General features: G+C 45.9%; 2 protein-coding genes and 2 pseudogenes across 6 annotated transcripts; 1 reads left to right on the top strand and 3 right to left on the bottom strand.

Annotated features, from left to right (window-relative positions):
* Positions 1-16,133: 16,133 nt before the first annotated feature.
* On the bottom strand, positions 16,134-72,674 carry LOC100607281 (solute carrier family 2, facilitated glucose transporter member 3). Of its 4 annotated transcripts, XM_003273800.2 has the most exons (14): positions 72,636-72,674; positions 72,506-72,575; positions 70,996-71,071; positions 69,978-70,199; positions 69,000-69,074; positions 36,524-36,616; positions 35,396-35,556; positions 33,576-33,816; positions 32,524-32,686; positions 31,313-31,500; positions 24,516-24,620; positions 22,792-22,893; positions 21,143-21,346; positions 16,134-18,154 (listed from the first exon to the last, which is right to left on the bottom strand). In XM_003273800.2, exons 5-14 carry the CDS (start codon positions 69,015-69,017, stop codon positions 17,936-17,938), a joined length of 1,494 nt encoding a protein of 497 aa, XP_003273848.2. In that variant the 5' UTR covers positions 69,018-69,074; positions 69,978-70,199; positions 70,996-71,071; positions 72,506-72,575; positions 72,636-72,674; the 3' UTR covers positions 16,134-17,935. The 4 variants fall into 4 exon arrangements, with proteins under 4 accessions (XP_003273848.2, XP_030660423.1, XP_030660424.1 ...); XM_030804563.1 differs by lacking the exons at positions 69,978-70,199; positions 70,996-71,071 and having other exon boundaries at positions 16,139-18,154; XM_030804564.1 differs by lacking the exons at positions 69,978-70,199; positions 70,996-71,071; positions 72,636-72,674 and having other exon boundaries at positions 16,139-18,154; positions 72,506-72,582.
* LOC105738850 lies at positions 46,669-55,421 on the bottom strand (annotated as a pseudogene). The gene is made up of 2 exons (XR_004028248.1): positions 55,410-55,421; positions 46,669-47,220 (listed from the first exon to the last, which is right to left on the bottom strand). The product of XR_004028248.1 is annotated as a 60S ribosomal protein L23a pseudogene (transcript).
* LOC115832886 lies at positions 69,989-70,499 on the top strand (annotated as a pseudogene).
* A 21,808-nt stretch (positions 72,675-94,482) lies between the features above and the next one.
* LOC100593144 (solute carrier family 2, facilitated glucose transporter member 3) lies at positions 94,483-110,992 on the bottom strand. Its single transcript, XM_030804562.1, has 10 exons — positions 110,675-110,992; positions 108,400-108,492; positions 107,583-107,743; positions 105,782-106,022; positions 105,017-105,179; positions 104,222-104,409; positions 100,672-100,776; positions 98,928-99,029; positions 98,066-98,269; positions 94,483-96,809 (listed from the first exon to the last, which is right to left on the bottom strand). Exons 1-10 carry the CDS (start codon positions 110,687-110,689, stop codon positions 96,591-96,593), a joined length of 1,491 nt encoding a protein of 496 aa, XP_030660422.1. The 5' UTR covers positions 110,690-110,992; the 3' UTR covers positions 94,483-96,590.
* Positions 110,993-124,488: the final 13,496 nt, after the last annotated feature.

Raw genomic sequence — 124,488 nt, 5'->3', positions numbered from 1 at the left:
TGAGCGTGGTGGCCCATGCCTGTAGTCCCAGCTACTTGGGAGGCTGAGGCAGGAGAATCCCTTGAACCTTGGTAGGTGGAGGTTGTAGTGACCAATATCATACCATTGCACTCCAGCTTGGGCGACAAGAGCAAAACTCCATCTCAAAAATAAACAAATAATAAATATGCCAGTTTTAGAAAAAAGAGCACTTAAGTGCATTGTAGCTAATCTACAAATATAATGTGTTATTTCAGTGTATGGATCTATAATTGATGCTAACATTTAAGGCTTCATCAGCGGCCAGTATGTAAGTAAATTCTAAGGCTAGTTGAAATAGATTTATGTTCTCACCTGAAGAGCAGCTACGCAGGCATCTGTGAATTATACTAATAATCCTTTACTGTCCTTTTCCCATCTTGTGACTGCCCTAAATGTATCTGATCTGAGAGCACTTCCCTTCACTCTGGTCAGAGTGGTTTTTTCCAGTCTTTTCTCTCATTATTTCCCCAATTGTCCAATGTTACTCTCTAAGACTATCCAGTCTAATTATCTAGATATCGGCCGAGAGAAGAAGTAAGGTATAGTTCCAAGTGTTTGTTTTTTTTGTTGTTTTATTTTTTTTTTAATTAAGACCAGAGTCTCACTCTGTTGCCCAGCCTGGAGTGCAGTGGAGTGATCTCGGCCCACCGCAACCTCCGCCTCCAGGGTTCAAGTGATTGTCCTGCCTTATCCTTCCAAGTAGCGGGGACTAAGGCGTGAGACACCATGCCCAGCTAATTGTATTTTTAGTAGAGACAGGGTTTCACTATGTTGGCCAGGCTGGTCTTGAACTCCTGACCTCGTGATTGATCCACCCGCCTTGGCCTCCCAAAGTGTTGGGATTACAGGCGTGAGCCACTGCGCCTGGCCTATTGTTTGTTTTTTTAGACAGTCTCGTTCTTATTGCCCACGCTGGAGTGCAGTGGCACAATCTTAGCTCACTGCAACCTCCGCCTCCTGGGTTCAATCAATTCTCCTGCCTCAGCCTCTCGAGTAGCTAGGATTACAGGCGCCTGCCACCGCACCTGGCTTTTTTTTTTTTTTTTTTTTTTGTATGTTTAGTAGAGATAGGGTTACACTATGCTGGCCGGGCTGGTCTTGAACTCCTGACCTTGTGATCTGCCCGCCTCAGCCTCCCAAAGTGCTAGGACTACAGGTGTGAGCCACCGTGCCTGGCACAAATTTTTTTTTTTTTTTAATAGAGTCTTGCTCTGTTGCCAGGCTGCAGTGCAGTGGTACAATCTCGGCTCACTGCAACCTCTGCCTCCTGGGTTCAAGTGATTCTCCTGCCTCAGCCTCCTGAATAGCAGGGATTGCAGGCGCCTGCCACCATGCCCAGCTAATTTTTTTGGTATTTTTGGTAGAGACAGGGTTTTACCCTGTTGGCCAGGATGGTCTCGATCTCTTGACCTCGTGATCCACCCACTTTGACCTCCCAAAGTGCCGGGATTACAGGCGTGAGCCTTTTTTTTTTTTTGAGATGGGCACAGCATGGAGTGCAGTAGCACAATCTGGGCTCACTGCAACCTACACCTCCCAGGTTAAGTGATTGTTTCTCCTGCCTCAGCCTCTCTAGTAGCTGGGAGTAGAGATGGGGATTTGCCATGTTGGTGAGGCTGGTCTGGAACTCCTGAAGTCAGGTGATCCACCTGCCTTGGCCTCCCAAAGTGCTGGGATTACACGTGTGAGCCACTGCACCCAGCCTTTTTTTTTTTTTTTTTAATTGCTCTTGCTTTGTCCCCAGGCTTTTGAGTGCAGTGGTGTGATCATAACTCACTGCAGCCTCTACCTCCAGGGCTCAAGTAACACTTCTGCCTTAGCCTACCAAGTAGCTGGGATCATAGGTGCAAGCCAGGGCATTCAGTTCAAAGTTAGTTTCTGCTACAACGTAACAATTCATTTCAAGTGTCAGATACTTCAGTTTCGTGCCAAGCCGTATTTGTTATGAACCTAGGAGATAATAGGAAGTACCGCTTGAACAACTAAAATAGTATGAAAATTCCATTCTGCAAGTCACTACTTCACACACACACGATTTGAGAAAATTTGAGTATGATTTGTAAAGATCCTGTTGCCTATACTTGGCTTTTTCACTTTAAACACTTTATATTTGGCCGGGCACGGTGGCTCAAGCCTGTAATCCCAGCACTTTGGGAGGCCGAGGCGGGCGGATCACGAGGTCAGGAGATCGAGACCATCCTGGCTAACACAGTGAAACCCCGTCTCTACTAAAAATACAAAAAATTAGCCGGGTGTGTTGGCGGGCGCCTGTAGTCCCAGCTACTCGGGAGGCTGAGGCAGGAGAATGGCGTGAACCCGGGAGGCGGAGCTTGCAGTGAGCCGAGATTGCGCCACTGCACTCCAGCCTGGGGCACAGAGCAAGACTCCGTCTCAAAAAAAAAAAAAAAAAAAACACTTTATATTTTAAATGAGGAAAGAAAGAGGTCCTCTAACATTTAAACTAGGACTTTTTGTTGTTTTTGTTTTATTTTCAAGCAGGGTCTCCCACTGTTGCCCATGCTGAAGTGTGCAGTGGTATGATCTCAGCTCACTCTGCCTCGATTTCCACGGCCCAAGTGATCCACCTCAGTCTTCCGAATACCTGGGACTATAAGCATGCACCACCACACCTGGCTAACTTTAGCATTGTTAGTAGAGACAGGGTTTCACCATGTTGGCCAGATTGATCTCAAACTCCTGGGCTCGAGATCCAATCACCTCAGCCTCCCAAAGTGCTGGGATTACAGGCTTGAGACACAATGTCCAGCCACAATTTTTTTTTTTTTTTAAAGATGTTATGTAACTAACTTTTTTTGGAGACAGAGTCTAGCTCTGTCGCCCAGGCTGGAGTGCAGTGTTGGAATGTTGGCTCACGCCTCCCAGTTTCAAGTAATTCTGCCTCAGCCTCCTGAGTAGCTGGGACTACAGGCACCTGCCACCAAGCCCAGCTAATTTTTGTTTTTTTATTATTCATTTTTTGAGACTGTTTTGCTCTTTTTGCCAAGGCTGGAGTGCAGTGGTGCCATCTCGGCTCACTGCAACCTCTGTTTCCTGGGTTCAAGCGATTCTCCTGCCTCAGCCTCCTGAGTAGCTGGGATTACAAGCACCCAACACTACACCTGGCTAATTTTTGGTATTTTTAGTAGAGATGGGGTTTCACCATGTTGGCCAGCCTGGTCTCGAACTCCTGACCTCAGGTGATCTGCCTGCCTCGGCCTCCCAAAGTGGTGGGATTATAGGCGTGAGCCACCGTGTCTGGGCAACTGTTTTTTTTTTTTTTTTGAGATGGAACTTTGCTTTTGTTGCCCAGGCTGGAGGGCAATGATGCAATCTCTACTCACTGCAACCTGCACCTCCCAGGTTCAAGTGATTCTCTTGCCTCAGCCTTTCGAGTGGCTGGTATTACAGGGATTTGCCACCACGCCCAGCTAAGTTTTTTTTTTTTTTGAGACAAGAGTCTCGCTCAGTTGCCCAGGCTGGAGTGCAGTGGCTGGATCTCCGCCCACTGCAAGCTCAGCCTCCCCAGTAGCTGGGACTACAGGCGTCCACCACCACGTCCAGCTAATTTTTTTGTATTATTTTAGTAGAGACGGGGTTTCGCTGTGTTAGTCAGGATGAACACGATCTCCTGACCTCGTGATCCGCCCACCTCAGCCTCTCAAAGTGCTGGTATTACAGGCGTGAGCCACTGCGCCTGGCCACGCCCAGCTAATTTTTTGTATTTAGTAGAGACTGGGTTTCACCATATTGACCACGCTGGTCTCGAACCCCTGACCTCAGGTGATCCACCCTCCTCGGTCTCCCAAAGTGCTAGGGTTATAGGCATGAGCCACAGTGCCTGGCCTTTTTTATTTTTTTAAGACGGGCTCATTCTGCTGCTCAGACTGGGGCTCAGTGGCACCATTTCACCTCACTGTAGCCTCGACTACCCGGTTTCAAGCAATCCTGCCTGAGTCTCTCAAATAGCCCAGACTATAGGTGCACACCACCATGCCAGCTAACTTCTGTGTTTTTAGGAGAGGCGGAGTTTCCTTCCCCATGTTGGCCAGGCTAGTCTCAAACTCCTGAGCTCAAGCAGTCTACCAGCCTTGGCCTCCCAAAGTGCTGAGATTACAGGCATGAGCCACCAACCTAGCCCTGTATTGTTTTTTGAACTTTTTTTTTTTTTAATCACCCAGTATTAATCTTCAACCTCTTGGCATGTAAGAATTTAGAGATCTATTTGGAATAATCTTTAAAGTAACAATAATAACTACAGTCAAAAGCAGTAAGATTAGTGGGCCAGGTGCCGTGGCTCACACCTGTAATCCCAGCACTTTGGGAGACCAAGGCAGGTGGATCACCTGAGGTCAGGAGTTCAAGTTTAGCATGGCCAATAAGGTGAAACCCTATCTCTACTAAAAATATAAAAGTTAGCCGGAGGTTTTGGCTCATGCCTATAATCTCAGCTACTTGGAAGGTGGAGGCAGAATAATCGCTTGAACTGGGGAGGTTGCAGTGATCCGAGATCATGCCACCCCACTCCAGTCTGGGCGACGGAGCGTCACTGTCTCAAAATAAAAATAAATATAATAGGAGATTAGGCAAAAAGGATAGTACAAGTTCACGTGCCGGGCTCTCTGTTTAACATTTCTTTCCCTAGAAAATTTTGCTTTCTTTGTTCTTTCCCCAAAAGGAGGTGTATATTACTTCCAATACTATATTTTAGTAGCTTTACCATATTTCAGTTTTTAAAATTCATTTTTTTGATTTCTCAGCTTTCATTTCCATTTCAGTTTGTACCTGAAGGAGAGAAGCATGGATTGAATTTGCCTGGGTTTTCTGAATTTCATAATATAAATTTAAAACTCAGAAGTGGGAGGAATACAGGCCTTGATTAGTGAATTTCAAGCTCAGTTCTCCAGGTGAAGGACAAGGTTAATTCTATTCTAAATAATCCTACCATTCAGAAAACCTGATGTGTCTAAGGAAGAAAAAACAGGCTGTGACTACAAACCTAAAAGTAAAGGCAAACAACTGCCAGACAGAGGCAGGAAAGTGGGGGAGAGCCCTTGGTAAATATTGTATGCCTCCTGGGGCCCCCATGGGCTTTGACTCAAGGGGGAGATGAAGGGAATTTGTTAAAGAAAGAAGTCACTGGAACAGACAAAAGCTTCCGGCACAGGAAGTTAGTTCGACTAAGGATACCAAAATGTAGGAATTTGAATGGGTTCCTGGGTGTGAGGTTGAAGTGAAACTTGATTGAAAAGAAGCTGCTGGTGGTGAGTCTCTCCTTAAGCTATTCCTGGCTTCTGGGTAGTTGGTGTAAACTCTGGTCCTCGAATAAAGTGTCCTTGAGAATTTTAGAAGGTTAAGCACCTGGGAGATTACTTCAATGCAATGGTAGCACTACCTCCAATGATACTACCAAGCAAACTATTAAGAAACAGAAAAGCTCACAGATCAAATTAAGATGCTAGAATCGTATTAAATTAATTAAATACATGCAACAAAACAGGCAAAAAGATGGGATACATTAATCCATTTAGGATAAGGTGCATGTGGAGTAGAAAGGGTAGCAGTGTTTATATGTCCTCTGATACACTGGTGTAGTCACAAGAGCTAAGGACAAGAACCAAGGGTGAAAATTTGAGATTCGTTTAGGGCCAGGGATCTTCAGAACAGATGTACCTGGACACATGGGTGTGAATGCTCTTATCAGAGAGACAAAGGGGCAGTTATTCCTGGCCATGAAAGTAGTTCTTAGCTCGTTGAGCAGCTGTGAAATCTATTCGCAGGCCAGGCATGGTGTCTCAAGCTTGTAATCTTAACACTTTGGGAGGCCGAGGTGGGTGGATCACTTGATGACAGGAATTCGAGACCAGCCTGGCCAACGTGGCGAAACCCCGTCTCTACTAAAAGTACAAAAAGTACCCGGACATGGTGGCAGGTGCCTATAATCCCAGCTACTCAGGAGGCTGAGGCAGGAGAATTGCTTGAACCTGGGAGGCGGAGGTTACAGTGAGCCGAGATCGCACCATTGCACTCCAGCCTGTGAGACAGAGCAAGACCCTGTCTCCAAAAAAAAAAAAAAAAAAAAAAAAAAACACCAAAAAAACAGTGAAAATTAAAATGAGTTCCCGTTTGGAGGTAAATACCTTTAAGAGTACTTTAGATTTACATAGCACTGGGCTGGGCGCGGTGGCTCACGCCTGTAATCCCAGCACTTTGGGAGGCTGAGGCTGGTGGATCACAAACTCAGGGGTTCGAGATTAGCCTGACTAACATGATAAAACCTTGTCTCCACTAAAAATACAAAAATTAGCTGGGCAACATGCCTGTAATCTTAACTACTCAGAAGTCTGAGGCAGGAGAATCACTTGAACCCGGGAGGTGGAGGTTGCAGTGAGCCGAGATGGCGCCACTGCACTCCCACCTGGGAGTGAGACTCCGTCTTAAAAAAAAAAAAAAGATTTACACAGCACTCAATTACATAGGAAAATATTTATAAACTGTATTACACCTGAACCTTAAGCTATACTCTGAGGTTAACTACCATTTGTGGGTTAAGATACTCTGTTCGATCAGACCCGACCCCAAAGGTGGGTGTTTTTTTTTTTTTTTTGACACGGAGTCTCGCTCTGTCGCCCAGGCTGGAGTGCAGTGGCACAATCTCGGCTCACTGCAAGCTCTGCCTCCCGGGTTCACGCCATTCTCCTGCCTCAGCCCCCTGAGTAGCTGGGACTACAGGCGCCCGCCACCACGTCTGGCTATTGTATTTTTAGTAGAGACGGGGTTTCACCGTGGTCTCGATCTCGATCTCCTGACCTCGTGATCCGCCCGCCTCGGCCTCCCAAAGTGCTGGGATTACAAGCGTGAGCCACCGCGCCCGGCAAAGGTGGGTGTTTTGACCTCAGCTACTGAACTTCAAAAATACATATAAACTCAAGAGTTTGACAGACACTTTGAGAGCTTAGGCAGTAGCAGGGTTAAACTTTGTTGGTCGCTTCTCAGAAAATCAAGAGTGGGCGGGGTGTGGCAGCTCACACCTGTAATCCCAATACTTCGGGAAGCTGAGACGGGTGGATTGCTTGAGCCCAGGAGTTTGAGACCAGCCTGGGCAGCATAGTGAGACCCCAGCTCTACAAAAAATACACACACACACAAAAAGTAGCCAGTTATGGTCGTGCACACCTGTAGTTCTAGCTACTTTGGAGGCTGAGGCAGGGTGATCCCTTGAGCCCATGATTTTGAGACTGCAGTGAGCCTGTGTGACAGATTAAGACTCTTGTTTTTTTTGTTGTTCTTTTTTGTTTTTTTAATGAGTGTGCTCTCTAATATGCTGCACTCTGCACTCAAGCCCTCTTCTAGCCTCTGAGAGCTCAGGCTATGATAGGAAGATACTCTGTTAGCCTTGAAACTAATCTTTATTTTTCTTTATTTTAATTTAATTTAATTTTATTTTATTTTATTTTATTTTTTGAGACAGAGTCTCACTGTGTCACCCAGGCTGGAGTGCAGTGGCACAATCTCGGCTCACTGCAACCTCTGCCTCCCAGGTTCAAGCAGTTCTACCTCAGCCTCCCGAGTAGCTGGGACTACAGGCACACGCCACCATGCCTGGCTAATTTTTGTATTTTCAGTACAGGCAGGGTTTCACCGTGTTGGTCAGGCTGGTCTCCAACTCCCTATCTCATGATCTGCCCGCCTCAGCCTCCCAAAGTGCTGGGGTTACAGGCATGACCCACTGTGCCCAGCTTTTTTTTTTTTTTTTTTTGAGATAGACTCTTTCTGTCTCCAAGGCTGGAGTGTAGTGGCTCACTGCAACCTCCGCCTTCCCGGTTCAAGCAATTCTACCTCAGCCCCCGAGTAGCTGGGATCACAGGTGCGTGCCACCACACCCAGTTAATTTTTGTATTTTTAGTAGAGATGGTGTCTCAAAAAAAAAAGGGAGAGAGGATGGTAGTATAAGATGGTATACTAGAGAAACACTAAAATAGGATAGGCAAATATGAGCCTTTAAAAGCTTTAAGGAGTAACATACTCAGATTTGTATTTTAGATTGCTCTCCCTGTACTACGGGAAGGTATAGGAAGGGAGCAAGACCAGAGATTAGTCTATTTTAATGATTATGCCTATTTATAAGGGCCTAGATGAGGATTCATTGGGAAACAGTGTGTTGCATGTGAGAGAAGTAAAGAGAGATGATCAAAGAATATTTTCATAGCCGGATGCAGTGGCTCATGTCTGTAATCCTAGAACTTTGGGAGGTCAAGGTGGGTGGATCACGAGGTCAGGAGTCCAAGACCAACCTGGCCTATATGGTGAAACCCCTTCTCTACTAAAAACACAAAAAAATTAGCTGGGCGTGGTGGCGGGCGCCTATAATCCCAGCTGGCTTCAAGCAATCCACCTGCCTTGGCCTCCCAAAGTTTTGAGATTACAGACATAAGCCACTGTTCCCGGCCCAAGTATACCACCCTAATCAAAATGATTTTTGGAATTTTTTTTTCCTTCTTCAACAGCTATGTTAGAGATCATGGAGTTTTTTTGTTTGTTTGTTTGTTTTGAGACGGAGTCTGGCTCTGTTGCCCAGGCTGGAGTGCAGTGGCATGATCTCTGCTCACTGCAACCTCTGCCTTCCAGGTTCAAGTGATTCTCCTGCCTCAGCCTCCTGAGTAGCTGGAATTATAGGCATGCACCACCACGCCTGGCTAATTTTTGTATTTTTAGTAGAGATGAAGTTTCACCATCTTGGCCAGGCTGGTCTTGAACTCCTGACCTTGTGATCCACCCGCCTCGGCCTCCCAAAGTGCTGGGATTACAGGTGTACAGGTGTGAGCCACTGTACCTGAGCCTTTTTTTTTTTTGAGACGGAGTCTCGCTGTTTCCCAGGCTGGAGTGCGGAGTGCAGTGGCACGATCTCTGCTCACTGCAAACTCCGCCTCCCGGGTTCACGCCATTCTCCTGCCTCAGCCTCCCGAGTAGCTGGGACTACAGGAGCCTGCCACCATGCCCGGCTAATTTTTTGTATTTTTAGTAGAGACGGGGTTTCACCATGTTAGCCAGGATGGTCTCAATCTCCTGACCTTGTGATCCTCCTGCCTCAGCCTCCCAAAGTGCTGAGATTACAGGCGTGAGCCACCGGCCAGGCTTTTTTTTTTCTTTTTGGATGGAGTCTTGCTCCTGTCTGGAAGGCTGGAGTGCAGTGGTGTAATCTTGGCTCACTGCAACCTCTGTCTCCTGGGTTCAAGTGATTCTCCTGCCTTAGCCTCCCAAGTAGCTGGGATTACAGGTGCCCACCACCACGCCTGGCTAATTTTGTTTTTGTTGTTGTTTTTGTGCAATTGGTTGTCAGCCCATTGTACACATTCTTCTAGAATTGGCCATTTCTCCAAGAAGCATTAGTTACTTTTAGCAAGGAATAATATTTAGAGATCAAAACTGATCACTGGTGTTGCTTTAATTAAGGGTAGTTGCAGGTATTGACTTTATGTGCAGACAATTGAAAAGCCAGAAAAATCTCAGAAGTCTTTCTGCGACTTCTCCTCAGATATTATCCAAATTGACATAAGCCCAAGATTAAACTAACAATTTGGCAGAGCAAATGAGATCATTACAATTTGCCTCCCACAGCTGGGTATAGTGGCATACATCTGTAATCCCAGTATTTTGGGGGCCGAGGCTGAAGGATCACTTGAGGCCAGGAGTTTGACACCAGCCTGGTCAACACAGTAAAACTCCATGTCTATAGAAAAATTAAAAAAATTAGCCAGGTGTGATGGTGCGTGCCTTTGGTCCTAGCCAGTCAGGAGACTGAAGCTAGAGGATTGCCTGAGCACAGGAGTTTGAGGCTGCAATGAGCTATGATTGCACTACTGCACTCCACCCTGGGTGACAGAGGGAGACCCTGTCTCTAAAAAAAAAGTAATAAAATAAAATAAAAAGATTTACCTCCTAACTAAAAGACATGGCCTTCAGAAGAAGTTAAGATAATTGTATGTGAATGGAAAATGAACAGTTTCTGCTACATAGCAACCAGTGTATATCTGCTCTAGCACAGCTACAACTAAATCAATTTTACAAGGTAGAGAGTCCAGGAATACTACCAAATATATATAGAAACTGCATATTTGATTAAGAATTCTAGTTCAGAGCACTATATTATTAGTTAGAAAAACAGGCCGGGAGCAGTGGCTCACACCTGTAATCCCACTTTGGGAGGCTGAGGTGGGCAGATCACAAGGTCAGCAGTTCAAGACCAGCCTGGCCAACATGGCGAAAGCCTGTCTCTATTAAAAATATAAAAATTTGGCCGGGCGCGGTGGCTCACGCTTGTAATCCCAGCACTTTGGGAGGCCGAGGCGGGCGGATCACAAGGTCAGGAGATCGAGACCACGGTGAAACCCCGTCTCTACTAAAAAATACAAAAAATTAGCCGGGCGTGGTGGCGGGCGCCTGTAGTCCCAGCTACTCGGAGAGGCTGAGGCAGGAGAATGGCGTGAACCCGGGAGGCGGAGCTTGCAGTGAGCCGAGATCGCGCCACTGCACTCCAGCCTGGGCGAAAGAGCAAGACTCCGTCTCAAAAAAAAAAAAAAAAAAAAAAAATATATAAAAATTAGCTGGGCGTGGTGGTGGGCACCTGTAATCCCAGCTACTTGGGAAGCTGAGGCAGGAGAATCCCTTGAACCCAGGAGGTAGAGGTTGTAGTGAGCAGAAATCATGCCACTACACTCCACACTCCAGCCTAAGCGACAGAGCAAGGTTCTGTCTCAAAAAAAAAAAAAAAAAAAAAAAAAAAGAAAAGAAAAACAAGGCACAAAACCATATGAATGATTTATTCTATTTGAATTAAAAAATATAAGCCGGGTAGATAGAAACATTATCTGGGAGGATAAAAACATACGCCCAAAATTTACATTTCAGATGAATAGATAAATAATAAATTATTTAGGAAACAGAAGTAACAATTAATTCTCAGTTTGGGGGAAAGTTGATAGAGTCCTGCTTCATTCTAGGTTACATGAAAGCTGGGTGCCATGGCTTACACCTGTAGTCCCAGTAATTTGAGAGGCCGAGGTGGGAAGATCACTTGAGCCCGAGAGTTCTAGACAAGGCTGGGCAACATAGCAAATTCCCATCTCTACAAAAAATAAAACAAATTAGCTGGACACAGTGGTGCTTGCCTGTAGTCCCAGCTGCTTGGGAAGCTTAGGAGGGAGAATCAATTGAGCCTGATGGTTGAGGCTGCAGCGAGCTGTGATTGTGCCACTGCACTCCAGCCTGAGAAAGACCTTGTCTCAAAAAACAAACAATCAAAAAACAATAGGCTGTGAGAGGTTGCTCATGCCTGTAGTCCCAGCATTTTGGGAGGCCTAGGTAGGTGGATCACTTGAGGCCAGAAGTTCAAGACCAGCCTGGCTGGCCAACATGGCAAAATCCCATTTCTACAAAAAAATACAAAAATTAGCCGGGTGTGGTGGTGCATGCCTGTAGTCTCAGCTATTTGGGAAGCTGAGTCAGGAGAATCACTTGATTGAACCCAGGAGGCAGAGGCTGCAATCAGCCGAGATCGTGCCACTGCATTCCAGCCAGGGAGATAGGTGTGAAACTGTTTCAAAAAAAAGAAAAAAGAAAAGAAAATACACACATTAAAATCTCAGCTCCACCATTATGACCTTGGGCAAATTATTTTGCAGCATTTTAGGTCTTCCCTTTTGTGTAAATAGAAATAATACTTGAAGTGATTTCTGTCATCTAATATGTATTTTGTCTAGCTCATAGAATATATGCAATTAATGTCAGTTACCTGCATGGCAATGTAAAATGTGATCATCCTTTGATACACCCCCTAGGAACGTATGCCAAGGCATTAATCAAACAACCACATAAAGATACTCATTACAGCACTGTTGGTAATAGCTAAAAAAATTTTTATTTTTATTTATTTATTATTTTTGAGGCAAAGTCTCAATCTGTCACCAGGCTGGAGTGCAGTGGCGCGATCTCGGCCCACTGCAACCTCCACTTCCCGGGTTCAAGCAATTCTCCTGCCTCAGCTTCGCGAGTAGCTGGGACTACAGTTGCGGACCACCAACGCCAGCTAATTTTTTTTTTTTTTTTTTGAGACGGAGTCTTTCTCTGTCGCCCATGCTGGAGTGCAGTGGCGCGATCTCGGCTCACTGCAAGCTCCGCCTCCCGGGTTCACGCCATTCTCCTGCCTCAGCCTCCCGAGTAGCTGGGACTACAGGCGCCCGCCAACACGCCCGGCTAATTTTTTGTATTTTTAGTAGAGACGGGGTTTCACCGTGTTAGCCAGGATGGTCTCGATCTCCTGATCTCGTGATCCGCCTGCCTCGGCCTCCCAAAGTGCTGGGATTACAGGCTTGAGCCACCATGCCTGGCCGAACGCCAGCTAATTTTTGTATTTTTAGTAGAGACGGGGTTTCACCGTGTTGGCCAGGATGGTCTCGATCTCTTGACTTGGTGATTTGCCCACCTTGGCCTCCCAAAGTGCTGGAATTATAGGTGTGAGCCACTGCGCCCAGCCAAAAAAATTTTTTTTAAATCTAAATGTCTATCAATAAGACTTCCCTTAAATGTGTTCTGATATATTGGAGTACTTATGTAGCCATAAAAAACAAAAAAGATGGCCAAGTGCACTGGCTCACGCCTGTCATCCGAGCACTGTGGGAGTCCGAGGCTGGTGGATCACAAAGTCAGGAGTTTGAGACCAGCCTGACCAACATGGCAAAACCCCATCTCTACTAAAAATACAAAAATAAGCTCGGCATGCTGGCGAGTGCCTGTATCTCAGCTACTTGGCAGGCTGAGGCAGGAAAATTGCTTGAACCCGGGAGACAGAGGTTGCAGTGAGCTGAGATTGCACCACTGCACTCCAGCCTGGGCAACAGAGTGAGACCCTGTCTCAAACAAACCAAACTAAACCAAACAAAAACAAAAAGGATGAGGCAGATTTAAATGTATGGGAAAATTCCATTATTAAGGTAAAAAAGCATATTTGTTTATAGGTTAAGGTGATCCCATTCATGTCATATATGGAGGTAAATTAAGTGTGGAAAGATAGATACCGATATAGAAATAAAAGTAATAGTTATCTGTAGGAAATAAAATTAGGAGGCATTTTTTTTGCTTTTTCTCTATTTTTAGAATATATCAGACAAAAATAATAGATATATCTGGCCGGGCGCGGTGGCTCACGCCTGTAATCCCAGCACTTTGGGAGGCCGAGGCGGGCGGATCACGAGGTCAGGAGATCGAGACCATCCTGGCTAACACGGTGAAACCCCGTTTCTACTAAAAATACAAAAAATTAGCCGGGCGAGGTGGCGGGCGCCTGTAGTCCCAGCTACGCGGGAGGCTGAGGCAGGAGAATGGCGTGAACCCCGGGGGGCGGAGCCTGCAGTGAGCCGAGATCGCGCCACTGCACTCCAGCCTGGGTGAAAGAGCGAGACTCCGTCTCAAAAAAAAGAAAATAATAATAATAATAATAGATATATCTATTTGGGAAGCATAAGAGTAGCCTCTACGGAAATAAATAATTGCTAGTAAAAGTAACATTTCCATGAACATTTTTGAAATATGAAAATAACTCAAGTACTTGTACTAATACCTTTAGGACAAGCTAGAATACTGGAACTCTTGCTTTTGAAACACAGATGAGACTGTCTCTCTTTGGGCAAAGCCGTTAAGTCAATGTTAAGCTCACTTAGAGAGTCACACCCCCCTCTAGTGGTCTACTATGGCACTGGGCTCAGCAATCTCCCAACTGTTTTACAATGATGGGGAACTTTGCTTAACCATCACATGTTCAGGGACAAGGGAATGGATGCCCAGACATATTCTTCAATTACATGTGGTTCAAGATAGAAATCAATTGACAATGATGGATCAGACATACTCAGATGTACTTGATGAAGTAGAAGTTCCTCTAAATGGAATAAACTGGAGGCCCTAGGAAAAAAAATGGATTGAAAACCTTAGCAGAATAAGTGACACAGCTTTTACAAATGATTGACAGTGGTTATAAACCAAGCCAGCAGGCAGACATGGAAATGTCCTTGGAAGAGTGTGTTTAGATATTGTAATGAAGATACAAATTTGCTGAGGACATTGGAAAAAAGAAATCTGTTGCTGTGGAGTTTAACTAAAAGTGTATCAGTCTCTTTTATCTTTTTTTTTTTTTTTGAGCAGAGTCTTGCTCAGTCGCCTAGGCTGGAGTGCAATGGTGTGATCTTGGCTCACTGCAACCTCCACCTCCTGGGTTCAAGCGATTTTCCTGCCTCAGCCTCCTGAGTAGCTGGGAAGCAGCTGGGATTACAGGTGCCGCCACCATGCCCAGCTAATTTTTTAATTTTTGTATTTTTTAGTAGAGACGGGGTTTCACCATGTTGGCCAGGATGGTCTCAGTCTTCTGACCTTGTGATCTGCCCACCTCGGCCTCCCAATGTGCTGGGATTACAGGCATGAGCTGCTGCGCCCGGCCTCTTTCTCTTTTGTCACCTATTTAGCTTTAGAAAATTGGGTAGCAAGCCCGCAGGTGTGTATGAACAGGGCCGTGGTTGAACGAAGACTAACAGAAGGCAAGCTGAACAGAATGTCGGAGTCACAGGATTGGCTTCAGCTTCCTCCACCGTTTACAAGAGATCCTTGTGGAGGTTCATGGACAAGGTCATGCGATAGCTGAGGAGAATTCAGAGTTTGTTAGAATCAGAACATCTAGCACAGCTATAGTATGGGACAGGTGCAGGACATCCAGCAAGATGGCACCAGGGAGGTAGGCTCCTGGGATCTACCGCCAGTCTTTAGGAGTAGTTCACAGCCCAGCACTTCTGGGGGGCGACGTGAGCTAGTCATTTTGGATTGAAAGCTTGATATTGTAAATATTATGTTGTAGAAATTCTGGATTCTCTTGTGTTCTTCTGGGCATTTTGTGTTTTTGTTCTAGTAGGGAAAAACGTTATCTTCCCAGCAACAAGCAACAGCTGATCTCTCTATCCTGCTCTAGGGTCTTCATCTGCTGCTTTTTGGCCTGGAGACTTACCTGTGCTTGCAAAATTCTCTGGTCAGTCAGGAATTTGGGCAGAAAAAATATGATCAGACTTTTAGGAATGACTTTCTCTATGTTTTTTTTTCCCCCTTTTTAGTTGTTTTTGGTAGGATTCACTCCTAATTTTTTTTTTTTTTTTTGAGACAGTCTCACTCTGTCGCCTAGGCTGGAGTGCAGTGGTGCGATCTCGGCTCACTGCAAGCTCCGCCTCCTGGGTTCACGCCATTCTCTTTCCTGCCTCAGCCTCCCAAGTAGCTGGGAATACAGGCACTCGCCACCTGACGCCTGGCTAAATTTTTTTTGTATTTTTTAGTAGAGACGGGGTTTCACCGTGTTAACCAGGATGGTCTTGATCTCTTGACCTCACGATCCACCTGCCTCAGCCTCCCAAAGTGCTGGGATTACAGGCGTGAGCCACCGTGCCCAGCCAATTCACTCCTAATTTCAAACTGCTCTGTTGGTCTTGGGCACTTCCAGCCATAAAATTTCAGCTTTCTGCACATGGCCCTGGGTTCATTCCCCAGCACCATCACCAAAAAAAAAAAAAAAAAATAGATTTCAGTTTTCTGTCACCTGAGCTGTGGAGGAGTGAGGAATACATTCAGTTTTTAAATCTTTTTTTTTTTTTTGAGATGGAGCCTCGCTCTGTCGCCCAGGCTGGAGTGCAGTGGCGCGATCTCGGCTCACTGCAACCTCTGCCTCCTGAGTTCAAGCGATTCTCCTGCTTCAGCCTCCTGAGTAGCTGGGATTACAGGCGCCCGCCACCACACCCGGCTAATTTTTGTATTTTTAGTAGAGACAGGGTTTCACTGTATTGGCCAGGCTGGTCCCAAACTCCTAATCTCAGGTGATCCACCCGCCTTGGCCTCCCAAAGTGCTGGGATTACAGGCGTGAGCCACTGGGCCCGGCCAAATATTGCTATTCTCTTATGTATGAGACTCTAAGAACAGAGTCTCATACAAGTCTCAAGGTCACAACAGGTACTGAGTAGCCAACTCAGGATTTAAAGCTGATTTTGTTGTTACAGGAACAGCAAAAAATAAATAAATAATGTGCCCGTGATGTCGTGTACATTTAGAATTTTTATTTTAAAACAAAGAATCAAACTAACATTAATAATGGAAAGTCCATATGGAAATATTTACAATCTTCTCAGTGAGAAATAGGAAAACAACTTCCTGCCTTACTGCCAACCTGTTTGAGGAGCAGAAGTTGACGTGAAGTTGGAAGGTCACCTTTCCAGCTAAACTCCACTCCATAGCTATGTGCATATTTATTCAAAGTCTCCACGACCAGAGGGAACAGTGAGAACTGAGAACCAAAATACTGTCATTGGCAAGGGTTTGGCTAAAGGGTCTGAGATGTGTAAGCACCAAGAAGGGAAGAGAGATTGAGCAACATATGAAAAGGGGCTGTAGGAACAAACACAGAGAAAATAAGCCAACAATAACGTCCTTCCACCCAGAGCAAAGTGACAGTGCATATACATTCATCCTCTCAAGTGTGGGCTACACTGCACATTGACTCATACTATCTAAACGTGGTTTATTGGAAAGATTCAAGTCCCCTGAGGGCACTCGGCACAGGACCACAGTGACATGGCAACAGACATACGCAAGCGTGCCGTGAGCCTAAAGCAACAACACACTTTAGATAATAATCGCTCAGAAAAGAATCCTCTCCCGGAGCTGAGGTTACAAATTCCAAGTTTGCTATAAACATTCTTTGGGGAATTCCTTTAAAGGTATGAGTTAAAATAAAACAGAAAACACCTAAAATCTCCTAAAGAACAAAGTGGAGAAATAATGAATCTCTACCAAGAACCAATTATTTTAGGTTTCTCGTTTGGATGGCTCTCCCATGAGATAGGTGGCGGGATTACTTCAAAAGTAATGAGACTACTACAGGAAGAAGGAGTTATTTCGTCCAGTGAGGGGAGCAGGCTTTCTAGAACTCACTTTCCCTTCCCTCGACTCCATCCAAAATTAGAACCCATCAACTGCCATTAACTAGAATGCCCATATTAGTTAATAATCCTAGATTTCAAGTACTACTACATGTAAACTATTATCTTAAAGTTCCAAAGGAAATGAGTAGCTTTATTAAATAGGCATACAACTTTTCTGAGAAATCAAAGAGTTTCCATCTGAAGGACAGAAATTGTCAAGAGGTAACGTACAGACCTCAGGCACCATATCATTTACCCTCCAATAATGAACAACATTTTCCCTACATTCTTATTGCACCTTAACCTCTCCAGCATCAAATCTTCTACTCTATAACCTCTCTTTAAACACCTCCCTCTAATCTCAATTTCCTTCTGCTTTTATTATTTGGCAAAATTACACTTAAAAAATAAATATTTATGTAATTAAACCAGAGGATAAAATAAATAAAACTCAAGTTAATTTGCCGTGTAGAGCTGTATGGAAGTGAGGAAGGTGCTCTTACATAAACCTCCTCTGCCTTCCACACTCATATGTATCTGCTTCCTGGTAAGTCTGAGGTTGGGGGAACTGCACCTTTCTTTTCCTCTCCTGTATCCCCTAGTGTGGCAATATTAGAATCCAAGGGAGGAAAAGCTGGCAAGTTGTCATATGCCAAGCGGCCAATCCCTCCTGAAATGAAGGCAGGTTCACTTGGTCTCTCCTAAGCAGAAGAGAATGTCCAGGAAATAAAATATTTAAAAAGCCATTGAAAATCCAACAAACCCCAGCCTTGGGTGCTCATGGAGTGCATGGGATGAGAAAGGAATCAAGTAGCAGCATTCAGAAGCAGTCCTGGGTTCATCCTGATGAGGTCTCTCCCTTGTTCAGGGAGAGGTGGCTTTCCCATGCTGGGAGGGAGGTGGAAGGAGGCATGACTTAGACATTGGTGGTGGTCTCCTTAGCAGGCTCGATGCTGTTCATCTCCATGACGCCGTCCTTCCCAGATCTATTCGCACCGTGTGCCTGCCCTTCAAAGGCCCGTGTGATATCCTCAAAGGTCCTGCCACGGGTCTCAGGGACTTTGAAGAAGGTAAAGGCCAAGAAGGTAATGAGGAAGCCGGTGAAGATAATAAAAACGTAGGCTCCTAAATAGTGCTAGTGAAAAGGACAGAAAAAAGGAAGGTTGTTATACAAGTCTGGTCACTGACAAACTCAATTTCCTTCATATTCATATTTCCCATAGGCTTCAAGCTATACCCCTTCCATATTTAATAAAAACAGAAAGGTTTCTTCAGAGATTCACTTATGATTCTATTGCTAACTTACTATATTTCTCTGTATTTTTCTTTTTGTCATTCTTTTTCATTAAAGTTAGATGCTTCCAAATGTCTACTATTTTTGGACTTTTGAGTATTATTATTATTACTATTATTATTATTATTATTTGGAGACGGAGTCTCGCTCTGTCACCCAGGCTGGAGTGCAATGGCAGGATCACGGCTCACTGCAACCTCATGAGCTTGTGATCTGCCCGCCTTGGCCTCCCAAAGTGCTGGGATTACAGGCGTGAGCCACTGCACCCGGCCTTGAGTATTATTTGTAAAATCTGTGTTGCTGAGCTGGGTGTGGTGGCCCATGCCTGTAATCCCAGCACGTTTAGAGGCCGAGGCGGGTGGATGACTTGAGGCCAGGAGTTTGAGACCAGCCTGGCCAACATGGCAAAACTCCGTCTCTACTAAAAATACAAAAAAAAAAAAAAAAATTGCTGGGAGTGGTGGCACGTGCCTGTAATCCCAGCTACTCAGGAGGCTGAGGCAAGAGAACCACTTGATCCCAGGAGGCCGAGGTTGCAGTGAGCCGAGAGTGAGCCACTGCATTCCACCGTGGGCAACAGAGCGAGACTCCGTCTCAAATAATAAAAAATGAATGGTTCCCAGTTTTGCCATCCCATTTCAATCTTTTCTGCCGTCATTTTTTTTCTATGTATTGTTGAAAATCTGGTTTATAGCCCTTGATGTCTAATCTTTCATAGCATCAGTAATTACAGTAGTCCCCAGTTATCCAGTTTTTTTTTTTTGTTTTGTTTTGTTTTGTTTTGTTTTTTGAGACGGAGTTTCGCTCTTGTTGCCCAGGCTGGAGTGCAGTGGCATGAGCTCCGCTCACCGCATCCTCTGCCTCCCAGGTTCAAGCGATTCTCCTGCCTCAGCCTCCTGAGTAGCTGGGATTACAGGCATGCACCACCAAACCTGGCAAATTTTTATTTTTAGTAGAGATGGGGATTTTCCATGTTGGTCAGGCTGGTCTCGCATTCCCAACCTCAGGTGATCCTCTTGCCTTGGTCTCCCAAAGTGCTGGGATTACAGGTGTGAGCCACCGTGCCTGGCCAGTTTTGGGTTTTTTTTGTTTTGTTTTTTGTTTTTGTTTTTGTTTTTGAGATGGAGTTTCGCTCTTGTTGCCCAGGCTTGAGTGCAATGGTGCAACCTCGGCTCACTGCAACCTCTGCCTCCCATGTTCAAGCAATTCTCCTGCCTCAGCCTCCCAAATACCTGAGATTACAGGTGCCTGCCACCACACCCACCTAATTTCTTGAATTTTTAGTACAGACGGGGTTTCTCGATATTGGCCAGGCTGGTCTCAAACTCCTGACCTCGTGATCCTCCCACCTCAGCCTCCCAAAGTGCTGGGATTACAGGCGTGAGCCACCTCACCCATCCTCTTTTTTCTTCTTCACAATTTTATGGACAAAAGATATATTCTTTTTTTTTTTTTTTTTTTGACACAGGGTCTCGCTCTTTTGCCCAGCCCAGAGTGCAGTGGCGCAATCTCGGCTCACTGCAAGCTCCGCCTCCCGGGTTCACGCCATTCTCCTGCCTTAGCCCCCCGAGTAGCTGGGACTACAGGTGCCCGCCACTGCGCCCGGCTAATTTTTTGTATTAGGCTGAGGTGGGAGGATCACTTGAACCCAGGAGTTTGAGACCAGCCTGGCCAACATAGCAAGCCCCTGTCTCTATTCGTAAATTTTTTTGTTTTGTTTTTGAGATGGAGTCTAGCTCTGTCACCCAGGCTGGAGTGTCATGGCAAGATCTTGGCTCACCACGAACTCCACCTCCTGGGTTCAAGCGATTCTCCTGCCTCAGCCTCCCGAGTAGCTAGGACTACAGGTTTGTGCCACCACGCCTGGCTAATTTTTGTATTTTTAGTAGAGATGGTGTTTCACCATAATGGTCAGGCTAATCGCGAACTCTTGACCTCAAGTGATCCGCCCGCCTCCACCTCACAAAGTCCTGGGATTACCGGCTTTGAGCCACTGCTCCCGGGCGCAATTTAAAACTTATTAATTGTTTATTTCTGGAATTTTCCATTTAATACTTTTAGACTGTAGGTAACTGAAACTGCAGATGAGGAGGGACTGCTGTATTATTATTATTATAATATATATTTTTTGAGACAGAGTTTCTGTCTTGTTGCCCAGGCTGGAGTGCAATGGCCCGATCTCGGCTCACCACAACCTCCGCCTCGCGGGCTCAAGCGATTCTCCTGCCTCAGCCTCCCGAGTAGCTTGGATTACAGGCACGTGCCACCAAGCCCGGCTAATTTTGTATTTTTAGTAGAGACGGGGTTTCTCCATGTTGGTCAGGGTGGTCTCTACCTCCTGACCTCAGGTGATCCGCCCGCCTCAGCTGCCCAAAGTGCTGGGATTGCAGGAGTGAGCCACCTCGCCCAGCCTGACTACTGTATTATTAAGGCGTATCTTCAATATGTCAGCGTACATAGGCTGGTTTTAAGATAAGGGGAGTTGGCCGGGCACGGTGGCTCATGCCTGTAATCCCAGCACTTTGGGAGGCCAAGGCGGGCAGATCACCAGGTCAAGAGATCGTGACCATCCTGGCCAACATGGGGAAACCCCATCTCTACTAAACATACAAATATTAGCTGGGCGCGGTGGCGGGTGCCTGTAGCCCCAGCTACTCGGGAGGCTGAGGCAGGAGAATCACTTGTCAGTGAGCTGAGATCGGGCAACTGCACACCAGTGTGAGACTCAGTCTCAAAAAAAAAAAAAAAATATATATATATATATAGATAGATAGATAGATAGATAGATAGATAGATACATAGATACATAGATAAGGTGAGTTTACTTACAGCCGCGGAGGGGAAGAGCAATCCGACTAGGAAGTTGGAGGTCCAGTTGGAACAGCCGGCCACTGCCATTGCAGCTGGGCGGGGGCCCTGGCTGAAGAGTTCGGCCACAATAAACCAGGGAATGGGGCCTGGTCCAATTTCAAAAAAGGCCACAAAGACCAAGATAGCCCCAATACAGACAAAGCTCATCCCATTATAGTTATCCTGTAAGAGGAAGGAACACAGAAGATTAAATTTAAAGACAGTGTAACCCAGGATCTAGGTTCCCAGAGGCAACTAATGGCAAGGTCCTCCTGTCCTGACGTACAATACAAAGAGTGGCTATGGAATCAAAAGGCTTGGATTTATTTTTATTTTTATTTTTATTTTTTGAGACAGGGTCTTATTCTATTGCCCAGGCTAGAGTGCAGTGGCGCTAAAACAGCTCACTGCATCATCAATCTCCTGGGCTTAAGCAATCCTCCCACCTCAGCCTCTCAAATAGCTGGGACTTGAGGCATGTGCCACCACACCTGGCTAATTAAAAAAAATTTTTTGTTGTTTTTTTGGCTGGGCACTGTGGCTCACGCCTATAGTCCCAGCACTTTGGGAGGGTGAAGTGAGTGGATTATTTGAGGTCAGGAGTTGGAGACCAGCCTGGCCAACATGGTGAAACCCTGTCTCTACTAAAATAATACAAAAATTAGCTGGGTGTGGTGGCGCATGCCTGTAATCCCAGCTACCAGGGAGGCTGAAGCAGGAGAATCAATGAAGCCTGGGAGGCAGAGATTGCAGTGAGCCAAGACGGCGACATTGCACTCCAGCCTGGGTGACAGAGCAAGACCCTGTCTCAAAAAACAAAAAACAAAAACAAAAAAATACTTTTTTTTTTAGAGACAGTTTCTTGCCATGTTGCCTAGGCTGGTCTTCAACTTCTGGGCTCAAGCAATCCTCTCACCTTGGCCTCCCAAAGTGTTAAGATGACAGGAATGAAGCACTGCGCCCAGCTAGGCTTGGATTTTTGAATCCCATCTATGTGATCTCATATATGTCACTTTGTACTGAGACCCCGTCATCATCCATTAAGTGTGATTATCTTGATATTATTTTAAGAATTAAATTAGGCAGGGCACAGTGGCTCATGCCTGTAATCCCAGCACTTTGGGAGGCCGAGGCAGGTGGATCACCTGAGGTCGGGAGTTCGAGACCAGTCTGACCAACATGGAGAAACCCTGTCTCTACTAAAAATAAAAAATTAGCCGGGCGTGGCGGCGCATGCCTGTAATCACAGCTACTCGGGAGGCTGATGCAGAAGAATCACTTGAACCCAGGAGGTAGAGGTTGTGATGAGCCGAGATTGCACCACTGCACTTCAGCCTGGGCAACAAGAGCAAAACTCCGTCTCAAACAAACAAACAAAAAAAAAGAATTAAATTAGATAATTTATTTTATAAACCATAATAATGTTCTATAAATGTAAAGATTCTAACAGTTTACCTCCAGTTCTCTGATGACTCACGTTTCTTAAAAACTCTGGGCATCTTGCTTCTCTCCTCTGACTTTATTGACAAACTGCAACCTTAACAACCCACCCCTTGTGTCACAGAAGTCAACTGTAATCTCTGCTCCTTTCCCCCTCCCTCGCTTTTCCTCACTGAAAGAGCACTCACCTTTAATAACAAAGAAACAGTCATGAGCATGGAACAAAAAGCCATCCCTCCAAGGCCTATCATATGCAGAGTCCTTCTTCCTGCCCTTTCCACCAGAGATAGCTGGAAGAAGAATATGACATGAAACTTCAGTTTTCCTTTCCATGAAAACAGTGTCTGAGCTACTTGAAATCTGCCCTACCAACAGCAGGACACTTGCTATGGATACACCTCCTGTGATTTACGATTTTATATGCATACATATTGTGTTCCATTCACAGGTCCTGGCTCAAAATCCCCATAGCCCTTGGTAGAGTCTTTTGGTATAATGTTGGGATGCTTTAGGCCTCAGAAGCAGGCCTCAGAAAACAGAATTCTTCTCTGACTTTCTCCTGCTCTCCCACTTGGCAGGACGCTAATCTGACTGTGGGTCATAAAACCCTCATTTCAGAGAGGGTCCTGCCCCACACCCTAGAGGAAGAAATGCTACAGAGAGGCCAAAATAATCCAAACAGACAGGCCCGGCTGGGTTCAGATCATTCCCTTTTTGTCCAATCACATTTCAGAACAGTTGTCCATGCTTCGATCATGGAGAACCAATTAAGTCTGCATAAAAGGGCCAAAAGGCAGGGTGTGGGGAGCTTCCAGATATCTGAACCTGTGGAAGCTGACAGGAAGGTCAGCAACAAATCATCTATGTGCTAGGAGTGCACCCCAGCTCCACGGAGACAGAAGCTCCCATGCTCAGTATCCCTCCAGACCTCGCCCCATGAATCTCTTCAACTGGTTGTTTATTTCTGTGCTTTAAAATATCCTGTAAATCAAACTAGGAAACAATTTTCCTGAGTTCTGTGAGCCACTGTAGCAAATTAATCAAACCCGAAGAGGGTGTCGTGGGAATCCTGATCTCCAGCTGGTGGGTCAGAAGCACAGGTAAACAACCTGGAGCTTGTGATTGGCATCAGGAGTGGGGGGCAGTCTTGGGAACTGGGCCACCAACCTGTGAGATCTGATGCTATCTCCAGGTAGACAGTGTCAGAATTAAATCACAGGACACCTAGATGGTGTCCACTACAGAACTGATTGCTTACTTGATGGGGACAAATCCTTATATATTTTGGGGGTCACAGAAATCTTGTTATTATTGTTGTTTTAGTGTAAAAACAGAGGAATAACAGTTTGAAAGTTTTTCCAAACACTTCTCCTCCAATTCCAAGTTCAAAGCATACTGTATAGTCCCTTCTGTACTTCCTCTTTTCCCATCCATCCCATATTTGCTTGAAGAGTGAAGACTACATTCAGCCTTGAATGTATCTCTTTTTTCCAAAGGAAAATTAAACAACAGTCCGGGAGCGCTGGCTCACACCTGTAATCCCAGCACTTTGGGAGGTCTAGGCAGGCGGATCACCAGAGGTCAGGAGTTCAAGACCAGCCTGGCCAACATGGCAAAACCCCGTCTCTACTAAAAATACAAAAATGAGTTGGGCGTGGTGGCGCACGCCTGTATCTGAGCTACTTCAGGAGGCCGAGGCAGGAGAATCACTTGAACCCGGGAGGCCGAGGTTGCAGTGAGCCGAGATTGCGCCACTGCACTCCAGCCTGGGCAACAGAGCAAGACTCTGTCTCAAAAAATTAAAAAAAAAAAAAGGTGTAACTAAATAACGGTGGAGCCATGCAATCCATCTTTGAACATCTGTAGCAAGGATTCATTTCTCCCCCCAAAATTACCAAACCATCCAACTTACAGAAACTACAGTGAATATAGTATTAACCACACCCGCGCCGATGGTGGCATAGATGGGCTCTTGAACACCTGCATCCTTGAAGATTCCTGTTGAGTAATAGAACACCTAGTAGAAAAGAAAACATGCAACTTTGATACAATTCTGCACACCAGTTACACAGAACCCTCAAAAAATACTTAAGGCTGAGCTTGGTTGCGCAGGCCTGTAATCCCAGCACTTCGGGAGGCCAAGGCAAGCAGATTGCCTGAGGTCAGGAGTTCGAGACCAGCCTGGCCAATATGGTGAAACCCTGTTTCTACTAAAAATACAAAAATTAGCCAGGCGTGGTGGCGCACACCTGTAGTCCCAGCTACTTGGGAGGCCAGACAGAATGAGACTCTGTCACCGTAAAATAAAATTTTAAAAATACTTAAAAGTTCCAGGAGGCAAGAAGTCCTTTTACTACGATTTTTGTTCAATCCTAATATCCCTTCTGCAAATGAATTATCTTCTTAATCTTATCTCCTTTCTCTTTTTCTTTTTTGACAGAGTCTTAATCTGTCACCCAGGCTGGAGTGCAGTGGCACGATTACAGGCTCCTGCCACCATGCCCAGCTAATTTTTGTATTTTTTTTTTTTTTTTTTTTTTGAGACAGAGTCTCTCTCTGTTGCCTAGGCTGGAATGCAGTGGCGTGATCTCAGCTCACTGCAACCTCTACCTCCCAGGTTCAAGCGATTCTCCTGGCTCAGCCTCCCAAGTAGCTGGGATTACAGGCATGTGCCACCAGGCCTGGCTAATTTTTTGTATTTTTAGTAGAGGCAGGGTTTCACCGTGTTAGCCAGGATGTTCTTGATCTCCTGATCTCATGATCTGCCCGCCTTGGCCTCCCAAAGTGCTGGGATTACAGGCGTGAGGCACCACGCCCGGCCAATTTTTGTATTTTTTTAGTAGAGACAGGGTTTCGCCATGTTGGCCAGGTTGGTCTTGAACTCCTGACCTTGTGATGCGCCCACTTCAGCCTCCCGAAGCGCTAGGATTACAGGCGTGAGCCACTGCGCCTCGCCCTCATTTCTCTTTTTAAATGTTCTCAATTTTAGCTACTAATTTCCATTGTTCCTTCTAACTATGCTTATTCCCACTGTTTCATTTCCTCTTGCTTATGTCTACTTCACCAACTTATATGAAGGTGTATGCCGGGTGCGGTGGCTCATGCCTGTAATCCCAGCACTTTGGGAGGCCGAGGCGGGTGGATCACAAGCTCAGGAGATCGAGACCATCCTGGCTAATGTGGTGAAACCCTGTCTCTACTAAAAAAACAACAAAAAAAATTAGCCAGGCGTGGTGGCGGGCACCTGTAGTCCCAGCTACTGGGGAGGCTGAGGCAGAAGCATGGCGTGAACCCGGGAGGCAGAGCTTGCAGTGAGCCGAGATGGCGCCACTGCACCCCAGCCTGGGCGACAGAAAGAGACTCCATCTCAAAAAAAAAAAAAAAAACAAAAGAAGGTGTAATTCCTACTAACTGGTTTCTTTTTTATAAGTTGAGACAGCAGCTCACTGTGTTGCCCAGGCTAGTCCTAAACTCTTCGTCTCCAAGTGATCCTCCTGCCTCTCAGCCTCCCAAGTTGCTGGGATTATAGGCATGTGCCATCACACCCAGCTAAATGCTTTTTTAATTGACTCTTCCCCAAACCCTCAAAACACTGATAGGCAGATTGATGTCTCAATTTGATATTGAACTAATTGAATAACCTTATCCTGCTTATTGAATAAGCAGAGGTTGGGCTGTATTTCCTAGGCCTAGGCCCTTTTGAAGTGTTTTATGAAATAATACCAGCTACCATTGCAATTTAATATATATTAAATAAATTACTATGTTTGTTATTTACTAGGCACTGCACTAAAATGTAAGGTTGCTGGCCAAGCACAGTGGTTCATTCCTGTAATCCCAGCAATTTGGGAGCCCGAGGCTGGTGGATAACCTGAGGTCAGGAGTTCGAGACCAGCCTAGCCAACATGGTGAAACCCTGTCTGTAATAAAAATAAAAAAATTAGCTGGGTGTGGTGGTGGGTACCTATAATCCCAGCTGCTTGGGAGGCTGAGGTAGGAGAATCGCTTGAGCCTGGGAGGTGGAGGTTGCAGTGAACTGAGATTGTGCCACTGCACTCTAGCCTGGGCAACAGAGCGAGACTCCGTATCAAAAAAAAAAAAAGAAAAGAAAAAGTAAGGTTGCTATAATTACCATAGCTATGAGAAATTGGCCATGCGCAGTGGCTCATGCCTCTAATCCCAGCACTTTGGGAGGCCAAGGCGGGCAGATCACCTTAGGTTGAGAGTTCAAGACCACCCTGACAACATGGAGAAACCCCGTCTCTACTAAAAACACAAAATTAGCAGGGCATGGTGGTGCAAGCCTGTAATCCCAGCTACTCAGGAAGCTGAGGCAGGAGAATCAATTGAACCCAGGAGGTGGAGGTTGTGGTGAGCCGAGATCACACCAGTACACCCCAGCCTGGGCAATAAGAGTGAAACTCCGTCTCAAAAATAAGAAAAGAAATATTAAAATATTGGACTCAGACCTCAAGTTAACAAGGGAACATTATCTAGGTTACTCAGGTTCACTTCAGTTTATTTCACCCAGAGTATTTGCCTCCATAGCAATATCTATTAGTCTTTTTGATAATATGGACCTCTACATTGGGATTTACCTTCTCAAGAAATAACTATTTAAATCCCTAAGATGTAAGATGTAAACTATGTATATTTATATTTTCTTTTTTTTTTTTTTTGAGACAGAGTCTTGCTCTGTCGCCCAGGCTGGAGTGCAGTGGCGCAGTCTCAGCTCACTGCAAGCCCCGCCTCCCGGGTTCACGCCATTCTCCTGCCTCAGCCTCTCCGAGTAGCTGGGACTACAGGCGCCCGCCACCACGCCCGGCTAATTTTTTTTTTGTATTTTTAGTAGAGACGGGGTTTCACCGTGGTCTCGATCTCCTGACCTCGTGATCCGCCCGCCTCGGCCTCCCAAAGTGCTGGGATTACAAGCGTGAGCCACCGCACCCGGCCTTGTATATTTATATTTTCTAAAATAAGATTATAATTGGCCAGGTGCAGTTGTTCACGACTGTAATCCCAGCACATTGGAAGGCTGAGGCGAGTGGATCATCTGAGGTCAGGAGTTCAAGGCCAGCCTGACCAACAAGGTGAAACCCTGTCTCTACACTAAAAATACAAAAATCAGCTGGGTGTGGTGGCAGGAGCCTGTAGTCCCAGCTACTCGGGAGGCTGAGACAGGAGAATTGCTTGAACCTGGGAGGCAGAGGTTGCAGTGAGCCGAGATTGAGCCACTGCACTCCAGCCTGGGCAATGGAGTAAGACTCTGTCTCAAAACAAAACAAAACAAAACTCAACATATTATTTGATGACGTCAAGCTTGTGGGGAAAGATATTAGGTTGGTACAAAAGTAATTACTTGAGCAGTTTAAACAAGCAATAAATAGTTACCACAATTATCTTCCTTATCATAATGTCTACACATCAAAAACCTAATGTACATGTACACATCTCAATAAAACTTCTTGGGCCAGGCGAGGTGGCTCACACCTGAAATCCCAGCACTCTGGGAGGCGTAGGCGGGCAGATCACTTGAGGTCAGGAGTTCAAGACCAGCCTGACTAACCTGGAAAAACCCTGTCTCTACTAAAAACACAAAATTAGCCAGGCGAGGTGGTGCACCCCTGTAATCCCAGCTACTCAGAAGGCTGAGGCAGGAGAATCGCTTGAACCCAGGAGGCGGAGGTTGCAGTGAGCCAAGATCACGCCACTACACTCCAGCCTGGGTGACAGAGTGAGACTGTCCCAAAAAAAAAAAAAAAAAAAAAAGAATACATCGTTTGCAAAAAAGTAGGTTGGAAAAGTGATTTCCAAGCCTGCTATGCATCAGACTGATTGATTGATTGATTTTTAGATGGTGCGTACCACCACGCCTGGCTAATTTTTATATTTTTAGTAGAGACAGGCTTTTGCCATGTTGGTCAGGCTGGTCTCGAACTCCTGATCTCAGGTGATCTGCCCGCCTCAGCCTCCCAAAGTGCTGGGATTAGAGGCATGAGCCACCGCCCCCGGCCCAGATTTATTTTTTTACAGGCAATTTCCAGCCCTCTTACACGGAGACTCTCGATTCAGCCGACTCAGGAATCCCAAGCCCCATAATTCTGGTGCAGCTAACTTTGGGTGATGATTATATGTGGAGCAAAATCCCCTCATTGACTAAATTGGGAGCCACCTTAGTCCAACAATAATTAATGTACAGCCCGGGCATGGTGGCTCATGCCTGTAATCCTAGCACTTTGGGAGGCTGAGGCGGGTGGATCACTTGAAGCCAGAGTTCAAGACCAGACTGGTCAACATGGTGAAACCCCATCTCTACTAAAAATACAAAATTAGCTGCGTGTGGTGTCGGCCACCTGTAATTCCAGCTACTCGGGAAGCTGAGGCAGGAAAATCACTTGAACCTGGGAGGTAGAGGTTGCTATGAGCTGAGATTGTGCTACTGCACCCTATTTAGCCTGGGCGACAGAGCAAGACTACCTCTCAAAAAAAAAAGAAAGAGCCAGGCGTGGTGGCTCATGCCTGTAATCCCAGCACTTTGGGAGGCCGAGGCGGGCAGATGACAAAGGAGATTGAGACCATCTTGGCTAACACAGAGAAACCCCATCTCTACCAAAAATACAAAAAAGGGCGTGGTGGCACGTGCCTGTAGTCCCAGCTACTTGGGAGGCTGAGGCAGGAGAATTGCTTGAACCCGGAGGCAGAGGTTGCAGTGAGCCGAGATTGCACCACTGCACTCCAGCCTGGGTGACAGAGCGAGACTCCTCCGTCTCACAAAAAAAAAAAAAAAAAAAAAAAGAAAAGAAAAGAAAGAAAGAATGCACATACCATACTCTGAAGTGGGAGGAGTCTGTTCCTCAGAGTGCTCATGGATCATCTGTAATTTCCCACAGGTGATTTTTTTCTAACCCTGTTTTGCAGGGCCCGGACTGTGGTGAGGCAGCTAGGGAGTTGCCTCAGGTGCATTCTTTTATTCTCTCTTTTTTTTAAACAGGCACAGAACTGGCCGGGCGCGGTGGCTCACGCTTGTAATCCCAGCACTTTGGGAAGCCGAGGCAGGCGGATCACGAGGTCAGGAGATCGAGACCACGGGAAACCCCGTCTCTACTAAAAAATACAAAAAATTATTTTGCCGGGCGTGCTGGCGGGCGCCTGTAGTCCCAGCTACTCGGAGAGGCTGAGGCAGGAAAATGGCGTGAACCCGGGAGGCGGAGCTTGCAGTGAGCCGAGATTGCGCCACTGCACTCCAGCCTGGGTGACAGAGCGAGACTCCATCTCAAAAATAAAAAATAAAAATAAAAAAATAAACAGGCACAGAACTAACGCAAGGTACATTCTTTAAAGAGGTGCTCATTCTCAGGGCTACACTTGCACGTAGGTAGCTCACCTGCCTAGTCCCAGCTCTGCCGCTCTGGAAAGTCCTCGGAAGCACATTTTTCTCCAGTAATACGTGTGGCCTACATTCTCATTTCCAAATGAGGAAATTTGAGACTGGGATTCATCAAAATCACCTAGGAGGCTTTTTCTAACTACTATGCATTTCCTCCCAAGTTTTTTTTTTTTTTTTTTTTTAAAGACAGGGTCATGCTATATTGCCCAGGCTTGACTCCTTGGCTTAAGTGGTATTACCACCTCAACCTCTGAGTAGTAGCTGGGACTACAGGCATGAGCAGCCACCACACCTGGCTCCTTGTACATTCTGATAAAACAGCTTCTAACCTGTCACAAGAAGCACTGCCACTTCAAATACAAATATCCTGGTGTGTTAGGTAGGAGAAAAGGCCAAGAACCAACTTACTATTTTGAGCATCAAAATGCTCAAAATACTAAGTTTTGCAAAATGCTTTGTTACAAAATGATTTAATCCCATTGATCAAAGACTAATGGAAAACCCTCAGGGGATGAAGTACAAGGGTGCTCTTCATATCCATATTTTATCCACAATTGACTAGAAGGCACAGGAGTACTCTCTTCCCACAATCCACACTCAATAGCAGGAAGCTGATATTTGCATGGAATACAAGGGCTACCTGCCAAATGCTAGCTTCTGTTTTAAAACATACAGACTGGTAAAGTCAGCTCAGTCTGAAGTTGCCTGTGTCCTTCCATGCCCGCCTGCCTGCCTGCCTGCCTGCCTGACTGCCTTCTTTCCTTCCTTCCTTCCTTCCTTCCTTCCTTCCTTCCTTCCTTCCTTCCTTCTTCCTTCCTTCCTTCCTTCTTCCTTCCTTCTCTCTTTCTCTTTCTTTCTTTCCTTTCTCTCTCACTCTCTTTCTTTTCTTTCTCTCTTTCTCTCTCTTTCTCTCTCTTTCTTTCTTTCTCTCTCTCTCTTTCTTTTTCTTTCTTTCTAGAAGGAGTTCTGCTCTGGTTGCTCTGGCTGGAGTGCAATGGCGCAATCTCCACTCACTGCAACCTCCGCCTCCCGGGTCCAAGCGATTCTCCGGCCTCAGCCTCCTGAGTAGCACACCACCATGCCCAGCTAATTTTTGTCTTTTTTTTTTTTTTTTTTTTTTAGACGAAGTCTCTTACTCTGTCACCCAGGCTAGAGTGCAGTGGCGCAATCTCAGCTCACTGCAACCTTCGCCTCCTGGGTTCAAGCGATTCTCCTGCCTCAGCCTCCTGAGTAGCTGGGACTACAGAGGCACACCACCACCATGCCTGGCATTTTAAGTGAAATACTGTAAGACACGTTTGACCCTAAAGTATCATACTCACAGCATTGATCCCAGAGAGCTGCTGAGAGAGCTGCAGCACGATGGAAATGATGATGGGCTGTCGGTAGCTGGACACTCTAAAGAGCTCCAGCACGGTGACTTGCTTTTCTTGTGACATCCTTGCGCTCTCATCTTTCATCTCCTGGATGTCTTGGGATACGTCCTGGGTGCCCCACAACCGCTGGAGGACTGGTGAAAAGAAGAAAGAGGAAAGGATAAAGACAATGTGCTGCCCCAAATTCATTCTTCCTGTAAGGCAGCCAGGAAAGGGCCGCACGAGATGAGGTGATCGATAGATAGCATCCATTCCTGAACCTGCCTTCTCACCTCATTCTTTAGGGGCTGAAAATTTTACTCAAGAGTAATCAGAGCCTAGCGCGGTGGCTCGTGCCTGTAATCCCAGCACTTTGTGAGGCTAAGGCTTGTGGATCACCTGAGGTCAAGAGTTCGAGACCAGCCTGGCCAACATGGTGAAACCCCGTCTCTAATAAAAATACAAATTAGTCGCTGCTCTGTCTATGGAGTAGCCATTCTTTTATTCCTTTACTTTCTTAATAAACTTGCTTTCACTTAAAAAAAAATACAAATTAGATGGGCCAGGCGCAGTGGCTGACACCTGTAATCCCATCACTTTGGGAGGCTGAGGCAGGCGAATCACAAGGTCAGGAGTTTGAGACTAGCCTGGTCAACATGGTGAGACCCCATCTCTAATAAAAATTTAAAAAAATTAGCTGGTGTGGTGGCGTGTGCACCTGTAGTCCCAGCTACTCGGGAGGCTAAGGCAGGAGAATCACTTGAACGTGGGAGGCAGAGGTTGCAGTGAACCAAGATTGCACCACTGCACTACAGCCTGGGCAACAGAGCAAGACTCTGTCTCAAAAAAAAAAAAAAGTACAAAATTAGCTAGGTGTGGTGGTGGTGGCACACGCCTATAATCCCACCTACTCTGGAGGCTGATGCAGGAGAATCACTTAGAACCCAGGAGGCGGGGGTTGCAGTGAGCCAAGATCGCACCACTGCACTCTAGCCTGGGCAACAGCATGAGATTCTGTCTCAAAAAAAGAAAAAACAAAGAAGAGTAATCAGAACCGTCTTCACTTGGATTCTGACGGGCAGGGAAAGGGTACGACAGAAAATGGGTCCAGTACCCTCACCCTTAAAACAAACCACAACCATATACTAAGAGTATACTAAAGAGTGAAAGATACTCACTCCGCTTAGCATTCTCCTCTTCTTTTCTGTTAATGAGCAAAAATCTGGGACTTTCAGGGCAACATGGAAGGGCTGCACTTTGCAGGATAGCTGGAAGGATGGTAAAGCCTAATAGCACTGGCCATAGCTCTTCAGACCCAAGGATGAATTCCAGACCAAAGATCTAGAAACCACACAAAGATAATGCTATAAACCCCATACTTCATAGGCCACAAGTTCATTAAAACACAAAAAGTTGGCTGGGCGCAGTAGCTTACGCTTGTAATTCCAGCACTTTGGAAGGCTGAGGCAGGTGGATCAGGAGTTGAAGAGCAGCCTGGCCAAGATGGTGAAACCCCGTCTCTACTAAAAATACAAAAATTAGCCAGGCGTGATGGCGGGCGCCTGTAATCCCAGCTGCTCAGGAGGCTGAGGCAGAGAATTGCTTGAACCCAGGAGGCGGAGGTTGCAGGGAGCTGAGATCGCGCCACTGCCCTCCAGACTGGGCGACAGAGTGAGACTCCGTCTCAAAAACAAAACAAAACAAAAGTTCAGAAAATCATACATTATTTTACCAACGGAAAAAATAAAAAAATTGCTGGGCACAGTGGCTCACGACTATAACCCAGCATTTTGGGAGGCTGAGGCGGGTGGATCACCTGAGGTCAGGAGTTTGAGAACAGCCTGGCCAACATGGTGAAATCCTGTCTCTACTAAAAATACAAAAATTAGCCGGATGTGGTGGTGCACACCTGTAATCCCAGCTACTCAAGAGGCTGAGGCATGAGAATCACTTTAACCCGGGAGGCAGAGGTTAAACTGACATCATGCCACTGTACTCCAGCCTGGGCGACAGAGTAAGACTCCCTCTCAAAAAAAAAAAAAAAAAGGAAAAAAGAAATTGTGCTTCTTTTCCTTTCTCTACTCAACCTGCTTTTCAGCTACTATCTATTATCTAAAACTTACATATATAATTGAACATGTGCCAGATATTCTTCAGTGCTTTACCTATGATAACTTTTTTAATGACCCATGAAACTAACACTCATTAAGTATGAGAAGTTCTAGAGTACCTGGGCCACCAGAATTCCAATAACTATGCCCAGCTGGTTGAGAGTGCCAAAGGCACCCCGCAGGGCAGTAGGCGAGATCTCTCCAATGTACATGGGCACAAAACCTGTGCAGAGTCCGCAGAAGAGGCCAATAACCAAGCGGCCCAGGATCAGCATTTCAACCGACTCAGCTATTTTACACAGTCCCATAAGGCAGCCACCAGTGACAGCCAACAGGTTGACAATCAGCATTGAATTGCGCCTGTAAGGTTAATCAAAGACAAAGTGGAATTAGCAAAGTGAGAGGCTCCTAACTTCTCCTCTTCTGTACTCATTAAATTTCTGCTCTTCTCCAGGCTCATATCAACTCCTTTTTTGGTCTAATTTTTCTTTTTCACTTTCTTTTCTTTTCTTTTTTTTTTGAGACAGTCTCGCTCTGTTGCCCAGGCTGGAGTGCAGTGGCGTGATCTCAGCTCACTGCAACCTCTGACTCCCAGGTTTAAGCAATTCTCTGCCTCACACTCCTGAGTAGCCGGGATAACAGGCACCTGCCACCACGCCCGGCCAATTTTTTTGTATTTTAGTAGAGATGGGGTTTCACCATCTTGGCCAGGCTGGCCTTTAACTCCTGACCTCATGATCCACCCACCTCGGCCTCCCAAAGTGTTGGGATTGCAGGTGTGAGCCACCACGCCCAGCCCTTTTTTACTTTCTATTATCAGAACATTTCTAGTTGGGAGCCAGGCACGATGGTGCCCACCGGTAGTCCCAGCTACTCAGGGAGGTGAGGTGGGAGGATTGCTTGAGACTGGGAGGTCAAGGCTATAGTGAGCTGTGATTGGGCCACTGCACTCCAGCCTGGGTGACAGAGCAAGACCCTGCTTCTTGGGCAGAGGGAGAGCAGAGGGGGAAGAACATTAGCAAGTAAAATAGGTTGCCTTATCAGTTTTTAAATGTGAATTGCACTCTTGCATTTCTAGAATATCTAACTGGCAAATTAAAACAGTTACTTTGTCAGTCATAACTGAAAATATATTCTACCTTCTAAAATAGATTACTAAGCTAGTATAAAATAAGAAGATTCAGTTTTCAGCCAGGTGCAGTGGCTCATGCCTGTAAGCTTAGCACTTTAGGAGGCTGAGGTGGGCAGATCACCTGAGGTCAGGAGTTCAAGACTAGCATGGCCAATATGGTGAAACCCCATCTCTACTAAAAATACAAAAATTAGCCGAGCGTGGTGGCAGGCACCTGTAATCCCAGCTACTCGGGAGGCTGAGGCAGGATAATTACTTGAACCTGGGAGGCAGAGGTTGCAGTGAGCTGAGATTGCACCATTGCACTCCAGCCGGGGTGACAAGAGCAAGACTCCATCTCAAAAAAAAAAAAAAAAAAGACGATTCAGTTTTTTTGGCCATTATCCACATTTGCCATAGACTAAAGATAATTCCTACCAATCCTGTGTAAGATAACAAAAACATTTATATGACACCCCAGTTTTTTTTTTTTAGAAGAGTAATCAACTTTGGACCTTGTAAATTAAGTATATTTCTGGAAACCCCATAGTTGAGTTTACTAGGGAATAATTCTGAACTATCCCTAGCTGGACTGCAAAGGCTAATCACTCACACAGTTCATCTTGCACAGCTGGGTGGGAGCTATCCGGGGTAGTAGAGCTCCAAGCAAGGGTAGTCATATTCGGGGCCAGTTGGACTAGATTTCCCTTGATTAGAATTCAAGGTGTTCTTATTCAAAGGCATCATCATCTCCTTGCCCTAACTCTCCACACTTGTCCTCAGTGCGGCTGGTAGAGCCCAATTCCTTGCCCAGTTTCTAGTCAATACCTGCCAAAGCGGTTGACAAAGAGTCCGACTGAAAAGGAGCCGATCATACCCCCGACGGAGAATATGGCCACAGACAAGGACCAGAGAGACGTGAGCAGCACCTCAGAGGGAGGGGCATTTCCCTTGTCCGTCAAACTTTTATTGATAAATTCCTTTATGATCTGCAAAATAAAAGGTGGGAGGACAGACTACTATAGTTGGATGAGAACAAAAGATACAAATATGCTGGGTGCAGTGGCTCACGCCTGTAATCCCAGCACTTTGGAAGGCCGAGGTGGGTGGATCACCTGAGGTCAGGAGTTGGAGACCAACCTGACCAACATGGTGAAACCCCATCTCTACTAAAAATACAAAATTAGCCAGTTGTGGTGGCGCATGCCTGTAATCCCAGCTACTGGGGAGGCTGAGGTAGGAGAATCGCTTGAACCCGTGGGGCGGAGTTTGCGATGAGCCGAGATAGCGCCATTGCACTCCGCCCTGGGTGACAGAGCGAGACTACATCTCAAAACAAACAAACAAACAAACAAAACAAAACAAATATTAGGGATCATTTCCTCTCTAGAGAATCAACGGAATAAATAGACGGGAATGGAAGAGGCAGATAACATATTGGAATTAATGTTAACTCTCTCTGGAATAGTACTTTTTCATTTGTCCTGAATATCCCAGTAGGTGGCAGCACTGATGTTCACCCCAGCCCTCTGCTAAGCGAACCCGGCCAGCTTGGTAACTAACCCCTAAGGGATAATACAGGAAGTGTATTACTATAGGGTGAAAGAGTGGGAGGAAGAACAGCACCGCCCAGGGTACAAGGAGTAAATGAGCTTGTTCCTTTGATTAAATGACCCCACTAATTTTCCCCACCAATATTGTCTCCATCTTCAGTCTTGGACAGGATAGATACAAAGTTTAATTCCCCCAGTCCGGGGGAGGGACCTTCACTAACTGTGTTGCCCAGGATGGTGTTTAACTCCTGGGCTCAAGTGATCTTTAAGCCTCAGCCTCCGGAGTAGCTGGGATTCCAGGCAGGTGCCACCATGCCTGGCCTTAAATTCTGAATTCTTGAAATTCTACTTAAAGGAATAACTTCCCTATTCCAGATTCTAATTCTTGTGGCCTGGCACTCACCATCTCAGGAGCATTGATGACCCCAGTGTTGTAGCCAAATTGGAAAGAGCCGATTGTAGCAACTGTGATGGCAAAGATCAGAGCTGGGGTGATCTGGAGAGACAGAGGACAGGGAGGAAGGAATAGTCCTTAAAACTTGTGATTGATGACTGTTTCTTATTAATTATGGAGCTTTATTAGGAGAATCTGACCTATGAGTGGTATGAAAAGGACAAACATCCAGTGAGATTTAGGTAATTAATGGGGAAGACAAAGGAATAGATTATACTAAAGAACTTATCTGGAGATAAGAATGTGAAGTTAACTTGGTAAAAGTGGAAAAGAAAATTGGGGAAGGAAGAAGTTAAGAGAAACTGGGTTGGTCAGTTTGGAAATATTTAAAAACTTGCATCAGGTGAAGGTAGGCATAGAATTCCACTCAAGAACTGGGAGGGCAGAGGACAACACAGCCTTGGGTAGGATTACTAAGAATTGATCATTTTGGAAACAAATACAGTATAGTCTGATCTGTAGCCCAGACTCCACGGAAGCCCAGTGGTGGTGGTGGTGGGGGGTGGTGGTAGTTTGTGTCTTCACTGCTGGGCGGCTCTTTGAGTCTCTTATCTCTCTTTTTTTTTTCTTTTTCTTTTTTTTTTTTGAGACGGAGTCTCGCTCTGTCGCCCAGGCTGGAGGAGTGCAGTGGCGCGATATCGTCGGCTCACTGCAAGCTCTGCCTCCTGGGTTCACGCCATTCTCCTGCCTCAGCCTCCCAAGTAGCTGGGACTACAGGCGCCCGCCACCACGCCCGGCTAACTTTTTGTATTTTTAGTAGAGACGGGGTTTCACCATGTTAGCCAGGATGGTCTCGATCGCCTGACCTCGTGATCCCCCCGCCTCGGCCTCCCAAAGTGCTGGGATTACAGGCGTGAGCCACCGCGCCCGGCCGGCGAGTCTCTTATCTCTCAGGACCATGTAACCTACTGGATCTACTCACTGCATCCTGGCCCCATTTCAGTCTTCTGGTTTATTAAATACCGTTCTGGTATCCCTAACCTAACCCTCGGGTGGGGGAAGAAAGAACACTTGGCTCACTACAAACCTAACAAGACATTTCTGGCCGGGCACAGTGGCTCATGCCTGTCATCCCAGCACTTTGGGAAGCCGAGGCAGGTGGGCCAAGGCAGGTGGATCACCTGAGGTCAGGAGTTCGAGACCAGCCTGGCCAACATGGTGAAACCCCATCTCTACTAAAAACACAAAAATTAGCTGGGCATGGTGGGGTGTGCCTGTAATCCCAGCTACTAGAAGGGGCTGAAGTAGGAGGATCGCTTGACCCTGGGAGGCAGAGGTTGCAGTGAGCCAAGACCGCGATCATGCCACTGCACTCCAGCCTGGGCAACAGGGCAAGACTCTGTCTCAAAAAAAAAAAAAAAATTGGAGAGACATTTCTTAGTGGGGAGAACCAGTCGTCTTCGGCTTGCCTGGAATAATTCAGCTGGACAAGGGGATATTATTTTAGATTTCCACCTTGGGGCAGCTCAATTTTTATACCTGAAGCCATTTTCTTTTCTTTTCTTTTTTTTTTTTGAGACGGAATCTTGCTCTGTCGCCCAGGCTGGAGTGCAGTGGCGCAATCTCGGCTCACTGCAAGCTCCGCCTCCTGGGTTCATGCCATTCTTCTGCCTCAGCCTCTCCGAGTAGCTGGGACTACTACAGGTGCCCGCCACCACGCCCGGCTAATATTTTTTGTATTTTTAGTAGAGACCGGGTTTCACCGTGGTCTCGATCTCCTGACCTCGTGATCCGCCTGCCTTGGCCTTCCAAAGTGCTGGGATTACAAGCGTGAGCCACCGCGCCCGGCCTACCTGAAGCCATTTTCTATGTCCTTCCCCGCACCCCCACCAATCCCTTCAACCTTTCCTATCTTAAGTTCCTTTCCTTTCAGGTCAGACAGGGTAGATAATAGGCTGGGAGCTTCTTAGGAGAACTGACCTTGCCTGCAGCCTCCCAGATGTCTCAGTCACAACTAAGCATCGATACCCTGGAGGGCCCTGCCAGTACAGTGCTCTCTGTTAAATCTTTTTCCTTTTAGTAAAAGTCCCTTCTTTCTCCTCTCATCATTCACTATCTTTGAGAGCCTTTTTTTTTCATTAGTCTCATAACTTTCCATCCCTTCTCTTATTTTCCTTCATTTTCTTCCTTGCTTTTTTGTACAGATGGGATCTCACTGTGTTGCCCAAGGCTGGTCTCAAACTCCCGACCTCAAGTGATCCTCCTGCCTCAGCCACTGCTCCTGGCCCAACCACAGATGTAATTTAAAATTTTTCTGCTGGGTATGGTGGCTCACACCTGTAAGCCCAGCACTTTGGGAGGCTGAGGAGGGCAGATCAGTTCAGTTCGGGAATTAAATATCAGCCTGGCCAATATCACCAAACCCCGTCTCTACTAAAGACACAAAAAAATTAGCCAGGCGTGGTGGCACACGCTTGTAATCCCAGCTATATGGGAGCCTGAGGCACGAGAATCACTTGAACCTGGGAGGCGGACGTTACAGTGAGCCTAGATCGTGCCACTGCACACCAGCCTGGGTGACCAAGTGAGACTTTGTCTCCAAAAAAAAAGAAAATTTCAGTAGCCACATTTAAAAAATAAAAAGAAACATATTGGCCAGGCACGGTGGCTCATGCCTATAATCCCAGCATTTTAGGAGGCCGAGGCAGGTGGATCACAAGATCAGGAGTTCAAGACCAGCCGGGCCAATATAGGGAAACCCCATCTCTACTAAAAATACAAAAATTATCCGAACGTGGTGGCACATGCCTGTAATCCCAGCTATTCGGGAGGCTGAGGCAAGAGAATCGCTTGAACCTGGGAGGCAGAGGTTGCAGTGAGCCAAGATCATGCCACTGCACTCCAGCCTGGGTGATAGTGAGAATCCATCTCAAAAAAAAAAAAAAAAGTTAACGTGTTAACTAACTTGTGATAATAATTTCACAATATACATGTATATCAAAACATCATGTGCATATACTTTAAATGTATACAATTTTATTTGTCAATTATACTTCAGTAAAGCTGAAAAGATATTTTAAAAAGTGTAATAAAATAAATGTAAGATAAAGTATTAAAAGATGGTTAACGTGGGCCAGGTGCAGTGGCTCACACTTGTAATCTTTGGGAGGCTGAGGCAGGAGGATCACCTGAAGTTGGGAGTTCAAGACCAGCCTGACCAACATGGGGAAACAACATCTCTACTAAAAATACAAAACTAGCCAGCCATAGTGGCACGAGCCTGTAATCCCAGCTACTTGGGAGGCTGAGGCAAGAGAATCGCTTGAACCCAGGGGCGGAGGTTGTGGTGAGCCGAGATTGCACCATTGCACTCCAACTTGGGCAACAAGAGTGAAACTTCGTCTCAAAAAAAAAAAAAAAAAGATGATTCACATGGTAACCATTTTTCTTCTTCTTTTTTTTTTTTTGAGATGAAGTCTCACTCTGGCTGGGATTACTGGCATACAACACCATGACTGGCTAATTTTTTATTTTTATTTTTTTTTGAGATGGAGTCTCACTCTGTTGTCCAGGCTAGAGTGCAGTAGCGCAATCTTGGCTCACTGCAACCTCTGCCTCCTGCGTTCAAGCAATTCTCCTGTCTCAGCTTCCCAAATAGCTAGGACTACAGGTGCATGCCACCACGCCTGGTTAATTTTTGTGTTTTTAGTAGAGGCAGGGTTTTACCATATTGGTCAGTCTGGTCTCGAATTCCTGACCTCAGATGATCCACCCACCTCTGCCTCCCAAAGTGCTGGGATTGTAGGTGTGAGCCGCCATGCCCAGCCTAGGCCTTTGTTGTTGTTGTTGTTGTTATGTGTTTTTACCACAATTTTTTTTTTTTTTCGAGACAGAATCTCGCTCTGTCACCCATGCAGGAGTGCAGTGGCGAGATCTCGGCTTACTGCAACTTCCACCTCCCGGGTTCAAGCGATTCTCCTGCCTCAGCCTCCAGAGTAGCTGGGACTACAGGCGCCCGCCACCATGTCTGGTTAATTTCTGTATTTTTAGTAGAGACAGGGTTTCACCATATTGGCCAGGCTGGTCTTGAGCTCCTGACCTTGTGATCCACCCGCCTCGGCCTCCCAAAGTGCTGGGATTACAGGTGTGAGCCAACGTGCCCGGCCCACAATTTAAAAAAAAAAAAAATGGAATTTGCCTTACTAGAATTTTGAACTTGGAAGACCAGGTTCTTCTTTCTTATTTCCCCCATTTCCCCCTTTTGCAATGGGAATGTCTAGCTTATGCCTGTCCCACCATTATAATATGGAAGCACATAACTTGTTTGGTTTCCCAGGCTCAGGTTGGAAAAAATTTGCCTCAGGATTAATCATACCTCTTGTCTCACCCATACCAAATTTAGATGATATTCAGATGAAATTTTGGATTTGGAACTCATGCTGGAATGGGTTAAGATTTTAGGGCCTACAGGGATAGAGATAAATGTATTTTGGACGTGAGGACATACATTTTAGGGGGCCAGAGGGCAAAGTGTTATGGACTAAATTGTGTCCTAAAATTCATATGTTGAAGCCCTAACCCCTAGTAACTTAGAATGGAACTGTATTTGGAGATGGGGCCTTTAAGGAGGTAATTAAGGTTACATGAGGTCACTAGGGTGGGGCTCTAGTCCAATAGGACAGGTGTCCTTCTGAGAAGAGGAAGAGGCATTAGGCCTGTGAATAGAGGAAAGGCCATGTGAGGATACTAAGAAGATAGCCATCTGCTACTGAAGGGGAGAGGTCTCAGGAGAAACTAACCCTGCTGGCACCTTGATCTTGGATGTCCAGCATCTAGAACTATGAGAAAACAAACTCCTGTTGTTTAAGCCACCTGTTTGTGGTATTTTGTTATGGCAGCTTTAGCAGACAATAAATATATAATGTCAAGTAATAAGGGAGCATTTTGAAGAATAAAATATCAAGGTAAGGTGATAAAGGGTTGGGGCTGGGGAAGATTAAGATAGAGTGGTTAGGGTTCTTCTCTCAGTAGAGATGATACTTGAACAGAAACCTGAATCACACGAGGAAGTCGCCCTTGGGAGTATCTGAAAACAGCATTTCACACAGAAGGCATTTCAAACGCAGACACCAAAAGGAGGATTCGTGCTTGGCAGGGTGTCAAAAGGCGGATTTGGCAGGAGTGGAGTGAAGCAGGGGCAGAGTGGCAGGAGAAATGATGTTGAAGACAGCTAGGAGTCTGCTCATGCAGGACGCTGTAAGCAGTCAGGAACGTTCTGGTTTATATTCCGAATGTGACAGCCAGGCAGGAAGCTATGAAGCCATTTTAGTTTTTTGAGCAGAAGCGTGACATGAGTTGATTTGTGTTTTTAAAAAAGCATGTGCTGTTGAATGGAGAAGATGCTGAAGGAGGGTGCTGTGGTTTAAATGTGTGTTCCCTCCAAAATTCACGCAGAAACTTAATCCTAATTGTGGTGATATTAAGAGGCAGGACCTTTTGGGAAGTGACTGAGTCATGAGGGCTCTGCCTCCATGGAGGGATTAATACCCATATAGAAGGGGCTTCGGAGGCCAGGCTCGATGGCTCATGCCTGTAATCTCAGTACTTTTGGAAGTCAAAGCAGGAGGATCGCTTGAGTCCAGGAGTTCTTTTTTTTTTTTGAGACGGAGTCTCGCTCTGTCACCCAGGCTGGAGTGCAGTGGCGCGATCTCGGCTCACTGCAACCTCCGCCTCCTGGGTTCACGCCATTCTCCTGCCTCAGCCTCCCAAGTAGCTGGGACTACAGGCGCCCGCCACCACGCCCGGCTAATTTTTTGTATTTTCAGTAGAGACGGGGTTTCACCGTGGTCTCGATCTCCTGACCTCGTGATCTGCCCACCTCGGCCTCCCAAAGTGCTGGGATTACAAGCATGAGCCACCACACCTGGCCGAGTCCAGGAGTTCTTATTTCCCCCTTTTGGACCAGCCTGAGCAACACAAGGAGACCCTGTCTCTACAAAAAAAAAAAATACAAAAAATTAGTGGGGCATGGTGGTTTGCACTTGTAGTCCCAGCTACTCGGGTGGCTGAGGTGGGAGGATCACTTGAGCCCAGGAGGTCAAGCCTGCAGTGAGCTGTGATTGCACCACTGAACTCCAGCCTGGGAGACAGAGCCAGACCCTGTCTCAAAAAAAAAAAAAAAAAAAAAAAAAAAAATGGGGTGGGGTGGCTTCAGAGAGTTTGCTCCTTTTTTTTTTTTTTTTTGCCCTTCTGCCTTCCACCATATGAGGACACAGCACTCATCCCCCTAATGAGGATGGAGCAACAGTTGCCATCTTAGAAGCAGAGAGCTGCCCTCACCAAACATCAAACCTGCAGGCACCTTGAACTTCCCAGCATTCAGAACTGTGAGAAATACATTTCTACTGTTTATAGATTACTCAGTTTTTTTTTTTCTTTTTTTTTTTTGAGACAGAGTTTCGCTCTTGTCGCCTAGTCTGGAGTGCAATGGCGTGATCTCAGCTCACTGCAACCTCCGCCTCCTGCGTTCAAGCAATTCTCCTGCCTCAGCCTCCAGAGTAGCTGGGATTACAGGCACCTGCCACCACACCCACACCCGGCTAATTTTTGTATTTTTAGTAGAGACAGGGTTTCACCATGTTGGTCAGGCTGGTCTCAAACTCCTAACCTCAGGTGATCCACCCACCTGGGCCTCCCAAGGTGCTGGGATTACAGGCGTGAAGCACTGCGCCTGGCCTGTGTTGTTTTGTTATAGCAGCATGAACAGACTTAGACAGAGGGTAGGGATAGGAGCATAGAGTGGGTTGCTGTTGGATTTGAAATATATTTTCAAGGTGCGACCTACTGGCGGTCTAGATGTTGGGCACAAGAGAAAAAAAGGAGTCAAGAATGATCCTAAAGGTTTTGGCTGGAGCAACTGGAGAATTGGAGTTGCCATTTACCTCAGTCAGGAAAGCAGACAGAGACTTGAGGATCAAATCAAGACTTTTATTTTAGATGCGCTAAGTCTGAGATATTGTTAGGATATGCACTAAAAATAGAGTGTTCCCTTTCTCTTTCATCCCTGGATGCCGGGAACATAAAGATAAAAAACATGTTCCTCCCTTTAAGCTCTCATGGTGGTGAAGCGGATGGAGAGAGACTTATAAACAAGTGTTTTGCTTTGTTTTTTAATTAATAGGATTTATTGGGGGTGGGCAGTTTTAGGTTTACAGAAAAATTGAGCAGAAAGTACACAGAGTTCCCATGTACCCCCCTTAACACCCCTAATACTAACATTTGCATTAGTGTGATACATCTCTTATATTATTATCATTATTATTTATTATTAGTATTATTTTTTTCTTGCACTCTGTCACCCAGGCTGGAGTTCAGTGCCGTGATCTCGGCTCACTGCAACCTCCACCTCCCAGGTTTAAGCGATTCTCCTGCCTCAGCCTCCCGAGCAGCTGGGATTACAGGCACCCGTCACCATGCCCGGCTAACTTTTGTATTTTTAGTAGAGATGGGGTTTTGCCATGTTGGCCAGGCTGGTGTTGAACTCCTGACCTCAGATGATCTGCCCGACTTGGCCTTCCAAAGTGCTAGGATTACAGTCATGAGCCACCTTGCCAAGCCACATCTGTCATGTTACTAATTGATGGGCTAATATTGATATATTATTATTACATAAAGTCCATAGTTTATATTCAAGTTCATTCTTTGTGTTGTATATTCTATGGGTTTGATAAATGTATATCATACAGAACAGCTTTACTGCCCTAAAAATCCCGTGTTCCAGGCTGGGCGCAGTGGCTCATGCCTGTAATCCCAGCACTTTGGGAGGCCAAGGTGGGCAGATCACGAGGTCAAGAGATCGAGACTAGCCCAACCAACATGGTGAAACCCTATCTCTACTAAAAATATAAAATTAGCTGAGCATAGTGGTGCATGCCTGTATTCCCAATTACTCAGGAGGCTGAGGCAGGAGAATTGACTGAACCCGGGAGGCAGAGGTTGCAGTGAGCCGAGATTGCACCATTGCACTCCAGCCTGGGGCAACAAGAGCAAAACTATGTCTCAAAAAAAAAAAAAAAAAAAAAAAAAATCCCATGTTCCACCTCTCTTCCCTACTCCTCCAACCCCTGGCAACCACTGATCTTTTTGCTGTCTTTTTGCATAGTTTTGCCTTTTCCAGAATGTCATACAGTTGGAATCATACATTATGTAGCCTTTTCAGATTGGCTTGTTTCACTTAGTGATATTCACTGAAGTTTCCTGCATGTCTTTTTGTGGCTCATTCCTTTTTATCACTGGATAATATTCCATTATTTGGATGCACCACAATTTATACATTCACCCTACCGAAGGACATCTTGGTAAGTTTTAGCAACTATGAATAAAACTGCTCTAAACATTCGTTTGCAGGTTTTCTTGAGGATGCAGGATTTCAAGTCATTTGCGTAAGTACCAAGGAGGGTGATTGTGGGATCACAGACAAGGGTTTTAAAAGTCACCTTCACTTGATCTTAGACAAAAGGCCGAGAAGCGATAAAAGTCATCTTCTACACAAGTGCCAATATATAGACAACACAGATAATTGCTTGCATGAAGTGAAGACAGTTCTTTGAGTTCCTTTTCTCTAGCAGTGCTCTAAAGCTATAAATGTCCTTCTTTCTCTGTGTAGCTATTAGTGGGACGCTATCACCAGGCTACCACCCCCTCCCCCCACTCACAGGAAAACAGCTACATGATGACTGAAGTGCTTAGCTGACTCACATCTACGCTTTCTTTTTCTCTCTTTTTTTTTTTTTTTTGAGACGGAGTTTCGCTCTTGTTGTCCAGGCTGGAGTGCAATGGTGTGATCTCGGCTCATCACAACCTCCGCCTCCCGCGTTCAAGCGATTCTCCTGCCTCAGCCTCCTGAGTAGCTGGGATTACAGGCATGTGCCACCACACCCAGCTAATTTTATATTTTTTAGTACAGACAGGGTTTCTACATGTTGATCAGGCTGGTCTCGAACTCCTGACCTCAGGTGATCCGCCCGCCTCAGCCTCCTAAACTGCTGGGATTACAGGTGTGAGCCACAGCGCCCGGCCACATAAATGTTTTAATATAGGCATGCAATGTAAAATAATCACCTCATGGAGAATGGGGTATCCATCCCCTCAAGCATTTATGCTTTGAGTTACCCCCTCATCTTTTTAGACCCTCAGACAACTCAGTCAGCTGACCAATCCTCCCTGAGAAATAAATGTTCTTTTTTACCCTTTTTTATGTCTTCCTGAGGAAGGCTGAGGATGAATGAAGCACATGAGACTCAGAATAGCTGCTGAGTAAGAAAGCCGGTGGAAAAACAGAGAATTTGCTGGAGGTATGGGAGGGGCATGCTGTAATGAGTGGGAATGTCACAGGCACTGTTTCAAAAAGAGTGGATAAAAGCCTGAGAATGCGGCTGTAAGGGCTACTGGAAGGCTCCTCCCGCAGGGGACAGGATGTGAGCCCCTGGAATAGACTCATAAAAGAAAATGTTAGCACATACCATTGAATTCGCTGCGACACATGAGAAAATATGGGAAAGCAGGAGAGTGGAAGAAAATGTAAAGACCCCCCTCCTCCCCAGACAGTATGCTGTGTAGTGGGGGAGAGTGGAAAATCAGTCCAAGAAAAGTAGGCAAACGGACCCAAAGATGAAGAGGAAGAAAAGAAACAGCAACACGAAAAAAAAAAAGCCACCAGATTTGTTGCAACGTTGATGTAAACCTGGCCCTCTTCCTGAGCCAGTGACCCAGGGTTTCCACTTCCCTTTACTGTCATCTTGCTCAAGTCTAGAAGCTGAACTATCATCATCAACTCGACATGAGGGGATAAGCTCTGGATCCACTCATCAGATGCTCATCAGACGTTCCAATTACAAAACTGCACCTCTTCATAGTGCTGGGGCGGTTAGAATGCAAACATTTCAAGAAAAAAAAACATTGTTTCCTAGTGGTGATAGAATTGAGGGTGAGTTCTTCCCTCCTTTATTTGTGTCTTTTCCTTTGTTTTTTCTTCTTTACTGAAGTACACATACAATAAAGCAGATAAAAATGCACTAATCTGGAGTTTCCAGTTGGGTGAATATTTATATCTGTATTCACAGGTATAACCATTAACCAGATCAAGATCTAGATTCTTTTTTTTTATGGTGAAAAGATATATATATATATATATTTAGAATTAGGCAGCTGGACTCAGTTTAGATGATTCCAATTTTGTTGGCAACATCCAAAGCATCGTAATCAGGAGCCAGTCGAACATACGCCTTCTTCTCTCCATCAGGCCGAATCAGGGTGTTGACCTTGGCCACATCAGTGTCATGGAGCGTCTTCACTGCCTGTTTAATCTGGTGCTTGTTGGCTTTAACATCCACAATGAACACAAGTGTGCTGTTGTCTTCTATCTTCTTCATGGCAGACTCAGTGGTCAGCGGAAACTTGATGATAGCATAGTGGTCAAGCTTGTTTCTCCTGGGAGCGCTCTTCCGAGGATATTTAGGCTGTCTCCGGAGTCGCAGTGTCTTGGGCCGCCGGAAGGTGGGTGACGTGCGGATCTTCTTTTTTCTGTGGCTGTGGAAACCTTTCAACACTGCCTTCTTGGCCTTTAAAACTTTCGCTTTGGCTTCGGCTTTAGGAGGGGCAGGAGCTTCCTTCTTCGCTTTCGGCGCCGTCTTGTGAAAAAACAAGATCTAGATTCTTTAACATTTCTTGCTCCTCAAAAAGTTTCCTAGTGCTGGTTCCAGTCTATAGCCTCCTTCTCCAGAAGAAACTACTATTTTTACTTCTGTCATCATCAATGAATTTTGTTGTTCTTGACCTTTAAATGGAACCATACAGTATGTACTCTTTTGTGCTCAGATGTTTTTTTCACTGAGCATCGTGTCTACGAGTACTACTGTGGTGGTGTTGGTAGTTCATTCCTTCTTACTGCTGAGTAGTATTCCACTTTTGGCTATGACAACATTTACTTATCTATTCTCCCACTGATGTATGCATCATTGTTTCCAGTTCGAGCTATTGTAAACATTCCTGATACTTGCTGAATGTATGAATTCTTTTCTCTCAGTTGTATACTTGTTGTATGCTTAGGAATGAGATTGCTGGGTTGCTATTTTTTGCCAGTAAATAGTAAATTCCTTTTTTTTTTTTAGACAGGGTCTCACTCTGTCACCCAGGCTGGAGTTCAGTGGCACAATCTCGGCTCATTGCAGCCTCCACCTCCCAGGTTTAAGCAGTTTTCGTGCCTCAGCCTCCCGAGTAGCTGGGATTACAGGCAAATGCCACCACATCCAGCTAATTTTTACATTTTTAGTAGAGAGAGGTTTCACAATATTGGCCGGGCTGGTCTTGAACCCCTGACCTCAGCTGATCCACCCGCCTTGGCCTCCCAAAGTGCTGGGATTACAGGTGTGAGCCACCACGCCGGGCTGCAAATCGTAAATTCTAAGCAAAAACAAGTGAGCTACATCTTTGTCTTAATATGTATATGGTATTTTAATAATCTTTTTATACATTATTTCGATTGGTCCTCAAAACCTTTGTGGGAAGTAAGTAAAGTAGTTAACATTATCACCATTTTATAGATGCAAAAACTGAAAGAGAATTTAAATGATCAATTTAAGGTCAGAATATTAATAAGTTGTGAATTACGACTAGAAGCTGCATTTTCTGATCCCTAGCCAAGTTCATTTTTCCTTATACATTCCTTCTATTTCACTAGCCTTGTGAATGGGGAGGTCACCCAATCATTCCGTTTGCCCAGGACTATCTCAGTTTTAGCACTGAAAGTACCTGGGCAAACCTCTATGGTTGGTCATTTTACCAAACCAAGAAAGGGGTCAATGGATATCACAGCTTGCAAATGGCAGAGAAAAACAAAACCAACTTGATTTAGTTTATTCATGCTCCTCCATTCCCAAAGGAAAGTTATTTTTAATCAAGGAACAATAAAATATCCATACATTTATGTACTATGTATGTCAACTGTATTGCTTGACTTCAGAAATCATCTAGACTAGTGCTACTCAAATTGTGGTCCGGGGACCAGCAGCATCAGGATCTCCCAGGATCCTGTTAGAAATGCAAACTCAATCACAAGGAAGGGAAAATAGATGACAGGTTAATTTACAAGAGAAAGGATTTGCTGAATGAGTTTTGCCAGCAGGGACTGGATTTGGGCTCCCAATTTGTGTTTTCTCAGGGTTTTGTGTAACTTGGCTGGTATCAGTCTTCATAGTTTCTCTGTACTCTGTTCTAGGACTCAATCCAAAAGGTCACCTTCCAACTCCAGTCTGGCTTCTCTTAGCCCATCTATTCTAGCTCTCTCTTTTCCTTCCCCTCATTCTTCCCCAGAGAGAGGTTGCTATGGGGATGGCATCATCATAGAAAGCCACCTGGTAGAGAGAAGCAGCGACAGAAGCAGAAACAAAAGTGTGCAGAAAGAAAAAAGACGAAGGTAAAAACAATAGGCACAGACATAGGTGAGAACTGAGACGGTCAAAAGAGGAACTACACAGGTGATAAAATGCCATCAACACATTTACTTCTAGAAATGGATGGAGGCATTGTCCACAGTTAGAGGAACACAGCAGAAGAATCAAGGCAACAGATGTGAGCAAACCCAGGGACCTGAAATAGATGTGGAGACACAGGAGGAGAGAGACACGGTCAGATGACAAACCCAATTTGCAGGATTCTGCAGAAAGCAGCTGCAGACAGAATCTAGCTAAGCATAGAGACTGTTTCAAGGCAGCGTTTATTTATCCTCTTCTGCCTCCCTGAGTCATTTCTATTTCCAAGGAGTGAACCAGTAGGAGGTTATAAAGGGGTTACCTTCACTTCCTTATTGTTTTCCACTTTGTCTTCTTGCCTGTCATCTTTTTTTTTTTTTTTTTTTTTTGAGACAGAGTCTCGCTCTGTCGCCCAGGCTGGAATGCAGTGGCGCGATCTCGGCTCACTGCAAGCTCCGCCTCCCGGGTTCACGCCATTCTCCTGCCTCAGCCTCTCCGAGTAGCTGGGACTACAGGCGCCCGCCACCACGCCCGGCTAATTTTTTGTGTTTTTAGTAGAGACGGGGTTTCACCGTGGTCTCGATCTCCTGACCTCGTGATCCGCCCGCCTCGGCCTCCCAAAGTGCTGGGATTACAAGCATGAGCCACCGCGCCCGGCTGCCTGTCATCTTCTGACATGCACAGAAAGGAACCTCCCTAGGAAAACCAAACGCCAGGAATATGTCCCTTAGACACAACTCTTATATCTTGACTCTTCTCCTGCCATCTCTTCAATATTTGTATCTCAGTTTGTCTTTTTTTATTTTTTTTTTTTACAATTCCCTTTCTTGTTCTTTTTTTTTTCCATTTGCCCCAGATAGCCACCAACTTAATGCTCCTTACATCTATTCTATTCTCTTTTCCAGTCTCTATTACCTAGTCATCCTTGTCCCTGCCCATCCTAGCCAAAAATTTTGCTTTTTCCATTTTTTTTTTTTTTTTTTTGAGACAGAGTTTTTGCTCTTGTTGCCCAGGCTGGAGTGCAATGGTGCAGTCTCAGCTCACTGCAACCTCCACCTCCTGGGTTCAAGCAATTCTCATGCCTCAGCCTCCCAAGTAGCTGGCATTACAGGTGCCCGCCACCATGCCCAGCTAATTTTTGTATTTTTAGTAGAGATGGGGTTTCACCATGTTGGCCAGGATGATCTCGAACTCCTGACCTCAGGTGATCCACCCGCCTCGACCTCCCAAACTGCTGGGATTACAAGCGTGAGCCACCGCGCCCGGCCTCTTTTTTTTTCTTTTTTTGAGACAGAGTCTTGCTCTGTTCTCCAGGCTGGAGTGCAGTGGCGCGATCTGGGCTCACTGAACTCCGCTTCCTGGGTTCAAGTGATTCTCCTGTCTCAGCCTCCAACTAGCTGGGATTATAGGAACCCGCCACCTCGCCCGACAGGGTTTTGCCACGTTGGCCAGGCTGGTCTTGCACTCCTGACCTCAGGGTAATCAGCCCACCTCCGTCTCCCAAAGTGCTGGGATTACTGGTCTGAGACACTGCGCCCACTTTAACTGAGTTCTTATTTGGGCCTCTCAATCTTCGGGCAAGATAACATCTTGATAAAAACATCCATACATTGGGCGTGGTGGCTTATGCCTGTAATCCCAGCACTTTGGAAGGTCGAGGTGGGAGGACTGCTTAAGTCCAGGAGTTCAAGACCATCCTGGGCAACATGGCAAAACTTCATCTCTACAAACAATACAAATAATTAGCCAGGTGCAGTGGCGCCCACCTGTGGTCCTAGCTACTTGGGAGGCTGAAGTGGGAGGATCATTCAAGCTCTGGAGGTTGAGGTTGCAGTGAGCCATGATCATGCCACTACACTCCAGTCTGGGCAAGACAGCAAGACTGTTACACACAGAAGTAAATCAAGAAATAACAGCTTTCTAAATCCAGAAAGAATTGAATGAGCTTTTTTTTAAAGGTGATGAAAAAAATTAAAATGTATATGGATATATATTGAAAAAGTCTGGGCCGGGTGCAGTGGCTCACGCCTGTAATCCCAGCAATTTGGGAGGCCGAGGTGGGTGGATCACGAGGTAGGGAAATAGAGACCAGCCTGGCCACCCTGGTAAAACCCCGTCTCTACTAAAAATACAAAAAAAAATTAGCCGGTTGTGGTGGCGGGCACCTGTAGTCCCAGCTACTCGGGAGGCCTTGAGGCAGAAGAATCGCTTGAACCTGGGAGGTGGAGGTTGCAGTTAGCCGAGATCAGGCCACTGCACTCCAGCCTGGGTGACAGAGCGAGACTCCATGTCAAAAAAAAAAGGAAAAAGTCTACAAAATGCACAACACTCTGCTGTACGATGCAGGGAACCCAAAGTCCCCGACCTCAAGTTACAATCTGGTGTTGGAGGAGACAAGACAAGAAGCTGCTGAAAAAAAAGAGCCAAGAATCATGAGATTTTATTCACATGGAAACACCCAGAAACGCTTCTTGAAGTTGGTATTTGGAAGGGATCTTGGAAGATGGGTAGACTAAGAGAAAAGAGACAAAGATTAGAAAAGAGCATTTCAGTAAGGTGGAATGGCCTGGGCACGTGTCTGGCGGTAGGCAGTTTGTGGGAAGGCTGGGGAATGGTGGTTAGTCCAGTTTAGCTGAGGAATAAGGCACTTACAGGAGTCTAGTAAAAGGCAATGCTGGAAAAGCAAGTTCGGGGATGCTGTAGCAGTCTTCGAATACTAGTAGTTCTACTTCAAGTGTAAGCCCTCAGGTGAGGAATGAGCTAATTTATTTATTTATTTATTATTTATTATTATTTTTTTGAGACAGAGTCTCGCTCTGTGGCCAGGCTTGGAGTGCAGTGGCGTGATCTCGGCTCACTGCAACATCCGTCTCCTGGGTTCAAGCCATTCTCCTGCCTCAGCCTCCCGAGTAGCTGGGATTACAGGCATGCACCACTACACCCAGCTAATGTTTGTATTTTTAGTAGAGACGGGGTTTCACCATGTTGGCCAGGATAGTCTCGATCTTTTGACCTCGTGATCCACCCACCTCGGCCTCCCAAAGTGCTGGGATTACAGGCATGAGCCACCAGGCCAGGCCATTTATTTATTATTTATTTATTTTTAAAGCTAGTCAAGTGAAGTTATGAGAGTGGAGAAGGAACAAAGAAAATTGTTACTGGTTGTGATCAATTAGTTGTAAGGACCACTGCATTCAGACCAGCTATGAAGTAAAATCTTAGGGCATCGTTTTCTCTGTCACAGCACCTACATACTACTTGTATTCCAGATACATCAAATGTGTCTCTTTTATCCTAGATGCTTTGCCTCAATTAAAATGTTTTTTCTTGCTCTGTGCTTTTTTCAATTTTGCTTTTCCATTGTTTTCCTCGACCTCAACCCTGAACCCCAGCTTGGTTGCTTCAGAGGCTTTCTGGAGAGAAACACACTTGGTACAACAGCGGAAAGCGTTTTCTGCAAGCAATCTTCCCTCACCTGTGTTTTTAGAAGAAACACAAGGTTGGAAGTTAGAAAATGTAAGTATCAGCACAGACTGTGGTACAGACTATGCTACAGACTGTGCTGAAAACTTAAGTCATTAAACCTGTGTCTCAGTTCTCCAATTCTAGAAGGTGGTCTTATGGCTGAAGAAGGATACTAGCTATTTTATTCTGTGCAGTCTCAAGGGTTCTACAAATACACTGCCCAAACACATACTTCCTGATCCATGCATCTGAAGTAGTCATTACCCCGGAAGAAAGGTGAAAAATTATATAAATATTTCAACTACAAATCAGGTATTCACTTATCAGTCCTCTTTCAAATATACACTTGAAAGTGCCAAGTTTTTGGAGCCTTTCCCTGGTTCATGTTTGGGTCTGGAACATATAGACATAGCAAATATATAATTGAATAAATGACTGGCTGACTGAATAAATCTCTAGCTCTAAATATAAAAGCATTGAGATCAGGAAACATTACTGTCCTCTATCTTAAAAATAATGAAAACGTAATAAGTAAAAAAGCATTAGGAAAAGGTTATTTTTGCCACTAGATTCTAAGTGGTAACATAGAATTTGAAGAATCAGAAGCATGTGAAAAGAGTGACTTAGTTGTATTTGGGTATGGCTGAGAAAGAATTTTTCTCCCCTTTCATCTTTTAATCTCCATCAGGCATTGCTCCTCTCAGGTAGCCTGAGAATGAAGCTATTTACTTTTGTCTCATTAGTTCTTCTTTGATCCTGACAGCTGCAGTCCATACAAAAGAAATACCACAGCCCCAGGAAAAGATTCCAATGTCCTCACGTGGAGGACGTGCAGAGAACAGCGTCATTCTTTGTCTCCCACATTCTTATCTACCTGGTGACAGGACAGTGACTTCTGCCCCCATCTCTCTCACTAATAAGTAGCTAGTCAACATGATTAGTATAGCCTCATTCCAAAATAGCTACATGTCTCACTAGGGGTCCTAAAAGATAAGAACAGAGCTTCTAGTTTAAGTTGGATTGTATTTACTTGGTTTTTAGAGATGATGGAAGAAAAGCAGGATTACTTACCTCCTCAAGAAAAACCTTACAACTGTAACAAATGAATAAACGTGGGGAAGAGAAACAAAAGGCCAGAAAGGAAAATGAGATATGGTGAAAGTATAATTTTTCTTTAAATAACAGTATATGAACATAGTGTCCAAATTTAATCACTGGGCACTGTAAATACTTTAAAAATTATGGAGATTCAGAATGGTGACAAAAAAATGTAAACTTTTCCATTTTACAAAAGTAAAAAAAAGCAGTGCTTCATTTTTTCCCCACTAAAGTCTGGAAAGATTATTCACAGATGATTTGTATGTAATAAAAGAAGAGAGCAGTGATTAGTTGGAAGTAGAATTATTTCATTAAGTTTAAAACTTATCTAACTTTTTCCCATAAAGTTAATAAAATCAGAGAAATAGCATAGTCCTAAATATAGGTATTACTGACATTTGGGGCCAGACAATTATTTGTTACAGAGGCTTGTCCCATGCATTACTGAATGTTTAACAGAATCCCTTGCCTCTGCCCACTAGAAGCATGTAATCCCTTTCCTGTAATCACCACTGTTTGAGAACCACTGCCTTAGACACCATGCACCTTGATTTCAGCAAGACATCTCAGAAAATCTCCAATGAGATCCTGTGCAAAATGCTGAAATACCTCACCCGTCTGACACTCAACTGTTTGGGAAACTCATTTATTTTGTATATGGTCTAGAGGAAACAAAGAAAAAAGAAAGGTTTTCTCACTAAAATTCAAAGCACAACTCATAGAAAGGCTTTGGTCTTTCTCAGGAAGCACATACTCTGTCTCTCCTTTTAAATTATTACAAAATATCCCAAACATACAGAGCAAAATGTTAATATCTGATAGCTTCAATTGGTTATTTGATTTCCAAATCCAACAATGGATTAGATGAAAATAAGAAGAGACATTGTATGCCACAGGTAGGAACACTGACACACTAATGACAATAAGAAAGAAAACAGGGCTGGGCACGGTGGCTCATGCCTGTAATCCCAGCACTTTAGGAGCCCCAGGTGGGCGGATCATGAGGTCAGGAGTTCGAGACCAGCCTGACCAACATGGTGAAACCTCATCTCTACTAAAATTACAAAAATTAGCTGGGCATGGTGGCGCGCGCCTATAATCCCAGCTACTCAGGAGGCTGAGGCAGGAGAATCGCTTGAACCCGGGAGGTGGAGGTTGCAGATCATGCCATTGCACTCCAGCCGGAGCAACAGAGAGAGACTCCATTTCAAAAAAAAATAAAAATTGGCCAGGCGCGGTGGCTCAAGCCTGTAATCCTAGCACTTTGGGAGGCCGAGGTGGGCGGATCACGAGATCAGGAGTTCAAGACCATCCTGGCCAACATAGTGAAACCCTGTCTCTACTAAAAATACAAAAAAATTAGCACGGTGTGGTGGCGGGCGCCTGTAGTCCCAGCTACTCGGGAGGCTGAGGCAGGAGAATGGCGTGAACCTGCGAGGCGGAGCTTGCAGTAAGCCGAGATGGTGCCATTGCACTCCAGCCTGGGGAACAGAGCCAGACTCTGCCTCAGAAAAAAAAAAAAAATTAGCCAGGCGTGGTGGCGCGCCTGTAGTCCCAGCTACTTGGGAGGCTGAGGCAGGAGAATCTCTTGAACCCAGGTGACGGAGGTTGCAGTGAGCCAAGATCTCACCACTACACTGCAGCCTGGGTGACAGAGCAAGATGCTGTCTCAAAAAAAGAAAAAGAAAGAAAACAGATGAATTATAAAAGGCAAACATATTTCTGAAAGAATGGCAAATCCGAGGGATGACAGTCCTACATTTTGTATATGATTATTCTGGTCACATTAGTCCTTGGCATCCTACCTTATATGGCATATGACCAACCAGGATGATGACATGTCTAGAAACAGGTCATGAAGAACAGCTGGAGAAACTAGAATTGATTGTTTAGCTCAGAAAATAAAAGATGTTGGGAGAGAATGTGATAACTTTCTTCCAATATTGAATGTGCTTACAAAAGTGTGTACTTTTCAGGAACCCCGAATGGAAATGGGCATCAAATTTATATAACATTTATAGTCACCTTAGTGTAACTGCAAGAACTTTCTGATAACTAGAGCTATCCAAAATATAATGGGCTGTCTTGTAAGTTAGTTAAGTTTGTCACTGATGGCTTTCCCCCTGACTTCCAGAGTCAACATCACTTGATCTTGGCCAAAAGGCTGAGAAGTGATTAGAGTCATATATCTATAGCCTGTCTTATTTGTACCTGGGTGGTCAAAAAGCCTCTCAAATTAAGCATAGCCAAAGGAGAAGTCCTGTTTCTCTTTCAAACTCCCAAATCTTTTCCTTCTCTAGTCTTTTATATCTCAGTAAATATTTTATCACTATTCACCAAATTGCAAAAGCTAGGAGTTATTCAGGATTTTTCTCTTTCCCACACCTTCCATATCTAATCCACCAACAAAAACTGTTACCTTTATCTCCAAAATACTCTTAGATTCCTTCCACTCACACATGTCTGATACACTATACTTGTCAAAGCCATTATAAACTGTCCCTTGATCTACTGAAGTAGTCTCCTAATGAGTCTCACTGATTCCTCTCTCTTCTTTTGTTTTTTGTTTGTTTGTTTTTTGAGATGGAGTTTCACTCTGGTTGCCCAGGCTGGAGTGCAATGGCCCACGAGTGCAATGGCTCAAAATAGAGTGCGATCTCGGTTCATGGCAACCTCCGCCTCCTGTGTTCAAGCAATTCTCCTGCCTCAGCCTCCCAAGTAGCTGGGATTACAGGCATGTACCACCACACCCGGCTAATTTTGTATTTTTAGTGAAGATGGGGTTTCTCCATGTTGGTCAGGCTGGTCTCAAACTCCTGGCCTCAGTTGATCTGCCCACCTCGACCTCCCGAAATTCTGGGATTACAGGCATCTCACTTTATTATTTTATTTTTTATTTTTTGAGATGGAGTCTCGCTCTGTCGCCCAGGCTGGAGTGTAGTGGCGTGATCTCAGCTCAATGCAACCTCCGCCTCCCGTGTTCAAGCAATTCTCTGCCTCAGCCTCCTGAGTAGCTGGGATTACGGGTGCCTGCCACCATGACCGGCTAATTTTTGTATTTTTAGTAGAAACAGGGTTTCACCATGTTGGCGAGGCTGGTCTTGAACTCCTGACCTCGTGACCCACCGACCTCGGCCTCCCAAAGGGCTAGGATTGGAGGCATGAGCCACCGCATCCAGCCAGGTATCTCATTTTACATATAGCTTGGGAAATCAATGAGCATCATCTGCCCAGTAAGATGTCTTCATCACTTCCCAGAGTAACCCCTTGATTCCCACTCTGGACATTAGGCATTCCATCTTTACATCCTCTTAAGACAGTTACATCAATTTTAATTTCTTTTCAGGGAGGGCAGGTAAAACAAAATCATGCTTCCTCTATTTGTTTTCATTTTTATTTCTTGGAGATGGGGTCTCCCTATGTTGCCCACAGACTGGTCTCAAACTCCTGAGCTCAAGCCATCTTCCTGCCTCAGCCTCCAAAAGTGCTGGGATTACAAGCATGAGCCACTGCGCCCAACTCTCTGTTTGTTTTTTGATGACCACCCCCTTGCTTCCCAAATGGCTGTATCAGCAAAGTTGGGAGCTTAAGAAGAAATCTAAACAGGCCATTACTACCCCTGCAGCTGCCTATTCTCCTCAACCAGTGTGATGCCGCCCTTACCCTAAACGTTTACACATTTACCACTGCTTCTTCCACAAATGCTCCTTTTTTTTCTTTTTCTTTGTTTTTATTGAGATAGGGTCTCACTCTGATGCCCAGGCTGGAGTGCAGTTGCACGATTTCAGCTCACTGCAACCTCCGCCTCCCAGGTTGAAACGATTCTCCTGTCTCAGCCTCCTGAGTAGCTGGGATTACAGGCTCGCTCCACCAGCCCAGCTAATTTTTGTATTTTTAGGAGAGATGGGATTTCGCCATGTTGGCCAGGCTGGTCTCGAAATCCTGACCTCAGGTGACCCGCCTCAGCCTCTCGAAGTGCTGGGATTACAGGTGTGAGCCACCGCGCCTGGCTTACAAAAGCTCCCTCTGAATGCACCAGCCTCACAACATGAAGTAGACTTTTAAAAAATCATTTTATAATTATAATTAGCCATACCATATTGTAAAAATTTTTATATTTTTAATGCAAAACCAGACACGTAAAATTCTGACTAATTTGGTTACACGTATTTAACAAAGTCATTTTCCAAAACTTCAGCTTTCATGGGTTTTGTTTCCTAAAACTGGTTTTCTTAAGAATGTGCCTGGCCAGTCGTAGTGTGTGTGCCTATAATCCCAGGTAGTTGGGAGGCTTAGGCTGGAGGATCACTTGAGGCCAGCAGTTCTGGGCTGAAGTTCACTTTGCACATCAGGTGTTGACACTAAGTTTGGCATCAGTATGATAATCTCCCATGAGCGGAGGACCACAAGGTTACCTAAGGAGAAGTGAACTAGCTTCTCCACAGATCATGGCCCATATAAGTCCCGTGCTGATCCATAGTGGGATGGCACCTTTGAATAGCCAGTTATTGCACTCCAGCCAGAACAACATAGCAACACCCTGTCTCAAAAACTAATGTGTGTGGTTTGCTCATTTTTCTTTTCTACTTTTCACTACTTTCTTCTACTTTGCAAAAAAAAGCTATCTCTAACCCATGTTAAACTTTTACTGTGGTGCAAGATGCACAATTTAAGAGTGCATAGCTGCTGAGGAAGAAAACTGTGACAGCATCGATGGAAATTATTAAATGGAACACCACCCTACTTTATCCAAGTGTGATTATCCATGGATGAATGACATCAGTGTCTTCAGGGAGGCTGTTAGATATACAAATTCTCAGCTCCACCCCAGGCCTGCTGAGTCAGAATTTCAGCAGAGTGGGATCAGGAAATCTGTATTAACAAGGCTTTGAAGTGGGTATTAATGAATGCTAATTTTTTTTTTTTTTTGAGATGGAGTCTCGCCCTGTCTCTCAGGTTGGAATGCAAAGTTTTAGAAGGATCAATTGGTAAACAAACCCTAAGTAAAGTTCCAGAGTATATTTGTCATAGAATTAAGAAGATGGTTGGGCCAGGCACGGCGGCTCGTGCCTGTAATCCCAGCACTTTGGGAGGCCAAGGCGGGCGGATCACGAGGTCAAGAGATCGAGACCATCTTGGCCAACATGGTCAAGTATAATTAATATTTTAGTATCTCTACTAAAAATACAAAAATTAGCTGGGTGTGGTGGCACGTGCCTGTAGTTCCAGCTACTCGGGAGGCTGAGGCAGGAGAATCACTTGAACCCAGGAGGTGGAGGTTGCAGTGAGCCGAAATCTTGCTATTATACTCTAGCCTGGGCGACAGAGCAAGACTCCATCTCAAAAAAAAAAAACAAAACATAAACAAAAACCATCCGTAAAACACATATTTAGGCCAGGCATGGTGGCTCACGCCTGTACTCCCAGCACTTTGGGAAGCCAAGGTGGGTGGATGACTCGAGGTCAGGAGTTTGAGACCGGCCTGACCAAAATGGTGAAACCTCGTCTCTATTAAAAATACAAAATTACCCGAGCGCAGTGGTGCACACCTGTAATCCCAGCTACCTGGGAGGCTGAGGTAGGAGAATCACTTGAACCTGGGAGGTTGAGGTTGCAGTGAGCCAAGATCACGCCATTACATTCCAGCCTGGGCAACAAGAGTGAAACTCCATCTCAAAACAAAACAAAACAAACACATATATTCCTTTCTAAAAATTAAATAGTTCTCTTGATCTTACCTTCAGCTTGAGAGGATAGAAAAGTACCCTATATCTTTTATTTTATTTTTGACAGAGAGTCTCCCTATGTTGCCCAGGCTGGTCTTGAACTCCTGGGCTCAAGCAATTCTCCTGCCTCAGCTTTCCAAGTAGCTGGGATTATAGGCAGGCGCTGCTGGGCCTGGCCCATATGGTCCTTTTTAAAGCAAAATTCCAGGCCAGGCATGGTGGTGTGAATACTTTGGGAGGCCAAGGCAGGAGGATCACAGGAGGTTGAGACCAACCTGGCCAACATGGTGAAACCCTGTCTTTACTAAAAACAAAAAAAAATTAAAATTAGCCTGGCGTGGTGGCTTGCACCTTTAATCCCACCACTTGGGAGGCTGAGGCATAAGAATTGTTTGAGCCCAGGAAGTGGAGGCTGGAATGAGCCGAGATCGCGCCACTGCACTCCAGCCTGGGTGACAGAGCAAGACTCTTGTCTGAAAAAAAACAAAAACAAAATTTATCCATTTCCTTAAATAATTCCCTATTGAACCTATACCAGTAAGACATTTGCCCCATTTCTCTATTTGAACCATTCCTGTCAGTCATCAACAAACACTATCTTATGAAATCCAATGGTCAATTCTCGAGCCTTCTTACTCAACCACTGAACATCTGACAAAACCTATCATTCTCTCCTTGTTCAAATAAATGGGTTGTATTTTATTACTGAGTTGTAAAAGGACTTTACATATTCTCATACACATGATTTGCTATAATTGTCTCCCATTCTGTGGGTTGTCTTTTCACTTTCTTGGGTATCCTTTGAAACACAAATTTTAATTTTCTTTTTTCTTTTTTTTTTTGAGATGGAGTTTTGCTCCTGTTGCCAAGGCTGGAGTGCAATGGCATGATCTCAGCTCACCACAACTTCCGCCTCCCGGGTTCAAGCGATTCTCCTGCCTCAGCCTCCCAAGTAGCTGGGATTCCAGGCATGTGCCACCACACCCTGCTAATTTTGTATTTTTAGTAGAGATGGAGTTTCTCCATGTTGGTCAGGTTAATCTCAAACTCCCAACCTCAGGTGATCCGCCTGCCTCAGCCTCCCAAAGTGCTGGGATTACAGGCGTGAACCACTCTGCCCAGCCCAAAATTTTAAATTTTGAATATATCCAATATATCCAGTTTTTCATTTGCTCATGCTTTTGTTGTCATAGCTAAGAAATCATTACCCAATCCAAGATCACAGACATTAGCATTTATATTTTCTTCTAAGAGTTTTATGGTTGTAGCACTTTCATCCATTCTGAGTTAATTTTTGTATATAGTATGGGGTAAAGGTCCAATTGCATTTTTTGGCATACAGTTATCCTCTTGTCCCTTCACCATTTGTTGAAAAGACTATTCTTTCCCCCACTGAATAATCTTGGCACGCTTGTCAAAAATCAGTTGAACAGGCTGGGTGTGATGGCTGGTGCCTGTAATCCCAGCACGTTGAAAGGCCGAGGAGGGCGGATCACCTGAGATCAGGAGTTGGAGATCAGCCTGACCAATATGGTGAAACCCTGTCTCTACTAAAAATACAAAAAGTTAGCCAGGCATAGTGGCGCACGTCTGTAATCCCAGCTACTTGGAAGGCTGAGGCAGGAGAATCACTTGAACCCAGGAGGCAGTGGTTGCGATGAGCCAAGATCATGACACTACACTCCAGCCTGGGTGACACAGCAAGACTCGGCCGTCTCAAAAAAAAAGAAAAAAAGAAAAAAAGAAATTTTGGAAAGGAAGTGATAAGTCAATGTGAGGTGCAAAATATACAGGTTTTGCAAAGAGCCCATTTATTATAAATGACCAGGGCTAGGGTATTAATCATGGGAATAAATGACTGAGGTGGACTAGAAAACAAGATGATTGGAAATGAGTGGACAAGAAACTGAGGGCCAGTTGTCTCCATGCATCATGGAATAGCCAAGACTGATGACAGTAGGAATGGTGTAAACCAAGAGAATGAATCAGGCTTCTAAATTTTCAGAGAATGTGGGGGAAGTGACCCAGGAGATCAGCAGATTATTACAATATCCTGATGGCACGCACTGAAAAGGAGCTGAGTTTTTAGGGGGTTAGCAACAGTCTGAAGTAGACAAAGAGCAGCTTGATAAGAGTTACAAGCGAAATGCTGAACCTCCCCTGTAGTACTTTCAGAGAAGTGAGATCCGCTAACTTGAAAGATCAGGAAGGGGATCATGGGAAAAGTGGCATTTATATGGACCTTGAAAGATGAAAAGAATTTTGAGAGAAATAGATTTGGAAAGATAATTCCAGGCAGAGAGATGCTATTACCAACCAAAGAGCTGACACTGCTCCGCCCACGCCTGGTGCTTTTGTAAATCCGCCTCCAGAGCCCGTTGCTGTGGTGCTAATAGCATCCTTGGTATTACCAGAGCTGGTTAGCAGTTGGCCACCAGGTGGCAGTGTATATCTTTGCGTCATCCCTCCCAGTACCCGCCTTGGAGAAAAACTGGAAGTGAGAATTAGCACAGGTACAGCGGCTTGTGGACTGTGTATTTAGTTAGGCCTGAAGAAGCAAAGCCCTCAGAGAAGAGGATAAATTAGGGAGAAGATCAGCGAGAAGATAAAAGGAAAGGAAATTGCCTCAGGGCAAGAGTATAATGAGGTCTAAAAAGCAGCAGAGGGCTCTTGGAGGGAGAGCCATGTCCTCCTGGCCATTCCTTGAGGAACTGGTTGGGATACGTGCGCCGCCCTAGGCTTTACAAAACTCCGGAAATACACTCTTGGAACCAGAGGTGACAATTCACTGAATGAGGATTACTCCAACCAGCCACAGCGTGAAATCCTTGGGGAAGGTGTGTGCTGATTGGATCAGAGGCACAAAGGAAAAGAATCCCAGCATGAAGGACCAGTTCGAATGCCAAGACTCCATAAATCACTGCAAGAAAAACGCCTTGTGGTGAGGGTTCTGGGATTTGGGATCATTTCCAGATGAGAATCCGCAAATGATTCACTGCCTCACACAGTCCTTCTGAGGCTGTTAACAGATTGCTTCCATCAGTATTGAGTCAGGAATTGAGGCTGCTCACCACTGCACTTACTTGTCAACTTTTTTTTTTTTTTTCCTGAGACAGAGTTTCACTCTTGTGGCCCAGGCTGAAGTGCAATGGCGTAGTCTCGGCTCACTGCAACCTCTGCCTCCTGGGTTCAAGTGATTCGCCTGCCTCAGCCTTCCGAGTAGCTAGGATTAGAGGCATGCACCACCATGCCCAGCTAATTTTTTATTTTTAGTAGAGACGGGGTTTCTCCATGTTAGTTGGGCTGGTCTCGAACTCCAGACCACAAGTGATCCACCTACCTCGGTCTCTCAAAGTGCTGGGATTACAGGCGTGAGCCACCTCACCCGGCATCAACTGTTTTCATAAATTAATTATCAGTTGTTTAAAGAAAGAAGCAGCCAAAAGGAAGAACCAAAGAGAGAGGGGAGATGTGAAGATTTGTAGTGCAAGGTGAGGAAAAGGCACCAGAGCAACACTGGAAGAGAGTTTGGAGCAATAGTCTTTTTTTGGGGAGGGGGAGGCTTGTTTATTCCCCATAATAATTTTCAAAAACTATGTATTTCCCCTACACATTTTTAAGTTGACATCTAAGAAAATTTTTTCATGTTTAAGTAGCTTCCAGGGATTAATTTCTGCTATTATCTGGTATACATGCTTTCAGTACCACTGCTAGCTTTTCCATTGCTTTTGTGCAAATTAGGCAAAGGTGCCCTTTTGGGAAAAAGCAGGTTTTCTAGGAACGGTACTCTTGTGTAAAGAAAAATGTGCCCCTTCCTCTGGATGAGGAGGAGAGCCTGGCCAGTGGATTGCAGGCTGTATTTCAGCCTCTACTTATCCCATGAAACTGCACAACTAAGTTTCAGCCCTCCACTTGTCCTGAAAACTATACAAACCATACATAAAAGCTTTGTAAACTTTAACTGAAAAAACAGGCCATGCACGGAGGCTCACCCCTGTAATCCCAGCACTTTGGGAGGCCGAGGCAGCAGATCTCCTGAGGTCAGGAATTCGAGACCAGCCTGGCCAACACGGTGAATCCCCGTCTATACTAAAAATACAAAAATTAGCCAGGTATGGTGGCGCACGCCTGTAATCCCAGCTACTCGGGAGGCTGAGGCAGGAGAAATGCTGGAACCTGGGAGGCAGAAGTTGCAATGAGCTGGGATTACGCCACTGCACTCCAGCCTGGGCGACAGAGCGAGACTCCATCTCAAAAAAAAAAAAACAAAAACAAAGGCCAGTACGGTGACTCAGGCCTGCAATCCCAGCACTTTGGGAGGCCAAGTCAGGTGGATCACGGGGTGAGGAGTTTGAGACCAGCTTGACCAACATGGTGAAACCCCGTCTCTACTAAAAATACAAAAATTATCTGGGCATGGTCGCGCGTGCCTGTAATCCCAGCTACTCAGGTGGCTGAGGCAGCAGAATTGCTTGAACCCAGGAGGCAGAGGTTGCAGTGAGCCGAGATCACGCCACTGCACTCCAGCCTGGGCTACAGAGCCAGACTTCGTCTCAGAAAAAAAAAAGAAGACACCAAACCGCGTGCAGTGGCACATGTCTGTAATACCAGCACTTTGGGAGGCCGAGACAGGCGGATCACTTGAGGTCAGGAATTTGAAAGCTGCCTGGCCACCATTGTGAAACCCCATCTCTACTAAAAATACAAAAAAATTAGCTGGGCGTGCTGGTGCATGCCTATAGTCCCAGCTACCTGGGAGGCTGAGGCAGGAGAATGAACCCGGGAGACGGAGGTTGCAGTGAGCTGAGATTGCGCCACTGCACTCCTGCCTGGGCGACAGAGCGACTCCATCTCAAAAAATAAATAAATAAATAAAAAAGAAATAAAGAAAGAAAAAAACAAGAATAAACAAAAACCTTGGAATACAGACATAGCTCATTCAATTTATGGACATATAAACTAAATGACAAACCTACTGTTTATGGAGAAACCTGTGAGCCACATCTTTTGGCTTTGGAAGCCAAAAGCCTAACTTCCTTTTTTTATTTCAAATGAAAACATTAATACATGTCCCTATATCAACTGTCTTCCTTTTTTTCTTTTTTTCTTTTTTTTTTTTTTTGAGACGGAGTCTCACTCTGTTGCCCAGGCTGGAGTGCGGTGGCACGATCTCAGCTCACTGCAACCTCCACCACCTGGGTTCAAGCGATTCTCCTGCCTCAGCCTCCCGAGTAGCTGGCACTACAGGCATGTGCCACCATGCCTGGCTAATTTTTTGTGTTTTTTAGTAGAGACAGGGTTTCACTGTGGTAGCCAAGATGGTCTTGATCTCCTAACCTCGTGATCTGCACGCCTCGGCCTCACAAAGTGCTGGGATGACAGGTGTCAGCCACCGTGCCTGGCCACCACATTGTTTTGATTACAGCTTACTGCTGAATTTTGACAGTGCTTTACATTCTCTAGAAACAAATCCTTTGGGATATGTGGTTTGCAAATATCTTCTCTGAATGTAGCCTATCTTTTCACCATATACATGGGGCCTTTTGCAGAGCAAAAGCTTTTCATTTTGATAAGCCCAAATTTATCAATTTTTCCTCTTGTGGCTTGAGCTTTTACTGTCTTTTGTTTTTTGTTTTTTTTTTTTTTGAGATGAAGTCTCTCTCTGCCACCCAGGCTGAGTGCAGTGGTGCAATCTCAGCTCACTGCAACCTCCGCCTCCCGGATTCAAGCCATTCTCCTGCCTCAGCCTTCCAACTAGCTGGGACTACACTTGTGCACCACCATGCCTGGCTAATTTTTTGTATTTTTAGTAGAGATGGGGTTTCACCATGTTAGCCACGATGGTCTCGATCTCCTGACCTCATCATCCGCCAGCCTTGGCCTCCCAAAGTGTTGGGATTACAGGCGTGAGCCACCACGCCTGGCTGAGCTTTTATTGTTAAGTCTCTTTTACTATAACACAGCCATGCTCACTTGTTTATGTAATGAACATGGCTGCTTAAATGCTATGACATTAGAACTGAGTAGCTATAGTGGTGACTGAGCCGCTATGGCCCACAAAGCCTCTATCTGCACAGAAAGAGTCAGCTGACCCAGGCTCTAATCGGATAAGCCTTCATACTCTAGGGTATTTTCACATGCCTTTCCCTCTATCTGAAACACTTTCTCCAGATCTCCTCACGGCCAGCTCTTTATGTCATTCTGGTTTCTGCTCAAATTTACCGTAAAGACGCCTTCCCAGGCTGGGCGCAGTGGCTCACGCTTGTTATCCCAGCACTTTGGGAGGCCGAGGCAGGCGGATCACGAGGTCAGGAGATCGAGACCACGGTGAAACCCCATCTCTACTAAAAAAATACAAAAAAAAAAATTAGCCGGGCGTGGTGGCGGGCGCCTGTAGTCCCAGCTACTTGGAGAGCCTGAGGCAGGAGAATGGCGTGAACCCGGGAGGCGGAGCTTGCAGTGAGCCGAGATTGCGCCACTGCACTCCAGCCTGGGTGACAGAGTGAGACTCTGTCTCAAAAAAAAAAAAAAAAAAAAAAAAAAAGAGGCCTTCCCTGACCACACTACAGGCATGTCTCGCTTTATTGCATTTTGCTTCATTGCATTTTGCTCCTATTGCACTTTTTTACGAATTGAAGGTTTGTGGCAATCCTATGTTAAGCAAGTCTATTGGCCTCATTTTTCCAACAGCATGAGCTCACTTTGAGTCTCTGTGCCACATTCTGGTAATTCTTGCAATATTTCAAACATTTCGTTATTGTTATATCTGTTATGGTGATCTGTGATCAGTGATCTTTGATATTACTATTGTCATTGTTTTGGCATGAACCATATCTATATAAGACAATGAATGTGGGCCGGGCACGATGGCTCCCACCTGTAATCCCAGCACTTTGGGAGGCCGAGGCGGGCGGATCACGAGGTCAGGAGATCGAGACCATCCTGGCTAACATGGTGGAACCCCATCTCTACTAAAAATACAAAATATTAGCCGGGCGTGGTGGCACGTGCCTGTAGTCCCAGCTACTCGGGAGGCTGAAGCAGGAGAATCTCTTGAACCTGGGAGGTGGAGGTTACAGTGAGCCGAGATCGTGCCACTGCACTCCAGCCTGGGCGGCAGAGTGAGACTCTTGTCTCAGAAAAAAAATGAAAATAAAAATAAAAAAATAAAATACAATAAATCTAATCAATAAATATTGTATGCATTCTGACTGCTCCACTAACTGGCCATTCCCTGTTTCTCTCTCCTTCTCTGTCTTCTCAGGCCTCCCTATTTCCTGAGACAATAATATTGAAAATTAGGCCAATTAAAAACCCTAAATGGCATCTAAGAATTCAAGTGAAAGAGTCAAACATATCTCACTTTAAATCAAAAGCTAGAAATGATTAAGCTTAGTGATAAAGGCATGTCAAAAGCCAAGAGAAGCCAAAAGCAAGGCCTGTTGCACCAAATAGTTAGCCAAGCTATAAATACAAAGGAAAAGTTCTTGAGGAAAATTAAAAGTGCTACTCCAGTGAACACACAAATGATAAGAAAGTGAAACAGGGGCCGGGCATGGTGGCTCAAGCCTGTAATCCCAACACTTTGGGAAGGCCGAGGTGGGTGGATCATCTGAGGTCAGGAGTTCGAGACCAGCCTGGCCAACATGGCGAAACCCCGTCTCTACCAAAAATACAAAAATTAGCCAGGCATGGTGGCATGCGCCTGTACCCAGCTAATCCCAGCTACCCAGGAGGCTAAGGCAGGAGAATCGCTGGAACCCAGTGGGCAGAGGCTGCAGTGAGCCGAGATTGCGCCACTGCACTCCAGCCTGGCTGACAGACCAAGACTCTGTCTCAAAAAAAAAAAAAAAAAGAAAGAAAGAAAAGAAAGTGAAACAGATGTATTACTGATATGGAGAAAGTTTTAGTGGTCTAGATAGGCCACTAAACATTTTCTTAAGCCAAAGCCTAATCCAGAGCAAGGCCCTAACTTTCTTTAATTTTTTCTTTTTTCTTTGAGATGGAGTCTTGCTCTGTCGCCTAGGCTGGAGTGAGTGCAGTGGCATGATCTCGGCTCACTGCAACCTCCGCCTCCTGGGTTCAAGCTATTCTCCTGCCTCAGCCTCCCAGTAGCTGGAACCACAGGCACCCTCCACCACGCCCAGCTAATTTTTATATTTTTTAGTAGAGACAGAGTTTCACTATGTTGGCCAGGCTGATCTAGAACTCCTGGCCTCAGGTGATCCACTCGCCTCAGCCTCCCAAAGTGCTGGGATTACAGGCATAAGCTACTGGGCCCAGCCAACTTTCTTTCATTTTATGAAGGCTGAGAAAGGTGAGGAAGCTGTAGAAGAAAAGTTAGAAGGTAGCAGAAGTTGGTTCATGAGGTTTAAGGAAAGAAGCTGTCCCTATAACTTAAAAGTACAAGGTAGGTGAAGCAGCAAGTGCTGATACAGAAGCTACAACTAGCTATCCAGATTTAGCTAAGATAATTGATAAAAGTGGCAACACTATACAATAGATTTTCAGTGTAGATGAAACAGCCTTATATTGGAAGAAGATGCCATCTAGGATTTTCGTGGTTTTTTTTTTTTTTTTTTTTTTTTGAGAGAGTTTCACTTTTGTCACCCATGCTGAAGTGCAGTTGCTCAATCTTGGCTCACTGCAACCTCTGCCTCCCGGGCTCAAGAGATTCTCCTGCCTCAGCCTCCCAGTAGCTGGGACTACAGGCATGTGACATCAAGCCGGGCTAATTTTTGAATTTTTAGTAGAGGAGGGGTTTGACGATGTTGGCCAGGCTGGTCTCAAACTCCTGACCTCGTGATCCACCCACCTCAGCCTCCCAAAGTGCTGGGATTACAAGCGTGAGCCACCATGCCTGGCCTATGCCATCTAGGACTTTCATAGCCAGAGAGGAGAAGTCAATGACTGGTTTCAAAGCTTCGAAAGACAGGCTGACTCTCTTTTCAGGGGCATTAGCTTCACTATGTAAATCTGCTGTGCTTATGCCCTATAAATGGAAGAATTTAGCCTGGGTGACAGCATATCTCTTTATAGCATGGTTTACTGAATTTTTTTTTTAATTTTTAACTTTTTGGCTGAGCATGGTGGCGTATACCTGTAATCCCAACACTTTGTGAGGCTTATGTAATTTAACCACCAGATGCTGCCTATCCTACCCTCCAGCCCAATCCAAAGGCTCATATGCTGCTGAATACATTTTCTTGATCTTTATCACAGTAAGCAAGTACAATGACTCAGTTACACTCTATAGTCTACTCTATAAAAAGTTTTTATTCTTGTGTACATTCATATATTACTCTATGTTACTCTTCACACCTATATAGCCATGGTTCTTTTCAAGGAAATTCCCTCAAAACAAGTTGTGTATGATTATTATGGAGGCCTGTTTGCAATTACAATGCTGATCATAAATATTTTATCATTCATCTTGCTCTTGATAATATTAAAGCACAAAAGGCTGCAAATGGCAAAGAATAATTACTTATGAATAAAAAGATTTTGGGAATGTACCAAGTCTGTTGGCTGTAACAGTCTCTCCCACCACCACTTATGTATATTACACATTATCAGGACATGAAAAGTTTAGGAAGATGATAGGTACTGTGATTATCAACATAACCATGACCAACCAATTTGATATCTGACATCAGTTTTAATACTCACATTCTGTCTGTTGTCCATCTCTCTGCTATCCTAGGAATTGACTCCCTCTCCAATTTCTCTTCAAGGTACTGCTTCCTGTAAATTGTAATTATCTAGTTATTCATTTACTCCATCTGCTTAAGCTCCTTGAGGGAAGAGGCTGTGATTTAGCCCCCTTGCCAATGGGCACTCCAATAAATACTTCTGGAAGAAAAGTGAAAATTTATATAATTCTAATGATGTTTTAGATTAACTCAATTCTGGGATCCCCAACAAAGTTTATTCTACTCATTCAGTAGCCATTGAGAAGCATTTTTTCAAATAAGGGTTCTGGGGAGAGACAGCTGAAGGTAAGGTAAAAATGTCTGTCCTATATTTTGAGTTGTTTCTCTGTCACCAACTAGCAGTTTCCCTATCTGCAAAATGAGCAAGGATTGGATTAGGTGATCTTGCTGTCATAAAATTCTGTGATTTAATGTGGTTTACCTTGCCATACAAAATTTAAAACACTTAGAACAAGCCACCTCTCCTCATAGCATCACCTTAGCCTAAACTGCTTCAGTGAGCCACAGTGAAGTTGGAAATGATGATTCTGCTTAACCAGTTACCAAATGTGTGTTTCCTCCTCTACCAGCTCTCCTGACTTGGATTAATAGTTATGAAGGTCTGCTGAAATACGTTACGTTGAACACCTGTATTATTTCCTGAGTCTCTTAGAAGGAGGAGGAGAATTAGGAAAGACTGTCCCTTCCACTATTCCACATCCTCCTTATTTCATTTTCATTTCTCTCTGCTACCTTCCCCACCCCGTGCCTCACTCTTTTTCTTCCTGTATCAACTAGTTCTTATCTTCTAGGTCATTCACACTTGGAAAAAACAAATAAAGTCAAACCAAAAAAAACCCTCAGAACTCTTTTAACTCAAATAAATATACTTTTCAAAAAAAGTAAAGTAGTATAGTCAGCCCAGCTGCAAGAACCCAGTGAAGCCCCCACCCACCTGAAGCCAAAATGTCCAGCAAGTGGACCAAAGCCAAGACCACCAAGAAGCGACCACACCACAGGGGGCCACATCCAATGTCGTCGTGATATTTGACCAGTTCCACGTCCAGGAGTTTAAGGAGGCTTTCAACATGATTGACCAGAACCATGATGGCTTCATTGACAAGGGGGACAGCACGACAAGCTGGCTTCACCAGGAAAGAACCCCAAGGATGAATACCTGCAGGACATGATGAGCGAGGCCTCACAGCCGATCAACTTCACCACTTCCCTCACCATGTTTGGGGAGAAGCTGAATGGAACAGACCCCCAGGATGTGATCCAAAACGCCTTCACCTGCTTCAACGAGGAATCCTCAGGTTTCCATCTCCAGGAGCTGCTCACCACCATGGGTGACAGCTTCACAGATGAGGAAGTGGATGAGATGTACTGGGAGGCTCCCATTGATAAAAACGGCAAGTTCAACTAGGTGGAGGTCACCTGCATCCTCAAACATGGTGCCAAGGGCAAAGATGACTAGGCCACCCCAGCCCTCGCGACACCCTGGCCCCCTGCCAGTCACGCCCCCACCCCCCGCACACACTGGTCTGTACCAGGTCTCTGCCCACGACCTTCTCTCAGGGGATCCTCCCTTTGAGGACTTCGGGTCCCAGCTCCCAGTGGAGAAATCAGGCCAAGAGAAGTGCGGCACAGGACTGAGGCAGGTGTTCCCACCGTGACCCTAGAGCCCTGGGCTGGAGTCTTTGACCCCTCCAAGGAAAGACCGCCTTCTGAAGAGATGGGCCTCCAGGACCTGGAGGCACTGAGAGAAGGCCCCCAAGACAGCCATTCCTGGGCTGCTCCCCAAGGAGGAAGGGAACCTGTGTGCCCCCAGGAGGAAGGGACCTTTAGTCATGAGATCCAATACCACTTCAAGTGCAACCCCACCCAAATGCAAGTTCACTAAAGTCCCCTCTCAGAGGACAGGACACTAGACTCCTCCCCTACACCCTGTTGAACCACCAGCGCACACCCGCCCAGAGCAGCCACCCACCGTGGGAGTGCGCTCAAGAAGACATCTGTCCCAGGGGAGGCAGAATCTGCAGCAGAGGGCTGAGCACGGAAAAAAAAGAAAAAACAAGTGAGGTACTGTTTATTTATCTGTAAAATTAACTCAGATGAATTCTTAAAAATCAATGGAAATTCTAAATTTAGTCTGTGTATTAAACTGGGACAAAACTAATAACAGTATTTTACCAAGGGCACTTGGCCTTACTCCCATTCTCTCACACTTCAGACATAAATCACTGAATGAATCCAGCACTGAATAAATGAATGATCCATAATTTCCTAAGACAATTCCAATTTTCATCTTGCACAAATCTACAAAGCTGATCCACCCGCACAGCACTTGAACTCTTGGTAGGTATCTTTCAAGGCCAAGGCAGTTCCTCCGCCCGAATCCAGTTCCCTCCACCTGGATCATGCTCCCAAGGCTCCCTCATTTCATTCAGGTTTCCTGCCAAAAGACACTTCCTCACAAAGGCCTCTCAGACCGAGCCCTTTCCCACTCCCAACTTTACAGTCCACTCCCCTAGCCCTACTACATTTTTATTTATGAAGATTTACGGCATTTTGTTACATATCTATACATTTTCTTGTCTGTCTCTTCCCTAGAATATACAGTCCAGGAGGGCAAGGGCTGGGGTAGCTTCGTTGGCTGTGGGATCCCAGCACTTAGAGCGGAGCCCAGGACATAGTAGGTGCTCAGTAAATCACAAATCTCTTCTCCAAGGCTAGTTTCCCAGAGCCGCAGCACTCTTTTTTTTTTTTTTTTTTTTGAGACGGAGTCTTGCTCTGTGCCCCAGGCTGGAGTGCAGTGGCGCGATCTCGGCTCACTGCAAGCTCCGCCTCCCGGGTTCACGCCATTCTCCTGCCTCAGCCTCTCCGAGTAGCTGGGACTACAGGCGCCCGCCAACACACCCGGCTAGTTTTTTGTATTTTTAGTAGAGACGGGTTTTCACTGTGTTAGCCAGGATGGTCTCGATCTCCTGACCTCGTGATCCGCCCGCCTCGGCCTCCCAAGTGCTGGATTACAGCTTGAGCCACCGCCCCGGCCTGCACTCTTTTTTTTTTTTTTTTTTTTTTTGAGACAGAGTCTCGCTCTGCCACCCAGGCTGGAGTGCACTGGCGCAATCTCGGCTCAGTGCAAGCTCCGCCTCCCGGGTTCACGCCATTCTCCTGCCTCAGCCTCTCCGAGTAGCTGGGACTACAGGCGCCCGCCACCACGCCCGGCTAATTTTTTGTATTTTTAGTAGAGATGGGGTTTCACCGTGGTCTCTCCTGACCTCGTGATCCGCCCGCCTCGGCCTCCCAAAGTGCTGGGATTACAAGCGTGAGCCACCGCGCCCGGCCCAGCACTCTTCTTTCTTAGCCCGGCCCACCTCCGAGTAGCCGCCCACCTCTACCCCAGCTCGGCCACCTCTACCCCAGCTCGGGTCCTCATTCCCGCACCCCCCGGCCGCAGGGACGGCGCGGCGCACCCACCTCCCAGACCCCGCGACTGCGGTTGGGCCCCGCGGCTTCGCTCAACCGCGCACCTCCCGGGCCGCTGCGCCTCTGCCCTGGCCCCAGGCCGCCGCCGCGCCCGGCAGTAACAGCGACCGCGCCGCTGGGCTCCCGCCGGCCCCGCCCGCAGCCGTTGGGACCCACTAACTGCCTCGAAAAGCCTAGGATTCGACTTCGAATGGTCCGTTAATGTGGTCCACAACTGAATTGCTGATCAGGGAACTTCGCATTGAAACTACATGAGATATAGACCAATATCCTTATTCCTGTATTAATCACCTCCCACAACTCATTTTTTGCAGATAAGTCAATGGTTTTATAAAAAAAAAAGGAAGAAATGGCCGGGCGCGGTGGCTCACGCCTGTAATCCCAGCACTTTGGGAGGCTGAGGCGGGCGGGTCACCTGAGGTCAGGAGTCCGAGACCAGCCTCAACATGGAAAAACCCCGTCTCTACTAAAAATACAAAATTAGCCGGGCGTGGTGGTGCATGCCTGTAATCCCAGCTACTCAGGAGGCTGAGGCAGGAGAATTGCTTAAACCTGGGAGGCGGAGGTTGCAGTGAGCTGAGATCGCGCCATTGCACTCCAGCCTGGACAACAAGAGTGAAACTCCATCTCAAAAAAAAAAAAAAAAAAGAAGAAGAAGAAATATAATAAAGAAATGTCCAAGAGAAAGCATAAGGAAAAACAAACTAAGAAAGAGTTTCTTGTAAAATAAAAGGAAGTAGAAGGAATATATTGACTTGCGGAGTTGGTTTGTGTTTCCATTGTTGCTGGGTATGCCTATAAACTTTTTCTCGTTCCAGCCAGTGGGAGAAAAACCACTTACTCTCTTATTTTTCACTCTACTTAAAACACACACAGGCACACACTCACATATACATGCCACCATCTAACATGTAATCATATTACCAAATGTACAAATACAGACATTAGCTTTTTATTGGTTGCAGTACAGAATTGATAATTTTGTCCTATTTGTTCCTTTGATGCTAAATATATCTGATGATCGTCTTTCCTCTCTAGTTATTGGCAGAAGCTCATGTGATTTTTGGAAGGAATTAAGGACAATATCAAGTTTTTTTGTTTGTTTGTTTTTTGTTGTTGTTGTTTTTCTTTCTTTTTTTTTTTTTTTTTGAGACAGAGTTTCGTTCTTGATGCCCCAGGCTGCAGTGCAATGGCAGATCTCAGCTCAATGCAACCTCCCTCTCCAGGGTTCAAGCGATTCTCCTGCCTCAGCCTCCCTAGTAGCTGGGATTACAGGCATGTGCCACCACGCCCGGCTAATTCTGTGTTTTTAGTAGAGACAGGGTTTCTCTGTGTTGGTCAGGCAGGTCAAGAACTCCCTACCTCAGGTGATCCACCTGCCTCGGCCTCCCAAAGTGCTGGAATTACAGGTGTGAGCCTCTGCACCCAGCCCAACATCAACATTTTTAACATCACTAGACTGTATATAGAATTTTAATATATTATTTATATATATTTATGTAGAAATGTTTAAATATTATCTCACTTGATCATTGTTTTTTGTTTTTTGAGACAGGGTCTCACTCTGTCACCCAGGCTGGAGTGCAATGGAGCGATTTCTGCTCACTGCCACATCTACCTCCTGGGTTCAAGCGATTCTCCTGCCTCAGCCTCCCGAGTAGCTGGGGTTACAGGCACGTGCCACTATGCCCAACTAATTTTTGTATTTTTAGTAAAGACTGGATTTCACCATGTTGGCCAGGCTGGTCTCAAACTCCTAATCTCAGATGGTCCGCCCGCCTCGGCCTCCCAAAGTGCTGGGATTCCAGGTGTGAGCCACCACGCCTGGCCTCACTTGATCATTAAGCAAAATATGGTACACCTGGTTATCAATCCCAGGTGAGCAGAACACTGAACACTGGTTACCAACACCAAGGGAATGACTCCAACCACATGGAGGATTGCAAAGATCATCACTGTGCCAACCGACAAGAATAAAACTCCAAATGTCTCCACTCAATGCACCTTGTATCAGAGTTGCACAAAACAATGCAGTCAAGTCATGAGTGGAGCCATGCTTTACTTACAGAGCAAGATCAGCTTCCTGGCAGCCAGTGCAGGGAAATTGGCTATGCGTACCCCTCTGGCGCACTGGGCTTGCCACAGGGAAAGATAGTCTCACAGAGACAATAAGTCAGCACAGGTTACATAGGCTCTTTTTTCTTTTCTCTTTTTTTTTTTTTTGAGATAGAGTCTTGCTCTGTTGCCCAACTGGAGTGAAATGGCGCAATCTCGGCTCGCTGCAACCTCCTTCTCCCAGGTTCAAGCAATTCTCCTGCCTCAGCTTCCTGAGTATCTGGGATTACAAGCACCTGCCACCATGCCCAGCTAATTTTTGTATTTTTAGTAGAGACGGGGTTTCACCATGCTGACCAGGCTGGTCTCAAACCCTGACCTCAGGCGATCTGCCTGCCTGGGCCTCCCAAAGTGCTGGGATTAGAGGCATGAGCCACTGCGCCCGGCATCTTTTTTTTTAATTTAAGACAGGGTCTTGCTCTGTCACCCAGGCTGGAGTACAGTGGTGCAATCTCGGCTCACTACAACCTCCATCTCCCAGGTTCAAGCAATTCTCGTGCCTCAGCCTCCTGAGTAGCTGGGACTACAGATGTGTAGCACTCCACCAAGCTAATTTTTGTATTTTTAGTGTAGATGACGTTTTACTATGTTGGCCAGGCTGGTCTGTACTCCTGGCCTCAAGTGATCTGCCTGCCCCACAAAGTGTTGGGATTACAGATGTGAGCCACTACACCCGGCCGGGCTCTTTTTTTTTTTTTTTTTTTTTTTTTTTTGAGACGGAGTCTCGCTCTATCCCCCAGGCTGAAGTGCAGTGGCGCGATCTCGGCTCAATGCAAACTCTGCCTCCCGGGTTCATGCCATTCTCCTGCCTCAGCCTCCCAAGTAGCTGGGACTACAGGCGCCCGCCAACACGCCCGGCTAATTTTTTGTATTTTTAGTAGAGACGGGGTTTCACCGTGTTAGCCAGGATGGTCTCGATCTCGTGACCTCGTGATCCGCCCGCCTCGGCCTCCCAAAGTGCTGGGATTACAGGCTTGAGCCACCGCGCCCGGCCTACCGGCCGGGCTCTTTTATCTCTTGGTAAAGAGGTATTCCAGACCCATGGTCTATTCTTATGAGGCCAAGTCAGGATTCAAAGACTACATGCATGAGACTGCACTTCCCAGCAATTATTACTCTAAATTATAAATGAGGAAGCTGAATTGCTGGGAAATCATGTGATTTCATCAATAAATAACAATTTTTGACTGTCTGAGCCTGAATTTGTACTCTCATGTCTTAGTTTCATAAGCTGTATATTTTCAGTTATAACTTGAGACATAGTCTGGGCTCTATCAATTTGTTTCATAAGTAGTGTTTGGATGCTCTTAGTGTCCTCTGTTAAAATCCCACTGTGGTAGTTTTTTGGTTTTTGCTGTTGAGACAGAGTTTCGCTCTGTCGCCCAGGCTAGTGTGCAATGGTGCAATCTCGGCTCACTGCAACCTTTGCCTCCATCGTTGAAGCAATTCTCCTGCCTCAGCTTCTGAGTAGCTGGGACTACAGGTACCTGCCACCATGCCTGACTAATTTTTTTTTTTTTTTTTGTATTTTTAGTAGAGACAGGGTTTCAGCATGTTAGCCAGGATGGTCTCAATCTCCTGGCCTCATGATTGGCCCGCCTCAGCCTCCCAAAGTGCTGGGATTACAGGCATGAGCCACGGCGCCCGGCCAATTTTGTATTTTTAGTAGAGACGGGGTTTCACCACGTTAGTCAGGCTGGTCTCGAACTCCTAACCTCAGATGATCCGCCTGCCTCGGCCTCCCAAAGTGCTGGGATTACAGGCATGAGCCATGACACCCGGCTGTTTTTTGTTTGTTTTAGATGGGGGTCTCACTGTGCTGCCCAAGCTGATCTCAAACTCCCAGGTTCCAGGGATCCTCCCACCTCAGCCTCCCGAGTGGCTGGGATTGCACGTGTACATTACCATGCCCAGCTGGTGTGATGGTGTTTCTCATGTTCCTGCACCATTTCTGCCTCCATAACTTTCTTAAATTAAAATACAATTTTAAAATGTATTTTAGAAAGATTACTTTGTCCTTCAATAAAAATTGTTTTCCAGATTTAACATATTTTGATGTATATTAAATATATAGACCGTGCTGTGAAGCTTTTCTTTACATTTTTTTTACAGATGGAATCTCTATGAGTTGCCAAGGCTGGTCTCGAACTCTTGTCCTCAAAGGATCCTCCCACCTTGGCCTCCAGAAGTGCTGTGATTACTCGCATGAGCCATTGTGCCTGGCTAAGATGTTTTTTCTTTTTTCTTTTTTGAAATAGAGTCTCACTCTGTTGCACAGGCTGGAGTGCAGTGGCTGGATCTCAGCTTACTGCAACTGCCACCTCCCGAGTACAAGCAATTCTCCTGCCTCAGCTTCCTGACTCTGGCTAAGACGTTTTATAGGACACCATTCTCACCAATAAATGGAGTTCTGAAAGGATAAACAAGAAAATATTAACAATCATTAATTCCGTGGAGTAGAACTAAATGAGGGAGCGCAAAGAAGTTCCTATATATCCTATTTTTACACTACTGTGGTTTTAAAGTTTTTGTAATGGACATTGATTTTATTTCAGAAAAAAGTCAATAAATAAATTACCAACCTCTGGAAATGTCTTGAGACTGAAAGGGAAATCCATTGTAGAAGCTAATGAGTTCAGAGCATTCTGCAACTTGTCAATATATCTCTAAACATCCCTTCCAGGCCTGGCGCGGTGGCTCACGCCTGTAATCCCATCATTTTGAGAGGCCGAGGCGGGAAGGTAACTTGAGGTCAGGGGTTCGAGACCATCCTGACCAACATGGTGAAGCCCCATCTCTACTAAAAATACAAAATTAACTGGGTATGGTAGCTCATGCCTGTAATCCCAGCTAGTAGGGAGGCAGAGACAGGAGAATCATTTGAACCTGGAAGGTGGAGGTTGCAGTGACCCGAAATGGTATCACTGCACTCCAGCCTGGGCCTCAGTGACATCTCCAAAAAAGCAAGAAACAACAGGCTGGGCATCGTGGCTCACACCTATAATCCCAGCACTTTGGGAGGCCGAGGCAGGTGGATCACCTGAGGTTGGGAGTTCAAGCCAGCCTGACCAACACGGAGAAACCCCATCTCTACTAAAAATACAAAATTAGCCAAGTGTGGTGGCGCATTCCTGTAACCCCAGCTACTTGGGAGGCTAAGGCAGGAGAATAGCTTGAACCTGGAGGCGGAGGTTGCAGTGAGCCAAGATCGCGCCATTGCACCCTAGCCTGGGCAACAAGAGCAAAACGCCGTCTCAAAAATAAATAAACAAATATTTTAGGCCGGGCGCCGTGGCTCACGCTTGTAATCTCAGCACTTTGGGAGGCTGAGGTGGGCAGATCACGAGGTCAGGAGATCGAGACCACGGTGAAACCCTGTCTCTACTAAAAATACAAAAAAAAATTAGCCGGGCGTAGTGGTGGACGACTATAGTCCCAGCTACTTACTCGGAGAGGCTGAGGCAGGAGAATGGCGTGAACCCGGGAGGCGGAGCTTGCAGTGAGCCCAGATTGCACCACTGCACTCCAGCCTGGGCAACAGAGCGAGACTCCGTCTCGAAATAAATAAATAAATAAATATTTTAAAAACAACAACAACAAAAACAAAAACACACACAAAAAATCAAGGCTGAGGCAGGAGAATCGCTTGAACCTAGGAGGCCGAGGTTGCAGTGAGCCAATATCACACCACTGCACTCCAGCTGGGGCAACAAAGCAAGACTCTTGTCTCAAAAAAATAAAAATTAGTACTGATTAATCAATATTAATCAATATTGATAACAGAATTCCATCAAGATTACTACTGAGGCCGAGTGTGGTGGCCCATGCCTGTAATCCCAGCACTTTAGGAGGCTGAGGCGGACGGATCACGAGGTCAGGAGATTCAGACCATCCTGGCCAACATGGAGAAACCCTGTCTCTACTAAAAATACAAACATTAGCTGGGTCTCAAAAAAAAAAAAAAGAGAAATTGGCCAGGTGCAGTGGCTCATGCTTGTAATCCCTGCACTTTGGGAGGGTGGATCACAAGGTCAGGAGTTCAAGACCAGCCTGGCCAACACACTGAAACCCTGTTTCTACTAAAAATACAAAAATGGCCAGGAGCGGTGGCTTACGCCTGTAATCCCAACACTTTGCCAGGCTGAGGCGGGTGGATCATCTGAGGTCAGGAGTTTGAGACCAGCCTGACCAACAAGGTGAAACTCGTCTCCACTAAAAATACAAAAAATTAACTGACGTGGTGGCAGGCGCCCGTAGTCCCAGCTACTCAGGAGGCTGAAACAGAATGGCGTGAACCCGGGAGGCGGAGGTTGCAGTAAGCCAAGATCGCGCTGAGAGGTGACAGCCTGCTGGCAGTCCTCACAGCCCTCACTGGCTCTCATCGCCTCCTCTGCCTGGGCTCCCACTTTGGCGGCACTTGAGGAGCCCTTCAGCCCGCCGCTGCACTGTGGGAGCCCCTTCCTGGGCTGGCCGAGGCCGGAGCCGGCTCCCTCAGCTTGCGGGGAGGTGTGGAGAGAGAGGCGTGGGTGGGAACCCGGGCTGCGCGCGCTGCTCGCGAGCCAGCACGAGTTCCGGGTGGGTGTGGGCTCGGCGGCCCCGCACTCGCATCGGCCTGCCGGCCCTGGGCAATGAGGGGCTTAGCACCTGGGCCAGCAGCTGCGGAGGGTGTGCTGAGTCCCCCAGCAGTGCCGGCCCACCGGCGCTACGCTAGATTTCTTGCAGGGCATTAGCTGCTTTCCTGTGGGGCAGGGCTCGGGACCTGCAGCTCGCCATGCCTGAACCTCCCCGTTCTGTCTCCTTGGGCTTCTGTGCAGCCCGAGCCTCACTGACAAGTGCCGTCCCCTGCTCCACGGCACCCAGTCCCATCGACCACCCAAGGGCTGAGGAGTGTGGGCCCAGGGCACGGGACTGGCAGGCAGCTCCACCTGCAGCCCCAGTGCGAGACCCACTGGGTGAAGCCAGCTGGGCTCCTGAGTCTAGTGGGAACTTGGAGAACCTTTATGTCTAGCTAAAGAATTGTAAATACACCAATCGGCACTCTGTATCTAGCTCAAGGTTTGTAAACACACCAATCAGCACCCTGTGTCTAGCTCAGGGTTTGTGAATGCACCAATCGACACTTTGTATGTAGCTACTCTTGTGGGGACTTCGAGAATCTTTGTGTGGACACTCTGTGTCTAGCTAATTTGGTGGGGACAAGGAGAACCTTTGTGTCTAGCTCAGGGATTGTAAACGCACCAATCAGCGCTCTGTCAAAACAGACCACTGGGCTCTACCAATCAGCAGGATGTGGGTGGGGCCAGATAAGAGAATAAAAGCAGGCTGCCGGAGCTAGCAGGGGCAACCTGCTGGGGTTCCTTTCTTTCGTGGCCAGGCTTCGTTCTCTCTCTCTTTGTCATAAATTTTAGTCCAATGTAGTGACACATGGTTGTAATCCCAGCTACTTGGGAGGCTGAAGACGGAGAATTACTTGAACTCAATCACTTGAACTGCAGGCAGAGGATGCAGTGAGTTGAGATCTGGCCACTGTACTCCAGCCTGGGTGGTCAGTGAGGCTGTCTCAAAAAAGAAACTTACTTGAGACTTGTTCACCGTATGGAAGTTGTTTCTCAATTCAAGTTAAAAAATAAAAATAAAAAGCTAGTACCCTTAAATGCTTTCTTGACTAGGTGTGGTGGCTCATGCCTGTAATCCCAGCATCTTGGAAGGCCAAGGTGGGCGGATCACAAGGTCAGGAGTTCAAGACCATGCTGGCCAACATAGTGAAACCCTGTCTACTAAAAATAGAAAAATTAGCTGAACATGGTGATGGGCGCCTGTAATCCCAGCTACTCAATAGGCTGAGTGGGGAGAATCACTGGAACCAGGAGTCGGAGGTTGCAGTGAGCCAAGATCATGCCATTGCACTCCAGCCTGGGTGACAAAAGCAAGTCTCAGTCTCAAAAAACACAAAAAAACCCAAAACCAAAGAAAAGAAACCACAAATGCTTTCTTTTTCTTTGGTTTTTTTTTTTTTTTTTTTTTTTTTTGAGATGGAGTCTTAGCTCTGTTGCCCAGGCTGGAGTGCAGTGGTGTGATCTTGGCTCACTGCAACTCAGCCTCCTGGTTTCACGCCATTCTCCTGCCTCAGTCTCCTGAGTAGCTGGCATTACAGGCGCCCGCCACCATGCCTGGCTAATTTTTTACATTTTTAGTAGAGATGGGGTTTCACCGTGTTAGCCAGGATGGTCTTGATCTCCTGACCTCATGATCCGCCTGCCTCAGACTCCCAAAGTGCTGGGATGACAGGCATGAGCCACCACGCCCGGCCTCTTTTTCTCTTTTTTTTTTTTTTTGAGACGGGGTCTCTCTCTGTCACCAGGTTGGAGTGCAGTCTGGCTCACAGCCTCTGCCTCCCAGGTTCATGCCATTCTCCTGCCTCAGTCTCCCGAGCAGCTGGGATTACAGGCGCCCACCACCACGCCGGGCTAATTTTTTGTATTTTTAGTAGAGACAAGGTTTCACCATGTTGGCCAAGATGGTCTTGATCTCTTGACCTCGCGATCTACCTGCCTTGGCCTCCCAAAGTGCTGGGATTACAGGCGTGAGCCACTGCGCCCAGCCTGAATTTCCTTTTCAACATCACACTGTGCCATAAGTTTGAACTCTTTCTTTCACATAATTAAACTCATTTACTCCTGGAGGCTGGGATCTCTTGCTCCTTCTTCCTCCAACCCCTTTGCAATAACTGAAATACTCTGATGTCCTGCAATATTTTAAGTATAATATTTATTTATTTTTGTAAAAAGCTTTTAATACTAGTGAAGTGCCATAGTCGGGGGGTGGGGTGGGGAAGAGTAGAACAAAGTGCTGGGATTACAGGCATAAACCTGGTCGCCTGGTTGCCCATTTTTATGGTTATTACTTGATGATATGCTAAACAACGGGAGGATTATTCATTCCTCCCCTTTTCGGACCATATAGGGTAACTTCCCCAGGTTGCCTTGGCATTCCTAAGCTGTCATGGCGCTGATGGGAGTGTAGTAATGAGGATGACCAGAGGTAACTCTCATCGCCATTTTGGTTTTGGTAGGTTTTCGCTGGCTCCTTTACTGCAACCTGTTTTACCAGGAAGGTCTTTATGACCTGTACTTTGTGCTGACCTCCTATCTCATCGTGTGACTTAGAACAGCTTAACCATCTGGGAATGCAGCCCAGTAGGTTTCAGCCTCATTTTACCCAGCTCCTTTTTAAGATGGAGTCGTTCTGGTTCACATGGCTCTGATAGTAATCTGCTCCCTAAGTGTTAGTTGCCGTGTTCTCTCCCACAACTCCCTCCTGTTGCACCCCTGCCTTTGAGTCCTGCCAAACAGCAGTATTGGAACCCATCATTTTCTCTCATGCCTTTACCCAAACTGTTAGTTTTCTGGAATTCCCTTCTCTCCACATTTTTCCTTCTCAGATTACTGAAGATCGTCCAGTCTTCCCTGCCCATCCCTTCCCGACCCCATCCTCCATTATTTGTACTCTCTTAGCATCCAGCACACTTTTTTTCAGTACTTATCACACAACATTATAATTTTTTTTTGGTCTATTTTGACCTACTCTATTAAATTGTTAGCTCATTTTAACACATCCTTATGCCAGCCTGTTCCAACAAATCTGAAGTCAGACAGCTTCCTAAACCTCAACTTTATTCAAATTGCTTTCCTTGGCAAAGAACATAGTAAGTTGGCCTTCAAGCCACCAACCCCCTTCCCTTTGGTCTTTCACTCCGGAGGCTCTTACCCTAGACACAATGGGACAGGGAGCGGGGGATGGGGGAATTCAGCTCAGGCTTTTATGCAAAGTCCCCCTTCAGCAAAGAACAAAGTTTCTGGTACCTGCCCTTTGGACAGCTTCGGGCAAGCTCAGCCTTGGTCAGTCTTGGTGGCCTTGACAGCCCCCACTTAACAAACTGTGCTGATTAAGAAAGACAGGAGGGCAAGTTTTTCCCTTTTTTAAAGAAGTCATCCTATTTCTAATGAGACATGGACTACCTGCCTGAAGCATGATGTACCTACTTCCATTTACTTCCTCCCCGACGCCCCCATTCTGACTCTTCTCCAGAATGGAGGTCTGAGAAGAAAAAAGATATGCTGCATTTCATCTCCTTGCTTCACACCCAGCAATGCTTCTACTCTCAACAGTTGGAGTCTTTGCATTGTGAACAAAAGTCAGCTTGTGTAGGAGCAAAGCCAGCTGCTCGTGGTGGAGACCCAGGAGCGGAGTGCAGAGGAGAATGAGTCAGAGTTGTGTCTTCAAAAATTACGTAATTGGGATTTGCTAAGAGTTTACTTTTCTGTTTGGGAAATTGGAAAAGAGAAAGAAAACTTACGTTTATTTCTTTTTTTTTTTTTTTTCGAGACGGAGTCTCACTGTCACCCAGACTGGAGTGCAGTGGCACAATCTCGGCTCACTGCAACCTCTGCTTCCTGGGTTCAAACAACTTTCCTATCTCAGCCCCCCCGAGTAGCTGGGACTACAGGCGCCCGCCACCACGCCCGGCTAATTTTTTGTATTTTTAGTAGAGACGGGGTTTCACCGTGGTCTCGATCTCCTGACCTCGTGATCCACCCGCCTCGGCCTCCCAAAGTGCTGGGATTATAGGCGTGAGCCACCGCGCCCGGCCGATATGTTTTTAAAAATTAAAAAATGCCATTCTTTGTGTTCCTGCTCACTTCATGGCTAAATGAGAACTAATCACTGACTACTATTAGCCAAGTGATTTAAAGTTAAAAAATGTAAGCTCTGTGTTGTCTTTATGGTCCAAAAACTTAATGCCTAAGAAGGTGAAAGACCAGCAAATAAACATTAAAGCAAAATTCACTATACATAAGCCACCTTAAGAAGAGGCTTGAAAAGAACTTGGAGATGTGCCAACCTAATTTAAGGCTTTTCAGCTTATCCTTTTTAGGTCACCGGATCACCAAAAATATAAACAAATATAATGATAGGAGATTAAGCAAAAAGGAAATTATAAGTTCACGAGTCAGGCTCTCCTTTTTACATCTCTTCCTTTCCCCTAGAAAATTTTGCTTTCTTTGTTCTTTTCCCAAAAGGAGGTGTGTGTTACTTCCAACATTATATTTTAGTAACTTTACCATATTTTAGTTCTTAAAATTCATTTTCTTGATTTTTCAGCTGCCATTTCCATTTCAGTTTGTACCTGAAGGAGAGAAGCATGGATTGAATTTGCCTGGGTTTTCTGAATTTCATAATATAAATTTAAAACTCAGAAGTGGGAGGAATACAGGCCTTGATTAGTGAATTTCAAGCTCAGTTCTCCAGGTGAAGGACAAGGTTAATTCTATTCTAAATAATCCTACCATTCAGAAAACCTGATGTGTCTAAGGAAGAAAAAACAGGCTGTGACTACAAACCTAAAAGTAAAGGCAAACAACTGCCAGACAGAGGCAGGAAAACGGGGGAGGACCCTTGGTAAATATTGCATGCCTCCTGGGGCCCCCATGGGCTTTGACTCAAGAAGGAGATGAAGGGAATTTGTAAAAGAAAGAAGTCACTGGGACAGACAAAAGCTTCTGGCACAGGAAGATAGTTCGACTAAGGATACCAAAATGTAGGAATTTGAATGGGTTCCTGGGTGTGAGGTTGAAGTGAAACTTGATTGAAAAGAAGCTGCTGGTGGTGAGTCTCTCCTTAAGCTATTCCTGGCTTCTGGGTAGTTGGTATAAACTCTGTGGTCCTCGAATAAAATGTTCTTGAGAATTGTGCAGGGTTAAGCACCTGGGAAATTACTTCAATGCAATGGTAGCACTACCTCCAATGATACTACCAAGCAAATTATTAAGAAACAGAAAAGCTCACAGATCAAATTAAGATACTAGAATCATATTAAATCAATTAAATACATGGCACAAAACACAGTAAAAAAAGATGGGATACATTAATCCATTTAGGATAAGGTGCATGTGGAGTAGAAAGGGTAGCAGTGTTTATATGTCCTCTGATACACTGGTGTAGTCACAAGAGCTAAGGACAAGAACCAAGGGTGAGAATTTGAGATTCAATTAGGGCCAGGGATCTGCAAAACAGATGTACCTGGAACACGGGTGTGAATGTGCTCTTATCAAAGAGACAAAGGGGTAGGTATTCCTGGCCACAAAAGTAGTTCTCCTTGGCTCATTGAGCAGCTTTTTTTTTTTTTTTTTTTTTTGAGATGGAATCTTGCTCTGTCGCCCAGGCTGGAATGCAGTGCTGTGATCTCGGTCCACTGCAACCTCCGCCTTCTGGGTTCAAGCCATTCTTCTCCCTCAGCCTCCCGAGTAGCTGGGACTACAGGCGCACACCGCCACACCTGGCTAATTTTTCTATTTTTAGTAGAGACAGGGTTTCACCATATTGGCCATGACGGTTTCGAACTCCTGACTTCATGATCTGCCTGCCTCAGCCTCCCAAAGTGCTGTGATTATAGGTGTGAGCCACCACGCCCAGCCCCAAATTTCATTTCTGAAGTCTCGTCCTTCCTCAGCCTTTCAGTAATCCTACAGTCCTACTTTTGTTTTGTTTTGAGACATTTTGCTATGTTGCTTAGGCTGGAGTGTAGTGGCACTGAGAGGTGACAGTGAGATGGCAGTCCTCACAGCCCTCGCTTGCTCTCCGCGCCTCCTCTGCCTGGGCTCCCACTTTGGCGGCACTTGAGGAGCCCTTCAGCCCACTGTTGCACTGTGGGAGCCCTTTTTTGGGCTGGCCAAGGCGGGAGCCGGCTCCCTCAGCTTGCAGGGAGGTGTGGAGGGAGAGGTGCTTCCGGGCCAGCTGGAGTTCCGGGTGGGCGTGGGCTTCGTGGGTCTCCCGACTCGGAGCAGCCGGCTGGCCCTGCCGGCCCTGGGCAATGAGGGGCTTAGCACCCAGGCCAGCAGCTGCGGAGGGTGTACTGGGTCCCCCAGCAGTGCCGACCCACCCGCACTGCGCTTGATTTCTCACCGGACCTTAGCTGCCTTTCTGCGGGGCAGGGCTGGGGACCTGCAGCCCGCCATGCCTGAGCCTCCCACCCCCTCCATGGGTTCCTGTGCCGCCCAAGCCTCCCCAAAGATTGCCACCCCCTGCTCTACTGCGCCCAGTCCCATCAACCACCCAAGGGCTGAGGAGTGCGAGCACGCGGCACGGGACTGGCAGGCAGCTCCACCTGCAGCCACGGTGCAGGATCCACTGGGTGAAGCCAGCTGGGCTCCTGAGTCTGGTGGAGATGTGGAGAACCTTTATGTCTAGCTCAGGGACTGTAAATACACCAATCAGCACCCTGTGTCTAGCTCAGGGTCTGTGGATGCACCAATCAACACTCTGCGTCTGGCTGCTCTGGTGGGGCCTGGGAGAACTTTTGTGTCGATACTCAGTATCTAACTGATCTGATGGGGATGTGGAGAACTTTTATGTCTAGCTCAGGGATGGTAAACGCACCAATCAGCGCCCTGTCAAAACAGACCACTCGGCTCTACCAATCAGCAGGACGTGGGTGGGGCCAGATAAGAGAATAAAAGCAGGCTGCCTGAGCTAGCAGTGGCAAACTGCTCGGGTTCCTTTTCATATTAGGGGGTTTGTTTTTTTGTTCTGTGCAGTAAATCTTACTATTGCTCAGTTTGGGTCTGCGCTACTTTTATGAGCTGTAACACCATGAAGATCTACAGTTTCACTCCTGAAGCTAGCAAGACCACAACCCTGCCGGGAGAAACAAAGAACTCCAGACGTGTGGCCTTAAGAGCTGTAACATTCAGTGTGAGGGTTGGTGGCTTCATTCTTGAAGTCAGTGAGACCAAGAACCCAGCAACTCTGGACCCAGCATGATCATGGCTCACTGCTACCTTGACCATTTGGGTCTAACAGATTTTTCCACCTCAGCCTCCCTAGTAGCTGGGATCATAGGCTAATTTTTTTTTTCTACTTTTTTTGGAGACAGGCTCTCACTATGTTGCCTAGGTTGGTCTCAAACTCCTGGGCTCAAGGAGTCCTCCCACCTTGGCCTGTAGAAGTGCTGGAATTGCAGGTGTGAGCCTCTGTGCCAGGCCTGCAATCATACTTAGCCCTCAAGCTATGTAAGTCTCTGTAGGTTTTTTGGGTGCCATCCACACAACTGTCACACAGTTCCTGGTCAATTCTTATCTCATTATGTCAATAAAAGTGACTCCTTTTATTTACTCAGAGTTGCTGCCCTGCCCTCTATGGGGGTGGGGGAAGGCCATGTTTTAAGTATCTGCCACATCAGTTTTTTTTTTTTCTTTCCTGAGTGGGAGTCTCCCTCTGTTTCCCAGCCTAGAGTGCAGTGGCAGGATCTCAGCTCACTGCAACCTCCACCTCCCGGGTTCAAGCAGTTGTCCTACCTCAGTCTCCTGAGTAGCTGGGATTACAGGTGCATGCCACTTTTTTTTTTTTTTTTTTTTTTTTATTTTTTCTTGTTCCAGCTGGATTACAGGTGCCATGTCCATCTTTCATGAGATCATTATTCTTAACTCTTAGCAATGTGTTTTTATTATGCCTTTTTTAAAAAACATGTTTTTTCCTTTTTTTTTCTTACAGTTTTATATGTCAGAATACTCTGCCTCTTTTTATTTTTTTTTGAGACGGAGTCTTGTTCTGTGTCCCAGGCTGGAGTGCAGTGGCACGATCTCGGCTCACTGCAACCTCTGCCTCCCGGGTTCAAGCGATTCTTCTTCCTCAGCTTTCCGAGTAGCTGGAATTACACGTGCCTGCCACCACACCCAGCTAATTTTTGTATCTTTAGTAGAGATGGGGTTTTGCCATGTTGGCCAGGCAACTCTCCAACTCCTGACCTCAGGTGATCCACCTGCCTTGGCCTCCCAAAGTGCTGGGATTACAGGCGTGAGCCACCACAGCAGTCCTAACCTGCCTCTTATGTCACTTACATCTTCCAAAAGAACAGTGAAAAATAGGCCGGGCGCATTGGCTTACACCTGTAATCCCAGCTCTTTGGGAGGCAAAGGCGGGCGGATCATATGAGGTCAAGGTAGTTGGTTTATGTGGTGTGCGCGTGTAATTCTAGCTGCTCAAGAGGCTGAGGCGGGAGGATTGCTTGAGCCCAGGAATTCACATCCAGCTTTGGCAACATAGCAAGATTCCATCTCTTAAAAAAAAAAGTTGGTTTTTCTTTACATAGTCTGTTTTTTCCCCCATGTAAAATATTTGGAATTAGGCTGGGCGCGGTGGCTCACGCTTGTAATCCCAGCACTTTGGGAGGCCGAGGCGGGCGGATCACGAGGTCAGGAGATCGAGACCACGGTGAAACCCCGTCTCTACTAAAAATACAAAAAATTAGCCGGGCGTGGTGGCGGGCGCCTGTAGTCCCAGCTACTCGGAGAGGCTGAGGCAGGAGAATGGCGTGAACCCGGGAGGCGGAGCTTGCAGTGAGCCGAGATTGCGCCACTGCACTCCAGCCTGGGCGACACAGCAAGACTCTGTCTCAAAAAAAAAAAAAAACAAAAAAAAAACAAAAAAACAACAAAAAAAAATTTGAATTTATCATCTATAAGCTATTATTTATGTGGTTAAGCATTCTCTCACCTCAAGTTGTGGATTACAGCGTCACTGTCTAGTATTTTTGTATTTTTAAGATGGTTTATATTTCCTGTCTTATCTACTTATGATCACCTGTCTGTGCTATTGATTTTTTTTTTTTTTTTTTTTTTTTTTTTTTTTTTTGTCTGTTTAGCTCTCCTCTTCCGTACATGTTTTCTAGTCCTGAGTAGCTGGGATTACAGGTGCATGTCCACCATGCCCGGCTAATTTTGTATTTTTAGTAGAGACAGGGTTTCACCATGTCAGTCAGGCTGGTCTCAAATTCCTGACCTCAAGTGATCCACCCACCTTGGCCTCCCAAAGTGCTGGGATTACAGGTATGAGTCACTGTGCCCGGCCTTTTGTATTTTTAGTAGAAACAGGGTTTTGCCACGTTGTCCAGGATGGTCTCGAACTCCTGACATCAGTGATCCACCTGCCTCAGCCTCCCAAAGTGCTTGGATTACAGACGTGAGCCACTGCGCCTGGCCTCTTATTTTATAATTTTGACTACTTTGAACTCTGAGTTGAACTGGCATTCCTCCAGAAAAGATTTACATTTGCTTCTCTCAGTTGTTTAGGACCTGTACTAATCTAGAACCGCTTTAAGTTATATTTTCTGTTTGTAGATTTTTAGTCACACAGTTAGCATAAAATCAGACAACAACACTGCATGCGGACACAATCTTGGCTCACTGCAAGCTCCTCCTCCCAGGTTCACGCCATTCTCCTGCCTCAGCCTCCCGAGTAGCTGGGACTACAGGCACCCGCCACCATGCCCGGCTAATTTTTTTATTTTTAGTACAGATGGGGTTTCACCTTGGTAGCCAGGATGGTCTTGATCTCCTGACCTCGTGATCCGCCCGCCTCGGCCTCTCAAAGTGCTGGGATTACAGGCATGAGCTACTGCGCCCGGCCAAAAGCTACAATGTTTTAAAAAGAGAGATGATTGAGAATTTTCTAAATATTTGTTGTGTGTACTTACGTTTTTAAAAGTAGAATATACTCACGGCAAAATATTTATTTTTATTTTATTTTATTTTTGATAGGGAGTTTCGCTCTCGTTGCCCAGGCTGGAGCGCAATGACACTATCTCGGCTCACCGTAGCCTCATCCTCCTGGGTTGAAGAGATTCTCCTGCCTCAGCCTCCCGAGTAGCTGGGATTACAGGCATGAGCCACCACGCCTGGCTAATTTTGTATTTTTAGTAGAGACAGGGTTTCTCCATGTTGCTCAGGCTGGTCTCGACTCCCGACCTCAGGTGATCCGCCAGGCTTGGTCTCCCAAAGTGCTGGGATTACAGGGGTGAGCCACTGTGCCAGCCCAGCAAAATATTTAAAAAGCACAAGATGGAAAAAATTTAAAAGTAAATGTCTTCTCAATAAGATCTCTTCCCATTATTCAGAGGTAATCATTATTAACAATTTATTCAATATCACTCCGGAAACTATGCTCATCTAAGCCTACGTAAGTAAGATTCCTTTTCTTGTCTTCCGTCTTCTTTTTTTTTCTTTTTAACAAATGGGGTCATACTGAATATGTTATTCTCTAACTTCTTTTCTTTACTCAGTGGTACATCATGGGTGTTGTAACATAGCAGCACCAAATATCTACCTAATTATGTAGAGTATCTGCATAGTACTATATTCCACGGATGTTTCAAAATTCATGTTTACCAGTTTCTTACCAGGGGATATTTAGGTTTTATTTTTTATTTATTTTATTTATGTTTTTGAGACAGAGTCTTGCTCTGTTGCCCAGGCTGGAGTGCAGTGGCGGGGTATCAGCTCACTGCAAGCTCTGCCTCCCGGGTTCACACCATTCTCCTGCCTCAGCCTCCTGAGTAGCTGGGACTACAGGCACCTGCAACCACGCCCGGCTAATTTTTTGTATTTTTAGTAGAGACGGGGTTTTACCGTGTTAGCCAGGATGGTCTCGATCTCCTGACCTCGTGATCTGCCCGCCTCAGCCTCCCAAAGTGCTGGGATTACAGGCATGAGCCACTGCACTTGGCCTCCCTGTGTTCTTCACCACCTCCTCTTCCCTTCCAAGGCCACCAGTAAATCTATCTTCTTTCTCTCTGTAGAATGGCCTATTCTGGAAATTTTGTGTAAATTGAGTAATATAATATGTGGTCTTTTATGATTGGCTTCTTTCAATTTTTTTCTTGTGTTCATTTTTTTGAGTCTCAGTCTGTCGTCCAGGCTGGAGTGCGATGGCACGATCTCGGCTAACTGCAACCTCTGCCTCCCGGGTTCAAGCGATTCTCCTGCCTCAGCTTCCCGAAGTGCTGGGATGACAGGCTCGAGCCGCGGCGCCTGGCCAATTTCCTCATTTGAAAAAATGAAACAGCCGGGCCTGGTGGCTCACACCTGTCATCCCAGCAATTTGGGAGGCCTAGGCGGGCAGATCACCTGAAGTTGGGAGTTCGAAACCAGCCTGGCTAACACGGTGAACTCCTGTTTCTACTAAAAATACAAAAAATTAGCCGGGCGTGTAGCTGGGCGTGGTGTCGCGCGCCTCTCATCCCAGCTACTCGGGAGGCTGAGGCAGGAGAATCGCTTGAACCTGTGTGGCGGAGATTGCGTTGACCTGAGATCGTGCCATTGCACTCCAGCCTGGGCAACAAGAGCGAAACTCCGTCTCAAAAAAAAAAAAAATTGAATGTAATCCCTGAAATGTATCCCAACTCCTGAGTCAACCCTATCAAGTAACACAGCCTAGAGCAATACAGAAAGGGCAGTTAAATTCACTTACCTGCATTGGAAGGCAGGTCAAGGTCGCTGGGTTCCAGGTATATCCTGGGTCATAGCAAAGAATATTAGTGATGATGAGCCAACTAAGAATGACAGGGTTCTGCAGCTGCCCACGACTGCACAGTGAAGAGGACTCGCGGGGGAGCCAGGAGCCAGCGCGGCCCAGGCCCAGCCTTTTTGCAGGGTCTCCAGTTTCGCGCCCCACTTCCGCAACCCCCCGCCCCCGCCTCCGTGCGCCAGTCCTGTGGGGAGGTGCCTGGACTGTGGGGAGGTGGGTGGTCGCGGCCGCAGCGCCAAGTCTGGGGCTGGCAGGCTCGGTGCTCGCTGGGGGCAGGGCGGCGAACGGGAGGAACAGGCTGGACGTTGGTGAGAACCGCAGTTTCAGCCACGCCAGTGCAGCGAAGGCCCCCGATCAAAAAGACAGATTTTTACTAGATGATTCATCGGTGCCATTCTTTGGGTATCTACAGCTCATGATGAGAGAGGACGGCGCGATGAAGGCCCGCAGCGCGGAGCCGGAGCCGAAACCGGAGCCGGAGCGGGCGCATAAGCCTCACCGGCAGCTTGGCTGAAACAATCTCGCAGCTCTGACACTGCAGGCCCGGAGGCGCTCCCTCCACCTTTTCCTTGTCTCACTTGCCCAGCCCTGAGCAGGCGACCCCCTAGCCCAACCTCAACTATCTGGGGCCACTGGGAACCTTGGCCAAGTTTCTGCAACAAACATTTGATTCCAAAAAAAAAAAAGGAGGGCGTCGGGGTGGGGGACAAGTTTTAACCTGAATTTTCTCTAAAAGCCCAGGTGGCTTTGGGAGGTGTGGAAGGGGGAAATCCCCTCAACCAAATCTCACTATTATCTACCCAGCCATCTAACACTTATTGTGCTAGTTGTCAATTTATTGTCTGTCAGCTCCGAATTCATCCCTCAATACCTGCTTTTAAATGGATGGAATTCCTTTAAGCATTTCCTTTTTAGAGTACTAAGAACAATGCTTTCTCAGTAGATGGTGCTGGAAGGATACCGCAGGATGAAGGGGGATTCTCTTGCTGGTTCCAGTGGCTGCACCATAGGTCAGCAGTATAGATGAGAGGAAATTTGTTGGTGACCTGCCCCCCCAGCCACACCCTCGCCTGGTGGTCACTTTCCACAGGGATGCCACACTCCAGGCCTCCTACCTCTCTGGTGCCTCGACTCCATCTGCACATCTGCATGTCTGGTCACCAGCTGTGTGTTCCCTGCTTGCCCAGGGACTGCACACCAGCACTGACCCAGGCAAACCACCAGACTTCTCTGCTCTCCAGTAGACTGCAACTCTACGTTCTCCAGTAAGGTGTGCACCTCAGTTTTGAGGAGATGGCAGTGGCCTTCCTTCCAAGTATGTCCTTTCTTGGATAATCTCCTTCAGCTCTAGGAAACTGCATTTTGTCTTATACCTTTTTTTTTTTCAAAGGAGTTTTGTTCTTATTGCCCAGGCTGGAGTGCCCTGGTACGATCTTGGTTCACTGCAACCTCCGCCTCCCCAGGTCAAGCGATTCTCCTGCCTCAGCTGGGATTACAGGTGCCTGCCACCAAGCCCAGATAATTTTTCTTTGTATTTTTAGGAGAGACCGGGTTTCAGCATGTTGGCCAGACTGGTCTCGAACTCCTGACCTCAGGTCATCCACCCACCTCAGCCTCCCAAAGTGCTGAGATTACACGCATGAGCCACCGCACACAGCCTATAGCTTCATATTCTTTGTATTATTCTTTCCCTGTAAAAAAAAAAAAAAAAAAAAAAAAAAGTGTGATTTTTGTCTTCTGATAGGTCCCAGACTGACACTTTAAATAAACATCACTTAGGGCCAGGTGTGGTGGCTCACGCCTATAATCCCAGAACGTTGGGAGGCTGAGGTGGGCAGATCACGTGAGGCCAGTTCAAGACCAGCCTAGTCAACATGGCGAAACCCGATCTCTACTAAAAGTACAAAAACTAGCTGGGCGTGGTGGCCTACGCCTGTAGTCTCAGCTACTTGGGAGACTAAGCCAAGAGAATCGCTTGAACCCGGGAGGCGGAGGTTGCAGTGAGCTGAGATCACACCATTGCACTCCATCCTGGGTAACAAGAATGAAGCTCCATCTCAGAAAAAAAAAAAAAAAAAATGCGTATAACAAGATGTGAAATTGCAGAGGCAAGGCTTTTAGGCAGATAGGGCAGTTTTGAAAATGAATCAAGGCAATTTAAACTGGGATCTAAGGTCACTAGATTTGTTACTCATGGTGAAGGAGTCTGGATATTATTTTAAGTGGTAAGATGTAATTGGAAGGCTTTAAGCAGCAGAGTAACATTCAATTTTAAAAGATCACTCTGGGCCAGGTGCAGTGGCTCATGCCTGTAATCCCAACACTTTGGGAAGGCGGAGGTGGGCAGATCACTTGAGGTCAGGAGTTCAAAACCAGCCTGGCCAGCATGGTGGAACCCTGTCTCTACTAAAAATATAAAAATTAGCCGGGTGTGGTGGCCATACCTATAATACCAGCTACTTGGGAGGCTGAGTTGGGAGAATGGCTTGAACCCAGGAGGCAGAGGTTGCAGTGAGCTGAGATCACACCATTGCACTCCAGCCTGGGCAATAAGCACAAAACTCCATCTCCAAAAAAAAAAAAAAAGACTGGAGGAGGAAGGAAGTAAAAAGAACACAAGAAACAAATAAAAAAACTAGTTCTCAATGGGGAAAGAAAGCAAAATAATTTATCAAGGCCGGGCGCAGTGGCTCAGGCCTGTAATCCCAGAACTTGGGGAGGCCGAGGAGGGTGGATCACGAGGTCAGGAGATCAAGACCACGGTGAAACCCTGTCTCTATTAAAAATACAAAAAATTAGCCGGGCGCGGTGGCGGGCACCTGTAGTCCCAGCTACTCGGGGCTAATGGCGTGAACCCGGGAGGCGGAGCTTGCGGTGGGCCGAGATTGCGCCACTGCACTCCAGCCTGGGCAACAGAGCGAGACTCCGTCTCAAAAAAAAATAAATAAATAAATAAAAATAATAATAGTTTATCGAGTATGAAAAGTAACACATGAAAGCTTTTTTTTTTTTTTTGAGACGGAGTTTCGCTCTTGTTGCCCAGGGTGGAGTACAATGGCGCGAACTCTGCTCACCACAACCTCCGCCTCCCAGGTTCAAGCAATTCTCCTGCCTCGGCCTTCGAGTAGCTGGGATTACAGGAATGAGCCATCATGCCCAGCTAATTTTTGTATTTTTAGTAGAGACGGAGTTTCTCCCTGTTGGTCACGCTGGTCTTGAACTTCTGCCCTCAGGTGATCTACCCGCCTTGGCCTCCCAAAGTGCTGGGATTACAGGTGTGAGCCACTGTGCCCGGCCACTAAAGCTTTTTCATTTAATCTACATAATAAACACATATTGCTATTCTCTTATATATGAAACTCTAAAAGAGTCCCATATGAGTATGAGGGTCTCATACAAGTCTCAAAGTCACAACAGGCACTGAGTAGCCAAGTCAGGATTTAAAGCTGATTTTGTGGTTATAGGAAGGACAAAAAGTAAATAAGCCCATAATGTCGTGTACATTCAGAATTTTTATTTTAAAACAAAGAATCAGAGTAACAATAATAGAAAATCCATATGGAAATATTCACAATCCTCTCAGTGAGAAATGGAACCCTGCCTCACTGCCAACCTACTGTTTGAGGAGCCAGAAGTTGGCGTGAAGCTGCAAGGTCACCTTTTCAAGCTAAAGCCCACTCCATAGCTATGTGCATTTTTTTTTTTTTTGAGACGGAGTCTCGCCCTGTGGCCCAGGCTAGGGTGCAATGATGCGATCTCGGCTCACTGCAACCCCTGCGTCCTGGGTTCACGTGATTCTCCTGCCTCAGCTTCCCAAGTAGCTGGGATTACAGATGCCTGCCACCACGCCCGGCTAATTTTTGCATTTTTAGTAGAGACAGGGTTTCACTATGTTGGCCAGACTGGTCTCAAACCCCTGACCGCCCGCCTAGGCCTCCCAAAGTGCTGGGCTTACAGGCGTGAGCCACCGCACCCGGCCTCAGCTATGTGCATATTTATTCAAAGGCTCCACGACCAGAGGGAATAGTGAGAACTGAGAACAAAAATACTGTCATTGGCAAGGGTTTGGCTAACGGGTCTGAGATGTGTAAGCACCAAGAAGGGAAAGGGAGATTGAGCAACACATGAAAAAGGGGCTGTAGGAACAAACACAGAGAAAATAAGTCAACAATAACGTCCTTCCACCCAGAGCAAAGTGACAGTGCATATACATTCATCCTCTCAAGTGTGGGCTACACTGCACATTGACTCATACTATCTAAACGTGGTTTATTGGAAAGATTCAAGTCCCCTGAGGGCACTCGGCACAGGACCACAGTGACATGGTAACAGACATACGCAAGCGTGCCGTGAGCCTAAAGCAACAACACACTTTAAATAATAATTGCTCAGAAAAGAATCCTCTCCCAGAGCTGAGGTTACAAATTCCAAGTTTGCTATAAACATTCTTTGGGGAATTCCTTTAAAGGTATGAGTTAAAATAAAACAGAAAATCAACACCTAAAATCTCCTAAAGAACAAAGTGGAGAAATAATGAATCTCTACCAAGAACCAATTATTTTAGGTTTCTCGTTTGGATGGCTCTCCCACGAGATAGGTGGTGGGATTACTTCAAAAGTAATGAGACTACTACAAGAAGGAGTTATTTCGTCCAGTGAGGGGAACAGGCTTTCTAGAATTCACTTTCCCTTCCCTCGACTCCATCCAAAATTAGAACCCATCAACTGCCATTAACTAGAATGCCCATATTAGTTAATAATCCTAGATTTCAAGTACTACTACATGTAAACTATTATCTTAAAGAAAAAGGTTCCAAAGGAAATCAGTAGCTTTATTATATAGGTATATGACTTTAATGAGAAATTGAACTTAAAAGATTTTCCATCTGAAGGACAAAAATTGTCAAGAGGTAACGTACAGACCTCAGGCACCATATCATTTACCCTCCAATAATGAACATTTCTCCCTACATTCTTATTGCACCTTAACCTCTCCAGCATCAAATCTTCTGCTCTATAACCTCTCTTTAAACACCTCCCTCTAATCTCAATTTCCTTCTGTTTTTATTATTTGGCAAAATTACACTTAAAAAATAAATATTTATGTAATTAAACCAGAGGATAAAATAAATAAAACTCAAGTTAATTTGCCGTGTAGAGCTGTATGGAAGTGAGGAAGGTGCTCTTACATAAACCCCCTCTGCCTTCCACACTCGTATGTATCTGCTTCCTGGTAAGTCTGAGGTTGGGGGAACTGCACCTTTCTTTTCCTCTCCTGTATCCCCTAGTGTGGCAATATTAGAATCCAAGGGAGGAAAAGCTGGCAAAGTTGTCATATGCCAAGCGGCCAATCCCTCCTGAAATGAAGGCAGGTTCACTTGGTCTCTCCTAAGCAGAAGAGAATGTCCAGGAAATAAAATATTTAAAAAGCCATTGAAAATCCAACAAACCCCAGCCTTGGGTGCTCATGGAGTGCGTGGGATGAGAAAGGAATCAAGTAGCAGCATTCAGAAGCAGTCCTGGGTTCATCCTGATGAGGTCTCTCCCTTGTTCAGGGAGAGGTGGCTTTCCCATGCTGGGAGGGAGGTGGAAGGAGGCATGACTTAGACATTGGTGGTGGTCTCCTTAGCAGGCTCGATGCTGTTCATCTCCATGACGCCGTCCTTCCCAGATCTATTCGCACCGTGTGCCTGCCCTTCAAAGGCCCGTGTGATATCCTCAAAGGTCCTGCCACGGGTCTCAGGGACTTTGAAGAAGGTAAAGGCCAAGAAGGTAATGAGGAAGCCGGTGAAGATAATAAAAACGTAGGCTCCTAAATAGTGCTAGTGAAAGGACAGAAAAAAGGAAGGTTGTTATAAAAATCTGGTCATTGACAAACTCAATTTCCTTCACATATTTCCAATAGGCTTCAAGCTATAACCCTTCCATATTTAATGAAAACAGGTTTCTTCAGAGATTCACTTATGATTCCATTGCTAACTTACTGTAGTTCTCTCTAGTTTTCTTTCTGTCATTCCTTTTCATTACAGTTAGATGCTTCCAAATGTCTACTGAGTATTTTTGGACTATTGAGTATTATTTTTAAAATCTGTGTTTCTGGGCTGAGTACAGTGGCTCACACCTGTAATCCCAGCACTTTGGGAGGTCAAGGTGGGAAGATCACTGGAACCCAGCAGTTTGAGACTAGCCTGGGCAACTCCATCTCTATTTATGAATTTTTTTTTTTTTGAGACGGAATCTCGCTCTGTCACCCAGGCTGGAGAGCAGAAGCGTCATCGCAGCTCACCGTGAACTCCACCTCCTGGGTTCAAGTGATTCTCTTGCCTCAGTCTCCTGACTAGCTAGGACTACAGGTGTGTGCTACCACGCCTGGATAACTTTTTTTTTTTTTTTTTGGAGACAGAGTTTCTCGTTGCCCAGACTGGAGTGCAATGGCATGATCTCGCTCACTGGGATTACAGTCGTGAGCCACGACGCCTGGCCTAATTTTTGTATTTATTGTAGAAACAGGGTTTCACCATGATAGTCTCGCTGGTCCCCAACTCCTGACCTCAAGTTATCCACCTCCTTTGGCCTCTCAAAGTGCTGGAATTACAGGCTTGAGCCACTCTGTCCTGCCGCAATTTAAACTTTATGAATTGTTTATTTCTGCAATTTTCCATTTAATATTTTCAGACTACAGCTAACTTAAACTGAAGATGAGGAGGGACTACTGTATTTTTTTATTTATTTAGGGATGGAGTCTTGCTTCCATCGAGCAGGCTAGAGTGCAGTAGCGTGATCTCGGCTCGCTGCAACCTCCACCTCCCAGGTTTAAGCAATTCTCCTTCCTCGGTCTCCCAAGTAGCTGGAATTACAGGCATGTGCCACCATGCCCAGCTAATTTTTGAATTTCACCATGTTGGCAAGGCTGGTCTCGAACTCCTGACCTCAGGTGATCCACCTGCCTCAGCCTCCCACAGTGCTAGGATTACAGGCGCAAGCCACCATGCCAGGCCTAGACTACTGTATTATTAAGGAGTATCTTCAACATGTCAGCTTACATAGGCTGGTTTTAAGGTAAGGTGAGTTTACTTACAGCCGCGGAGGGGAAGAGCAATCCGACTAGGAAGTTGGAGGTCCAGTTGGAGCAGCCGGCCACTGCCATCGCAGCTGGGCGGGGGCCCTGGCTGAAGAGTTCGGCCACAATAAACCAGGGAATGGGGCCTGGTCCAATTTCAAAAAAGGCCACAAAGACCAAGATAGCCCCAATACAGACAAAGCTCATCCCATTATAGTTATCCTGTAAGAGGAAGGAACAGAGAAAATTAAATTTAAAGACAGTGTAACCTAGTATCTAGGTTCCCAGAGGCAATTAACGGCAAGCTCCTCCTGTCCCTGACGTACAATACAAAGAGTGGCTGTGGAATCAAAAGGCTTGGATTTATTTTTATTTTTACTTTTTGAGACAGGGTCTTACTCTGTTGCCCATGCTGGAGTGTAGTGGCGCTACAATAGCTCACTGCGTCATCCATCTCCTAGGCTTAATCAATCCTCCCACCTCAGCCTCTCAAATCGTTTGGACTTGAAGCATGTGCCACCACACCTGCCTAATTAAAAAAAAATTTTTTTTGGCCGGGCGCTGTGGCTCACACCAAGGCAGGTGGATTATTTGAGGTCAATCACACTATTAAGTGTGATTACCTTGATATTATTTTAAGAATTAAATTAGATAATGGATTTTATAAGCTACAATAATGTTCTATAATGTAAGGATTCTAACAGTTTACCTCCAGTTCTCTGATGACCCATGTTTCTTAAACTCTGGGCATCCTGCTTCTCTCTTCTGACTTTATTGACAAACTGCAACCTTAACAACCCACCCCTTGTGTCACAGAAGTCAACTGTAACCTCTCTTCCTTTCCCCCTCCCTCGCTTTTCCTCACTCAAAGAGCACTCACCTTTAATAACAAAGAAACAGTCATGAGTGTAGAACAAAAAGCCATCCCTCCAAGGCCTATCATATGCAGAGTCCTTCTTCCTGCCCTTTCCACCAGAAATAGCTAGAAGAAGAAGAATATGACATGAAACTTCAGTTTTCCTTTCCATGAAAACAGTGTCTGAGCTACTTGAAATGTGCCCTACCAACAGCAGGACACTTGTTATGGATACACCTCCTGTGATTTACGATTTTATATACATACATATTGTGTTCCATTCACAGGTCCTGGCTCAAAATCCCCATAGCCCTTGGTAGAGTCTTTTATCATAATGTTGGGATGCTTTAGGCCTCAGAAGCAGGCCTCAGAAAACAGAATTTTTCTCTGACTTTCTCCTGCCCTCCCACTTGGCAGGACGCTAATCTGACTGTGGGTCATAAAACCCTCATTTCAGAGAGGGTCCTGCCCCACACCCTAGAGGAAGAAATGCTACAGAGAGGCCAAAATAATCCAAACAGGCCCAGCTGGGTTCAGATCATTCCCTTTTTGTCCAATCACATTTCAGAACAGTTGCCCATGCTTCGATCATGGAGAACCAATTAAGTCTGCATAAAAGGGCCAAAAGGCAGGGTGTGGGGAGCTTCCAGATATCTGAACCTGTGGAAGCTGACAGGAAGGTCAGCAACAAATCATCTATGTGCTAGGAGTGCACCCCAGCTCCACGGAGACAGAAGCTCCCATGCTCAAGATCCCTCCAGACCTCGCCCCGTGAATCTCTTCAACTGGGTGTTTATTTCTGTGCTTTAAAATATCCTGTAAATCAAACTAGGAAACAATTTTCCTGAGTTCTGTGAGCCACTGTAGCAAATTAATCAAACCCAAAGAGGGTGTCGTGGGTTCTCCAGCTGGTGGGTCAGAAGCACAGGTAAACAACCTGGAGCTTGTGATTGGCATCAGGAGTGGGGGGCAGTCTTGGGAACTGGGCCACCAACCTGTGATATCTGATGCTATCTCCAGGTAGACAAGTGTCAGAATTAAATCACAGGACACCTAGATGGTATCCACTACAGAACTGATTGCCCACCTCATGGGGAAAAATGCTCACATATTCTGGGGATCACAGATATCTTCTGTTGATTATTGTTGTTTTAGTGTAAAAACAGTGGAATAACAGAGCTTAAGAGTTTTTCCAAACACCTCTCCCTCCAATTCCAAGTTCAAAGCATACTATATAGTTCCTTCTATACTCCCTCCTTTCCCATCCATCCCATATTTGCTTGAAGAGTGAAGACTACATCCAACATTAAATGTATCTCTTTTTCCCAAAGGAAAATTAAACAACAAAAAGGTAACTAAATGATGGTAGGGTCATGCAATCCATCTCTGAACATCTGTAGCAAGGATTCTTTTTTTTTTTTTTTTTTTTTTTTTTTTGAGACGGAGTCTTGCTCTGTGCCCCAGGCTGGAGTGCAGTGGCGCGATCTCGGCTCACTGCAAGCTCCGCCTCCCGGGTTCACGCCATTCTCCTGCCTCAGCCTCCCGAGTAGCTGGGACTACAGGCGCCCGCCAACACACCCGGCTAATTTTTTGTATTTTTAGTAGAGACAGGGTTTCACTGTGTTAGCCAGGATGGTCTCGATCTCCTGACCTCGTGATCCGCCCGCCTCGGCCTCCCAAAGTGCTGGGATTACAGGCTTGAGCCACCGCGCCCGGCCTAGCAAGGATTCTTTTCTCCCCCCCAAAATTACCAAACCATCCAACTTACAGAAACTACAGTGAAGATAGTATTAACCACACCCGCGCCGATGGTGGCATAGATGGGCTCTTGAACACCTGCATCCTTGAAGATTCCTGTTGAGTAATAGAACACCTAGGAGAAAAGAAAACATGCAACTTTGATACAATTCTGCACACCAGTTACAGAACCCTCAAAAATAAACTTAAAAGTCCCAGTGGGTAAGAAGTCCTTTTTCTAGGGTTTTTGTTCAAAACTAATGTCCCTTCTGCAAATGAATTATCTTCTGTATCTTATCTCCTTTCTCTTTTTTTTGAGAGGGAGTGTCGCTCTGTCGCCCAGGCTGGAGTGCAGTGGCGCAATCTCGGCTCACTGCAAGCTCCGCCTCCCAGGTTCATGCCATTCTCCTGCCTCAGCCTCCGGAGTAGCTGGGACTACAGGCACCCGCCACCAAGCCCGGCTAATTTTTTTTTTTTGTATTTTTAGTAGAGACAGGGTTTCACCGTGGTCTCGATCTCCTGACCTCGTGATCCGCCCGCCTTGGCCTCCCAAAGTGCTGGGATTACAAGCTTGAGCCACCGCGCCTGGCCTCGTTTCTTTTTTGTAAGTTGAGACAGCAGCTCACTGTGTTGCCCAGGCTGCTCCTAAACTCTTGGTCTCAAGTGATCCTCCTGCCTCTCAGCCTCCCAAGTTGCTGGGATTATAGGCATGTGCCATCACGCCCAGCTAAATGCTTTTTTAATTGGCTCTTCCCCAAACCCTCGAAACATTGATAGGCACATCCGTGTCTCAATTTCATAGTGAACTAGTTGAATAACCTTATCCTGCTCATTGAATAAGCAGAGGTTGGGCTGTATTTCCTAGGCCTAGGCCCTTTTGAAGTGTTTTATGAAATAATACCAGCTATTATCGTAATTTAATATGTATTAAATACATTATTATGTTGTTTGCTGGGCACTGGGCTAAAATCTAAAGTTGCTATAACTACCATAGTTAAGAGATATTAAAATACCGGACTCAGACCTCAAGTTAACAAGGGAACATTATCTAGGTTACCGAGGTTCACTTCAGTTTATTTCACCCAGAGTATTTGCCTCCAGAGCAATATTTATTAGTCTTTTTGATGAATATGGACCTCTACATTGGGATTTACCTTCTCAAGAAACAACTCTTTAAATCCCTAGTATATAAGATGTAAACTATGTATATTCATATTTTCTAAAATAAGATAATTGTTTTTTGAAACAGATTTGTAGAGTCATTGAAAAACCTGCTGCTCTAGGGCTAATTAAGACTGTTAAAAAATCTCAGCATATTATATGATGACGTCAAGCTTGTAGGGAAAGGTATTAGGCTGGTGCAAAAGTAATTACTTGAGCAGTTTAAACAAGCAATCAATAGGTATGCCAATTCTCTTCCTTAACATAATGTCTACACGTCAAAAACCTAATGTACATGTACACATCTCAATAAAACTTCTTATAGTAAAATGACTTTGCTATTTAGTGTCACCAAGCAAGGTAAGCTAACCCCTACATCATCTCACCTAAATAGTTTACTCTGCTAGGTAAACATGATACAATGCAACCTCTTACCCATTTGCCCATAAGGGAAGGGAAATTAGAAATCATCATTTGTGCAAAAGTAGGTTGGAAAAGTGACAATTTTCAGGTCTCTTACACAGAGATTCTCAAATTCAGCTGACTCAGGAATCCCAACCCCCATAATTCTGGTGCAGCCAGCTTTGGGTGAGATTATACCTGGTGCAAAAATCTACTCATTGACTAAAGTGGGAGCCAGCTTAGTCCAACAATAATTAATGTACATTCCGGGTGAGGTGGGTCACACCTGTAAGGCCGGCACTTTAGGAGAGAGAGATGAGGTAGGTGGATCACCTGAGGTCAGGAGTTTGAGACCAGCCTGGCCAACATGGTGATATCCCTCTATTCTCTACCAAAAATACGAAAAAATTAGCAAGATATGGTGGTGCGCGCATGTAATCTGGGCTGTAATCCCACCTGTAATCTCGGGAGTCTGAGGCAGGAGAATCACTTGAACCCAGGAGATGGAGGTTGTGGTGAGCTGAGATTGCGCCACAGCACCCCAGCCTGGGTGACAGAGCAAGAGTTCACCTCAAAAAAGAATGGGCCAGGCACAGTGGCTCACGCCTATAATCCCAGCACTTAGGAAGACTGTGGCGGGCGGATCACTAGGTCAAGAGACCATCCTGGCCAACATCGTGAAACCTGTTCTCTACTAAAAATACAAAAATTAGCCGGGCATGGTGGCACATGCCTGTAGTCCTAGCTACTCAGGAGGCTGAGGCAGGAGAATCGCTTGAACCTGGGAGGTGGAGGTTGCAGTGAGCCGAGATCACGCCACTGTACTCCAGCCTGGGTGCCAAGTGAGACTCTGTTTCAAAAAAAAAAATGTACACACCATACTCTGAAGTGGCAGGAGTGTCCCTCAGAGCGCTCACAGATGACTTGTCATTTCTCACAGGTGATCTTTTCCTGATCGTGTTTTGCAGGGCCCAGACTGTGGTGAGGCAGCTAGGGAGTTGCCTCAGGTGCATTCTTTTATTCTTTCTTTCTTTTTTCTTTTTTTAAACAGGCACAGAACTAACGCAAAGTACATTCTTTAAAGAGGTGCTCATTCTCAGGGCTACACTTGCACGTAGCTGCCTCACCTGCCTAGTCCCCAGCTCTGCTGCTCTGGAAAGTCTCAGGAGCACATTTTGTCCAGTAATACGTGTGGCCTATATTATCATTTCCAAATGAGGAAATTTCAGACTGGGATTCATCAAAATCACCTAGGAGGCTTTTTCTAACTACTGTGTATTTTCTCCCAAGTTTTTTTTTTTTTTTTTAAAGACAGGGTCATACTATATTGCCAGGCTTAACTCCTGGGCTTAAGTGATATTCCCACCTCAGCCTCCCAAGTAGTAGCTGGGACTACAGGCATGAGCAGCCACCACACCTGGCTCCTCATAGATTTTGACAGAACAGCCTCTAACCCCCCATAAGAAGCACTGCCACTTCAAATACAAATATCCTGGCGTGCTAGGTAGGAGAAAAGGCCAAGAACCAACTTACTATTTCGAGCATCAAAATGCTAGACTAGAAGTTGACTAGAAGGCACAGGAATACTCTCTTCCTACAATCCACAGTCAAATGCAGGAAGCTGATATTTGCATGGAATACAAGGGCTATCTGCCACATGCTAGCTTCCACTGTGCCGCCCTCTTTAAACTATCATGCCCTCTTTAAATTACCATGCTCGCTATTCTAGTTGTAAAAACAGACTGGTAAAGTCAGTTCACTCTGAAGTTGCCAGTGTCCTTCCAGGGTCTTTTTTTTTCCCCTTTTTTTAAATTTCAGAGACAGAGTCTCACTCTGTCACCCAGGCTGGAATGCAGTGGCATAATTATAGCTCACTGCAGCCTGAAACTCCTGAGCTCAAGTGATCCTCTTACCTCAGTCTCCTGAGTAGCTGGGACTACAGAGGCACACCGCCACCATGCCCGGCATTTTAAGTGAAATACTGTAAGACACGTTTGACCCTAAAGTATCATACTCACAGCATTGATCCCAGAGAGCTGCTGAGAGAGCTGCAGCACGATGGAAATGATGAGGGGCTGTCGGTAGCTGGACACTCTAAAGAGCTCCAGCAGGGTGACTTGCTTTTCTTGTGACATCCTTGCGCTCTCATCTTTCATCTCCTGGATGTCTTGGGATACATCCTGGGTGCCCCACAACCGCTGGAGGACTGGTGAAAAGAAGAAAGAGGAAAGGATAAAGACAATGTGCTGCCCCAAATTCATTCTTCCTGTAAGGCAGCCAGGAAAGGGCCGCACGAGATGAGGTGATCGATAGCATCCATTTCTTTTTTTTTTTTTTGAGACGGAGTTTCACTCTTGTTGCCCAGGCTGGAGTGCAATGGCATGATCTCGGCTCCCTGCAACCTCCACCTCCCGGGTTCATGCGATTCTCCTGCCTCAGCCTCCCAAGTAGCTGGGATTACAGGCATGCGCCACCATGCCCAGCTAATTTTGTATTTTTAGTAGAGACGGGGTTTCTCCATGTTGTTCAGGCAGGCCTTGAACTCCTGACCTCAGGTGACCCGCCTCGGCCTCTTAAAGTGCTGGATTACAGGCATAAGCCATCACGCCCAGCCTGATAGCATCCATTCCTAAACCTGCCTTTTCACCTCATTCTTTAGGGGCTGAAAATCTTACTCAGGAGTAATCAGAACCCTCCTCACTTGAATTCCGAAGGGCAGGGAAAGAGCATAACAGAAAATAGGTCCAGTCCCCTCATCCCTAAAACAAACCACAACCATATAATTCATGTAGTAAGGTGTGAAGGATACTCACTCCGCTTAGCATTCTCCTCTTCTTTTCTGTTAATGAGCAAAAATCTGGGACTTTCAGGGCAAAATGGAAGGGCTGCACTTTGTAGGATAGCAGGAAGGATGGTAAAGCCCAGTAGCAGTGGCCATAGCTCTTCAGACCCAAGGATGAATTCCAGACCAAAGATCTAGAAACCACACAAAGATAATGCTATAAACCCCATACTTCACAGGCCACAAGTTCATTAAAACACAAAAAGTTCAGAAAATCATATTTTACCATGTGAAAAAATAAACAAATTGTGTTTCTTTTCCTTTCTCTACTCAGCCTGCTTTTTTTTTTTGAGTCGGAGTCTCGCTCTGTCACCCAGGCTGGAAGAGCAGTGGCACAATCTCGGCTCACTGCAAACTCCGCCTCCCGGGTTCACGCCATTCTCCGGCCTCAACCTCCCGAGTAGCTGGGACTACAGGTGCCCGCCACCACGCCCGGCTAATTTTTTATATTTTTAGTAGAGATGGGGTTTCACCATGTTAGCCAGGCTGGTCTTTATCTGCTGACCTCGTGATCCGCCCACCTCGGCCTCCCAAAGTGCTGTGATTACAGGCGTGAGCCACAGCGCACGGCCTCAGCCTGCTTCTTCAGCTACTATCTATGAGTTATAGTAACAATATCTAAAACTTCCATATGTAATTGAAAATGTGCCGGATATTCTTCAGTGCTTTACCTATGATAACTTTTTTAATGACCCATGAAACTAACACTCACTAAGTATGAGAAGTTCTAGAGTACCTGGGCCACCAGAATTCCAACAACGATGCCCAGCTGGTTGAGAGTGCCAAAGGCACCCCGCAGGGCAGTAGGCGAGATCTCTCCAATGTACATGGGCACAAAACCTGTGCAGAGTCCGCAGAAGAGGCCAATAACCAAGCGGCCCAGGATCAGCATTTCAACCGACTTAGCTACTTTACACAGTCCCATAAAGCAGCCACCAGTGACAGCCAACAGGTTGACAATCAGCATTGAATTGCGCCTGTAAGGTTAATCAAAGACAAAGTGGAATTAGCAAAGTGAGAGCCTCCTAACTTCTCTTCTGTCCTCATTATTCTGCTCTTCTCCAGGCTCATATCTCTTTTTTTTGATCTAACTTTTGTTGTTCGCTTTCTATTATCAGAACATTTCTAGTTGGGAACCAGGTGTGATGGTGCCCGCCTGTAGTCCCAGGCACTCAGGGAGCTGAAGTGGGAGGTCGAGGCTGTAGTGAGCTATGATTGATTGGCCCATTACACTCCAGCCCAGGTGACAGAGCAAGACCCTCTTTCTTGGAGGGTTAAAAAAAAAAAAAGAACATAATCAAGTAAAACAGGTTGCCTTATTGATTTTTAAATGTGAATTCCAATTGCATTTCTAGAATATCTAATTGGTAATTTTTTTTTTTTTTTTGAGATGGAGTCTTGGTCTGTCGCCCAGGCTGGAGTGCAGTGGCGGGATCTCGGCTCACTGCAACATGGGCCTCCCAGGCTCAAGAGATTCTCCTGACTCAGCTTCCAAGCAGCTGGGATTACAGGCGCACACCACCACACCCGGCTAATTTTTTGTATTTTTAGTAGGGACGGGGTTTCACTGTGTTAGCCAGGATGGTCTCGATCCCCTGACCTTGTGATCTGCCAGCCTCAGCCTCCCAAAGTGCTGGGATTACAGGCGTGAGCCACGGCGCCGGCTTTTTTTTTTTTTTTTTTTTTTTTTTGAGACAGAGTTTCGCTCTTTCACCCAGGCTGGTGTGAAGTGGCCAGATCTCAGCTTACTGCAACCTCTGCACCCCTACCACAGGTTCAAGTGATTTTCCTGCCTCAGTCTCCAGAGTAGCTGGGATTATAGGTGCCTGTCACTACGCCCGGCTAATTTTTGTATTTTTAGTAGAGACAGGGTTTCGCCATGTTGGCCAGGCTGGTCTAGAACTCCTGACCTCAAGTGATCCACTTGCCTCGGTTTCCCAAAGTGCTAGGATTACAGGCGTGAGCCAGCACACCCTGCCTAACTGGCAAATTAAAACAGTTCCTTCATTAGTCATAACTGAAAATATATTCTACCTCTAAAACATACTGTTAAGCTTCTATAGAATAAGACTTTTTTTTTTTTTTGCCATTATCCACGTTTGCCATAGACTAAGAAGTACAAAAATAATTCCTAGCAATCCTGTGTAAAATAATAAAAACATTTATATGAAACCCCAGTTTTTTTTTTTTTTTAGAAGAGTAATCAACTTTGGACCTTGTAAATTAAGTATGTTTCTGGAAACCCCATAGTTGAGTTTACTAGGGAATAATTCTGAACTATCCCTATATCCCTAGCTGGACTGCAAAGGCTAATCACTCACACAGTTCATCTTGCACAGCTGGGTGGGAGCTATCCGGGGTAGTAGAGTTTTCAAGCAAGGGCAGTTATATTCAGGGCCAGCTGGACTAGGTTTCCCTTGATTAGAATTCAAGGTGTTCTTATTCAAAGGCAACATCATCTCCCTGCCCTAACTCTCCACACTTGTTCTCAATGTGGCTGGTAGAGCCCACTTCCTTGCCCAGTTTCTAGTCAATACCTGCCAAAGCGGTTGACAAAGAGTCCGACTGAAAAGGAGCCGATCATACCCCCGACGGAGAATATGGCCACAGACAAGGACCAGAGAGACGTGAGCAGCACCTCAGAGGGAGGGGCATTTCCCTTGTCGGTCAAAGTTTTATTGATAAATTCCTTTATGATCTGCAAAATAAAAGGGTTGGTGGAAGAACAGACTGTTACAGTTGGATGAGAACAAAAGACAAATATTAGGGATCATTTCCTTCTTAGAGAATCAAGGGAATAAATAGACGGGAATGGAAGGAGCAGATAACATATCGGAATTTATGTTAACTCTCCCTGGAATAGTAATTTTGTCCTGAAAATACCAGTAGGTGGCAGCACCGATGTTCACAGTCCACCCCGGCCCTTTGCTAAGGGAACCCAGCTTCTTTGTAACTAACCCCTAAGGAATAATACAGGAAGTGTATCACTATGAGGTGAAAGACTGAGAGGAAGAACAGCACCGCCCAGGGTTCAGGGAGTAAGTGAGCTTTCTGCTTTGATTAAATGACCCTACTAATTTTCCCCACCAATATTGTCTCCATCTTCAGTCTTGGACAGGATAGATACGAAGTTTGTCTTAAAATCCCCTAGTTTGTGGAGGGACCCTCACTAACTGTGTTGCCCAGGATGGTGTTTAACTCCTGGGCTCAAGTCATCTTTAGGCCTCAGCCTCCGGAGTAGCTGGGACTCCAAGCGGGTTCTACCGTGCCTGGCTTTAAATTCTGATTTCTTGAAACTACTTAAAGGAATAACTTCCCTATTCTAAATTCTAATTATTGTGGCCTGGCACTCACCTTCTCAGGAGCATTGATGACCCCAGTGTTGTAGCCAAATTGGAAAGAGCCGATTGTAGCAATTGTGATGGCAAAGATCAGAGCTGGAGTGACCTGGAGGGAGGGAAGACGGAGGAGAGAATAGTCCTTAAAACTTGTGACTGATGACTGGTTCTTATTAATTATGCAGCTGTATTAGGAGAATTTGACCTATGAGTGGTATGAAAAGAACATCAAATGAGATTTAGGTAATTAATGGGGAAGACAGAGGAATAGATTATAGTAAAGAACTTATCTGGAGATAAGAATGTGAAGTTAACTTGGTAAAAGTGGAAAGAAAATTGGGGAAGGAAGAAGTTAAGAGAAACTGGGTTAGTCAGTTTGGAAATATTTAAAAACTTGCATCAGGCAAATGTAGGCATAGAATTCAATTCAAGAACTGGAAGGGCAGAGAAAAAGACAGCCTTGGGTAAGATTACTAAGAATTGATCATTTTGGAAGCAAACAGTGCAGTCTCATCTATATCCCAGACTCCACGGAAGCCCAGTGGTGGTGGTGGTGGGGGGGGGGGTGGTAGTTTGTGTCTTCACTGCTGGGTGGCTCTTTGAGTCTCTTATCTCTCAGGACCATGTAACCTACTGGATCTACCCACTGCATCCTGGCCCCATTTCAGTCTTTGTTTATTAAATACAGTTCTGCTATCCCTAACTCCCGCGCAGGGGAAGAAAGTACACTCTTACTCTGAACCCAACACATAAGAGATGAACCCAACATATAAGAGACATTTCTTAGTGGGGAAAACTGGTCATCTTCACCTTGCCTGGAATAATTTAGCTGGGCAAGACATTTTCCATTTCCACCTTGGGGCAGCTCAATTTTTATACCTGAGGCCATCTTCTATGCCATTCCCCTCGCCCCACCCCACCTAAAATCCCTTCAACCTTTCATATCCCACCCCAAATCCCTTCAGCCTTTCATATCCCACCCAAAATCCCTTCAACCTTTCATATCTTAAACTCCTTTCCTTTCAGGGCGGGCAGATTAGGCAGCAGGCTGGGAGCTTCAGCAGAAGTGACCTTGCCTACAGCCTCCCAGATGTCTCAGTCACAGCTAAGCATCGGTACCCCGGAAGGCCCTGCTGGTACAATGCTCTCTGTTAAATCTTTTTCCGTTTAGTAAAAATCTCTTCTGTCTCCTCTCATCATTCACTCTGGGAGCCTTTTCTTTAGTCTCATAATTTTCCATCCCTTTCTTATTTTCCTGCATTTTCTTTCTTTCTGCTTTGTAGAGATGGGATCTCACTATATTGCCCAAGGCTAGTCTCAAACTCCAGGCCTCATGTGACCCTCCTGCCTTGGTTTCCCAAATGCTGGGGTTATAGGCATGACCCACCACACCTGGCCCCTTATTTTTAGTTAAATTTATCTTGGTAAAAAATGCCTTTCTTGCTGCGCGCGGTGGCTCATGCCTGTAATCTCAGCACCTTGGGAGGCCGAGGCGGGCGGATCACCTGAGGTCGGGAGTCGAGACCAGCCTGACCAACATGGAGAAACCCCGTCTCTACTAAAAATACAAAATTAGCCGGGCGCGGTGGTTCATGCCTGTAATCCCAGCTACTCTGGAGGCTGAGGCAGGAGAATTGCTTGAAACCGGGAGGCGGAGGCTGTGGTGAGCTGAGGTCGCTCCATTGCACTCCAGCCTGGGCAACAAGAGCAAAAACTCAATCAGAAAAAAAAAAAGCCTTTCTCCCTGCAAATATTGCATATACAACACTCAATATTTTAGTATGTCCTGCACTCACAATTTTAACCCTAATAGGAAGGACAACTGGAATTCTTTCTCCTTAGCATCCACGAACCCCACAGGTTATAGGACAAACAGATGGCTGGACCCTGGCCTGTGCCCCCAAACACAGACCTTTTCAAGGTCTAATGCTTCCAGAGAAGTCTTCACACTGGCTCTGAGACCCACACTTGTAATCCATACAACCAAGCAGCCCGATCCTCTAAACACTCAACCATCTCGTCCTCAGTGGCAAATGGTTACCTAAAATAAACCTGAGAAGCAAACACGACTTCTCCGGGTGACTTTCCTAAGATAAGAAGGTGAACAGAACTGTATGACATTCAAAGAGAACTGATGAAGCAGCAGCAGTGCAGGCTAGAGAAGAAATGAAAAGGCCTTAAGATGGCTTGGTGACTTAGGAGAAAATAGAACAAGGCAATTACTATTAATATTTGCCTTTCTGAGTGTATCCCAAACAAGCAAAAATAACCAGTAATTATATCATTCTTACCTTCTGTGTCCCCATCGCCGTAATCTAATTCAAGTCTTCAAGAAAGATCTAGGGTATGATTCCAGAAACAGCTTTTTCAGCCAACAAAACCTTCAAAATGTCCTTCTTAGCAGCAAGTTTTCTCCAGGTCCTCAGGAAGGATCCAAAGTCTCACCATTACAGCATCTCTGGGTCTGGCTGGGATCATGACTATTTATGATCTCCGCAAAGGGTGGAGCCTGAAAGGGCGACAAGCCCCCAGCTCCACCCCACCCCACCCTACCACCCTGAAACAATCTTGTGATCTCTCGGAATTCTGTGTTATCAGAACTTCAGAACTACCCCCACCCCCGCCTCGAAGACAATAACGCCCTCCCTCCCCCCTCTCTTAAAACCACATCCTGCCACTCTCTCCACCCTGGGTTTTTTTTTTTTTTTTTTTTCAAAAGCTCATCCTTACTCCTTCCCTCTGGTAATAGCAGCTACAGCCTCTTAGTTTCACAGACAAAATGCTACCAGAAAAGCCTGGAGGGAGGGCAAATACACTATTTTTCGCTCTCGCATCTGCTTGAGATTAAAACAATCTACAGAGGGATGAGAATCAATCTATCCATACAAAACAAAGTCAAGTGGGTGCTAATATCAGGGATTTAAGGTTGTTAGAAAGAGTGTAAGTAGTAAGAATTCTTGATCCTATGAATTTATCAGTCTTTTTTTGTTTATAGGCTGGGTCTACAATCTTTTTTTTTTTTTTTTTGAGACGGAGTCTACAATCTTAAAGACAGCCTGAGAGAAGAAAATCAGGGAAATAATTTTGCCAGTGTTCCCTTCTTAGCATAACCTCACCTGGAGGGAAGAAAACCTGAATTTCTAGGAGACAGACCAACTATCAGGGCAGCAGGAAGAAGAGGTTCAACTGTTTATGGAATACAGTCCATATCCTTTTTTTTTTTTTTTTTTGATACTGAGTCTCGCTCTGTCGCCCAGGCTGGAGTGCAGTGGTGCGATCTCGGCTCACTGCAACCTCCGCCTCCCGGGTTCAAGCAATTCTCCTGCCTCAGCCTCCCGAGTAGTTGGGACTATAGGCTCCCACCACCACGCCCAGCTAATTTTTGTATTTTTAGTAGAGACGAGGTTTCACCATATTGGCCAGGCTGGTCTCAAACTCCTGACCTTGTGATCCGCCCGCCTCGGCCTCCCAGAGTGCTGGGATTACAAGTGTGAGCCACCGCCCCCGGCCCTATATTCTTTAATAAGGCATTTGCCATATCACCCATTCTGAATTCTGCATCACTTTCTGCTAGTCTCAAGCTTATAGCATCTAGAAATCTGATAAATACCGAATTCAGTTAAGCAGGTATTTGCTGAGTACATGCTATGTATCAGGTACTCTCCAAGAAGATGGTGATTCTTCAGTGAATAATAGGACAAAAGGCCAGGGTCAGGAGATCAAGAGGTCAGGAGATCAAGACCATCCTGGCTAACACGGTGAAACCCATCTCTACTAAAAATACAAAAAAAAAAAAAAAAGAAAGAAAGAAAATTAGCCAGGTGTGGTGGCGGGTGCCTGTAGTCCCAGCTACTCGAGAGGCTGAGGCAGGAGAATGGCGTGAACCTGGGAGGCGGAGCTTGCAGTGAGCCGAGATCACGCCACTGCACTCCATCCTGGGTGACAGAGCAACACCCCGTCTCAAAAAAAAAATAATAATAATAATAGGACAAAAGAGTTCTGACCCACAAGTCATTTATAGTGTTTCCCTTCTTCCCTTCTTATAAAGCATAAAAAGGGACTAGGGCAAGTAATTCTCACATAACTGGAAAAGATTATTAATATCCGACTAGTTATGGACTGTGAGTTTCTTGAAAGAAAAGTGTTAGATAAGTATCTGGTTACTAAGCTATACAAGAAAACCGAACAAGCTAAGCAGGAGAAGAAAATAGGAATGAGAACTGAGGGAGGGATAATCGGGGAGAGAGAAGAGTTGTTCCAGGGTGAGAGTAAACAAAGCAAAACAACTTAGTTTGTGTTTAAACAGCTGGGTAAGTGGGAGATAGTATCTAGGCCTTTTTGGAGGAGGAATATCAACTATCAAATTCCTAATGCCCATTAATTTGTAGCTTGCAACCCTTTCAGTACTGGAGGTGGGGGGTGGGTGAAGGAAGCTTGGTAAAGAGATAAAATTTTTCCCAGTGGTGAATTGGAGAAAGTGCATCTTCCTTTCGGGTTGTGGTTGAGGGCCTAAAATTCAAATTGATACTGCTGGATTATCAGGCTCCCAGATCTAGAAAACTAGATTACTGTTGCTTCCTTTTTTTTTTTTTTTTTTTTTGAGACGGAGTCTTGCTCTGTCCCCCAGGCTGGAGTGCAATGGCGCGATCTCAGCTCACTGCAAGCTCCGCCTCCCGGGTTCACGCCATTCTCCTGCCTCAGCCTCCCGAGTAGCTGGGACTACAGGCGCCCGCCAACACGTCCGGCTAATTTTTTGTATTTTTAGTAGAGACGGGGTTTCACCGTGTTAGCCAGGATGGTCTCGATCTCCTGACCTCGTGATCCGCCCGCCTCGGCCTCCCAAAGTGCTGGGATTATAGGCTTGAGCCACCGCGCCCGGCCTACTGTTGCTTCCTTTGCTTTAATGAGGATATTGTTAAAATCTGATTTGATGACAACTCCCCTCCCCCATCTCACACTTGTCTTCCAGGAAATGCTGAGCCAGAGGCCCCTTTAGTCACCACAGCAACTGAACTTAGTATCTAAAGGAAAAAGGATATCCCAAAAGGCAGTGCTGTCCAATAGAAATATAATATGAGCATGTCACATTATGGTTTCTAGTAGCCACATTAAAATTTTTAAAAGAAACAAGATAAACGTTTTTCATAATTATTTTATTTAACCCAGTATATCCAAAACATTGTCATTTCAGCATGCATTCAATATAAAAATTATTAATAGTTTACTTTTTGTACTAAGTCTTTGAAACATATTGTATATTTTAAATTTACAAATTAAAGGGATATGTAGCCCTACCAAAACAACAAAATTGTGTTTATCAGGAAAATATTTTAAATTGCATATAGAGCATTGCATGCAGGCAAATTGCATACGGCCAAGCCTGGCCGCCTAGCCCAGTCGTACACCAGGCTGGTCTTGATCTCTTCATCTCTTTTTTTTTTCTTCTTTTTTTAGACAGAGTCTTGCTCTGTTGCCCAGGCTGGAGTGCAGTGGCGTGATCTCGGCTCACTGCAAGCTCCACCCCCGGGTTCACGCCATTCTCCTGCCTCAGCCTCCCGAGTAGCTGGGACTACAGGCGCCTGCCACCGCGCCCGGCTAATTTTTTGTATTTTTAGTAGAGACGGGGTTTCACCGTGGTCTCGATTTCCTGACCTCGTGATCTGCCCACCTCGGCCTCCCAAAGTGCTGGGATTACAGGCATGAGCCACCACGCCCGGCGACCTCTTGATCTCGTGATCCGCCCACCTCAGCCTTCCAAAGTGCTGGGACTGGCCGGGCACGGTGGCTCGTGCCTTAATCCCAGCACTTTGGGAGCCTGAGGCGGGCAGATCACCTGAGGTCAGGAGTTCGAGACCAGCCTGGCCAATGTGGTGAAACCCTGTCTCTATTAAAAATACAAAAATTAGCTGGGCGTGGAGGCGGGAGCCTGTAATCCCAGCTACTCGGGAGGCTGAGGCAGGAGAATCCTTTGAACCCGGGAGGCAGAGGTTGCTGTGAGCAATTGCTCTCTAGCCTGGGTGACAAGAGGGAAACCCCGTCTCCAAAAAAAAAAAAAAGTGCTGGGATTACAGGCGTGAGCCAGCTCGCCCAGCCCTGGCCATATATATTTTTAACGGTTAGAATTGGAATTCAGCTGAGTCTTGAGAATCTAAAAATGTGTCAGCCTGGGCACAGCGTCTCACATTTATAATCCCAGCACTTTGGGAGGTTGAGGTGGAAGGATCACTTGAGCCTAGGTGTTTGAGACCAGCCTGGGCAACAGAGCGAGACCCCTTCCCTACAAAAAAAAAAAATTAGCTGGACGTAGTAATGGCAGGTGCCTATAGACCCAGCTACTTGGGAGGCTGAGGTGGGAGGATCACTTGAGCCCAGGAGGTAGAAGCTGCAGTGAGCTATGCAGCCTGGGCAACACAGTGAGACCCCGTCTCAAAAAAAAAAAAAAAGTGTGTTAAGCATATTGAGACAAGTGTTCCTTGAGCAAATGGCACCTAGGAGGAATCTGATGCTCAAAAACCAGTTCTGGACTGGGCTGGCCCCCAAAGCAACAGAGATGTCCAAGCTTAGACAGTCCTTCACCCTGGCCGCTAGAGAAGAGTTGTAATGTAAATCTCAATCCTAGAATCTAAACCTGCAGAATGGAAGTCTCAGTCGTAGTTTCATGCAGCTTTGTGGGATGGATGCTTACTAGTGAGAGGTGACAGCGTGCTGGCAGTCCCCACTCGCTCTCAGTGCCTCCTCTGCCTGGGCTCCCACTTTGGCGGCACTTGGGGAGCCCTTCAGCCCACCACTGCACTGTGGGGCACTTTTCTGGGCTGGCCAAGGCAGGAGCCGGCTCCCTCAGCTTGCGAGGAGGTGTGGAGGGAGAGGCGCAAGCGGGAGCCGGGGCTGCATGCGGCGCTTGCCGGCCGGCTGGAGTTCCGGGTGGGCGTGGGCTCAGCGGGCCCTGCACTCGGAGCACCCGGCCGGCCCTGCCGGCCCCCGGCAATAAGGGACTTAGCATCCGGGCCCGTGGCTGCAATGCCAGCCCACTGCCGCTGCGCTGGATTTCTCGCCGGGCCTTGGCTGCCTTCCTACAGGGCAGGGCTCCTGACCTGCAGCCCACCATGCCTGAGCCTCCCACCTCTCCATGGGCTCCTGTGCCGCCCGAGCCTCCCCGACGAGGGCCGCCCCCTGCTCCACGGCGCCCAGTCCCATCGACCACCCAAGGGCTGAGGAGTGCGAGCGCACGGCAAGGGACTGGCAGGCAGCTCCGCCTGCGCCCTTGTGCAGGATCCACTGGGTGCAAGCCAGCTGGGATCCTGAGTCTGGTGGAGATGTGGGAAAACTTTATGTCTAGCTCACGGATTGTAAACACGCCAATCAGCACCCTGTGTCTAGCTCGAGTGCACCAATCGACACTGTATCTAGCTGCTCTGGTGGAGATGTGGAGAACCTTTATGTCTAGCTCACAGATTGTAAACACACCAATCGGCAGGCACTCTGTATCTAGCTCAAGGTGTGTGAACACACCAATCAGCGCCCTGTCAAAACAGACCACTCGGCTCTACCAATCAGCAGGACGTGGGTGGGGCTAGATAAGAGAATAAAAGCAGGCTGCCCAAGCCAGCAGCAGCAACGCGCTGGGGTCCGTTTCTACGCTGTGGAAGGTTTGTTATTTTGTGTTTTGCACCAAATTTAGCTACTGGTTACTTTTTGGGTCTGCAGTGCTTTTATAAGCTGTGACACTCACCGTGAAGGTTTTGCAGCTTGACTCCTGAAGCCAGCGAGACCACGAGCCCCCCGGAAGGAACGAACAATTCCAGATGTGCTACCTTAAAAGCTGTAATACTGTGAAGGTCTGTAGCTTCATTCTTGAAGTCAGTGAGACCAAGAACCCACAAATTCGGGACACACTAGTGTGATAACCAAGTGGAAAACAAATAACCAAGTGGAAAATGAACAAAATCTAAAGTCAGGGAATGCAAGGCTCTAAACACACTGAGGTGTAAAGGCAGGAAAAACTGTCTCTTCCATAAAACAACGTAAGTGGCATTTCAAGACACCAAAAGGCCAGTAGCTGCGCCAGGCAGGGTGGCTCACACTTGTAATCCCAGCACTTAAGAGAGGTCAAGGCAGGCGGATCACCTGAGGTCAGGAGTTTGAGATCAACCTGGCCAACATGCTGAAACCCTGTTTCTACTAAAAATACTAAAAAATTAGCTGGGAGTGGTGGTGTGTGCCTGTTATCCAAGCTACTCTCCTGGCTGAGGTAGGAGAATCGCCTGAACCTGGGAGGTGGAGGTTGCAGCGAGCCGAGATTGCGCCACTGCACTCCATCCTGGGCAACAAGAGTGAAAACTCCATCTAAAAAAAACAAAAACAGAAAAAAGCTAGTAACTGCTCTAAAACTTCACTTGCATCTGTAATGTTCCTCATAAAGAACAACTTTTGTTAAAGCAACTTTTTAATCTTCCTTTATTAGGTTCGTGTAGGCAGAGTTCACTTTGAATTTGAAAACACTGTAGAAAATAAGTCCTCAGGGTGAAGAAAGAAAAAATTTGAGAAATGTTGATTTTCCTGTCTATAGTGGGTTTAAACCATCCATCCGTCACTCCTGTTGGCCCTGAAGGGCCTAATCGCAACTCCCAGGCTCTTACCACTTTCAGAAAGGTCTTCTCTCCTCCTCCCTCTCTCTTCAAAAATGAATCCATTCCACATCAGTGCTAGATGAATTATCCTAAATCAAAATTTGAATCATATCAATTTCCTACTCAAATATCTTCAATGATTATTGAATAAAGCCTAGACCAGTACTGTCCAATATAAATATAATGTGAACCACATATGTCACTTAAAAGTTTTCTTCTGGGCACAGAGTCTCACACCTGTTGTAATCCCAGCACTTTGGGAGGCTGAGGCAGGCAGATCACTTGAGGTCAGAAGTTCAATACCAGCCCGGCCAACATCGCAAAATCCCGTCTCTATGAAAAATACAAAAATTTAGCCAGGTGTGTGCCACGCGCCTGTAACCCCAGCTACTTGGGAAGCTGAGGCATGAGAATCACTTGAACCCAGGAAGCAGATGTTGCAGTGAGCCAAGACAGTGCCACTGCACTCCAGCCTGGGTCACAGAGTGAGACCCTGAGTCAAAAAAAAAAAAAAAAAAAAAATTCAGTAGCCACATTAAGAAAATAAAAAGAAACACATTAATTTTAATATTATCCTTTATATACTCTAATATACCCCCAAATTCTCATTTCAGCATTAAATTAATATGTATAATTATCAATGAGATATATCTTGACTCTTCAGCATGATCCCAACTTAGGATGCCAGGCTTAGAATATACTTAAAATACACACCCAAGAAAAAAAAATTAGAAGTATACCTACCCTTTGCCCCAGCCAATCTAACTATTTGTCAGTTTTCAAACAGGCCCCATTCCCTGCCTCATAGTTTTTACTTTGTCTTACCCTGCCTTAAAAAATAAATCCCTTTCATTCCTGCTCATACAAATCTTTCCCATCCTTTATGGGTCAATTCTAATGCAAGATCCTTCTGGCCAAAGGACATACATTTGAAGATTATGCATATCTTTTTTTTTTTTTTTGAGGCAGTCTCACTGTATTGCCCAGGCTAAAGTACAGTGGTGTGATCTTGGCTCACTGCAACCTCTGCCTTCCGGGATCGAGCGATTCTTCTGTCTCGGCCTCCGGACTAGCTGGGATTATAGGCATGTGGCATCACACCCAGCCAATTTTTGTAGAGAGGGGGTTTTAACATGTTGGCCAGGCTGGTCTCAAACTCCTGACCTCAGGTGATCCACCCACCTTGGCCTCCCAAAGTGCTAGGATTACCGGTGTGAGCCACCGTGCCCAGCCAAAGATTATGCATGTCTTATAATGCTGTATTTTATCTTGAATTTTAGGTATCTAGGTTGGAACTCCATGGGAGCATGATCTGGCTTAGTTGTTTTGAGCAGGCCTAGAATAGAATGGAAATCCACTACATGTTAGTTGAATCAATGAATGGTTGTATGTAGAAGTTGTAGAAGTATGTGGAAGTTGGAGGGTAGTGAAAAACCTGATGAAGACCTTCAAGGTTTTTTTTTTTTTTTTCTTTTTTTTTGAGATGGAGTCTCACTCTGTCGCCCAGGCTGGAGTGCAGTGGCGCGATCGCAGCTCACTGCAACCTCCGCCTCCCAGGTTCATGCCATTCTCCTGCCTCAGCCTCCCGAGTAGCTGGGATTACAGGTGCCCACCAGCACGCCTGGATAATTTTTTAAATTTTTTTAGTAGAGATGGGGTTTCACCGTGTTAGCCAGGATGGTCTCAATCTCCTCACCTCGTGATCTGCCCGCCTCGGCCTCCCAAAGTGCTGGGATTACAGGCCTGAGCCACCGCGCTGGGCGACCTTCAAGTTTTAAATGAAACATCATCTCTTCCAGGAACTTGATCCCTCACAACCTGTTTCTATGTCTTTTAATTTTTTTCTTTCTTGTTTTTTTTTTTGAGATGGAGTTTTGCTCTTGTTGCCTAGGCTGGAGTGCAATGGCGCACTCACTGCAACTCCCCATCCCGGGTTCAAGTGATTCTCCTGCCTCAGCCCCACAAGTAGCTGGGATTACAGCCTCCCACCACCACACTCAGCTGATTTTTTTCTATTTTTAGTAGAGTTGGGGTTTTGCCATGTTGGCCAGGCTCTCAAACTCCTGTCTTCAGGTGATCTGCCCGCCTCGGCCTCCCAAAGTGTTGGGATTACAGGCATGAGCCACCGTGCCTGGCCAGTGTCTTAATTTTCTTCTTCTTTTTAATTTAAGAGACAGCATCTAGCTATGTTACCCCAGGCTGGACTATAACTCCTGGGCTCGAGCGATTCTCCTGGGAGCTGGGACTACAGGCACACTCCATGCTCCTCAGAGTCTCATCTTAATTGTCTTCTTCATCACCCTAATTCACATGTGAATCCAAGAGCAGGGATTTTGTGTCTTCTTTCTATTCACAGGGACTTCACCTAGTCCTGGACATATGCACGAATGAACCGTTGACTGAATGACATGTCGGCCTAAAGAAAGAAACTGAGGCAAATTAATATAGGTAGAGGGGTGTATTTGGGCCAAGGTTGAGGACCGTATCCTAGAAGTCACTAGGAAGTGCTCCAGAGAACAAAAGAGAGCCTGGAGATTTTAAAGAAAAAAGGATTAATCAGGAGAAGGGTGAAAACAAAACTTGCGTTTCAGGAATTCTCATGGGTTTACAGAAATAACATTGATCGGCCAGGCTCTGTGGCTCACGCCTGTAATCCTAGCACTTTCGGAGGCCGAGGCAGGCGGCTCACCTGAGGTCAAGAGTTTAAGACCAGGCCAGGTGCGGTGGCTTACGCCTGTAATCGCAACACTTTGGGAGGCTGAGGTGGGTGGATCACCTGAGGTCAAGAGTTTAAGACCAGCCTGGCCAACATGGTGAAACTCTGTCTCTACTAAAAATGCAAAAATTAGCTGGGCATGGTGGTGCGTGCCTGTAGTCCCAGCTACTCGGGAGGCTGAGGTAGGAGAATAGCTTGAAATCAGGAGGCGGAGGTTGCAGTGAGCCGAGATCATACCACTGCACTCCAGCCTGGCAACAGAGTGAAACTCTGTCTCAAAAAAAAAAAAAAAATTGATCAGTCATTGGTTATACCTAGTTGAACTACAGGATATGAGTTATAGTGTTCAATGTACTGTATCATTCAATTAATTTTTTTTTTCTTCTAGACGGGGTCTTTCTATGTCACCCCAATCTCAAGTGATCCTCCTACATTAGACTCCTGAGTAGCTGGGATTACAGGTATGCACCACCATGCCCATGTTAATTTATAGCTGTTGATGCTGACACTCAATCTGGAGTTCATATAGAAGGCCACTTCAAAATAATTATTTGGTTCAAATGGGGATGGGAAATGACCGCACTCTTATTTCAATGCCTTTCTGGACCTGGTAATTGAAAGGGGATTCAGATTCCTCAGATAAAAAAGTTTATTGTCGGCCAGGCACAGTGACTCACACCTGTAATCCCAGCACTTTGGGAGGCCAAGGCGGATGGATCACCTGAGGTCAGGAGTTGGAGACCAGCCTGGCCAACATGGAGAAACCCCGTCACTACTCAAAATACAAAAATAAGCTGGGCGTGGTGACACATGCCTGTAATTCTATCTATCTGGGAGGCTGAAGCAGGGGAATCGCTGGAACCTGGGAGGGAGAGGTTGCAGTGAGCCTAAATCGCGCCACTGCACTCCAGCCTGGGCAACAGAGCAAGACTCCCTCTCAAAAAAAAAAAAGTTTCGCCGGGCTCACGCTTAATCCAGACTGGAGGAGGGGCGAAAGAGGAGAGAGAAAGGAAACGTTCAAAAAAAAAAAAAAAGCGGGGGGGGGGGGGGGGGGGGGGGGGGGGGGGGGGGGGGGGGGGGGGACTGCACTCAGCCTGGGCGACAGAGCGAGACTCCGTCTCAAAAAAAAAAAAAAAAAAAAAAAAAAAAAAAAAAAAAGTTTCCTGTGTTTCTCGGAACAAATGAACAAACTAAAACTTATAAACACTTCAGTTCCCCCTAAAGCATTTGGTTTAGGAAGGTCATACTGTCATGCTTGCAGGCCACACAAACAGGGCATAGCTGACAGTGAAACCAAGGTTAGTGAGTACATTATTTTTATTTTTAAATTATAGAGACAGGGACTCACTATGTAGCCCATGCTGGTCTCAAACTCCTGGCCTCAAGCTATCCCCCTGTCTCAGCCTCCCGGATTGCTCAGATTATAGGTGTGAGTCACCACACTTGGCCAAGGAGTACATTAACGCATAACCAAGTATGTGAAGTTTACTTTTACTCTATTTTGTATGGTAGCCTTGAATACATAATACAGGACTTTTGGAAAACTCAAACAACAAATTCATCATGCTCATAACTGACATATTTATATCATTCCACACAGTCCGAAAATGGGACAAAATACTGAAACCAGGACTGCCTTGGAAAATCTGGGCATCTGGTCATTGTATTAATGTAGTAGTCTCATCAACTCTCTGGGTAATTTTTAAACTTTTGAAATGTGTAAGTTCCTCGCACATAGAAAGGCTTAATCATTGTTGAATTAATTTCAGAGGGTATAGAAACAATCTGGATCTTTCTTCCTTTTTATAATAAATTGCAATAGGACTTCAATTCTGCCAGCCATAGGTCCTTTTGTTTTACAGTAGCCATCTTTGTCACTCATAGGTATTAAAACATGGCTTGGGGAGGCCTAGGTGGGAGCATTGCTTGAGTCCAGGAGTTCAAGACCAGCCTGGGTGATATAGTGAGACCTTGTCTCTACAAAAAATTTAAAAATTAGCTGAGCGTGGTGGTGTGTGCCTGTAGTCCTAGCTACTTGAGAGGCTGAGGTGGGAGACTTTCGAGCCCAGAAGGTCAAGGCTTGCAGTGAGCTGTGATCATGCCACTGCACTCCAGCCTGGGCAACAGAGCAAGGCCCTGTCTCAAAAAACGAAAAGAAAAACAAAAAAATCCCAAAACAAACAAAAAACCCATGGCCTGAATTTGTTAAAGTAGATACCTATTTTAATGTTGAGCAGGCCGGGCATGTTGGCTCACTCCTGTTATCTCACCACTTTGGGAGGCCAAGGCCGGTGGATCACCTGAGGTCAGGAGTTCGAAACCAGCCTGATCAACATGGCGAAATCCCATCTCTACTAAAAATACAAAATTTGCTGGGCGTGGTGGCACATGCCCATAATCCCAGCTACTTGGGAGGCTGAGGCAGGAGAATCGCTTGCTTGAACCTGGGAGGAGGAGGTTGCAGTGAGCCGAGATTGTGCCATTGTACTCCGGCCTGGGCAATAAGAGCGAAACTCCGTCTCAAAAAAAAAGAAGTTATCTCTTTAAATGAAATAACATCTTTAAATAAAATTTAAGAGGCTGAAATTTAAGAGACTAAAATTTAATATTACTAGTCTCTAAGACCAGGACTTGTAGTGAACTCTATTCCCAGAATAGGGCAGCAGTATTGAATTTGGGGGACAGGATTCAGTCCATAACACCATGTTATTTTATTTATTTATTTTTTTTGAGACGGAGTCTTGCTCTGTCACCCAGGCTGGAGTGCAGTGGCGTGATCTCCGCTCACTGCAAGCTCCGCCTCCCGGGTTCACGCCATTCTCCTGCCTCAGCCTCTCCGAGTGGCTGGGACTACAGGCGCCCGCCACCACGCCCGGCTAATTTTTTGTATTTTTAGTAGAGACGGGGTTTCACCATGGTCTCGATCTCCTGACCTCGTGATCCGCCTGCCTCGGCCTCCCAAAGTGCTGGGATTACAAGTGTGAGCCACCGCGCCCGGCCAACACCATGTTATTGGAGATTCACTCCTTTGTATTCTTCCATCTGGAATATTCTTTCCAATCAGCTAACTCCTGATCATACTTCAATAACCAGCATTTCTTCTCATTTGTGAAACTTTCCCAGAGAAACCTAAGATCTCATTTCTTTTGTGCCACCAACCATCTCAAACATACCCATAATTTAGTACTTATTGAATCCCATGGCGAATATTTGCTGACCTCTCTAAGCTGTGAGCACTCTAGGGGCAGAGACTTGATTTTACCTATCTCTGTATTCAGAGCGCCTAATAAATAGGTGATCAAAATGTCAAATTAGGGGAATAAAACATGTCCAAAGTATATCTTTAGGACCGCTAATATCTAAATAAGCTACAACCTAATTAGATAACATAATTATAGAAGAGATTCATTAATAAAATCATTTTTATAAGTCTCAAAAATGTCCCTTAGATAAGTAAATCCTTCTAGGAATGTAGGTAGATGGGGCATGATGACCCAATTAAGATAATACTCTTTCTTCCTTTCCTTTCCTTTCCTTTTTCCTTCCCTTCCCTCCCCTCCCCTCCCCTTCCTCCTTCCCTCCCCTCCCCTCCCCTCTCTTCCTTTCCTCTCCTTTCCTTTCCTCTCCTTTCCTTCTTTCCTTTCCTTTCCTTTCTTTTTGAGATAGGGTCTAACTCTGTCTCCCAGGCTGGAGTGCAGTTGTGTGGTCTCAGCTCACTGTAACCTCTGCCTCCTGGGCCCAAGCAATCATCCCACCTCAGCCTCCTGAGTAGCTTGGGCCACAGGTGTGCACCACCACACCCAGCTAATTTTTTGTAGAGACAGGCATTTACCATGTTGCCCAGGCTGGTCTGGAACTCCTGAGCTCAAGCCATCCACCCCCCTCGGCCTCCCAAAGTTCTGGGATTACAGACATGAGCCAGTGAGCCTAGCCATTTTATTTCCCACACATTCTTTCGTCTTTTTATTTTATTTTATTTTATTTATTTATTTTTGAGTCACAGTCTTGCTCTGTCACCCAGACTGGAGTGATCTTAGCTCACTGCCACCTCTCCCTCCCCGGTGAAGCAATTCTTGAGCCTCCACCTCCCCAGTAGTTGGGCTTACAGGCCCATGCCACCAAGCCTGGCTAATTTTTGTATTTCTAGTAGAGACGGGTTTCACCACGTTGGCCACGCTGGTCTCAAACTCCTGACCTCAAGCTATCCACTCACCTCGGTCTTCCAAAGTCCTGGGATTACAGGTGTGAGCCACCACACCTGGCCCGGCTTGTTACTTCTAAGTAATTATTTTTATTTTTCTTTAAACAAGTACTTTTTATTTTTAGACGGAGTCTGGCTGCAGTGATGGGATCTCGGCTCACCACAACCTGCGCCTCCCAGGTTCAAGCGATTCTCTTGCCTCAGCCTCCCGAGTAGCTGGGACTAAAGGTGAGCACCACCACACCCAGCTAATTTTTGCATTTTTAGTAGAGACAGGGTTTCACCATGTTGGCCAGGATTGTCTCGGTTTCTTGACCTCATGATCTGCCTGCCTTGGCCTTCCAAAATGCTGGGATTATAGGCGTGAGCCACCTTTCCTGGCACAAGTACTTTTTTTTTTTTTTTGAGACTGAGTCTCGCTCTGTTGCCCAGGCTGGAGTGCAGTGGCGTGATCTTGGCTCACTGCAAGCTCTGCCTCCTGGGTTCAAGCCATTCTCCTGCCTCAGCCTCCCAAATAGCTGGGACTACAAGCACCTGCCACCATGCCCAGCTAATTTTTTG

This window comes from Nomascus leucogenys, chromosome 23, assembly GCF_006542625.1.
Source record: "Nomascus leucogenys isolate Asia chromosome 23, Asia_NLE_v1, whole genome shotgun sequence".
Classification (NCBI taxonomy): Eukaryota; Metazoa; Chordata; class Mammalia; order Primates; family Hylobatidae; genus Nomascus; species Nomascus leucogenys.
This window is presented reverse-complemented; position numbering and strand designations above follow the sequence as displayed.

Excerpts from the sequence above, each read along its gene's own strand:
- LOC100607281 (XM_003273800.2), bottom strand. Across the intron at positions 32,687-33,575 it reads TTGGAATTCTGGTGGCCCAG|ATCTTTGGTCTGGAATTCAT; the intron begins GTACTCTAGAAC and ends TGTGGTTTCTAG. Across the intron at positions 24,621-31,312 it reads AGCTCTCTGGGATCAATGCT|GTGTTCTATTACTCAACAGG; the intron begins GTGAGTATGATA and ends CTTTTCTACTAG.
- LOC100593144 (XM_030804562.1), bottom strand. Across the intron at positions 107,744-108,399 it reads TCATCAATGCTCCTGAGAAG|ATCATAAAGGAATTTATCAA; the intron begins GTGAGTGCCAGG and ends TTTATTTTGCAG. Across the intron at positions 105,180-105,781 it reads TTGGAATTCTGGTGGCCCAG|ATCTTTGGTCTGGAATTCAT; the intron begins GTACTCTAGAAC and ends TGTGGTTTCTAG.